The sequence below is a fragment of the Sparus aurata genome, chromosome 6, assembly GCF_900880675.1.
Source record: "Sparus aurata chromosome 6, fSpaAur1.1, whole genome shotgun sequence".
Taxonomy (NCBI): domain Eukaryota; kingdom Metazoa; phylum Chordata; class Actinopteri; order Spariformes; family Sparidae; genus Sparus; species Sparus aurata.
Window position 1 is genome coordinate 35440836 of NC_044192.1, and position 144179 is coordinate 35585014.

Genomic DNA, 144179 nt, shown 5'->3' on the forward strand with positions numbered 1-144179 from the left:
CCTGTTTTCCAGTTTGCATGGTTTGTGCTGAAAACATTTTATACCCTTAATCCTTCCCTGCATGTTTGGTGTAAAGGGTAACATTTTATGGCAGTGAATTACTGATTACTATACTCAGTAAATTATATTGTATGAAAGCTGATCATAAGACAATAATCCATAGTTGGACCTGAAGGTGTTAGGTGTGTGGGGCTGTAATGCTTTGAGACTGTAAGGTGCTATTGGGTTTTTTTTTATATACAGTGTGGCAACCTCAGAGATTTTTGGGTGCCAAAATGGCCAACTTGAGGACTACAGGTCCCTCGTGCTGTGCACCAACAGACTGTACATAAGCAGACATCATGGTAGAAAACAGGACTGCAACTAACGACTATTTTGATAGTCGATTAGTCACCGAGTATTGGAACGATTAGTCGACTAATCAGATTATGAATCACACTGGGGTGTCATGGTTCACTAAACCCACGATTCGGTTCGAACTTCAGTTTTTGACTCACGGTTTGGTTCAAACCTCGGTTTTTAAAAACATGGGCCTACTGAAAAACCTTTTGGAAAACTTCCAGAAAGAAAATGTCTGGATTGATTTAATGATTGTTGCATTGCAATATGAAGAACATGAACATTACTTAAGTTATATTAACTTAACCAAGTACAACACTTCTCTTTAGACCAGTCCACAATACAAAAAATAAATAAAAAACACTTATACAAAATAAACATTTGTCTTAGGACCAGTCTACACTGTCTAGGCTAAATAAATAAAATAAAAAACCTATTACACCAGTCTGAGGTAGGCTATACCAAAAATAAATAAGTAAATAAGTTCAAAAGAGTAATAGGCTACATTTGCATCACAAAACTGTTGTCCACAAAAAAGTCAGACCTTACAATCGCTAAGAAAATCACACATTGTACCTTTAAATGAACAGGCTATTCTATTATAAATTGAGGTAATTTAGGTGACTTTCATACTTACAGCGGATCATTGTTGTTGTTGCTTCCATCTGCTTCAATGAAAGCTTGCCTGTTGTTCCCTTCCAACAAATTTTGAAGGTCAAATGTTTAGAATAGATGTGTGAAAGAATGTTCCAGGTAAGCCACTTTGTGTCCTTTCCCCCAATGCAGGCCAAAGAAGCAATCTGAAAAAATAGAAAAAAAAATAATTATAAAAACTACTTTAACACAAAGTGCTTTAGAAGAGGTAAAATAAACATTGCAAATTGGAATTATACAACAAGTAGTTCTGACCAAGCAATCTGATTGGTCAACAAGACATTTTGACCGTGCTCAAATCAGCATGACAGCATGCCTGACTCATTACTCAAAATATTACTCCGCCAAGTCTGTGGCAATAGTGTATCCATATCCATGGCAACATAGTAACTGTCAGAGCTGGAGCAAAAAAAATAAAGTACAGCTTGAAATTCAAACTTTCTACCGTAAAATATGCAGAGGAAGAGTCGGGAGAAGCAGCCGCTAGACGTTTCTCTGTCGACCCCATGAAAGTGAGAGATTGGTGATAAAATAAAACGGAGCTGTCCGAGGAGGACAGCAACAGGTCCAAGCTGCCTGGTGGAGGGAAGAAGAAGGCTAGCGAGGAGCCTGAGATAAACATGTGGGGATGAGTTATCAGCAAACGGGCACGCCACGAGAGAGTGTCCCGCAAAATGATCAGGGCGATGGAGAAACTAATGTACGCCACCGTGAGTGACAGCAGAGATGAGGAGTTTGCAGCGAGTGCTGGTTGGCTGAATCGTTTCCTCCGCCGCAACAACTTCACTTGCAGAAGACAACTATTACCCAGCAGGATGCCAGAGAATTCACAGAGAAGCTGGCGAAGTTTGTAACATTTTCATCACGGATTTTTGAGAGGAAGGATTTAAACGCCTTTCCCAAATTGCCCCCTGGTCCCAAATAAACGGCTGGTCTGTTCAGTGATTGAAACAAACGCCCCGGCTATTATTTATTTTCCCTTCAGTTTGAGAGACACTATTGTGACCACGGTGAAAACGTTTTATAAAAAATATAAAAGAAAAAAAAAATGAACATCTTTGTTATAACTTGGGCGATAAAAATAAGCATTTTCTGTTTGTCTGTGCAGTATTGATTTAGTTTGGGAAATTCTGAGACCGCGATAAAACATTAACGTCAGCTTCACTCATCTGGGACTAGAAAATCCTTTCTGTTGCTAGGTCGTTACTAAGGGTTGGATTATTCGCTGGAGTGGTAAACTACATTCCATCACACATATGAGTCTACTGACGTGACTGATTTTGTTTCAGTTATTAGTCAGACCCCATGTGTGTCCATGGAAACGCGACGCACACTCGCAAAAACCTTTAAAATTTGAGAGCAAATTGTCTATCAACATGGATATATTTTGATTATACATTTTATTTGTGTTGGTATTAGTTGTATAATCGCAATATTACCCTTGAGGGTGTGCTTTAACGTCATTTGAGCACTTCAGTGCTTGCTTGCGATGACCGCATCACTGTCGTTGTCACAGTGTTGCTGTGACAGCCGGACTGTGTGTTGCTCTTTCCCATGTTTCCCCTGTCTGCCTCCTTGTCCCCTCCCTTTTCCCCCTCAGCTGCTCTCCCTCGGTGTGTGTAGCTGGAGGTGTGGTGACGGCAGAGTGGCGCACCCGCTCTTCATCCTCTCATCACCTGCCGACTACATAACCCCGGTCTCCCCTCGACTTTGATGCCAGATTATCCAGTATCATATGGTGATCGCTAGTGCCGTTTAGGAACACGTTCTTAAGCTTGCCGTTACTCGTTTTGTGATTTTTGCCTTCCCTACTAACACTCGTCTTGTCCGGCTTCTCCCGCAGAGAACCCCAGCGTCGCTCTGCTCCGCCGCCGGCCGGCCCGCCTGCCTACCTGCCTGTCTACCTATCCACCTGCCCGCCGGCTCGGCCGAACTCCGGGCGGCCCGTCTGCGGGCCCCGATTACCCCTGGACCTCGCATCGACCCATCGCCTGCGCTACATTGCCAAATAAACTCTTTTTCCTCGCCAGCTCTGTCTCCGGTCTCTGCTTCTGGGTCCTCGCCTACTCACACCTAACAGAATAATCTGGCCAAGGATGGACCCAGTGGAGATCAACCAGTTGCGGAACGCCGTCTCAGCTCAGGGGATCATGCTGGGCAACCACGATCAGACCCTCCGCGAGGTAATGGAGGCTCTCCGCAGGTTGACCACCGGCGTTACACAGCTGGGGAACCGCATGGACCAACTCCACGCCCAGCTCTCCGCCGGCGCCTCCGGAGCCACTCCTCCCCATCCTGCTCCACCACCTGCCCCGGCGGACCCTCCTCCAACGTCCTGTGAGCCGTTCATCCCCATCCCTGCTTGCTATTCTGGTCAGTTAGGGCAATGTGGGCAATTTTTGCACCAGTGCAACATCGTTTTCGATCAGCAGCCCAGCACCCATGCCACTGACGGAGCTAAGATAGCGTTCGTTATGAGCCTACTGGAAGGTAGGGCGTCCCATTGGGCGGTAGCCGCCTCTAAATCTCAGTCCCCCTTTTGTTCCTCATTTGCCTTATTTTCTGGCGAGTTAATTAAGATTTTTAATCAGCCAGTGCAGGGGCGGGAGGTCTCCAAACGTCTGTTTTCCCTCAAACAGGGGGCTAACTCCGTGGCTGATTTTGCCATAAATTTTAGAATTTTGGCTGCAGAGACCAGGTGGGATGTGGCTGCGCTCCAGGGGGTGTTTTTACAGGGCCTAGCGGAGAACATCCAAGACGAGCTGGCCGCCCGTGATGACATCTCCTCACTATAGTAACTTATTTCGCTGGCCATCAGGTTAGATAACAGATTGAGAGAGAGACGTAGAGAAAGGGCCCTAAAGTCTCCCCCAGCCATTCTTCCACCCCGACCACAGTCCGGGACCCCATCCAACCCAGCCGCTGCGCCCGCTTCCCCACCTTCTGAGGAGCCCATGCAGCCTGGATGCATGCATCTTTCCCAAGCTGAGCGCCTGCGCCATATGAGGGACGGACTGTGCCTGTACTGTGGAGAGACTGGCCATGTGATCTCCCTTTTCCCCACTTGCCCGGCCCGACCAAAAGACCGGGCCGCACGACCACCACTACTACTTCCCCCACCCGCATACAGCTCCAGGGCGTTTTCTCCTGGCCCCTCCGGTCTCTACCTCTTCAAGTTCTCGTCGACTCAGGTTCGGACGATAATTTCATTGATTTCGCCACGGTGAAACAGGCTCACATCCCCACACTCCCCCTCTCCACAACTAAGGAGGTTTTTGCCTTAGATGGCAGACTCCTCGCCCGCGTCACTCACAGCACTGTCCCGTTATCCCTCCTCCTGTCGGGGAATCATAGTGAGAAAATTCACCTGTTAATCATTCCTTCACCCCAGTCCCCCGTAGTTTTAGGCCTCCCTTGGCTGAGATTACACAACCCCCAAATAGATTGGTCACTCTCCAGGGTGGTGGGCTGGAGTGTCCACTGTCATGCCGCCTGTCTTCATTCGGCGGCCTCCTCCTGTAACCTACAGACACCTGTCCGCCCGACACCTGCCGACCTCTCCTTGGTCCCTCCTCCCTATCACGACCTAGGTGACGCATTCAGTAAGGACCGAGCACACTCTCTACCTCCCCACTGACCCTACGACTGTGCGATCGACCTGCTTCCTGGTGCCACACTCCCCTCCAGCCGCCTGTACAACCTCTCCCGCCCCGAACGAGAAGCCATGGAGCTGTACATTAAAGACTCGCTCACCGCTGGGCTCATCCGGCCGTCCTCCTCACCGGTCGGAGCGGGCTTCTTCTTCGTGGGAAAAAAGGATGGATCTCTCTGACCCTGTATAGATTACAGGGGGCTTAACGATATCACCGTCAAAAACAAATACCCGTTACCCCTCATTGACTCTGCTTTTGTTCCCCTGCACCAGGCCTCCATCTTCTCCAAGCTCAATCTGCGTAACGCTTATCATCTGGTGCGCATATGAGAGCATGACAAGTGGAAGACGGTTTTAATACACCACTAGGACACTTCAAATATCTGGTGATGCCCTTCGGACTCACCAATGCCCCGGCGGTGTTTCAGGCACTGGTGAATGATGTTCTCCATGACATGTTGAATTGCTTTGTGTTTGTTTATTTGGATGACATTCTTATTTTTTCCCGCAACCTGGAGAAACACGTTCAACATGTCTGGACCGTGTTGCAGAGACTATTGGAAAATAAGCTGTTCGTCTTCCACTCCGCCTCAGTGGAGTCCCTGGGATTTGTCATCGAGCGGGGGCAGCTCAAGGCGGATCCCTCCAAGGTACGAGCGGTAGCGGACTGGCCGGCTCCGGAGAGACGGAGACAACTCCAGCGCTTCCTTGGCTTTGCTAATTTCTATCGACGCTTTATCCGAAACTATAGTTGTGTGGCGGCCCCTTTAACCCGGCTCACCTCCACCAAGCTCCCTTACCTGTGGACACCTGCTGCTGAGAAGGCGTTTGTTTGCTTAAAGGAGCGATTCTCCACAGCGCCGGTCCTCGCACATCCTGATCCGGACCTGCAGTACGTGGTGGAGGTCGATGCCAAGGACACCGGAGTCGGAGCAGTGTTGTCACAGCAGTCACCTGTTGACCAGAAGCTGCACCCCTGCGCCTTCTTTTCTCGTCGCCTCACTCCCGCCGAGAGAAACTACAACGTGGGGAACCATGAGTTACGAGCTGTCATCCTCGCTCTCCAGGAGTGGAGACACTGGCTCGAGGGAGCGGCCCTTCCCTTCCTCGTCTGGATCGACCACCGCAACCTCGACTATCTCCGCTCTGCCAAGCGTCTGAATTCCCGCCAGGCTCGCTGGGCACTGTTCCTGGGACGCCTCCAGTTCACCCTCTCCTACCGCCCAGGCTCCCGGAACACTAAGCCAGACACGCTCTCCCGGCAGTTTTCCCACTCGGATGAGGAAGGGATGGCCGAGCCCATCCTACCCCCCCAGTGTATTGTCGCCGCTGCCAGGTGGGACATTGAGCGCTCCATCAGGGCGGTGCAACACACTCAGCCCCCCCCCCCCGAGCAACTGCCCACTAAATCAACTTTTTGTCCCGGACGCCACCCGGTCCCAGGTCCTCCAGTGGGGGCACTCATCGAAATTGGCGTGTCATCCGGGATTTTCGAGAACCCTCGCCCTCGTCCGACAGCGCTTTTGGTGGGCCTCGCTCTACGCGGACACAAGACAGTTCGTCTCCACCTGCTAAGTCTGTGCCCGCGGCAAAGCCTCCCACCGAGCTCCCGCCAGCTTACTACATCCACTGCCGGTGCCCCACCGACCCTGGTTCCACATCGCCGTGGACTTCGTCTCCGGACTTCCCCCCCCCAAAGGTAACACAGTGATCCTTACTATTGTAGACCGATTCTTGAAAGCGGTTCATTGTGTTCCCCTCCCCAAACTCCCCTCCGCAAACCTCCTGGTGTCACATGTATTCAAGCTCTATGGGATCCCAGTGGACATTGTGTCGGACCAGGGTCCTCAGTTCAGCTCACAGGTCTGGAGAGCCTTTTGCGCAGCCATTGGGGCATCAGCCAGCCTCACCTCCAGCTATCACCCCCAGGCCAACGGACAGACGGAGCGAGCTAATCAGAATCTGGAGGCCGCCCTGCGCTGCGTTTCCGCCAGACACCCCATCTCCTGGGCCACTAATCTACCCTGGGTGGAGTACGCGCATAACTCCCTGGTCAGCTCCGCCACTGGTATGTCACCTTTCATGGTCATTAATGGTTTTCAGCCCCCCTTGTTTCCCGAACAGGAGACGGAGGTTGCGGTCCCATCCATCCAGGAACACATGCGATGGTGCCGTCTGGTGTGGCGAGCTGCTCGCGCTGCCCTCCTCCGCTCCACGGCGCAGAACCAACGCCTGGCGGACAGACATCGCTCGCCGGCACCTGCCTACACCCCTGGTCAGAAGGTGTGGCTCTCCTCCAGAGACTTCCCACTCCAGACGGACTCAAGGAAACTGGCACTGTTAACATCTATCCCAACAAGATGTGCTCAGGACTGGGAGACACGAGAAAGAGCGTCGGCCATAACATTATCGATTCCCTTTTTGTGGCGGATTTCTAGGTTGAAATCCTGTACCAAGAGAGACCACCTCATCAAACGCTGGTTCGCGTTCCGCATCTGGTTCAGGAAAACGAGCGGGTTGTGGTCAGTGAACATGGAAACGGGTAAAGAACTGGAAGCAAGATACACCTCAAAATACTGTAATGCCAGCAGTAGGGAGAGAGCCTCCTTCTCTATGGTGCTGTAGTTAAGTTGTGGAACACTGAACTTTTTGGAGAAATAACAAATGGGATGAACGATACCTTTCTCATCCTCCTGCAGCAACACAGCCCCGGCCCCACTGGCACTGGCATCCACCTCCAACTTAAACTGGCGAGTGAAGTTTGGGGCTGCCAGGACAGGTGTGCTGCAGAGGAGAGCTTTACAGGAACGAAAAGCGACATCACAAGCATTGGTCCAAACAAACGTTTTTTTTACACGGGTCAGACTTGTGAGAGGGGCAGCTACATCAGCAAAGTTTCGGCAAAAACTCTGATAATACCCCGCCATACCCAGAAAGCGGCGGAGCTCACGCCTGGTTTTGGGGAAGGGATAATCCAGTATGGCCTGGACTTTGGCCTGGACAGGGCGCACTTGGCCTTGGCCCACCTGTTTGCCAAGGTAAGTGACTGTGGCCTTACCAAACTCACATTTTGCCAAGTTAAGAGTAAGGTTGGCGTCTCTCAACCTATCAAAAATCACTTCCAGAGTTTTTATGTGCTCTGACCACGACTGATAAGACAAGGTGCATCAAACGCTGGAAGGTGGCAGGTGCGTTTCGGAGACCAAACGGCATGACAGTGTACTGCAGAAAACTGTCAGGCGTGACAAAAGCTGAGATCTCGGAAGCACGTGATGTTAACGGGACTTGCCAGTATCCCTTCAGGAGGTCAAGTTTAGTAACAAACTTTGCTGAACCAACTCTATCAACACAGTCTTCCATGCGGGGAAGAGGATAGGAGTCAGGCTTTGTGACATTGTTCACTTTTCTAAAGTCTGTACAAAACCGTGCCGTCAGAACAGGTTTGGGAATAAGCAGACAGGGGGAACTCCATGCGCTGGAGCTGGTCACAGCTAAGCCATTCTCCAATAAATACTCAACCTCCTTTTTAAAGAGGGAGCGCTTGGTGGGGTTGACACGGTAGGCATGTTGTTTAATTGGCAGGTGTTGACCGACATCAATATCATGAGACAGAACAGTAGTGCAGGTGGGAGTGTCAGAAAACAGGGTGCAGTGACTGTCAATCAGAGTAATAATGTCAGCTTGGGCGGGACCATCTAGATGCTGCAAATGAACAGAGAGATTTTTCAACACTTCAGAATTTTGCAGTCTTGAACAAGGAGAGCCAGTTACACAGAGACCATCACTTTCTGGCGAGTATAGGGTAGGAGGGACAGAGGTGACGGTGGCTACGCTACATACATCACCGACAACACCGCGGGTGACATATGGTTTCAGCATATTCACATGACAAACTCAAGTTTTTCGCTTGCGGTCAGGAGTGGCGACAACAAAATCAGTTTCACATAACTGTTTTTCAATCACATAAGGGCCACAAAACTTGGCTTGGAAAGCAGAACTGGGGAGTGGGAGAAGAACGAGCACTTTGTCGCCAACCTGAAAAAATCGCTTCACAGACTTTTTATCAAATATTCCTTTCATTTTTTCCTGAGAAACCCCCAGTGAGCGGCGCGCAGCTTCACGTGCTGCGTGCAACCTCTCCCTGAATTGACTCACATAGTCAAGCACGTTGGAGCTGGGGCTAGCTGTGTCAGACAGGAACTTTTCACGGAGCAGACGGAGTGGACCACGCACTGTGTGTCCAAACACTAATTCGGCAGGGCTGAAACCAGTGGACTCCTGCACGGTTTCCCTTGCAGCTAAGAGGGGAAAAGGCAGACCCTCGTCCCAATCTTTCCCTGTTTCTAAGCAGTACTTTTTCATCATGGATTTTAGCGTCTGATGAAAACGCTCAAGCGCGCCCTGGGATTGGGGATGATAGGCGCTGGACGTTCTGTGGCGGATGGACAGTGAGGAAAGGACTTGAGCGAACAGTTTGGATGTGAAATTTGTGCCTTGGTCAGTTTGGACATACTTTGGCAGACCGAAAGTGGAGAAGAAATTCACAAGTCCTTTAACAACGGCTTTGGCTTTTAAAGTGCGCAGCGGAAAAGCCTCGGGATACCGAGTAGCAGCGCACATCAATGTGAGCAGATACTGATGCCCGGACTTAGTTTTAGGAAGTGGACCTACACAGTCAAGGATGATGTGCTCAAAGGGTTCACCTAGAGCTGGAATGGGCTGTAACGGAGCGGGAGGAATGGTTTGGTTTGGTTTACCTACAACCTGACACACATGACAGGAGCGGCAGAACCAGGACACATCGGACTTCAAACCTGGCCAGAAGAAATAACGCAGGATTCGCTGGTAAGTTTTCTTACTTCCTAAATGACCAGCGAATGTATCATGAGCAAGACTGAGAACTTGGGCTCGGAACCTTTGGGGAACCACCACCTGCTGCACTGAGTTCCACCCCAGATTTCCCACAGCAGGCGGATGCCAATTACGCATCAGAAGGTCATCCACAACACAGTACACAGGAGTCTCCGAGTCAGTGGCGGCTGCCGTCACACAGGCAGCCAGGGACGGGTCAATTTTCTGGGCTTGAATGAACACACTACGATCCACTTTAAGAGCAAGCTCTGCCTCAGCAGGCAACAAGTTATCAATTTTCTTATTTTTAACCGTGGGGTTTTCTGTCTTCACAGGTTCATCAACAGGACACAGAAAGGAGTCAGACAGATTTAACACTTCATCAAATTTTCGGGACTGTGTACGGGTCACGGCACAGGCAGGAAACACAGCAGACACAGACGGACTGGGATCGGGCACAGGATTATCAACAACTTCAGGTGTCGGAAAAACTTTCTCCCTGGCCAAATCATTGCCAAGGATGAGCGCCACGCCCCGTACTGGCAAGCGTGCGCGGACACCGATTTTCACCGGACCGGAGACAATGGAGGAGCGAAGGAAAACAGTGTGCAGTGGGGCCCTTAAAACACTCATTTCAACCCCCAACACGAGGATGTCAGAGCCATGAAAAGAGCGCTCTGAAAAAGGCAGAACATCCTGGAGTATGAGCGACTGAGTAGCTCCGGTGTCACGCAGGATTACAATGGGCACCTGATTGTTATCCTTGCCTGTAAGCGAGACTGAACCTTTGTGGATAAACGGCTTATAACACTCATCAACTTCGTCATCCCCATGTTCTGGCGGACTGATTGGCGGAGGGGGAGCAGACTGGACTAAACCCACACTTTTGGGTCGTTTTGAGTTCTGACCATCTTTTCGCCGGAGAATAGGACAGTTAGCAATGAGATGCCCTGACTCATGGCAGTAAAAACACTCACGATAGGAAGGACTTTGACTGGAGCGCAGGGGAGTGCTGGCCTGAACTCTTGGATTTTTGACCGCACCGGCAACTGGAAAGTATTCGCGGCGCACGGAGGGAAAAACAGCACGGTGAGTTAAAACAAACTCGTCAGCACCCACAGCAGCTTTAGCCAAAGTTTCAACTTTCTGCTCATTCAGATAAACCACAATTCTTTCGGGCAGACACTTTTTAAACTCTTCCAAAAGAATGAGCTCTCGGAACTGATCAAACTTAGTGACTTTACAAGCTGCGCACCACTTATCAAGCAGAACAGACTTCTCCCTTGCAAATTCAACATACGTTTGGTTGGCAGATTTTTCACATGTACGGAATTTTTGGCGATACGCCTCTGGGACCAATTCGTATGCACGCAACACTGTAGCTTTCACAACGGCATAATCCAAACTGTCATCAATGGATAGGCTCGCACGAACCTCCTGTGCCTTCCCTACTAATTTGCATTGCAGTAGCAGACTCCAAAGATCTTTGGACCATTTTAAGGTCGCTGCTATGCGTTCAAAAGCATTAAAGTAAGAATCAACTTCACTTTCACGAAAGGATGGGACTAAGGCAATTTGTCTGCTTACATCAAAGTGACCAGGAGAACCGTGAGGGAAAGGCATACTCACAGGAGTTGACGCGGGTGGGGGAGATGGGCGGTCCAGCTCCATTGCCCTGATGCGGAGATGCATCAGCTCAACCTCGCAGGTTTTCGTTTGGAGCTCCACCTCTCTGAGGCGGAGGGCAATCCTCAGATCCTCCGTCTCCACCCCTGCCTGAAGTAGAGCCATGGGATCCACACTGTGATCCAGGTGCAGACCCGGAGTGGAGACAGGAGCCGCCACCCCTTCCTCCACCGGGTCGCTGAGGGCTTGTGGGGCCTCAGGAGCCTCCGCTCCCACCTCCCCGTCTAAACCCTCAGAAGCACCATCTGACTGCGGCTGCGTCTCCACTGCGACTATACCACTCTCCACCAGCCTCTCTGACAACACTTTTTTTACCTCTGACTTAAGAGCATTCATAGGAACGGCAACATCAAAGAAAGCAGCAATCACCAACAAATCCTCTTTAGTACATCTGTCCAACTTCTCAAGAGTAGGAGCCCGTGTAAACCCATCCATGTCGAACATCATCCTATGCCTCCACACATATAGAAAAACTGCCAACCAACAGTATAAACAGACTTACCTCCCCCACACTATCCCGGACGAGCCCCCAATTTATGTTATGCCCCACGCTAGGGGAACAGGGGCACAATATAAATGAAGCAGAGAATGATGTTTTGCAACCAGAAAAGTTATAATTTATTGTTCACAGCTCATGTGACACAAAGGGCGCTGTACCAGAATGGTGGACACAGTAAAAACAAAATAACCAGAAAACAAAGTGAAGCGTTTCTTCGGGGTGAACCAAGGCCAAAATAATAAACAAAATAGACTGTCTTCTCAATCAGACTAACTTGCCCTGTGAGGGAAAAAACGAAAGAACAAATAAAAGTACAAGGGCTAAACCTAACTCTCTAACTAACAAAAAAACAGGAGAAAAAGGGATCAAAATAAATGGCAGTTGCACCCTTACTGCTTCCTAACAACAATATATATTATATACAAAAAGTGCTATATACAAAGTGAGTATTTAAGACTAGTGTTGAAACACAGCAAAAATAGTTAGCACCACCAGTACTAACACACTCACACACAGGATAACACAAAATCTAGACAATTCGAAAAACCACTCAGATAGACAGCTCACACAAGGAGGAAAGTCACACCACACAGTGACAGCCCTCGAATGCGGTCTGAAGAGCACTGCTATTTCAAAGGGACCGCTCCTTGACAGTTCGTCAGGCTCATTGGCTGCAGCTGCTGATGACCAATGGCTGGCTGCAGGAGGCGGGACCTGTAGATTAAGCAAAGATGGTATGGTGGAAAACAGGAGCGCTCACTCGGGCCTAAATAACAAAGAATATCGGCTGGGGGCCGTAACAGGCACCGAGGTATATTGGTCCTTTCTACATAGTTAAAATGATCAACCCTGTGGTGGCCTGCCTCAAGCTCCCAGCCTCTCTCAAAGTGCACCCTTCATTTCATGTTTCACTGCTTAAACCTGTGTCCTCCAGCCCACTGAGCCCCCCTGACCGGCTTATTATGGATAATACCCTCCTTACTGACTTTTATCAGGAGTTTCCAGATAAGCCCGGTAGGGTGCCCGGAAGCACCCGTTAGGGGGAGGTACTGTCACAGTGTTGCTGTGACAGCCGGACTGTGTGTTGCTCTTTCCCATGTTTCCCCTGTCTGCCTCCTTGTCCCCTCCCTTTTCCCCCTCACCTGCTCTCCCTCAGTGTGTGTGGCTGGAGGTGCGGCGACGGCAGAGTGGCGCACCTGCTCTTCATCCTCTCATCACCTGCCGACTACATAACCCCGGTCTCCCCTCGACTCTGATGCCAGATTATCCAGTATCATATGGTGATCGCTAGTGCCATTTAAGAACACGTTCTTAAGCTTGCCGTTACTCGTTTTGTGATTTTTGCCTTCCCTACTAACACTCGTCTTGTCCGGCTTCTCCCGCAGAGAACCCCAGCGTCGCTCTGCTCCGCCGCCGGCCGGCCCGCCTGCCTACCTGCCTGTCTACCTATCCACCTGCCCGCCGGCTCGGCCGAACTCCGGGCGGCCCGTCTGCGGGCCCTGATTACCCCTGGACCTCGCATCGACCCATCGCCTGCGCTACTTTGCCAAATAAACTCTTTTTCCTCGCCAGCTCTGTCTCCGGTCTCTGCTTCTGGGTCCTCGCCTACTCACACCTAACAGTCGTGCTCAAATGACGTTAAAGCACACCCTCTCGGGTAATATTGCTTAATTCAAAACTGACTCTGGAATATCTGGAGGATCTCAGGATATAGGTGTGGTCACAGTGGTAGAAGAGATCAGACATGTAGGTTTGAGCAAAACCAGGCCTTTTCTCAGAAGTAATGACTATAATTTTAAAATTGATTCGGAAAAAAAAAACTGAAAGCAAGTGTACTGATAATAGTGTAGCAGGAAGGCTGTGTCCCGAAAGTTCATACGAATTCATACCAGGTTCTTCCTCTGTGAGGAATTGTGAGGATCCTTCAGCCAATCTTCAAAGTTTTGCACCTCGTCCATTGAGGCAAAGGGAAACTGAATACCTTCGGGCAATTCAGATGGACATTCATTGTTTGTTCTCCCAGGCTTTGAGTTGACCATAGCCATCAGTTGGTTTAGCTGCTGTTTCTGATATTCAAGCAGGTGTAGCATGAACCGTTCAGCAACTGAGAAGAAGAAGAAAAGAAAATACACCAACACATGGTTATGCTTGCAGCGTGTACCTAGCCAGGAGTCTTTCCACAGTAATCAGTCCTCCATCACAACGAAATGCAAGTGCCTTTAGTTTAGTTGATAAGTTGGATAAGTTTTGACATTAAAACTTTGTAAAAGCTGGCCGCTTGTACATTATCACACACTAGAGCAACACTGAGGGAAGAAAAATAAATAAAGATGTGTTGTGTCAATATGCAACTAATAAGTACATGAGAACTCACCAGAGCAAGGTATGCGCTCATCTCAGATTGCCCCACTCTGAAAGATGGCTTGAATAGTTCTGTAGCGTTTTTAGAGCTTAGGTGTGACACTTGTGCAGAGAATGAGGACTGATTAGATGGCACTGGGCAGGATGATGGCGTTGACTGATGAGATGAGCGTGATGATAACCAATGAGATTTCATTGCGTGCGACGAAGACAGGCGGGGAGATGACTGTGGGCATGGAGATGGCTGACGTTGAGCTGCGTGCGACGAAGACCCACAGGGAGATGGCCGACGTTGAGGTGCATGTGACAAAGACCCACGGGGAGATGGCAGACGTTAAGCTGCGTGCGACGAAGACCCACCACCGTGAGATGGCCGACGTTGTGCTACGTGCGACAAAGACCCACGGGAGATGGTCGACGTAGAGCTGCGTGCGATGAAGACAGACTAGGAGATGGCTGTGGGTTTGGTGATGACCGATGTAGAGGCAGCTTTTGGTGTGGCATTGAATAGTGAGATACTGCTGAGCTTGATGCAGACCGATGAGGTGTCGCTGGGCTCCGGCCTCTATATACAGGGGTTAAAACAAAGATGTATGAAGAAAGAGGGGGTTAGAAGAGCATTTGACCCAAAAATATTAATACAAAAACTAGGGAAAAAAATGCAGCACAGTTGTATGCCTCTTTCAAACTATTTTAAAGGAATTTATGTAGGAATTTATGTGTGTTTTTGATGAAATTTCATTTGCCTTGGTGATAATGACTGATGGGTTGACACTGGAGATGCCACTGGTGGAGGTGATGATGACCGGTGAGGAGGTGGGACTGTTGGTGGTGACGACCGGTGAGGAGGTGGGACTGCTGGTGGTGATGACGACCAGTGAGGAGGTGGAACTGGTGGTGCAGTCTGTGGTGAAGATTTGTGTGGCTTAGATTTTAAAGATGGCTGAGCCTCTTCCTTATCACTGTCTGACTCGAAGTGCTTGCTGTTTTTAAAAGAAAAATCTGCATTAATTCCTAAATACAATAAAATAATAAAACCCACACACTGTTGTGAAATTCCCATTCTTTTAGTGCACGTTCAGGACAATATCTTAATGACAATCACTCAGACAAAATTTTTATCCTGAAATGACAATAATATGGTGGGAAACCATGTGTAGATTTTATTGATTTGCTTACCCTGCACCTTACACCATGAATAGGCATGCATTAATCCTCTTTATTGTAAAGTGCTCAATTTTATTTTAACTAAGTACATAATTTCATTCTAATTAATTCTAACAATGTATCCGATTGTTGATCAGACTTACACTGGCTTACGTTTCCTCTTGACAGGCATCAAGTCTTCTTCGCGATCCGAGTCCAGTTCTGATGTTTGACAGTTCAAAGACTTTCTCATTGCCAGCCTGGCTGTCAAATAATCACCTTAAAAAAATGTCAAACTGTCAGTTTTAACTGACTAACACCATACGTGTGCTGTGTGCTTAATGAAAATGCTAACCACATCTGGTCAACACCCTGGCATCATGTCTGGTCCAGTGTTTGCCTGGCTTTTCTGCTGATCTTGCAGCTTTGTTGATTTTGTCATCATTCTTGTAGTCTGGCCAGTAAGCTGCTCCATCCTTGTACCATGACTGTGGCAGCACAGCCACAGACTTTTTCTCACCAAGAAATTCCACTACAAGAAACATCCTTTGACAGAAGAGATTAAAAAAAAGGGGGTGAGGACAGAAGAGTGCATTCCGTTGGCACATATTCAGATCCTTTTAAGTCAGTGTATTGTGCATCATCAATATCAATTCTGCCATTTCAAATCCAAGAGGCATTGTATTGTCAAAATAAACAAAATAACAAATAAAACAATCAAAATAGTTGGCAATTAATTTTCTGTCGATCGATTAATCGTTGCAGCTCTATTTGGATGTAAAAAGTAAAGGCATGACCACAAAATCTCTCCTATGTGGAAGAGCGATGCATTTTCTTGTAACAGCTGACAGTTCTGCATATTTGATTGGACCTATTGCTTGACTCACACAATACATGTTTAGCAGGTCAGAGCTGAATGGGTATGTAAAGAAGACCTTCTTATCAGAGAAGACTCTGTATACAACATATATTCCATTGATGCACTCAACAATGTTGTCTATCACACAAATATCATCTCCAATCAAAAAGATGTTGTTCCCTCTTGAGACTTTCATTGTCCACTGATCAGTGTCTAACTGACCGTACTGTCCTTTAACATCAAGCCCATCAGGAATTGGTCCATCAAAGTGTTGTTTTTTTAAAGGACCCAATGGCAAACCAGAACCCTGACCAGATGTCATGCAAGTCCCAGCAAAACTTTGTTCCGACAGTCTACGTATGATCTGAGCGATAGGACGTTCTAGTTTGCGAACAAGCTTCTTCATCTTCTGGAGGAGGTTTTCAAAAGGAAAAAGGAAACTGCTGTACATCCAGGGGAGGTGAATTAAACCATGCACATTATAAACAATAGCATCGTTGCCATATATCTCACCAAAATGTTTCACAAACGTTTCAAGTAATGTCTGCGCATACTGACAGTAGGACAATGCAAGGTCTGGATTGATCAAAATTGAAATGGCAGAAAACAGCAACATAAAGTTGTTATACACTGCAGTACTCTCCAAATACAAAGACAATATGACAGGGCCAGTATACAATAGAAATTGCCTAAATTCAGTGGTCTTCCACCTTTCTATTTCTCTAAATGATCTTGGTTTTCGAGCAAATTCCATGGAAATGTCAGGCAGCAGTTCTTTCATATGTTCAGACATTCGATTAACAACATTAGCAGATAGATGAACACTAAGAAGACCTCTGAGCCACATAAGCAACAACTTCCAGACAACACCCAAACAAACCAAGTGCATCTAGTCGAGGGGAAATTGTGTCACCATGCCAACATTTGAACCAAGAAAAGGACTTGGCCCATGTTGATGGTCTTCATAAGCCTGACATGCAAATGACTCATCAGTCCTAAGCATGCCATCAGTAGATGGAAATGTCATGTGTCTGTTTACATAGAGTCCTCGCTGGACACATTTGTCACAGCCATAATATCATTGTGTGGCTTTGTTCGCTTAACAAATGCTCTGGCAGGCGCATCACATATTACCGAGTTGACCTTCAGAAAAAGCCGTTTCCCATTAAAATCAAAGCCTTTCTCCAGTTCCTTAAGTTCAACAATAAAATCTTTTAAGAATTCATTAGCTGAACTTGGTTTATTCATCCCACAAAATAAAGCAATTACAACAGGCTCTTTCATTGGAACACTGACCAACAGTCCCAATATAGGCCAAATTTGAACACCTGAGCTCTTGAACAAGGGTAACCCATCGATATTTATCTGTAACTTCAATGTAAAACAGTCAGTAACAGAGTCAATGATCTGAGACAGTGTCCTCTTGATGGAAGAAAATATACCAAAATAATGATACTGCCCCCCAACCTTGTTCTGAATAGCGTAGCAAGTGTCAGTCTTAAGGATAGTTCTAGCATCTTTTGGCAGATCAGGGTTGTAAAATCGCAATATACCTAGAAGTGCTGTGAGCGCAACAAGTGAAATACCAAAGGTCAGGGCCCAATTACAGATACTTTCTCTAAGGCTGCTTGGCTTGAAAACATCATCTGATTCAGACAAGTCTGAGTCTGGGTCTTGGTCTGGCCTACTACACTGAGGAAAGTCAGAAATGTTTTTGTCCATTTGTTCATGAATGCTTCCATCTATATCTTCATAAACAGATGTGTCCATGTCTATAGTGGATGCAGTGTCCTCCCCCCCTGCATCCTTATTACAAATGTCCCCCAGCACAGATTCTTCACTTTGATCATCAACAGTAAGAGACATGTTAGTGTTGTAGTCATCGCTAATTTGTTGTAGCGTCCTGCCAAGTTCTCTGCGTGCACGCCTTCTCAGAGTGGACCTAGAGACCACCCTTGTTTCCATCTTTCACTCACGTCTTTGTCACAGCAACAGTTGCTTGTCACAGGAACAGCCCTATTGGGAGAGAAAGCATTTAGATTATACAATGTTTTCTACAATACATGGCAATGTTGTCAGTCAATTGTGATTAAAAAAAGGTTGTTTCTATATTTTGCTATTTAAAGTAAGCCATTCATCACAAATTCCTAGTTGTCTGCATGCTTTGATACTATTAATAAGCAGACCCTTTTCTGAGCATCACAAGTCAAGTTTTTGGATTCCACATTGTGCGTGCATCTCGGCACCCATCAATAGGATGAAAAGTCATAGTTTTGGATTATGTCAGAAAATAAGCTCTGTGGCTAACACTTACACATTTTGTTCAGCGAGATAATCTTTACATATGAACACCTTTTATACCGTATTTGAAGCTTCAATGCGATCGCCAGAAAAAGCTAACGTTGGGCTTCAACAGACTACTAACGGTCGCATGACCGTCGTCACCGCCATTAATCTTTCAACTGATTTTGGCCGTTTTATTTGAAAAACATTGTATAAATGGTGAAATCGGACGGTTTTACTTTTTGAAGAGCCATAAATAACATAAAGTAACATCCATAGGAACACTCTGGCCTGTTTGGGGGTGATGACGTTTAACGTCCCCGACAGGGTTTGTAGATATATTGAGCAACTTGTTAGCAACAGCCTTCTTTCTTAAATCACAGGTTGAAGCTTCAAAATTCACAAGTAGATGTGATTTATGTCGTAGAACAAAACGTGAAACCCACATAAGCTTTTGTTAACCGGACCTTATTTGAGGTATTTTACTAAAATCCCATTCAAAAGACATTGACTTTTAGACAAGGGAACCGGGAGTGCCAAAAATGCTAACGGTCTTCCGGGCCCGGAAGTCCGTTAGCATTTTTGGCAGTCCTGGTTCCGGTTTACTGGCAGACTCCATAATTCATAGTTTAAAAAACAAACAAGATGGAGAGAGCATGTCCTTTCATGTTGAACACGGAGTAACACATAGAGTAGTTTCACACTCATTTATTTCCATGTAGAGAGGGTTTTCAGGGGCGGCCAAATCTGATGCTATGCTAACGTTATCCTGACGCTATGCTAACGAGAAGCTAACGTTATGCTGACGCTATGCTAACGAGAAGCTAATGTTACCTTGGACAATATTTGTTCTGATACAATAAATCTGGATGTCGGCGGCCATTACATGTAGTTTATGCTGTGCTGGATAGTTTCTGCCGAGTTTCTGCCGATTCCTCGCTAACATGGGGTTAACGTTATGCTAACCCCATGTTAGCGAGTCATGCTAATGCTAATATGCTAATAGCCGTGTTTGCACACTTTACCAAATAAACTCTATCGCCAACAGTACTGCTTTCGTGTTAGATAATGGAGATATAGACCAACAAAGCTAGCGATGCCACAATTGCAAACACGCCTGGAGGAGGGAAGTAGATAAACCCAGTAGAAAGAGTGCCCGCCCATATGCGACTCTCCTTGAAGTACAGTGAACGTACCCGCAAAGAAGTGGGGATAATCTGATTGGTCAACAGTAGCCGGCCTTCTATTGGTTGACAGTGTTGATACACAAGAAAAATCCATGAGCAGAGGAGAGATCCAAGAGCAGAGCTTGACCTGTGAGCAGGTGTGTGTTCTGAGTGCATGCACTTAGATCTGAGCGCGCAGACAATTAGATCTGAGCGTGCAGAGGGCACATTTGAATGCGAGCGAAATTTTTGTGTGCAAGAAGGAGAAATGTGAGCACAAGCATGTGATTTTTGAGTTCAAGCAGACATTATGAAAGAAAGCAGAAGACATTTAAATGCAAGCACAAAATGTGAGCATGAGGAGAAAAAATCTGAGCACGCGAAGGAGCTGTGTCACTGAGAAGGAATGAAATTATGCTCTCAAACTGAAAATCTATGCTCTTGATTAATGACATGATTCTACTTCCATAAAAGGAGAATGTATGTGTGCGAGAGTGAAAATATAAGTATGTGCAAGGAGAATGTATGTGTACGTGAGAGTAAAAATATGTATGTAAAAGGAGAATGTATGTGTACGTGAGAGTGAAAATATAAGTATGTGAAAGGAGAATGTAGGTGTGTGCGAGAGTGAAAATATAAGTATGTGCAAGGAGAATGTAGGTGTGTGCGAGAGTGAAAATATAAGTACGTGAAAGGAGAAGGTATGTGTGCGTGAGAGTCAAAATATAAGCATGTGAAAGGAAAATGTAGGTGTGTGCGAGAGTGAAAATATAAGTATGTGCAAGGAGAATGTATGTGTGCATGAGAGTGAAAATATCAGTATGTGAAAAGAGAATATATGTGCGTAAAAGGAGAATGTATGTGTGTGAAAGGAGGATGTATGTGTGTTAAAGGAGAATATATGTATGTGAGAGGAGAATGTGTGTGTGTGAGAGGGCCAGAATGAATTATGTCTTGTACGGCCCTTCATACATTCTTCTTCCTTACTGCTCAAATCATTCTCTAATGTGGACATCCACCACATCAATGACTTTGTAGTACTCTGTTCTGTAGTACTCAGAGGAGGTTGCATGCACATGTGCAGGAGTAGAGTCGGTAAAGTGCTGAGGTGGCTTATGGTGATGTGGAGATTCAATTGGTGGCCCTTTTTAGATAGAAAAGGTGGCACAGTTGCTCCAAGGTAAGGGTGGCAATGTGCCAAAATACAGATAACCCAGACAGCAAAAAGGTCCGTATAGGATTCGGCCACTTATGCCCTACCTCCGTTTACCAGTCAGATGTGCTGAGCGCACCTGCAACGTATCTGGCAGATTGACGATCCCCTGATTGGTCTGCAGCAGATTTTGGGCCAATCTGCAAGACAGACGCACGCTTCGCTACATTGCGGCACCGTGGCAGGTTCCAGCCAGTTTTTGTCAAGGTTTTGGTAAGTGCATATTGAAACATTACAGTTTTATGGTACTATTCATTTGAAATAATTAATTAGGATTCTGTTAAACGTGTGCTGAGTGGGTTTGGGCTAAGTTATCTTTTGTGTGTGAGGCAATTGTGGCATCGCTAGCTTTGTTGGTCTATATCTCCATTATCTAACACGAAAACAGTACTGTTGGCGATAGAGTTTATTTGATAAAGTGTGCAAACACGGCTGGAGGAGGGAAGTAGATTAACCCGGTGGAAAGAGTGCCCGCCTGTATGCGACGCTCCTTCAAGTACAGCGAACGCACCTGCAAAGAAGCGGGGATAATCTGATTGGTCAACAGTTGCCGGCCTTGTATTGGTTGACAGTGTTGATACACAAGAAAAATCTATGAGCAGAGGAGAGTTCCGAGAGCTGAGCTTGACCTGTGCGCAGGTGTGTGTTCTGACTGCGTGCACTTAGATCTGAGCGTGCAGACAATTAGATCTGAGCATGCAGAGGGCAAATTTGAATGTGAGCGAAATTTTTGTGTGCAAGAAGGAGAAATGTGAGCAAAGGAATGTGATTTTTGAATTCAAGCAGACATTTTGAAAGAAAGCAGAAGACATTTGAATGCAAGAACTAAATGTGAGCATGAGGAGAAAAAATCTGAGCATGCGAAGAAGCTTTGTCACTGAAAAGGAATGAAATCATGTTATAAAAAAAGTATAAATATAGTTACTTTTAATATAGTTAAAAGTATAAATCATGTTACTTATATTTTCACTCTCGCACACCTACATTCTCCTCTCACATACTTATATTTTCACTCTCGCACACATACATTCTCCTTTCACGTACTTATATCTTCACTCTCACACACACCTACATTCTCCTTTCACATACTTATATTATCACTCTCGCATACATACATTTTCCTTTCATGTACTTATATTTTTACTCTCGCACACACCTACATTCTCCTCTCACATACTTATATTTTCACTCTCTCACACACCTACATTCTCCTCTCACATACTAATATTTTCACTCTCGCACACACCTACATTCTCCTTTCACATACTTATATTTTCACTCTCACATACACATACATTTTCCTTTCACATACTTGTGTTTTCACTCTCGCACACCTACATTCTCCTTTCACATACTTAGATTTTTACTCTCGCACACACCTACATTCTCCTTTCACATACTTATATTTTCACTATCAAGCACACATACATTCTCCTTGCACATACTTATATTTTCACTTTCGCACACATACATTCTCCTTTCACATACTTATATTTTCACTCTTGCACACACCTACATTCTTCTTTCACATACTTATATTATTACTCTCGCACACATACATTCTCCTTTCACATAGTTATTTTCACTCTCACGTACACATACACTCTCCTTTCACATACTGATATTTTCACTCTCACGCACACATACATTCTCCTTGCACAAACTTATATTTTCACTCTCGCACACACCTACATTCTCCTTTCACATACTTATATTTTCACTCTGAAGCACACATTCATTCTCCTTTTAAACACATATATTCTCCTTTCACATACTGATATTTTCACTCTCGCACACCTATATTCTCCTCTCACATACTTATATTTTCACTCTCGCACACATACATTCTCCTTTCACGTACTTATATCTTCACTCTCGCACACACCTACATTCTCCTTTCACATACTTATATTATCACTCTCGCATACATACATTTTCCTTTCATGTACTTTTATTTTTACTCTCTCACACACCTACATTCTCCTCTCACATACTTATATTTTTACTCTTGCACACATACATTCTCCTTTCACATACTGATATTTTCACTGTCACGCACACATACATTCTCCTTGCACAAACTTATATTTTCACTCTCGCACACATACATTCTCCTTTCACGTACTTATATTTTCACTCTCGCACACACATACGTTCTCCTTTCACATACTTATATTTTCACTCTCGCACACACCTACATTCTCTTTTCACATACTTATATTTTCACTATCAAGCACACATTCATTCTCCTTTCACGCACATATATTCTCCTTTCACATACTGATTTTTTCACTCTCACGCACACATACATTCTCCTTGCACAAACTTATATTTTCACTCTCGCACACATACATTCTCCTTTCACATACTTATATTTTCACTCTCGCACACACCTACATTCTCCTTTCACATACTTATATTATCACTCTTGCACACATACATTCTCCTTTCACATAGTTAAATTTTCACTCTCCAGCACACATTCATTCTCCTTTTACGCACATGTATTCTCCTTTCACATACTGATATTTTCACTCTCGCACACCTACATTCTCCTCTCACATACTTATATTTTCACTCTCGCACACATACATTCTCCTTTCACGTACTTATATCTTCACTCTCGCACACACCTACATTCTCCTTTCACATACTTATATTATCACTCTCGCATACATACATTTTCCTTTCATGTACTTATATTTTTACTCTCTCACACACCTACATTCTCCTCTCACATACTTATATTTTAACTCTCGCACACATACATTCTCCTTTCACATACTGATATTTTCACTGTCACGCACACATACATTCTCCTTGCACAAACTTATATTTTCACTCTCGCACACATACATTCTCCTTTCACGTACTTATATCTTCACTCTCGCACACACCTACATTCTCCTTTCACATACTTATATTATCACTCTCGCATACATACATTTTCCTTTCACATACTTATATTTTCACTCTCGCACACCTACATTCTCCTCTCACATACTTATATTTTCACTCTCACACACCTACATTCTCCTCTCACATACTTATATTTTCACTCTCACGCACACATACATTCTCCTTGCACAAACTTATATTTTCACTCTCGCACACACATACATTCTCCTTTCACATACTTATATTATCACGCTCGCACACATACATTCTCCTTTCACATACTTATATTTTCACTTTCGCACACATACATTCTCCTTTCACGTACTTATATTTTCACTCTTGCACACACCTACATTCTCCTTTCACATACTTATATTTTCACTCTCACACACATACATTCTCCTTGCATATACATATATTTTCACTCTTGCACACATACATTCTCCTTTCACATTCTTACATTTTCACTCTCGCACACTCCTACACTCTCCTATCACGCACATATATTCTCCTCCTCACCAGAGCAGTATGTACCGGTGGCAGATGACACGATGACAGACAGAAACCCGCTGTTTTGTATGAGGGGCTGTACAATACATAAATCATTCTGGCCTGCTCACACACACACATTCTCCTCTCACATACATATATTTTCTCTCATACACACATACATTCTCCTTTCACACACATACATTCTCCTTTCACATACTTATATTTTCACTCTTGTGTACACATATATTCTCCTTTCACACACACTTACATTCTCCTCTCACACACATACATTTTCCTTTCACATACATATATTTTCACTCTCATGCACACACATTCTCCTTTCACGCACAAACATTCTCCTTTCACACACATACATTTTCCTTTCACATACATATATTTTCACTCTCATGGACATACATTCTACTTTCACACATACATTCTCCTTCCACACACATACATTCTCCTTTTACACACATATATTTTTTCATTTTTCATGTCAAGGAAAATATTTGTCTATTTATATCTGAAGAAAATATATGAATGTAAAAGGAGAATATGTATGTGTAAGAGAATAATATATGGGTGTGGGATAAGAATATATTTGTGTGAGAGAAGAATATTTGTGTGAGAGAAAGTGTAGTGGAAAAGGAAGTAGATTAGTGGAAAAGTGCTGTGATTGGCTGTTCGGGTGGGACTGGGTGGGACTCCCTGAAAACTACTTTTGTGAAGGGACGCCATTTTTTCTCTGGCCCCCCCGCCTCAGAGGACAGAGGAGCTAAGTGGATTCACTTCATTTTAAATGGGAATAACCCCACAACTGGAAAACTCTGACGTGTGTCAAAACTACTGCAGACTGCTTTCCTGTGGCAGTACAAAGAAGGTTTAATGAAGATCAAGGATTGATTGATGCTCACTTCAAACTTGGACGCTGCAAGTTTTGCCCTTTCTTATGATGCTTTACTGTTTATTTTTCATGTTAGCCTGTTGAGCCTGGCACCAGCACTGTCCGTGGCTAACCTGGCTAATTTAGCATCGCTGGACCTATTAAGTATTTAAAACCTTACTGAGGGACAGCTAAAGACGGATGAGGTGGTGTGTAAAACGTCTGTATGAGTTGTAAGTTACGTGAACATGACTTGAGCAGTAGAGGTGTATAAATTATATAATTTAGCAGCTAACATAAGTTACTTTGCATGGCATCAGAGACAGCTAAGCCGTTAGCCTTGTTGTGTCTCTCTCAGGCACAACACTATTAGTCAAAAGGTTTCACATTTGATCAGTCTGTTAGTCAAACAGTGATAACTCCTGAGGCACGTTTTATGATGAATGCAGGACATGAAACCATCACTACCCTCAGAATATCAGTATTGTATTAGACAATGGATTATTGATTAAGCTAAATATCCCACGCAAACGCTTTGATGATGTCATTCTGCATAATAATTAGCCATTGGACACTGGACAGATGAAGAAAGATAAATTTGCCTCAAATTAGATTCATTTCGGATCATTTTCTGTTTATCTCCAGCACATCAGAATGAATTGTGAATAAAGGGAAATAAATAAATAAATGTAAATTTGCCTCTGTCCTCCATCAGCCATCTGACCATGGCAATAGGGATTGAGTTGAGTACAAGTGAGCAGGTAAGTCATGGTCAGATGATGGACATAAGCAGAAACAATGATTAAGACATCTACTCTAATATAAATGAGGTGCTGGGGTGCATAAAAATAATCAAAATAGACCTTGTTTTAAAAAAATCCCCCTGCAGAGGCCAGTTTCAACTAAAATCTTTATTATGGGGGGGGTTTGTGTATTTTTCTGCTTGTCCCTACTGTCAACAGCTCCAAGTCTCCCCTGTTGCTGTCACGTTGTCCTGAATTGCATGATAAACAACCCAGAGCATCACTAGGAGAGTGTCAGTCACACCACAGATCATAGTCTAAAGCAAATGCTCTATTTAATCAATCTCTTCCTCCATACTGGCAAACAATAATTTGTAATCATTTTTTTGCAAACTGCTTGCTGCTGTTGCATATATTTGAGGTGATTTTGGAGTAAACTGTAACTGTTCTGCACACAGGCCAACATACCACTACAAGACCGACCCTGCAGACACCACCACATCTTTGACAGAGTTGACAAACATGTTGTGAGTTACTCAAATATCCCTTAATTTCTCTATATATATTTATTAGTTGTCTGTTTATTCGCTTAAAATACCACAGTCTAATTCAGTGTCTAATCTCTGTAATATTATTTTCAGGCTCAGTGGCAGTCAGTCCTATCTCTCAGACAGTCTTAAGTGATGTGGAGATGCTCAGCCATCACTACTGAGGCCTTCAACAGTGTAATCCTGTCATTCTGCATAAAAGCATGGTAGGTGCAACTACTGACAATATTCAAAGAAACAGAGAACACAACCATGTTCAAATAAAACAGGAATAATACTTTTAGTGCTCAAAATAATTCACATGCCTACACTAAAATAAACATACTAATAAATGTTTCCAAATGTCACAACACTTTTATCAGGCCTGCCACATCCTTACAGAAGGACAATTGAACAAATAAAGTATTTAAATGTGACTGTCAACAACATGTTGTTGTCATTTGGGTTTTAATACTGTAATCACCTTGACTTTAGTACTGAGATCACCATACCACATCATGCTTCTCCTTTATTCAAAACCAAATGTATGCAGTGGTTATGTGCATGGTTGCGACTGATTAATCATGACCGTATAATATAAGTAACAGTGGTTCTGCCATATTTTACAGATCATCAGAGTGACCTGATGATGCTGTGTTTGAGGTTTTCCTGGACCCCGCTTGACTTTCCTTGCAGTATGAGAAACCATCAGAGGAGGAAGGTATTGTTGGGTGGGTGTTGCTTCAGTCAAGCAAAAGCTGTCAAGACAATTGCCAGCCGCATCAGGAAGTATCAGTATCCACAGAAGAGGCATCAGGATGACCTGTGTGACCTGGGAGCTCCGTTATCAGCTGACACACTTCAGTATAAAAGAAACTTGATTTCCGGACATGATATGGACAGTTTACATATAATTAAAGTGTGTTCTACTTTTATCTATACCTAATTTATCCTCATGGGCATTGAATAAAGTGATTTGTTTTTAATGAAAGTTTGTGTCTTCTTTGAATTCAACACTAAGGGCACTGTGGCATTAGAGAAAAGAAAGTCTGGAAAGAGTTTTGCCATTAATCTTTTAGTAAATAGTGACTCTGTGAGCATCACACATGAAACATATTATTGTGTTGACAGATCACAATATATTGTATTGAATATTCGGTATGGTATTTTGAAAAGGGTATCAAACAATCTGCACGTTTGACACACATTTTAAAGCATAAATCAGGGCTGATATCCTTAAACGCTTGAATCTTAATGTGGTGTTTCATAAAAATAGTTTCATAGTGGCTCATTCTACAGGATGCCAGGTCGACTTATAGACTGGTTACACAGTTTTGAACAAAATGTTTGGGTTTTCCTTCAATTTACTCATCCATTTGTAGAATGCTGTCATATAATTTTGGTTTTCTGAGGGAAACTGAATCAAAGGCTGCTGGATTTATTTGTATGTATTTCAAGTACATATAAACAAATCCAGTTGCCTTCAATTCAGTTTCCTTGATATAGCTATGACCTGGATGAATGAGAGTATTCACAGGCAAAATTTTGGTTGATTATAGATAGGGATGTAACAGTATGAACATTTCGATGACGTCGAGGAATGACGTCATCAGTGCGAGACAGGGGGTGCTAAATGTACTCCGGCCGACTAGTAAACAAATGTATTTATTACAGTGATCCTCTACTGCTCGCGTACTAATTTTTGTGTTTTTGGTGGCCGGAACATCTGTCATCGCCATAACTGACCGTAAAGTGACGGAAACCGGATAGAAACGGGACTCTCACCGTGTCACTGTCGGCAGTAAACTACCAACATGCCGACAAAGGAAGGCGACACCACAACAAACGTCGTGGACGATCAGCTATCAAGAGTTGATATTAGAGATATAATAAGCAAGCAGATGGACATCCTACTTCTGGACACCAATTTTGTCAACAAAATCAGCAAAATATTGATGGATTCCCTCATCGAACCTGTTAAGAAGGCCATCGCAGAGTCTATCACGGAGACGGTAAAGGAAACCATACAGTATGAACTAAAAGACACGGCTGATAAACTATGTGATTTACAACACAAGTATGACGGTCTGATTGACAATCTTGATGAACAAGACCAGTACTCTCGAAGGAACTGCCTTATTGTCTTTGGTGTACCTGAAAAGAGAGATGAGGATATAACCAAAGTCGTTTGTGACATTTTTAAAAACAATCTCAAAATAGAGGTGCAGCCTACGGAGATTGACAGAAGTCACCGCCTTGGTCCAAAGCCTGATAACCTGAAGGCCAAACCCAGGGGTATTATTGTCAAGTTCACCAAATACTATGTTCGGGACAGTATTTTCAAGGCGAAAAAAGCATTGAAGGACACTAAAATGCATATTCTGGAGAACTTAACGACCAAGAGGGTGAAACTGTTGGCAGATCTCCGGGAAAAACACAGGAATAACTTGGCTGCCAGTTGGACTAGAGATGGGCACATTCACCTACTGACACAGGAAGAAACTACATGTCATCAGTAGACTTTCTGATGCTAGCAAGTTGTGCATCGTCTGAACTCTACACACAAATGACTTTGGACTACCTGATCACACATAGACTACAGTAATATGCTGCTGTTTGCTGGATTTAAGCAGTGTTTGGGAGATTTCTTTTGGCCCTTGCACTTGGATCGTACATTGAACAGGGTTCGTACACATTTTTCAAGGTCAAATTCAAGCACTTTTCAAGCACTTTTAAGGATCATTTTCAAATTTTTCCAGCACCTTATTGCTGGGGTAAAATACATATATACAGGAATATATACACTCATTTTTGTACATTGTATTATGCTGCGAACATCTAAAATCATGTTTCATAATAGCAAGAAGTTTAGAAATTAAAGGAGAACACAAAGTATTATCCAAAAAAAAAGGGAAGCCACTTGGTGTTCTTCAGGAACACTTGCACCGAGACAATGAGAGACTGAGAGCACCCTGTAATTTTCTTTTTTGACATAGATTTTTATGTTTCAGAATGCAGTGTTGGGAGTAACGCGTTACAAAAGTAATGCAATTACTGTAATGCATTACTTTTTGCTGTAACACAGTAATGTAAGGCATTACAAAAACAAAAAAAGGTAATATTTTACTCAGTACAAATCTCAGTAACGCGTGTTATAATGCATATAATGCTAGAGAACTTTTGATCGAGGAGAAGATGACTGGAAGGATATGAAGAACATTATAGTTAAGTGCATTTTGTGTGCAAAACCAAAAGATCTCTCTACCTCGCAAAATAGCACAAGTCATTTAACGAAACATCTAGAGCGGTGTCACACTAACATTAAGCTAGTGACCAAAAGAAAGCAAACTGAGGATGAAAGCGGAGAAAAAAACATTCTCCTGTACTGCGATGCTTAAACCTCAAGAAGCCAGGAGACCGGTGGCAGAGTATGTTGTCAAAGACATGCTGCCACTTTCAACAGTGGATTCTCCGTCTTTTATAAAAATTGTGAGCAAGATCCCCGTCCAGGCTAGCAATGACAGGGTAAGCTATTATTGCCTCAGCAGGTTAGTGCTGCTGGGCTACTGACTGTAATATAAATATAGCGACATAATGTCAGTCTGTGTTACATCAGTTTGTATCCAGATAAAACATACAAAAACTTCTGTTAAACACAATAAACATTAGCTAAAGGGCCTTACAATGTAGGCTCCCCCCTGTTTTTGAAAGGTCTGCCCAAACTGAATTTGAGTGTTAACATCGACCATTTTGAGATGTACGACCACTTTCTGCCCCATGAACAGATTTAGGCTACACTGGAAATCAATGTGTGTGTTTCAAAAAATTTCAATACAATGTAGATGCATTCTAAGAATATGTACTGTCCCTGATATATAGAGGAAGGTGGGACATGTCCATGCATCATGCATGTTTAATCACATCTAGAGGACATAAGCTTTTAGAAAATGCTTTCCCTTACGTTAATAACGATCAAGGTGTTGACATTCAAAAAGTTATGACACATACTGATTTTTTAATGTAAATATTCTCATGAAACAGGTACTGCACCCCAAATGTTTCAATTTTAACACTGCAATTCATGTTTATCATGTTCAGTATGGCCAGCCCTTTCAAAAACTGTTGTTTTCAGTGTTAGTGGTTGTATATGTTGTGAAAGTAACTTAAAAGTAATGCAATAGTAGTGTAATGCCTTACAATTAGAATACAGTAATATCACAATGTAATAAAGTTACTGAAATTACAGTAACAAGTAATAAATAATGCATTACATGTTTGGAGTAACTTGCCCAACACTGTCAAAATGTGTCACCTATCTGTAAGAAGTCTTGGCTTGCCATCTAATTTACTTTATTAGAAGTAAGGAATGAGAAGTGGAGAAAACTGAACATTTCCTTGTCACACTTCAAGCTCTGACTGAAGTCAGTGCCTGGTGTGACGTCACAGAGACAAACTGAACAGTCAGTTACTGACTCTGGCACTTCAGCTCTGGTGTTAACCCAACACAGTCTCATCCCTACTCGTCACATACTGACGTTTGGTCATATCCCCCTATCGTCGACCTCTGACGCAGGGGGTACCCCCTCTGCGTCGACTGTCAACGTAGAGGGTCATCTGATAGATTTGAATGCAAACCCGTCAACGGCGGATTTTGACGCAAAGGGGTTAGCTAACGTGCGGCTTGCCTGCGCTGATAGTTTCGGTTTCAGGTGATGCATTTTGTGTTACAGATGTTTATCTTGACTTGTATATATATTTTTTATTAAACTCCTGAGTATGTGGAATCGGATGACAAATAAATAAATATTTAATTAGAAGACGCATTTTCATTCAGGCAATCATTTATCGTGCATGGTGCATCCCGTTGGCCAATCAACTACTTTAACAGTGATACATCATTGTATGCGACGCTCCTTAGGACCAGTGCATTTTCCGACATCCCACGTAAGTATTGCCTGCTATCTTGAATTATAAATTAAACAGCATGCCCTGATCAAAAGCAATCAAATTATGCTGTAAAGTTGTTGCCAGTTGTAGTTGTGTTTATTGGTAATGTTTGAGCGCACTGTATGCGATTTCATAGGATAGAGACACCATAAAACAACCTCTTTTTGCACCAAATGCAATTTGCTATATAAGGTGCTGCACATGGTTAGCCAAGCGTTAGCCAGGAGAACGCGCTTTTTTTCTAGAACGATGAACTGAAAGCAATTTAGTTGTTTGTCACTGAACTAGCTCAGATTATGTGACGTTCAAATCTGAATAAAAAATGTTGCATTCAAGTTAACCATGGCAAGTTCATGTCACAACGCCATAAATTGTCAGACTTCAATTAAATTATTTGCAAGTTCATAAACATCCACGGAAACCAAAGATACCATATAATAGGGCTAGGTTAAGGATAATGTTATAGCTTTAATAAAATGAACTGAGCGTAAACTAGTTCAAAATTGATATGGTGTATTAAAAACGTGAACTTTTAATTTTTAATCTCTGTGAACTGAATTTTTAACCATTTCATGTGAAGTATGGACTTACACAACAGAAAATATTCATTTTGTAATTTGGTGATGTGTTCTATATTATATTGATTTGTTTTTCTCTCAACAGATTCCTTAATCCCTCTCACTTCCAACAACCGATTAGCAGCATTTTATAACAAAAAAAAGGCACTTTTAAGAGCCACATTTGTCTAGTATCTTGTCAGTCTGTCTCTACTTTTGTATTGTTCTTTCTCTTCCTATCATACTCTCTCTCTCCCTTTCCATCCCTCTCTCTCTCTCTCTCTCTCTCTCCCTCTCTCTCTCTCCCTCCCTCCCTCCCTTTGCAATGTCTGATCCTGATCCTGAGTTGAACCGGCTCCAGGAGGAGATGAGGGACCTTGTTGATCAGGCTGACTATCAGGCTCACCTCCAAAACCTCCAGCAGCTCATTAGCATGCACCAGGAGGCCGAACCATCCACCAGTCAGCCTTCCACCAGCCATTCCGCAAACAGCAAGCAAGGTGTTAGGTGGATTAAGAGGGACAGTGAGGGAAACATTATTTATGGCAGGCCCAGATCTTCCCGAAAGGAAACAGGTCAGGGTTGTTTTACATTAATTTTAATTAAAATATAGACTTTATCTCCAAATCTAGTTAATCTTGGAATGGTATACAACATGATCACAAGTCTTGGGTCTAAATTAGGACATATGTGAGGTTATCATTACATACCTGTGCCTAGCATCAAGGAAATTGAGACGCTAAAAAACTGTGTCATTGACTGTAAAAACCAACGGCTTTTTTGCTACAGCAGGTCCCAGTCACAGCCAGAGTTGGAAGACTGATGAATCTCATCAGTTCATAGCTCCTGAAACCAGTGGGGAAGTGACCAACGACTTTCTCTCAGTTACTGCTGGTATGTTCTTTATTTTGACTGCACTGGTGCAAAACAATATGTTCATTGATGACGATAGGAATGTACATTTCATATTTTGTGTTTGAGCAATAGATGGCAGCTATTACACATTTCAAAATGACCATTATTCAATGCCATTATCTTCTGTTGTTATAAGCCATTGTTTTTCAATATTGTGCATTGTCTTAACAGAGTCCTTCCTTCAAGAGCTTGAGCGCTCACTGGGTAAGGAACTGTATCTGGCTGAAACACCACCTCAAGCCTCCACCGATTGGTCGACTCGAAAGAGTCTGATCTCAGGGTGGTGGGCGAAAGAGAGACCCAGACTTGTCAACACCATGGTGGGCAAACAGCACGTGGCAACTCGAGTCTGCCAACAGTGTCAAGACCATCCAGCGGTTATCCGCTGTTGTGACTGCCGACCACACCCTTTCCTCTGTGGCCAGTGTGACGTCAGGGTCCATCAGGATCGAGTGTTTCACAACAGGGATGCAATGATACATGGTTTCTTCCAACCATTGCCTCCAACAACCTGTGTTGTGGAAAGGGTTCTTACCCAGTGTGGTAAGTTGTAGTTTTTGAGAGTCCCCTCCTCAGACTATGTTGTTTCCAGTTATCACCTGGAAAACTAAATACTGATTTCAGATCATTCGATGAAGCCATGAAGTTAATTTCTCATACATGTTTTTTCTAAGAGCGTGTTATACCTTTGGAGATGCCAGCAAAAATATGCAGTTGTCGTGAAGGATCATCCAGTGTCTTCGCAGGAAAGGCTATAGTTGTAGTTACAATGAATGGTAAGAAGAACTTCAGGGGTGGGGATGGGGTCACTTCATTCTGTATAAGTGGCTGCAGAATGTCACCCATAGTTATTTCCAGATCACACTCCATATCAACTATCCCTCTCACTTTCTGTCACTCCTCACTGCCCTAACTGAACGAAAAGGGTAAGCCAAGCTTTAATAGGTTAGATGGTATTTTGCCACACCCAGAAGAGCCTAATTCTTTGTGGCATTAATTCAGCACGGTCCTTGAAGCATTCCTTAGACAAGCTTTGGGTCATATTAACATGATGGCATCATGCAGATGCAGATAGTTTGTATGAGTAATGTTTGTTGCAAAATTGATTTTTAACGCCTGCAACATCAATTAGGGTTATTTGTGTTGGCACCTGTTCCTATTCCCTGGGATTTTATAGCTTAGTATTCTCTTCTTAGCTTATTTTATAATTTACATAATAATTAAAATTACAATGTGATCATTTTGATTTTTGTATTTTTCTATGTCGCTTTGGAGAAAAGCATCTGCTAAATTCCATAAACATAAGCACATACCAGCTCGGCCATGAATTAACTTTTGATATTCGCCCTGTCATCCATTATCCCTTACAAACATATTTATTTCTTATTCCAGGTCGATATGATCTCAAATTGCCTGAGATTCGATGCGAAGCATGTGAAGCCTCATGGAGTCCTGGACTGGATGACATAATATCCAATGACTACTGGCCTGCCACCTCTCACTTTTCTACAGTATATGCACTGGACATCCTTTTTTCTTTTGAAGAGGTGAAGATGGCAGCACCAGGGATGTCAAGCCAAGCATTTTTAAGAATGCTGGACAGACGGACTGTCCGCTTTGGCCGTGTAAGTATTTGTGGAAATAATCACAGAATAAGTAACTCAAGAGATAACACTGTGAGGGCATGCTAATGATATGAACATGATACATGAACATTAACACTATATTACACTACAATAACATTTATACACCTGTGACCCTTTGTCACAGTTCTTTAATTTCTTGTTCTCTTTTACTGTTCTCTATTGAAACAGACTGGAAACATCACAGCAGACAGCTTCCGGACAAGTTTTTTGGAGTGGGAGGCTGTCCAATTTGAAGTGGAGAAATTGTGCAGGGAGGACCACTTCGACTGCCCAGCGTGCAGCCCAGACATGCTTGCTGTCTCAGTTGATGGGAACCGCAAGCACTATAGGTTCAAGAGTGCAGCAAGGTAATTACTAAATCTTGTGTTTGCATAGACAGCTCGTCATTTTGAAAGTATCTGCTGTGAATTTGAAAATCATATGAATATTGAAAGTGTATGTATGTCTTTTTATTTAGATCTGAGGAACCAGCCATTTTTGATGACGTCTTCATCGCTAAAGATGATGACGTTGCCAGATTCATGGACTATGTCCATTCCTCAACCAATCATGTAAGCTTGCAGGAACTTCACTATCTTTACCTATAAAACAAAGAGGACAGTGTTTGAACAAGTTTGGACTGTGTTACCCATCTTCCATGTTTTAGGTCTCTGGAAGAGGTGTCTGTGGAGGGCAGTGGTCAGCGGCGCGTGAAATGTTGAACAAATCATCAGGGAAAACAGACGAGGAGGGCCTGGAACTCGCTGTGTGTCGCCATGGGGTTCTCCTTCGTGCCCTCAATATGTTCAGGGGGGAGATTTTTGCCTACCCCCTGTACCTCCAAAGGCAAATTGCCTGTAAGCCAGTGACATTTTTTGCCATGGATGTGGCATGCAAGTACTGGCCTTACCTCCGGAGAGTGACTGAGAAATGCCCTGAGCTTCAGGATCTCCTTACCATGAGGCCATTTCTTTCGGTTTTTCATGCCAAAGCTCACGATTTCAAATGTGAAGTTAGAAAAAAATGATTGTCAATGAGATTTTCTTTCCCTGAAAACCTGCATAAGATTGTTGCCACTTAGGTTTTCTTTTTATGTTTTCTTTTTGAAGGTAAAATGGAGTGGAGCGTATCAGGAGGGGGCTGGTTCGACTCTTGGGGAGGAGGTGGAGCAGTGCAACGCCTTCCTCTCGAGGATTGCTGTGACAACGAAGCACATGTCAAAAGCAGGTATGGTAACCAGTTCATTTTGATCCTGATGAAATGGAAAGCCACTTTGAAATCATGCATACATGCTGAGTCTGAAAATATAAAGCTCAGAATATTCAACAGGGATGGATGGATTGATTACAATATCATCATCCTATTTTATTTGAAGTGAGGATAATGAGCACATCAGAGTACCATTCACCTACATGCTACGTCTTCACTATCCTGTACTATTTACCTACTAGCCAGTAGTCAAATGGCACAAGACAGCTGGTTAGTACTATAGTACTATACTGTAAGTTATCATCATAGAAAAGTTTGTGGTACCCAACAAGTCTGCACAGTTTCTTCTACTACTGCTTTTTGAAAGAAGGGTGATAATCTCACATTCTTTATGTTTGCAGGACGCATAGACATGCTGACAGTCATGGCCATGCGCTGGAACAAACAAAAGTTTGACAACTTGGCTTCCACGCTTTCCCGCCGATATCGGAAGGTAAAGACACCAGTTTTCCCTTCTGTAACATGCACAGCAATATTGTAAAATGAAGTGGCATACATCACAAAAATATAGGGAAGACTTGCCCGAATAATTTTCAATAAAGTGGAATATACAGATGGTTCCATGTGTTGTATCAATTGTATTTTGTGCTTGATAGAAAATATTAAATGTTATTTACACATATTTCATACCACATATCTTGATAGTCCACACATATATGAATATACTGTGTATTTAATTAGTGTATGTGTTTTTTTAATAGTGAAGACGCTTTACAGTCCTTATCAAGAACATTCATCCTGTAGGCATTTCTCTCATTGTCATTTGTTATTTGTGTTTAAAGGCCACAGTAACCCTGCAAAGCCAGTTGCAGAACTTGGAGGCAATGAAAACGGAAATGGACATCACAGACAATCAACTGGAGAGCTGGATCATTGATATCAATGAGTGGGCAGAAGGTAGAATATACTGTTTTATACTATTTGATATACTGCTTGATGTATCACTTCTGTTTCTTCTTTTAGAATTATGAAAGTAAAGAAAAATATTTGTTTCTGGTCTACTTTTCTATTGTCATCAGCACAAGTTTCTTTTAGTATCTCTATCACTTTGAATTTCTTGTCATGCTTTGAATTTAGCTTGTAGTACTTGCAGGCCTTGAACCTGTGTTTCAGGTGTTCTAAACTGACTAAGCTTGGCTGCAATTCAAAAGAGGCTCATTGTAATTGTAGTCAAAGAGCACATACTCTGATTGCTGATGACTTGTGGAAAAGTTTATCCCCATGGCGACAACAAAGAACCTAACTAACCTAACTATACTCAACCTTAGCTAAGTGTAGTCTCTCAGTTACAGAGAAATATGAAAAGATTGTTGAGGCTCACTTGCCCATACACCAGAAATAATATTTTTCAAGGAACCAAGAAGCATATGTCTTATCTCTTCATTTCTTCTTTTCAGCAACAGCATCCCCAAATGATGCTGATGTTGCCGCTGTGGCCAGCCGAATCGAGGAGTTGGTGGCAAGTGTTAAGAGGAGGTCCCAGCGTCTTTATAAAGACAATGATGGATGCAAAGGACGTGCTCGGATCCGCCGGAAGATCAGGGAGGAAAAGAAAATCCTAAATTCTACAGTGGAAAAATACAACACCATGGTCCCTACTGCAGAAAACCTGACCCTCGACACCATTCTGTCTGATGACATTGTTTGGCCATGGCAGCTTCCACAGGGTGGTATGTATACAATTCTGTTGACTATGTGAAATAGTCACATAGTGGCACAAAATCTGTCATGCCTCGATTGTAACCCCAGAAAATCTTTAAATACTAATCTTAAATACAACTGACTTTTGTTTCATCTTTGCATTCCAGACTCTGTAGATCTAAGGACAAAGAGAAAGGCGTTTGACCTGGTGATGGCAGTAAGGAGACTTAAGGAGGAGAAGAGGATTCTTGTTGGAGAGATGAACAAGCACTGGAAGTGTCTTTGCACCCGTGCAGACACCCTGAAACTGATGTCATCTCGGCTCTCTAATGTGACATCAGGCATGTATTTAAGTTATACATGGCATACATTACAATATCTCTGAAAGAATCTAATTAATAAAGGCTCAATGTCTTTTTACATGCAAGGTGAGACCTGGGGCCTGCTTCAAGATGGGATCCAAGGTCTACAGAGCTTGACGTTGAAGAACTTGCAAGCAAGCAACAGCATGGCAAAGCATGCAAAGAACTGTTATGTTCAAGTACTGACAGAAAAAGAGATCACCTTTGACAGTGATTCTCAGGACGATACCTGTAGTGACTCTGAGTAAGACTAGACAGCATTGTCATGGCCAGAGTACTTGCTGGGGAGGCAGCATTATTCTGGCGTAAATTTAATCCATCTCTAACACACTGTGAAACCATGACAGACTCCCTCTCGAGAGATCAAGTTAGCAGACCGCTTATTTAACTAAGTTTTAGCAACCTCATAAAAAGACAGCGCATTAAAGATATATTGCAGTATACGCCTGAACACAGCTCTCCACTCTCCTGCAGAAGCTTCCTGTTGTGGGGAGGCCCCGACGCGACGATTACCGAGTGCGGTTAGAAATGCTCAATTCCTTTCTTTTCCCTGTCCCCTCTCGATAATAACTGTTATAAACTGGCAGGTAAGACACATATGAACTTTGATTGCTTTTCCATGGAGTCATAATCACACATTTTCATCCATGAGCTGCGGAACTCTACTGCATTCGGTAATCGACTCGTCGGGACTTCCCCACAACAGGAAGATGCTGCAGGAGAGTGGTGAGCTGTGTTCACTTCACAATAGAAATCCAGCTAAGCTAGTGGAGGTTAGATGCCCCAGACTATGTGCTGAGACCCTATTTGTACTGTTGCTGAAGTTTGGTGCTGTTCTGAGCATTATTTGTGGCTTTTTGATGGCGTTTTCTTGTTGGCGGCGTATACTGCAGTATATCGTTAATGCGGGGTCTTTTTCTGAGGTTGCTAAAAATGCTAAATAAGCGGTCTGCTAACTTGATCTTTCGAGGGGGAGTCTTTCATGGCCCCAACCATCACATCACTGTTGTCATCTATTGTCTAGTATCCACTATCCATGTCACTGTCGTAGATGTTACATTAGCCCCTCTACACAATCTGGACTGTGGTCCTAACATTTACCCCTGTTGGCTTTTGTTATCTTTTTCTTTTTTATTTAAATGTCTGTTGTTCTATTTATTTTATATTTTTTGTATTGTTTGTGTTAATTAATTCTATTATGTTCACACTCACATAGTCATTTTTAACAACATATACAGCTTTGCACTGATTAAATCCCTGCATTGTTTTCTTTTGCACTACTCCACTGCAAAACACTCCACAGCTGCCCCTGGAGGTCAGTGTATCACAGGGTCAATCCCTACCAGGCCTTTGCAATCACTTGACGTGCGCTTCACTTTTTACATTTGTCGGAGTTATTTTTGTAATGTGGTCCTGTAGTTGGTATGTCAGACTGTTCATAGGTTGTTTTGTATCCTGACTCTGAGCTCATGTGACTTTCATAATATAATTAGGCCTTACTTTAATGCTGTGCCCTGAAGATCTTGCCAGTTAAACCTATGTAATTAATAAATACCTCCACATATTTACTGCTGATACACTCTGTTATCCTGTGATGGTCACAAACTCATGTTGCAAGTAAATCTACTAAGCTTTTAATTGTTCCTTGTCTTGACTTTCAATGCACATCCATAACAGCATACAAAAGAGTACACCTTGCTCGCACTGCTAAGTGTTAAATGTATTCTCACTCATGCTCACCTACTGTCACATAATTGAGCAATCATGCTTGGTCTGTGGAATAACATCTATAAGAACAAGGTAAGATAATGCCAAAGAGAGGGATCAACCAGATACTACTGCAATCTCCATGAGCATACATTCAATATTTGTCTTTTAGCTTACATCTATAATTATAATGTATTTGGGATAATAGACAAGTATATATTTTGTCTTTTGTCAAAAATCTAAGGCTAGTAGATCCTTTCAATATGCAATATATTACTTAACATTTATTTAAACAGAGCAACAATTATATTATCATTGTTATTATTATGTAGACTATTATTAACCCGTTCCTATTGGAGAACGGAGGACACGCTGTCCGGAAGTAATTTCCTCACGTCTTTTAATGATTTCCTCCACATACCTCAGCACAAAAACACTAAAGTGTCCTTGATTATTAAGCAATGCTATTGGTTAATGTTCTTGCCATCAGTTTTAATTATTTCTCGTTCGATTCTGAGAAATCAGTTATTTTAATTCGTATTGGACAGGGAAGGCTAAATTACCCATGAGCCTCAGCCACCGTTGCTACGGAGACGAACCCGTTCCGCGACTCCGCTATGTGTTAAAGTTACCATAGACTGTATAAAATAGCGCTTTAACTGTTACAAAATCACTGCCTGATATAGGTCTGGACCCAGGCAAACAAAACCGTAATTTATTTCAAACTAATCAAGATTGTGTGTGTGCTCATGAAGTCGCCCCCTTCACACACACACACACACACATACACACGTAGAAGGCTCCCCGCCCTGGGGTGTCTGCACACGAGACGATAGCCGACAGCGGTCACTCGGCCGTGTGCCCGGATCTCCCGCCCCCGCCCGTGTTCGACTACTGTTTTGGCTTAAATATCTATAATAAAAGAACATATTCACTTTTTGTTAACATGTATCAAATAGATGCAGTGTAATTACTAGTTCGGCTGTACTAACTGTTTCATATATTCAGTAGATTTATAATTTTACGACCCTATCTACAACCCTACTTCAGAAACCGGAAGTACTACAAATATGACGCTGATTTGTATCAAACTAGATGGCGTGCCTCTATGGAATTGTAGTTTTTTTCAATATTAGCGTTTTTTCAGTAATTGGAAGTTGTAAATACTGACTTGATAGTATACTAAGCAGTTTAAGGGGGTGGTAAACACATATGTGAAATCATATTTTAAATATTTAATTGTTAAATGGGTGAAAATTAATTTCAACCATATTTGACAGCGCCCCCAATTGGTGACTATACTCACATGAAAGCTGAGATCAAGAGCTCTCTATAACAGTTTCTCTTATGTCTGTAGCCCTTTTTTTTGATGAATTATAAACATTCAAACTTGCACCAAGGACAAGGTTCAAAGGTCAGCATTTCAAAGCAGGAGCCATGTAGAATGTTCATACTGACATATGTTACTCTCCAGGTCGAGACCTTTCCAATGATGTATTTGGTTTAGCGCCATGTGAAAGTTTTAATTTTTTCATTTCATGGACACACACCATCCCAGGGCTAGTTTCAGAGAGCACTTTGAAGGCACAGTATATTAAATGAAGCTGTTTGTTTGTTTGTTTGTTTGTTTGTTTTTTATTTTTGAGTGGAACTAGGGAACAACAGGAGTCACTTTAAGAGCTTATAATACTACTGAGAATCTATGGCATTACTACTGGCTTGGAGGAAGGAGGGTTTCCATGGCTGAGTAGCTGCATCCAAGCCATACTTCAGCAAGTGCAATCCATAGTGTTGGATGCAGTGGTGTAAAGCACGTCGCCACTGAACTCTAGAGCAGTGGAGATGCATTCTATGGAGTGACAAATCACATTTCTCCATCTGGCAATCTAATGGATGAGTCTGGGTTTGGCGTTTTTCAAGAGAATATTACTTGTCTGACTGCATTTTGCCAAGTGTAAAGTTTGGTGGAGGGGGGATTATGTGTGTTTTTCAGGAGCTGGGGGAACTCTGAATGCTTCAGCACACCAAGAGATGTTGGACAATTCCATGCTCCCAACTCTGTGGGAACAGTTTGGGAATGGTCCTTCCTGTTCCAACATGACTGTGCACCAGTACACAAAGCAGGTCCATAAAGACGTGGATGAGAGAGTTTGGTGTAGATGAACTTGACAAGCCTGCACAGAGTCCTGACCTCAACCTGATAGAACACCTTTAGGATGAATTAGAGCAGAGACTGAGAGCCAGGCCTTCCCATCTAACATCAGTGTGTGGCCTCAAAAATGTGCTTCTGGAAGAATGGTCATAAATTCCCATAAACACTCCTAAACCTTGTGGAAGAGTTGAAGCTGTTATAGCTGCAAATGGTGGACCAACGTCATATTAAACCCTATGGATTAAGAATGGGATGTCACTTAAATTCAAATGCAAGTCAAGGCAGGTGAGCGAATACTTCTGGCAATATAGTGTAGCTCACTCGGTTTTTGTATGGAAGGGTATTACTGCCATGTCAGAAAAGATATACAGACTAACCACACAGCCTGGGTCAGGGGGCATAATATTCCAGTGCTGCCACAAGCTTCATGCCTGGCACCCTTGCAATCAGTCCGTGAGAGGTCATAGGCTGGGAGTAGGAAACCTTTTTATATGAAGAACTATACTGAGTTAAAAAATCACTGATGGGCCAGCCTGAGTTATGCTAACTCATAGTTAGTATGCTTGGAGAATAAGTGGGGGCTGTGTATTTCATGGATAATGCAACAATTTGATGACAATCCAACCTGAGGCCTTTGATCATTAAGACATTGGCTTGATTAAACAGGCCACATGTGACCTACCTTGAAGGGTCAGGTCTTAGATTTCCTACCACTGTCATAGGCCATAGTAAACCACCCACCTGTTAAGTCATTCCAGGGTGACCAGATAGATGTCCTTAGTGTCCAAACACATTCCCTATTGTAAGCGAAAACGTAGGAAACCTACCTCTGTCCCTGGTTTTATGATAAGAAATGATTAGATTTTTAAATTAATTTGATAGCCAAGCTGGAAATGTTCCTGGCTGTCTCAGGCTCATGTCTCCGGTTTTGATCTGTGAAGTCTGATCACCTTATGTCATACACATACTGTATATTGACACAGAGGATGAGAAAATAATTTGTGGAACTTGTCACCGATCTGTCTGTGTATGAGGCAAAGAAGATGAAAAAATGGCCTTTCTGCGAATTCACATATTTTTCAATTAATATCTCCTATTATCCAATTACTGTCAAATTTGGTTCTTGTTCTGTCACTGCATGCAATGTTCTGCTAGCTCACTTTTGCCATCAAATACAGCACAAAAGATTTAAAGGATACAGCCAAACAGGTTACAGAACAAAGGGGGCAAACAAAGATTTTTCAAGGAATATTCAACAAAATGCTTCATTATTCATCCAAAATTTAATCAAATTGTGCACAAATATACATACATACAAAACAAACAGTAGAAAAAAAAGGAGTAGTAGGTGGCATTAGCAGTTAAACTTCATGGCCGGCTCCCAGGTGTCCTCCCAGATTCTGTCACCGTAAATAGTGCACAAGTCATCTTACACACAGCATATACAAAAAATATGGTACTGTGTTGTGCAGTAGTTTTCTAGTTCATTCCTTTTATAATTGGTTTCTTCACTTGGTCCCTTACAGCTCTCAAACTGAACTCAAGACTTGTGACTCAGCATTTTGTGCACATATGTGCCTTCCAACCAAAATCAGACCCCTTCACTGAGAACAGGTAGCTTCATAGTCCATGGTACGGTTTGCGTTTTGTGTACTGTTAACAACAAGACCCTTACCATAGACTGCTTGAACATGCAGACCAGTCATCAACCACTCTTCAGGCTCAAGTCTGGATATTCATCATCTGAAGCTGATAACTAAAAGTTTGCCCTTTTTCTGTTAGCTAATTTTATTTTGGTTTATTTGATGTGTTTTTTGTTAAACAGCAATCATTTTGTTCCTAGTGGAAAACTGCTGTACCCACAATGCGGCAGAGATCTCCAGAGGGGAGAAGTGTGAACAGAAAGAGGACTGAAGCCTAATTCATGGTTACATAATGTAGCAAAACACTGGACACTCGGTCGCTTGGGCAGTCATGACACCTTTGAAGTTCTGTGTGGGTTAACCATGTCGCTATGTAATTCATCGTCATGGCAGTAGGGGGCACAGAAATGTGGTAGGTGGACCCTTACAATAGTATCTGTCTGGCACCACAGAGCACTCTGCGTCAACGTGTAACGCTGAACTGGGCTAAAGACCCCAATCAGAGCTTAAGTAGACTAGCAAGTGATCTGAGTCCTCTTTACGTGAACTCATTATGTGACCACAAGGGGACCTGAGTTATTTTGCTTCAGTCAAGTTAACGGCCCATTTTAAGAGGACTGAGTTTGGTTAATTATGGGTACAGCAGTTTTCAATTTGAACAAAATGACTGCACCAAAATCCAAAATCCACCAAATACAATTAGCAAATGTATAGGGCAAAGCTGGTTGGAATGTTAGCTTTAGATGTCATACGACCAAACCTGAGCCAGAAGACTACTTGTAGGCTGGCGCGTACTGCATGTTCTCATGTGGTCACAGTTTGGTGGTCACTTCAAGAGGGGTCTGAGTATGCTTGGAGTTTTCATTATGCCCAAAATGGCTGAGTCTCTGGTCTTTGTTCACTTTGAGGGCTAAAACGGACCAAGTGTGAAAACAGTAAGCTTTGGTATGTAATAACAAGTAAAATAATATGAATATTATATTACCTATTCAAATGTGTAAGCAATACTCCATCATCATCGTTAAGTAAAACCTCAGTTACATTAATTCATAGGGCTAGGGGTATGGATGAATGAATGAATGAATAGCACTTACCATGAAGGGCAAGGCAACCAGCGCACCTTGACCTCTGCCTTCCTCTGCAGGAACACACACACAAAGACACACACACACACACACACACACACACACACTTAATCAGTTTAGGGAAGTTACTGTAAAGATTTTACCATTAAATTAATGGTTTTCACACTTGGCTCTACACTGGCTTGAAAGCTCAATAATAATAATCATAAAAATAACATCTGTTGTGGCATTCCATATGCATTGTTCTTGGCTAGTATTTACTGTATGTAACACTTGTGAGAGGGTTGAGATTTGAAATCGGTTATAACCTCCTGCTTCAGTGTCATTGTACTGTCACATGTGGATTGACAGATGAGCCACACAAGAGTCAAGAGATTATCAGACAGCCTAATGAAAAATATGGTTCTACATCTTACCCCATTCATCCGTCTTGCGATTATCTGGTCATACGGAAAGACCGTCTGTCGCACACATTTTTTGCAACCTTAAATGACAAAAACAAGAACAACAGATCAACAAGTAGAAGATGTTAGGTGATCCTGTGGGTATTCCAAAGAGTGGTGGAGCTGAGTCATGCTAGGAAGCAGAGGAATACAACAAGAGAGCTAAGGAGGAGCTGGCTACTGGCTAACAAGGGGGAAAGAGGTAAGAAGAAGCTGGCAGAGATGTTTGATGGGACAACGTACACTGTTGTTTCTGTGAATAACAATACTCACACAAACAAGATCAAAACTCACTCAGACAACATCAAGACAGTCACTTAAACAGTTTCTTAGAGTAGCCTCGTGCACTTTTGTGTACTTTTGTAATGCCTTTAATGTAACAATGCCTATGCCATAAAGTGCCCACAGGTACACAGTGAAGTTTGAGTCCAGCCTAAGGTCATTTCACAATCTCAAGTCCCAAGGGGCAAGCACATGCACATTGTCTGTATTGTCTTTAAAATGCTGAGCTGACACAAAAAGCTTAACCTCAAACTATAAGCTAGTATTGCTTACTAATATTCATTTGCAGCCTTAGTGCATTATCATAAACATTCACCTTCATGTGAACTGAACTAATACCTTTTATAGTGGACCAATGCAAAAAAGCACTCCATTCTATTTGTGCACACATAATGAGTTCATCTGAAAGAGGAGGACTCAGATCTCTTCGGGGTACACCTAAGCTCTGATGGGGCCTCAGTTCTCTAGTGCTTTGTGGGCTGTGTAGTTGCTCTGTGTTGATTGTATCATCAACATCCTTATATGCATGTTATGAACTTTCTGGTATTAGGCCATCATCCATTATCAGCTTACCGTATTTTCTGGACTATAAGTTGAACTTTTTTTCATAGTTTGGCTGGTCCTGCGACTTATAGTCAGGTGAGACTTATATATCAAAATACATATAAGGAGTAAACATTACAAAGAATAAATGGAGCGCCTGTCAGTCTGCATGGAGGGAATAGCACAGTCTGTATCAAAGTTGCGTCTGGAGGCCCTGTGCACACAGCGGGGCGACGCAGGAGACCAGGAGATACAATCTCACCGATGGAGCCTGAGGTGAAGTGACAGCAGAGGTCCAGGAGCGCCTGTGCTGAACACCTGAAGAACCCGCCAGTGCAGAAGCGACCATCCAACCTCGCTGAGAGCCGGGGAAGACCACAGCAGCAGAGGAGAGCAACAAAGGAGCCAGACTAGGAGGAGCCAGCCGGAATAATCCCGAGGTTGTGGTGGAGGGAGGACCAGCGGTGCAACGATGGACAGCCCACAGAGTATTGAGTGCGTTGGTTTGAAAGTCAGCGTTGCAAGGCTATGCTAACAGCTGATAGACGGGGCTAACAGCTGATAGACGGGGCTAACAGCTGTTACGTTAACTGGACACCTATTAAGTCTGTTTTTCTGTGTGCTATTGTGTAGTTGAACAACTTGCCTTTTCAGATTAAATGTCTGTTCTTGGTCTTGGATTTTGTGAAAATTAACTTCTAAATAGATGCGACTTATATGTTTTTTTCCTCTTTATGACACATTTTTTGATTGATGCGACTTATAGTCCGAAGCAACTTATAGTCTGGAAAATACAGTAATTAGGATGATGACAATATATCATGTTTAGTATTTTCAAGAAGTGGACCAAATCAAAAAGAACTCAACAATCTTTATGTTCACATTATGAGTTCTCTAAAAGAGGAGTCAGGTCTCTTTCTGGTCTACTTCAGCTCAAATGGGATCTCATCCTATGTCTATTCACACTCACCTGCAGCTGGGGCTGAGGGTGTGTCTCCTGAGCGTGTGGCTGAGGGTGCAAGGGGAAAAATTAAAGAATGACATTTTCAGATTCTTGGGGGAGGTGCTGATCTTGGAAATCAAAACTGAGCTGTAGTGGTACTGCTATTGATAGCTAAAATAACAGTTTTCCCAAAAGTTTAAGAGGATAGAGAGATAACAAGAAATGGTGAGCCATGTCACAGTATATAATGTAGTTCACTGACTTATTTGTTCAAAGTTATTCATTAAAATTAAGCATTTTCTGAAGAACAAACTTGTTGGTTATACAATTACGAAAGTAAACAACATAAAGGAAAGGCAGAGGATTAACTGTGTACATCAGACTGGCATGGGTGTATTTGACCCTTTTTTAACCAATTGGAACAGGTAAATTTCACCTGGGATAATTTCTTTCTGGCTAATACAACAATTTATAAAAAGGGGCAAATTCACAGGTTGGGAGCAACATGTGTGTACTTACACTGTCTTTTCTTTTTTCTTGGCTGCTTAGGGTCTGCAGATGCGGGAAAAATTAAAGAATTATATGTTCACAGTCTCAGTGGAGCGGCTTAATTGAAAGAGATGGAATTCAACTTGTTTAAGATTGATACAATGCTTACAAAAAACATGGGACAAATGTACAGATTGGGTGCAACAAATGTGTACTTACTCTGTCTTTTCTTTTTACGCTTCAGGGTGAGGCTGGTGTTCGGGGAGGTGAGTCTCTTCAGGGTGGTGGTGTTCTTCGGTGTGGGGCTGGTCTTCAGGGAGGTGGTATTCTTCCAGGTTGGGCTGGCCTTCAGGGAGGTGGTGGTCTTCGGGGTTGGGCAGGTCTTGTTGGGGCTGGGGCTGGGGCTGATCTGTTATGGAGACCCAAGTAAGCAAAAATTTCAATTCTGTACACATCGTCAGAAGAATCTACAGAAAACAGTAATGAACTCTGCAGAAAACTAATCTTACCTTTTATTTTGAGTATAAACTCATAAGCTGTCTTCATGTTGTTTAGGAAGTTGGCTATGCTTTTATTGTTTGGCAGATTTGTCACTAAATCTGCCACCCACTTGCCTTTGCTTTCCTTGTGGCTGGTAAATAGGACTGGCGTATAGCCCAAGGCACAAAGTTTTTGAACCTGAAATGAAACAAGCACATTATCACTACATCATATACCCACATTACTACATAAATTGTAGTCCATCTACTATTTAAAAGACCCAATCTGGCAAAAAATTGTTTTCATCACTTCCGATAAGTGTTTTCCGTTTCATTAGAGACATACTGTAAAATTGATAAACAGAACTATTCATTCATGAGGATTTTTTTTTGCAACTGCCGATGCTCCATTTCGTTGAAAAAGAAAACTGATCAGATGTTGTGACAGTACTAAAGATGGGTCCCACTAAACACTGGAGTGGGTGATTATATTACTAGGTACACAATTGACATAATCAGCTTCCTTCACAGGGTTCTCTCCTCCACTACACTGCTATCTCAGTGCCACTATACTCATTTTCAATATTAGCTGCTTCAAGCCGGTGTTTGTGGGCTGCCTTTGTACAACCAACATTCACATAGTTTAATGCGCGTGGTCTAGTGAATAGAGGTCTGGGTTTCTCAACACTATGAGGCAAGTTTCACATTTTTTTTTCACCCAAAAAAAAAGTCCACAGCTTATAAGGCCAACTTAAACCATCAAAGTGTTACATTTAAAAATTCTGTTAACTCTCAGAAAGAGTGAAACATGATGGTATTGACACAATTGATAGAACTGACAATCACATTACATACATTGTGAGGGAGTTGTAGCAGCAGTTAGCATCCCCAACTGACATCTGGGAGACTAGGATTGGATCTCGTCGCTTTTAAGAAAACATCTGCTAAATACCTGTCACCTTTATCTTTACAAGATGCTAGGTACTACATGATTCCTTTTTCTTTTTTTTTTATTCCCACCTCATATTCCAAAAAGCATGTATATTCCAGATGTTTATCTCAGGTTTGTATTTAACAGAAAAAACTATTTTTTCTTCTGGTCTATGCATCTACAGTGACAGAAATCATGTTGGGGGGACTTTCTATAGGGAGACAGATTTTTTATTCTGGACTGATGGAAATGATCCCCTTAGTAGAGACGGATGGATGTGCATGTTAATGTAAATACTGTATGTACTTTGAATTTCACATTTCACAATGTCACCGCTCTATTCATGAAGCATGTGCATTTTTACTTACAGCAATTTGGGCGGAGGCCACCACCCGTGCTGCAATCCTCTGGTTGAGGACCCCCTGCCTCCACTCACTCGTGTGGTGGTCTTTAGATTGTTGAACCTTCATGTTTCTGCAAAGGCTTTTAAAACAGCCAGTGCAGGATTTCCTATTGGCCTGATTAGGCACCTGGCAGTATGGGCAGGGTCTGAACTTTGGCTTTGTCATTCTGAAATGTACAACAGACACACACAAAATATAAATATCATACTGTATATCAAACATTGATGCAAACACATGTATGCTCAAAAAAGACATAGCATTCATGCACATTCTGGTGGGCGAGTTGAACCAGTGCTTAGCATCCCAGGAGACCATGTCGCTTTTGAAAAAGCGTTTACTACATACCTATCACCTTTACCTTTACCTAACAAAACCCTTCACAATGTGGACTCAATTTGTGGTGACTGGTGTATTGTAAGTCCTGATTGCTATTGCTATGTTATATTGAAGAAATCTACTTTTGACACCTGGCTCAAATTGCTGTTTGTTGCCCATCTCTGTGTAAAAATGAATAGGTCTACAGCTTTTGGAAGGACCTACTGAAATAGCATGTTGAATTTTCAAACTAACAGCCATATCCTGGCAATCAGTCCCCTCAAGTGTTAGATAAAAGCTTATTTTAACATCTACACCCAGCAAAGAAGAGTAAAGAAATGTAAAAGTTATAGTTACTTATTTTGCATGCTACTTTATCCTGAATATTGGCCTGACAAGCAGTAGGCTTAACTAAGCACTAATCAAACATTATCAAATGTTTGCTAGCTTAGAAGCAGACTTAGCTAGCTAAGAGGCTAGCATATACTGTGCAGCCTCATGCATATTTCAATTGGTGGAACAAGTTATTATAAGTCTCTATCCCATGAAATTGATAGAATACACTCAGGACGACAACAATAGTGGTTCAAGATGTAGGTTAAATACAGTGCATTTTCAACTTTTTGTTTGCATGCATGCTGACAGTAAAGTTGTACTTACCTAGCAGAGTCAAAAAACGCAATGGTGCGTTGGGATCGTTGTACACGCCGTGAACAGTGACTTGTCACGTGTCGCCATCAACGTAGTTGGCCAACATAATGTAAGGAATTGCGGAAAAATAAATCATAAAAAATATGCATCCTTCTCAATTTCCTCAGTACGACGGGTATTAGGGCCAGACTAAGAGAGAATTTTTTTTTTTTTAATGAGAATAAAGTCATAATATTACGAGATGAAAGTAGTCATTTTACGAGAACTATTCTCGTACTATTATGATTGTAGTCTCGTAACAATACGACTTTATTCTGGTAATATTATGACTTTATTTTTGTGATATTACGACTTTATGCTCATAATTTCTTTTATTTTTTTCTTCTTAATATGGTCCTAATACTATAATGTCGTACCTCAGCTCACTCCACCTATACTCGAGCCGAATAACTATAGGAAATTAAAATAATCGATTTAAGGATATTCGCTCGCAGGTTGCCTTTCCTTCTTCGTCCGTACTCGACGGTGAGGGATTTACATGCGGGTCTATGAGACAACCCTCCGCGTTGAAGATCAACCTGCGTCAGCTGTCGACGTGAGGGTCAGTTGACCAAGCGTCAAGAGTCTGACGAGTAGGGATGAGACCGTGTTGGTTAACCAGTGTGAGTGACTCGTCTGCTGACTGGCTGTCAGCAGCAGGAGAGATGCTCTGTGCTGCATAGAGCGCTGTTCGCTTATTCATCAAAGTTTATTAATATTGAACGTGTCATCAGTCCAAATTGCATCAAATTTCACCTTCTCCTCAGCCATCCTTCTATTGCTACCAGGCTGCATGTGTGACGATACACACACACAGGCCATAGACTGCATACACAGACAGTCAGGCGCTAACTTAACGAGGTCACGTAACGTGATTAATGGTCCGCTAATTATTCCTTAGCTTGTTATGGTTTAGCTAACGTTAGCGGTTAGCATAAACAAAGTGTTAACATGCAGCGTTGGCCTAAGTTACTCAAAAAGTCTTCACTTCCCAGCGGGCACCTTGAGGTCAATTTGACGTTGAAAATTAGTCAAGATTTTGACTACCAGCATAAATAGCCTACAGGAGCTTTGACATCCTTATGGTTGTAAAGAGGTTCAACAAAGGGATCGATCCCACATCGGGTTACTGCGTTATATATTGTAAGTCAAAATATTTGACATCAAACCAACGTTGCTGCTCAATACCTGACATCAAATTGGCGTTGATTTGATATCTAGAAACATGGCGTTGAATAGATGTCAAATTGATGTCCCAATAAAAATGCTGTGAATTTGGGTGTGGGTTTTTTTTTATGCTTTAGGGATAACAGACAAAAGACTGTCAATCTACAACTATTAAACTTTCAATCTAAATATTCAATGGACAAAATACATCTAAACTGACATCAGCTGAAGTCACGCACATTCGCCCCATGGGACGGGAAAAAAAATGAATGGGTGTCAATTTTCTGGTCCGAGTCGTTGGAGTCCAGATATGTTGTTTGTGGATTTATTTATTTTTTTCTTTGCACGAAAAAACTGCATTTAAATTCACAAACAATCATTGATATAGGCTATTGAGATTTATTGAATTTCTTTGATTTGATCTTTGGTTTGATTCAGAGTATTTGACTCATTCTCACTGTAACATCTCTTCATACTCCATCAGCTGAAACAAAACACTGGAACGCTGGCTTAAATTTGTGTAGAAAAACACTTTAAGGGTATTAATCTTATTAATAATATTAATTAAGTCATAATAACATTTTGATTAATGTATTATATTATAATCCATTAATTAAATAAATAATTATAAATATTAAATACAAATAATATATTGATATAAGAAAAAATAAACAAAACATTTATTGTTTTATGTTATTTATCTAATAATATATAATATAATAGTTCAATATTAATCAATTGATATTGTTAATTAATTAACAATAATTAACCTGTTCTAATTAACATCATTTTTTTTTTATGTGTTATATTTTAATACATTCATAAAAAATATATATAAATCATGAAATGCAGGGATCGTCCGGAGTCGAATATGCGAACAGCGCATATGTGTCTGTGTCAAGTGCACAGTGCACAGATATCAGCCATCTCATTTGACCAATCACCTCGGATACAGATGACAGGCACACAGGAGGACTCTGATTGGACAGTTGTGACTGCATCTATTTTTGGCCTTAATATAAACCACTGGTCCGGCCCGGCGCTGCTGCTCGATACCCTTTGACCTCATCGTAGGTAAGTACGTGTCATATCTGACATTAGCATACTGAACTAGTTAATAAAAGTTGATTTTATTGAAGCTAGGTATTACTATCTCTCTCATAATCACAATTACTTTGAAAAATAAATGTAATTGTTTATGGTCGGTCTGTTTAAGCAATATTAATCCGGAGGTACTTGGCTGCGGATTACCGAGTAGTGGAGCTGTTAGCTCAGCTCCGAGTAGCCATGCTAACTGCCGTTTGCTCCCGATGTGAGCTAACGGCGCTACCCGGCTCTGCTATATAAAACATTAGGCCGCACTCTAAGCTAACAGCGGTGACTTTGCTTTTTGGCCTTTGTTCTGTCGCGGCGCGAACGGTAGCCATTTTCTCTCCCGGCGCGATGTAACGGCGCTACTCGGTTCTGGTAACTGTTGTCTAAAACATTAGGCCGCGCTCTAAGCTAACAGTGGTGACTTTGGTTTTTGGCCTTTGTTCTGTCGCGGCGCGAACGGTAGCCATTTTCTCTCCTGGCTTTATCTATCTACTTATTCAGTTTGTGGCTAGTATTTAATACTCCCTTCTGTCCGCCAACACATTTCTCCTTGTGTTTGTTTGTCTGTGATCAAATCTGATTACCTGTGGGTTTTTTTTTTTTTTTATGTAGTTAAAAAAAATCATACTTTTATGATACACGTTTACAACCTGCCTTGATTAAATAGAAAAGGAAGCATTTTCATACATGACTATTTTTGCTTTTGGTAATAAATGTGCATTCAGATGTTGATAAAATCCTGTACATTTGATGCAGTTAATGTCATTTTTACTTGTGTGGTATATTTATTGTCATAGTATGCTATTATTTAGTTTGTCAGAATATTAATTTTTCGCGTCATAAGATGCGAAAAACTTAAATTTCCTACACATACCTGCAAACTTCTCGCTTTTCTGTGACAATCGGCGTTTTCTTGGTCAATTGGGTCATTCATGTGAATCACTAGAACCAGTTTTTTTTGGGGGGGGGGGCGCTAGGCTTTTTTTTTTGTTTTAGCTTTCCATTGTTTTTCGTCACGGGGCAAAGCACACAGCCCACTCTTGCGATTTCCTGGTGGGGAATTGTCTAGTTATTCATCCTCCCGCTCTTTTTTCGGCACTTTTCTTGTGCTGCGCCGTTGAGCAAAAAATACATCAAATATGCGGCTTGATCGGACTCGGTATGCTATTATCTTTCTCTCAAATATTAATTCTTCGTCGTAAGACTATAAATAGATAGATCTTTCTTGTCATTCAAAATACACACCACACAGGTGCACATATGAATGAAATTTCATTGCAAATGGCTCAAAATAGCAACACTTTTTGCACACATGCATAAAATGGTAATGGGTCAAAGGTGGAAACAGTGTTTGCTGCACAAGACATTATGAGCTTGTAGATCTGCTATTTTCAAAACAATTTTGAAACTGTTCAGTTTTCATTTTTATATCTCCTGCAGCTCCTGGTCTGGCCACCAGCCCATCACGGTCGAGTTCCACAACTTTGTGAGACCCCGCCTACATTATTCCTGGTGAGCCTACTTGTATGATCATCTATCTATCAGCTATCTATCATCTGTCAACTATCTATCACCTATCAGCTATCTATCATCTGTCATCTATCTATTATTTATCTATCATCAGCTATCTATCATCATATATCTATCCATCCTTGTGGATGTTAAAAATCCAAATTCCAAAGTTGTCCCTTTCAAAATAACGCGTGTGTGTGCATATTTAAATATAATGTATGGAAAATTATTTCTTCAGACAACTCAAATGATGAAGATGGTGGAGCCGGCGTTCGTGAAAATGTTGTCAACGTCATGAAGAGGTTAGTCCTGTTCTTTATCTGTTAATCCTGGAAGACCGGTCAACAGCCAATAGTGTGCCACCCCCCAAGTCCCAAAAGAACAATCACAGCCTTTGATTTTAAATGATTTAGGCATTCCCAACTTTTACCTTGTTTCTGTTTGTCTGTGGAGTTTATATTTCATCATTGGATGTAGTTTAATGTGTGAAAATGTCTTTCTGGTGTGGTGTTGGTTCATTTGTGAAAGTTACAAGTATCACAGTGAAGAGTTTTGCTTCCTTGTTTTTGACACTCCACTCACAGCAACAGAAACATATTGTATGAATAAGTAAAAAGTTGCTATACTTCCACGTAACCTGGCCTGACCTTTATGGTTTTTTGTTTTGTTTTTTGTTTTCTATGTTTTTGTAAAACTTTTATATAATCAGACCCCAGGAATAATGGCAGCAGTGGAACTGGGGTTAATGGGGATCACAATAAAGTAATAACCTTGATTTAATAGCATTTATGTGTATGTGTTTGACAGAGTCCTTACAAATAAGATCATGGCAGGACTGGACGGTGGTGGTGGCAAGGGTGCCTTTTAGAAGAATGATCCTTTGGAAGGTCATGATTGGTAAGTAGAATTTCTTTTTTTGCACGACCTAGGATTTTGACATACCGTATTGACCCGAATATAGGACGACCCTGATTATAAGACGACTCCTCTTTTCAAGACTAACCTTCAGAAAAAGACTGATAACCAAAATTTGTTTCTCAATAACAAACTCACATACCCTCCTGTCAATCTCTCGGAAGCGGCCGCTTAGAGGACCACGATAAGCTTTTCTCTTACTGTTAGCGTTTTCAGACCCGCCATCTTCGGACGTTACACTCCATAACTCCATATTTCTTTGCTGGCTGACAGTTGTTTGGCACCTCCGCTGCACTGATCTCCATTATCTTAAAATTAGCATCATAGCTCCGCCTCAGATGTCTGTTAACTTGCCACACTTTTGATCCACTTTGCTCCGTAAAATCACCGCGTCTCTCCATTTTTCATCTCCTGTCACTACTTCTCCGCTGTGATTGACAGATAACCCCAGCCACAGTGTCAGTGACGTCTCTACAATAAGCTGGCGCCCTCTGCCGTTGCGGTCGCATAGCGACCCAGACAACTATCAGCATGTGTCAACGGTTAGACCCCGATTATAAGACGACCCCACTTTTTTACATAATTTTCATTGAAAAAAACCTCGTCCTATATTTGGGTCAATACGGTACTTGCCATATGTTGCTGAAATAAGTTATTTTGATAAATGTTTGATCCTCAAACAAAAAACTGACTTTACTCAACACTTGTAAAATGTCCTTTTTTCAGATGCCATTCAGAAGTCGCAGCCTGGAGCCAGTGAGGCTGCCATTGAGTTACGGATGGGGACCTATCTGCGGTCAGCGCCTGATCGAAAAGGTGGTGGTGGCCGCAAGACCACTGAACCTGATGCATAGGCGCACTGATTTGTTGGTATTGTTTTGATAGTTATTTGTTTGTTGATATTAAGTTGTTTAGCAAAAGTATACAATAAAATGTTTTGTTTATACATGTACGCTTGATCATTGAGAGAGAATCCCATGTGGGAAACTATTGTAGTTCAGTTTTTAATCCTGATGAAGATCCTGTGAGACCAAGTCTAGATTAAGCCAATTCTGTTTGCAATACAAGATGGTGTGTGTGGGATCTTTCCATCTGTGCATTTTAATTTTCTTTTTTTTTCCGCAAAAGCTTGACATTGAAACGATGTCAAAATAACATCAATATCATTATTTGGCTGAAAGTTTAAAGAACCTTAACATTGAAACAATGTCAAAATAACATCAATATCATGATTTGGCTGAAAGTTTAAAGAACCTTAACATTGAAACAATGTCAAAATAACATCAATATCATGATTTGGCTGAAAGTTTAAAGAACCTTAACATTGAAACAATGTCAAAATAACATCAATATCATTATTTGGCTGAAAGTTTAAAGAACCTTAACATTGAAACGATGTCAAAATAACATCAATATCATTATTTGGCTGAAAGTTTAAAGAACCTTAACATTGAAACGATGTCAAAATAACATCAATTTCATCATTATTTGACATCAATCAAATTGATGTCAAAGTTTGACATCATGTTGATTTACGTTTTTGACCAAATCAGGATGCAATTTTGATATCAATGTTTGATGTCATCTTGATGTTATATTTACATCAGATGCCCGCTGGGTTACATGTCATGTGACTTTAGAGCGCAGACTCTCCCACTGCACACATCTGCACATCTTTTTTGCAGATTTTGCATGACGCCACTCTTTGATTCGGTCATCGTCATAACCATAGTTTGTACTTATAATTTTCAAGCCAATGCTCGTTAACACAGCAGCCTCCCAGCATTTTTTCATCTCCTACTGTCGCTCTTCTAAGAGGGGCGGGGCTACACACAGACTGGCAGGTCGCAGAGAGGAGCAGAGAGGCTCAGCGGAGCCCAGGAGGAAACATCTCCACATACGGTTTTCTTACCGATTTTATTTCTCCTTGTAATAAGCAAACTATCCAGTCCATCTCAATTTTGTGAAAGACATAGAGTTATAATGTCAAGCACTTTCAAGCACTTAAACTAAAATCCAAGCACTTTTTAGGCCTTGAAAATACAACATTGAAATTCAAGCACTTTCACGGATTTCAAGCACCCGTACGAACCCTGATTGAATTGATTTTCTAACGTTTGTTTTTGTTTTCATTATTTACTTTTTGGTAAGAAGTAGTTGGGAAATGCAACTTAAATTAGATTTTAGTAGCATTAGTAGTATTTTGGTCCTAGTTCTTTTCATCTGTCAGCCAACATTGAATTATTGTCTCAAGTTTGCATTGTATGGGATCCAATGACTTTGATTGTACTGAAGATTATGATGAGCTTGAACAGTTTTGTCTCGGTAATGATGGGAGGCTAAATAGTAGGCAGTTTTTGCCAGATCAGTTGAAACATATGAGTTATAATAATAACTTTTCTTTGTTGCACCTTAACATTAGGAGTCTCAACAAGCATCATGATGATCTTGTTTCCCTCTTAACAAGCATAGGCCAGAGCTTTAATGTCATTGGCTGCAGTGAAACCTGGCTAAATGAAGGATCTTATATGGACACCCTTAATCTGGATGGAAATAAATTATACAACAAAAATAAATCTGGTAAATCAGGAGGAGGAGTCTGTTTGTATGCAGCCTCTAACTATCAGTTAGCATTTGTGATGAATTTTGTATTGCCAATGGTCAATCTGATTCTCTATTCATAGAGATAGAAGTACAAAGTAGTAAAAACATTATAGTTGGAATAATTTATAGGCCACCAGACTCTGATATTGACATCTTCAAAATTAACTTAGAAAAACTCTTATACTGTGTAAACAAAACAAATAAAACATGTTTCATTCTTGGGGACTTTAACATAGACCTCGCTAAGGATGATACTGTGACAAATGACTTTATTAATATTTTACATTCCTTTTCATTTTTTCCTACAATAAATACTTTCACTAGAGTTACAGAGTCTAGCAGGACGATAATCAACAATATCCTTACAAATTCTCACAAAGCTTGTATAGACTCTAGGATCATATTCTCAGATCTGACAGATCATTATCCTATTGTTTTATTCACTGATCTTATTAAGAAAGTTGATGATTCCCCTACTAAAACTAAAGTGAAGGTCTTAAATGAAAATTTTCTTCAAAAACTATGTGCAAACCTGCGAACTAAAACCTGGGATTCTGTCTATAATTGCAAGGATCCGAATATTGCATATAATGGACTAATTAATGAAATCACAGACTCTATGAATCGCTTTATACCGGAGAGACTTGTCAAGCGAAGTGCAATCAGACAGAAATCCTGGCTCACAAAGGGTATTTTAAAATCTATCAATAAAAAGAAGAAATTATACAAACAATTTGTTAAAAACCCTTGTGGTGCAAATAAAGAAACATACATTAAGTATAGAAATAAGCTCACTCAAGTAATTCGCATGAGTAAGCGAAGGTACTACACTGATTGCATCACAGTTTATCGGGGTGATCAAAATAAATCCTGGCAGGTTCTAAATGAAATCCTCTGTCGTAAACATAAAAATACTACTCTCCCTAACATCAAAATTAAGGGAAACTTCAAAAATGCTGAAAATAACAATGGAAATTAAAACTGCGAGCAGTGATGAACGGGCCCTCGCAGTCCACGCGCGCCGGGGCGTGCTGCCTTCCAAACGCGCTGCGGCTTAAGCCCCGTTGCTTGGTCTTTGTTCATGGAGGCGGCAACTGCCTGCGTTTGGGACAGTGCACGCCGGGGGTGAAGATCAGCCTCTTCTCCCAACGTGTGTTTGTAACGTGGTGGGTTGCCCCTGCCAGTATTAAGCGCTTTCAGGTGAAGTCAGAACAACTTCCTGCAATCCACAGAAATCCAAACGGACTACAGGTGAATGATTTCTAAAACATTTAGTTATCAGGTACGTTTTGACAAGCGATTCTGCACTGTTATGTTGTGTGAAATGTTACGGCCTTCTCTTTGCCTTTGTCTGGAATTCAGGCATGGACACCTGTGTTTTTGCAGGGAATAGATTGGAAGTGGGACAGAGAAGGGGGGGTTGTGGCTTGCAGTAAACTTCCTCCACCCTAAATTCGAACCCGGGCCCACTGCGTATGTGGCATGCACTCTAACCACTCGACTACCGGCGCAGCTAAGACACTGCCTTCTGTTGTCACCGTGAAGGCAGGAAGGCAGCGCATCAAAGGGGAGGATGGAAGTGGAATGCCACAGATTTAGATAGGTAGTGGAGTGCAAAGAACTCACTCAGTTGTTTCATATCGCAGGGGAAGCTACTTCGGTCATCGCGGAAAAGTTGGGCAGAATCACAACTACACACATCTTGTTGTGTGCCACACTGACAGGGCAGACACAACACGCAAATGGCATTCTTAGCAAATTGGCTTATTTGAATATTGTGTGCTGTGGCTTACTACCAATGACTTATCCATTATGTGGCTCAACCCATTACCCTTCAAATATGCCCTGTTGTAATGTGCAATTTAGACAAAACTACCTGCAAATGCCATGTACATCTGACTATGTTTGTCATCACTGCACATAAATGAGTGTAGAATAATGCTTCACTTGCCGTCTTTCAACAATGTATTTATTGCTGTCTATCAGTGTCAAGCTTTTGATTGAAGTTCTGCTTTGTTTGCTAGTTTTTATTCCAAGAAGTGCGTGCTGCCACATTTTGAAGTTTCACTAAAATCTGATAATTATGAGGCTGACTTACTGGAATTGAATGGAATTATTCAGAGGTTATTCAGATAGGATACATGTGACTTGAAAGACAACAATGCCATCTAGTGGCGACTTGTATTACTTACGCCATAAATTCATGTGCTTCTAATAAAAATTTACCACTTCCTGTTGGACTGAGAGTGTGGGTCTAAATGAGTCATTTGTGCGTCTTGTCATAACACACATGCGTGCCAAATTTCATTCATGTACATGCATGTAGGACATGCAAATTGACTGAGATAAAACTTACTTCATGTTTCCAGTGGGTGGCGCTATGGATATGTCACAACATTGATGCACAGATCTATTCATGGCGACTCCCTCTAGATTCCTGAGAGATTTGGCCGAGTTAGGAAATAGTATGAAGGAGTTATCAGGACTTCATGTTTCATGATGAAGGATTGTTATGGTGGGCTCCGCAACTGCCAGCAGGTATGACGTAGGATAAAGATTTTCCTAGCGTGTTTTTGGCATGGTCCGAAGAGTATACTGACTGACTGTGAAGTCTGTGGTGTCCAATCTGTAGGAGAAAGACGTGAAAGTATGATGTATTGCAATATTTCATAAGGCCGCCAAATTCAAAATGGCCGACTTTGAATGAATGTCTAGATGTATTCCGGGCGAGACTGTCTACATTTATGAGGGATTTTGTGGAGATGGGGCATTGCATGCGGGAGTTATAAGGATTTGATGCTTGACCGCAAAGGGGAAAAATGGCGTCCGCGGTCACGCCCACCAGGTTTGACACAGCTGAATGATTTCCATAACTTTTGTTCTTCAAGGCAGGAAGAAGATAATTATGTTAATGTGAAGACTGTGGTGTTTAAGCAAGATAATTTTCAAAGTAGGCATGAATTTGTCAAAAATGCCGCCACACATCAAAATAACTGACTTCCTGTTGGAGTAAGCATCCAAATGGGTTTTTTGTGCGTCTGGTCATGATGAATATGCGTACCAATTTTCGTCCTTCTATGTACATGTAGGATGCGGGGCATCACAATAGGGGGCGCTACAGAGCCTGCAGGTCACGGCCACGCCCCATGACAACACAGATCTCATCAGGGCGACTCCCTCTGCATTCCTGAGAGATTTGGCCGAGAAAGGACATTGTATGAAGAAGTTATGAGGACATGATGCTTTATGGCGAAGGATTTGAATTGACCGCTCCACTGTGGCCAGCAGGTAGGACGCAGGATAAAGATTTCCATAACTTTTCGTCTTCAGTTTTTTTCACGGTCAGAGGATGCTACTGAGTGACTTTGAAGTCGATGGTGTTACATCTGTAGGAGGAGATAATTTAAGTACAAAGATTGGCAATATTTCAAAATGGCGGCCAAAAGCAAAATGGCCGACTTAATATTGATGCTGAGTTCGTTCGGGGAGACAGCCTCTACAGTTACAAGCAGTTTCGTGTGGATAGGACATTGTATGTTGAAGTTATAAAGCCTCGATGCTTGACAGCGTGAGGAAACAATGGTTTGCACCGCCCCGCCCACTAAAGTTTGGCGCAGCTGAATGATTTCCATAACTTTTGTTCTTCAAGACATGAAGAAAATTATTGAGTTAATGTGAAGACTGTGGTGTTTAAGCTCTAGGACAAGATAATTTTCAAAGTAGGCATGAATTTGTCAAAAATGCCGCCAAATTTCAAAATAGCTGACTTCCTGTTGGACTGAGAGTATGCATCCAAATCGGTTTTTCGTGCGTATGGTCATGATGAATATGCGTACCAATTTTCGTCCTTCTATGTTACAAGTAGGAGGCGGGGCATGACAATAGGGGGCGCTACAGAGCCCACGCGTCACGGCCACGCCCCATGACTACACAGATCTCATCAGGGCGACTCCCTCTGCATTCCTGAGAGATTTGGCCGAGATAAGACATTGTATGAGGAAGTTATGAGGATACGATGCTTTACGGCGAAGGATTTGAATTGACCGCTCCACTGTGGCCAGCAGGTATGATGTAGGATAAAGATTTCCATAACTTTTCATCTTCAAGGTCAGAGGATGCTACTGAGTGACTTTGAAGTCAGTGGTGTTACATCTGTAGGAGGAGATAATTTAAGTACGAAGATTGGCAATATTTCAAAATGGCAACCAAAAGCAAAATGGCCGACTCAGTATTGATGCTGAGATTTGTTCAGGGAGACAACCTCTACAGCTACGAGCCGTTTGGTGTGGATAGGAAATTGTATGTTGAAGTTATAAAGCCTCGATGCTTGACGGCGTGAGGAAAAAATGGTTTCCACCGCCCCGCCCACAAGTTTGGCACAGCTGAATGAATTCCATAACTTTTGTTCTTCAAGGCATGAAGAAAATTACTGAGTTAATTTGAAGACTGTGGTGTTTAAGCTCTAGGACAAGATAATTTTCAAAGTAGGCATGAATTGGACAAAAATGCCGCCACACATCTAAATGGCTGACTTCCTGTTGGACTGACACTAGGGGTCCCACTGGGTTTTTTGTGCGTCTGGTCATGAGGAATCTGTGTATTGAATTTCGTTCTTCTACGCACTTGTGGGAGGCGGGGATAAACATTAGGGGGCGCTACAGAGCCCGCAGGTCACGACCACGCCCATTGACAATGCAGGATCGCTATTTTTGCTTAACCTGATGCAAATTCCAAATTTGGAGAGTTTTCGATTATGTTCAGGCATTCAAAACTGCAGTCGATGTCGGATCGGAATAATAATAATAACGAAGAATAATTCTTCCAATTACAATAGGGACCTCACAGGTCGATGACCTGCTCGGGCCCTAATAATTCTTCCAATTACAATAGGGACCTCACAGGTCGATGACCTGCTCGGGCCCTAATAAGAATATTTTTTACAATTTCAACAGGGACCTCACAGGTCGATGACCTGCTCGGGCCCTAATGACACCTACAATGATGAACTCGCCAATAAATTTAACAATCACTTTGTTGCTATTGGAAAAAACCTCTCTCAAAAGATCAATCAACCACACAATGCCACATTTAGACAATATCTTAAAGGCAATTATCTGAACTCTTTTTTCCTTAGGCCTACTGATAGAGAAGTGTTGACAATTGTCATGAAAATGAAGAGCTCATATACAGCAGGTGCAGATATCATTTGCAGTAAAATTCTTAAAGCCATTATAAGTGAAATTCTGGAGCCGCTGGTCTACACTATCAATCTTTCCTTATTCCGCGGAGTTGTACCTGACATGTCAAAAATTGCAAGAATTGTACCAGTGTTTAAGTCAGGGGATAAAAATGACTTACATAATTATAGACCCATATCTATTCTATCTGTCTACTCCAAGGTTCTGGAGAGAGTAGTCTATAATAGACAGTGATTTTTTAGAAAAATTTAAAATCCTATCTCCGCAACAGTATGGCTTTAGGAAAGAGAGCTCCACCTCTATGGCGATGTTGGATCTTTTGGAAAAAATTCATGATTGTATTGAAAAAGGCTAATTAGGCATTGGAGTCTTCCTTGATTGTCAAAGGCTTTTGACACAATTGATTTTGAAATTCTTTTGAATAAGCTCCAACATTATGGTGTCAGATGTACTGCTCTCAGTTGGTTCCGTAGCTACATGTTTGGGAGGAAACAATATGTCTCTATATCCAATCACAAATCTGAATGTAGAACAGTAGATTATGGTGTCCCCCAGGGATCTATCCTTGGACTGCTCCTCTTTATTCTATATATAAATGACTTTATACATTGTTTTAACATTCTACACAAAGTTTTGTTCGCAGATGATAATAATTTATTCTTATCACACAAGAACATACACGAACTGCAAAAGAATCTAAATGATGAATTGATCAAGGTTGATACATGGTTAAAATGCAATAAATTGTCACTAAATTTAAATAAGACAAACTTTATAATTTTTCGTTCTAACAGAAATCAAAGCAACCTTGAACTTATTGATATTAAAATAAATGACAGCCCTATTGAGAGAGTGAAGACCACTAGATTCCTGGGGGTTCAAATGGACAAGTTTGTAAATTTCAGGGGGCATATTGATGTATTAACCAAAAAATTATTAAAATATGTTGGACTATTTTTTAAGTTAAGGCATTTTTTACCTGGTGAAGCACTTGTAACATTATATCGGTCATTATTTGAACCACATCTTACTTACTGCAATATTATTTGGAGCAATACATTCCCCACCCACTTAGGTAATTTGATAATTCTGCAAAAGAAAATCATTCGAGCTATGTCCTGGGCTAAATTTGACGCTCCTTCCGACCCGCTCTTTCATCGCTATGGCCTCCTGAAAATTACTGAACTTAATACTTTTCAAAATGTTTGTACTATGTTTTGTGTTGTTAATAAGTTCAATGAAAGATTTTGTGATTTGATTCCAATTTCCTTCCCTCCGCATTCATATCAGACTAGGAAGAAGCATCTTATTAAGGGTAAAAATCGGAAACTCAAATGTACCAGTCTCAGTATTGTCTGCAAAGGTCCGCAGGTATGGAACAATCTTGATAGAGACATGCAAATGTCTCCATCTATACCTATTTTTAAAGATAGACTAAGGAGGCACCTGTTGCTGAAATATTCTCTGTCATGATCTTGATATGGCAATTTCTTTTTCCTATACTGTAGAATAATTAGTCTTAGATTGTAGGTGACGTGACCACTTGGACCATGTTAGGAGTAGGGCTTAGGTTAGGTTTAGCCTTAGGTTAGGGTATCTCTTGTTTGGGTGTGTATGGTTGAGAGTGTCATATGTACATGTAAGCGTACACATGTGAATAATAAATTCTATGTTATTTGTTATTTTTTATTTTTAGTTGTATCTACATTGTGCTTGGGCCCCTCTTAATAAGCTTTTTAAGCTTCCTAGGGTGTCCCATTTCACATAAGATTATTACAGATTTACAGAGAGTATATTGTATATGATTTTAACTGATGTGAATGAAGAAAAATGATGATGATAATGATTTCATACCATGGTAATAGTGACCAAAATGATCACGATTATTGGTATACACTGGGATTTTTAAAATGTCTTCAAAATATTGAAAAAACACTGATATATTGATAAACTGAAGTAATTTCACCAACAACTCTCTTCAGGTTGTCATTTGATAGTGTTCCATATGTCAGTGGCTGAATGCCGAGGCGCTGTCTGTGCCTGTAGAGAGTCCGACTGCTTACCCCTTTGCATGTTGCAGTGCTCTGCCAGTTCATCCCAAGGGATACTAAATGAGAGATTTGTTCTTGTGAAATGCTGTATTGAGGTCTGCCTTGATGTCCAGTCCGGAGAGATGGAGGCAACAGGACTAATCTTGGGATTGAGAGAAATCCAGATAAGGTTTGAATGTGATCACGAAGTTCTCCATCCTCCCATGAACAAAAGAATTTGTAGCTTCTCCATGCAATCGTTCCACACATTGTAAGACATTATTAAAAAACAATCTTATGTCATTTTCATTGCTACTTACTCCCAAAATGAAAAACTGGGAAAATAGGATGAGTTTGAATAGCATCATTGCATAGTTTTGCTGTGTCTGGCTAAGATAAGCTAAGCAAGCACATGTATTTCCTGCTTTGAAAGTGACTTCCTGTTTAAGGATGGACTTCCTGTGTCCCTGAGTTAGGAGAATGTGTGTGTGTGCCAGAGTGAAAATATGTGTATGTGTAGGAAAATGTATGTGTGTGAGAGAGTGAAAATATAAGTATGTGAAAGGAGAATGTATGTGTGCGAGAGTGAAAATATATGTATGTGCAAGGAGAATGTATGTGTGCGTGAGAGTGACAATATAAGTATGTGAAAAGAGAATATATGTGCGTAAAAGGAGAATGTATATGTGTGAAAGGAGAATGTATGTGTGTTAAAGGAGAATATATGTATGTGAGAGGAGAATGTGTGTGTGTGAGAGGGCCAGAATGAATTATGTCTAGTACGGCCCCTAATACACCCTTACATGCCTGTATTTCAGATGGAATGTACAGTAAACAATTAAGGGCATATTTGTGTATAATGGTAGGCCTCCTTAGCTGAAGCTTTTTCTCTATTCCCCCAACCCATTAATAATCATTTGACGAAGTCTTAGATAAAGGTCAGTAATTTCATACACATCATCAGACATTGCAAGGTTGTGCTTAGCCATAAAGTGATTACATAAGTGAAACACATCCTCATCACAAGGATAGTCCTTAAAAATACAGTCCTCTCGACATATCTCTAACTTCATTTGATCAGCTGGCTGCAAGAAATTCTGAGACCCATAAAGATTGGGAACCGCATAGCTTATTGAAGGGCGGACATTTGGAGCCCGAGGATTGTTGGTTCTTCTTATGCGATGATCATTCCAGACAGTTACAACTTCATCAAGAAGAAGAGTGAAATGTTTGTGTGAAAATAATCTGTTTATGCCATTATATCTCATAGATACATCTGTGTTGATAAACAATATTTTGAGGATACTATACCTGTATGGTATTTTGGAAGTAAAACTGGATCAGTGATTTGTCAATGAAGCTGTCAACAAAATAGCCATCTGCTTTCAGCTGGTCAAAGTGATCCATTCAAAACTGGACACATTCACTTCTCAAGGTGCACCACCAACGTTCAATCCTTTGATTGCCAGTACTTGTACCTAAAGTGACACACTCCGTACCATTCTCATCCTCACTGTTGTGCAGAAACTTTTGCATCACTGCAACATGTGTATTCTCAGTGCCGAGATCTAACCTGATTTTCTGTGGACATCCATTGTTTTCGGTCACAGCATCAATAAAATAACCTGCAATAATACGAGGGTCACTGTTGGTTTTGTATGCTTCTAGCCACATAATTTTTCTTGAATAGCCATCTATGCACCCACTGATACATATGCCATATGGCTTTAATTTATCGTACCCATCTATATGCCATACATAGTTTGGCCCTCGACTGACATACATCCGCCATCTCAAACGGTTGTGTACACGCAGATCCATCCTATTTCTGTCCATCAGTCGCATCAATTGACGCACAGTTTCTCTGTCAGTAACTAGCCCGGCTACCCAACATTTTTGGTGCATCCATCTGTATCCGTGCTGTTTGCCAGATGTTTGTAGCTGTTTCTCTCTAGAGTTCGAAGGCTTAGTTTGATATTGTGTGATTCCTCCAAGAGTGCTAAAATTTCACGATTTGTGAATCCACGTCTGAAGTAGTCTTCAATGATGGTATCCATTTAGGTCTTGTCTCGCCAGCTTGCTTCTGTTGCTTTGGCACATATGAGGAAACAAGAAATAGGCCTAAGTTAACACATTGAGATACTAAGTCATTATTTTGAGATACTAAGTCATTATTTTGAGATACTAAGTCATTATTATAAGATACCATCTCATTATTATGAGATACTAAGTCATTATTGTGAGATACTATCTCATTATTTTGAGATACTAAGTCATTATTTTGAGATACTAAGTCATTATTATGAGATACTAAGTCATTATTTTGAGATAGTATCTCATTATAATGACTGACAGGGTCTTCTTTTTTTCCATCACAGTGGCAGAAATGGGCTTCCATATATACACAACAGCCAGATTGGGTGTTTCTCCGCTACATATTAACGCCTGTTCACGGTGTGTTTTCGCCTGGAAGGCTCAATGGAAATCTGGCACTGTCTTGAACGAAGTTAAATTGTGAGAATGCGCCATACACAAACGCCAGAATGAATGCGTTCACAATAACGTTCATCAGGCAGAATACAGTACGTTCAGTTCATGTTCGCCCAAAATATGAACAAATTCATGAACGATTGTTCATTGAACGTGTTCAGGCACAACACTGTCTATTTCTGGCGGATGCCGGAGCACGACGCAGCAATTCCGCCAAATTCAGAACCAAGCAGACAAGGAAGTCAAGCATGGAAACAACAATATAACATCCGGTTACTTTTCAAAATAAAACACTCCGTGTTGATACCAGCGAACAAATCTTAAAAAGAGACAAGCACAAGTTCTTCTGCTAATCCTTAAATCAGGTACACTTCGTGTTTTGTTTTTATAACACAGACCTATAACTGCGGTCGCGAGTGATCATGTGATTATCACGGGAACTCCTCGGCCCTGCAATGCCAGCTGTCTTAAGGTAGGGAACAGTGTTGCCAGATATCGTGAGAGAAACAAGCAAGCGAGCCTATGAAAATAATTCCAAAACAAGTGACTTCTCCATTCGTGTCAAAAAAAAAAGAGAGAGATTATTATACTTTGCACACACACAGATATCACCCTGAATCCAGAAATGTATTGCATTGTATCATTGTATTTATTTTTGTTTTTATATGTTATGATCCTTTTTTGTTTTAGATTTCCATGGTTGGTGGCAGATAGTGTGGGTTTTACCCATCTGTGGATGTCTAAAGCTGCTCAATGTCCTCCTAGATCCACACTATTGAATTATGTTTTACAGTGTACATATATCTATATTTTGTCATTCTCAATATTTTTAAATACTCCCCTTAATGCTATTGTTCTTTATGTGTCCTGTCCTCTTCCATGTCTCTGTGTGGCTCAGGTCCCAAATTTACAGTAAAACTATATTTGGTGTAATCAATACATATGTGGACTGTCATGTCAGACCATCCAGAGATGGATCATAAAAAATACCCCAATAAGTTTTCCAACAGTTGCTTGATACAATAATTCAGACTGTGTTTAGTGTCCTTTAATGTCATGAATAAAAACAAGTTATCAAATATCTATAGTGCCCCCTCCTGGCAGATATAGGAACCTGCGTCTGTACATTGACAGCAGGGAACAGTTTCTGGTGTAGCCAATAAATTTACACATTCTCATTTCAGACTATCTGAGACTCTAGCTCTCAAGCAGCTACATACTGGTTTGTTGACATCGGCGTCTTCCGGTAGCTAGACCAAACTAGTCAATCCATCAAGCGTGCGCTTACTCCCTCACTGGCGGAGACAGAAACGTATTCCAGCATTTTCGTGTTTCTGTTCATAATGTACATATCCATGTTACAGCCTGTCATGAGCCATGAGCCTTACAATAGCCTGTTAAGCCTGTTAAGTGCACACTCGATGGATATACTAGTTTGGTCTAGCTACCGGAACACACGGATGTCAACAGACAGGTATGTAGTTCCTTGCACAAACACACTGTTTTAACTACTTTTTTATTCATTTTGAGTCATAGACGCTACTGTGCTGTGTTGTAAGATGTCTGCTGATGTTGCATAACTTTTGGTGTGAGATGTGGAGCATGTTAAGATGCTTAAAACACAGTGTAAAGTTCTGACCCCATGCTGTTAGCGGTCAATGCTAAATCTCCGTTTCACGGAGCTCTGTAATGGTTGGACCAAATGTGTTCACGTCTTCAGTACTGGCAAGTCAAGGGTAGCTTGAGCAATGAAGCTGCATGTTTAAATTGACCGAATATCTCCTTTAAGCTTGGACAGCATCCTCCTCTCTACCACGGTTATTAGAGTGTCCAGCTCCTCCCCCACGACATCACCGGCCCGCCTGATCAGTTTGTTTAGTCTGTTGTTATCTGCGACCTTCAGCCTACTGCCCCAGCATCTGACAGTGAAGAAGATTGCACTGGCCACAACAGACTCGTAGAACATCCTCAGCATCGTCGAGGAGATGTTAAAGGACCTCAGCCTCCTTAGAAAAAAGAGTCGGCTTTGGCTCTTTTTGTAGACTGCCTTGGTGTTTCTTGTCCAGACCAGCTTATTATTAAAGTACACCCCCAGGTATTTGAGTTTGTATTCCCCCTGGATGAAAACAGGGGTCACTGGTGTTTTCGCCCTCCTCAGATCCACTATGAGCTCTTTTGTCTTTGTAACGATGAGCTGCAGATAAATCCGTTCACTCCAAGTGACAAAGTTGTCCACAACAGTCCAGTATTCATTCTCATCACCCTTCTCGATGCAGCCAACTATTGCTGAGTCATCAGAAAACTTCTAAAGGTGGCAGGACACTGGTGGCAGTACAATAGTTGGTCAGAGGTGAATAGGATGAAGAGGAAGGGAGAGAGGACAGTCCCCTGTGGGGCCCCAGTGTTGCTGACCACCCTGTCAGACACACAGTTCTGTAGGCGTACGTACTGTGGACTGCCCATCAGGTAATCAACAATTCAGGACATGATGGGGGCCTCAACCTGCATGGCAGTCATCTTCTCACCCAGTAGAGCTGGACAGATGGTGTTGAAAGCACTGGAGAAGTCAAAGAACATGACTCTCACAGTGCTCGCCGGCTTGTCCAGATGAGTGTAGACTCTGTTCAGAAGGTAGATGATGCCGTCCTCCTCTCCCAGGCGGGGCTGGTAGGCAAACTGTAGTGGATCAGTGAAGGGCCTGACCATAGGCCTTAGCTGCTCCAGGATGAGCCTCTCCAGGGTCTGCATGATGTGAGACGTCAGGGCCACCGGTTTGTGGTCCTGAGGGCCGCTAGGATGCGGCGTCTTTGGCACAGGAACGAGGCAGGACATCTTCCACAGCACAGAGTGTGGCAGGTGCAGGCTCAGGTTGAATAATTGACTGTCCACACATCTGGAGGGCACAGGCTTTAAGCACCCTGGGAAGAACACCGTCAGGGCCTGCAGCTTTGCTGGAGTGGAGTCTCGTCAGCTGTCTTCTTACCAGGTCAGGCATGCAGAACACTGTAGAGGTGACAGTTGGGAGAGAGGTGAGGTCCTCAGGTTGTGGAGGACATGCAGACCTGCCAACCTTGTCAAAATATTTTGATTTGATTACCACTTGTGTTGTGCTGCTTTTTTTCGCAGACTTTTGCAACTCCATTGCTTTGCACGCAGTAATTTCCCCATTCACTGGCTGTAAATCGGTTATAAAAAAAACAATAAAACCTATATTTTTGATTACAATACTTTAAATAAAGAAAATATAGATGCAGGTCGCAAGCATGGCCACTGTTCTTGATATTTATTAAAAAACTTCTGGGGGACATGGACCCTCTTCTTTTTGGCAGGTCTGCTGCCCCGTCACTCCCTGTCTTCATCTCCCTCATCTGCCATGGCAGTGGTTGCAAAACTTGCTGCAAAAGATTTGTTGGCTACATGTTTAAACTGTATAAATAAACACATTCCTCCTTATATACAGGCCTACTCTATCTGCAATGGATATATATAAAGGCTAAAATACACACACACGCGCACACACACACACACACACACACACACACAGATGCACCGCTGCCTCTTCTTTCTCTTTTTTCTTTGACGATCTATTGGGGTCATTAGGGGAATATGATCAATATATTTGCTAAGAAAAAACACCTCGCAAATCTTTTTTTTTTCTTTTTTTCACTTAGACTTCGGCTCGAATGTTTCCACAGTGAAAGTAACGTAAAGCGTAAGGGTTCACATTTACCAAAAGCTGGCAGGTCTGCTGACACACGCACACACACACACACAGTTTACCTTTTTAAGCGCCAACTGCAGCGACTGGGGAACGGAGGACGGAGAGGGAGGCAGAGGGCAGGAGGAGGCAGGGAGGAGGGGGGCGGGGATGTTACGCTATAGGTTCGGTAGACTCGTTATTCTCCGCTTTTCTACAATGATTGGCTGAAACTGCTTCACCACGCTGCTTCATCGTGTTGTCAGACATGAGTACCGCACGTGCACATTTGCCACAGAACTCACATGTCCGCAGCTTTTTGCGTAGTTTAGAGGGGCGAGTTGTACCAGCGCATTTAGATGTCAAATTGCGTACTTGCTACGCAAAATGTCTACAGGTTGGCAGGTCTGGACATGATGTAGAGCAGGGGGGAGGGGTGAGTAGGTGGGTGTGAATTGAGGTGGAAGGGGGGCAGACAAGTTGTCTGTAAGGAGGAGGAGTCGGGGGAGGTAAAGTGGCAGTTGTTGTTGGGCAGCCAGCAGCAGAGTCTTTTGGGAGAGAGGCCGCAGTATCAAACCTATTGAAAAATAAGTTCAGTTCATTGGCACGGTCCACACGGCCATCCAACCCCATATTACCAGTCTTCTGGAACACGGTGATGGTTTTCATGCCACTCCACACATCCCTCATATTGTTTCGCTTGAGTTTATTCTCCAGCTTTCTCCTGTAATTGTCTTTAGCCTCCTTGATGTTAAGTTTGAGTACCCCCTGAACTCTCCTCACCTCATCACTATTGCCATCTCTGAACGCCCTCTTCTTCTCATTCAGGAAGACCTTAATATCCGTACTGATCCAAGGTTTATTATTAGCATAACAGGTTACAGTCCTAGCAGGGACACTGCAGTCCACACAGAAGTTTATGTAATCCGAGATGCACTCTGTGAGCCCATCAATGTCCTCCCCGTGGGGCTCACAGAGTGCAGGCCAGTCAGTTATTTCAAAGCAGCCCTGCAGTGCCTCATGAGCCTCCTCCGACCACCTCCTCACAGTCCTTATGGTAGTAGGCTTCCTCTTTACCAGAGGCACATAGCAGGGTTTGAGGTGAACCAGGTTGTGATCTGACCTGCCCAGAGGGGGGAAAGAAGAGGAGATGTATGCATCCTTAATGTTAGCATACATAAGATCCAGGGTCCTCTCCTCTCTGGTAGGACAGCTCCAGGGGCGGTTCTAGGGGGGGGGCAACAGGGGCCAGTGCCCCCGTAACTCTGAGTCTGGACCCCCCTGTGGGCCCCCTGACAGGGAGTCTGCATCAATAATACAATGACAGATTTCTTGCAATGATTTTGTACTGAAGGAAAAGGCAGAAATAAAGTGTCTCAGCAGTTTACTACCCAATCAAAATTGCTGAAATTGTAAACACTGCTTTGTCTGAATGAGGGATTTATCCTTTTTTCCGGGTTGTATGTGCCCCCTAACAAAAAAGCTGGCCCCAACCTGGCCTCCCTATTAAAACTGGTCTAGAACCGCCACTGGACAGCTCACGTATTGTTTGAATGTCGGTAGAACTGTATCCATGGTGACGTGGTTGAAGTTGAAGGTGTTTAGTTTGAAGCATGGAGATGGTAGTGTGTATGGTGCTGCAGGCAGATGTTGGGTTTGCAGAGGGAGGGATGTACATGACAACAGTGATGACATGCAGGATCTCTCTAAGCAGTTGGTATGGACGTCCAACGGCCAGCAGTTCAACATCCGGGCTACAGAGCTGTTTCTTTAATTGTGATGTGACCAGGATTACACCATCTGCTATTCACTAGAACGGCAAGCCCCCCCGCCTTTCCACTTACCACTCTCGGTACAATCCCGGTGTGACAGTTTAACTGGCGTTCATTTTAACTGGCGAGGGTCCCAGAAGTGCTGGAGGTGTGGTTTGAGAATCCCGTCTGGAGAGAGAGGGGTCCTCGGACATGTCCGCTAACCAGGAAAAACATACTGATTGCCCTGCTCATCGATCCAAGTCATGTATATGTGTATTCGTTTTGACGTGGCATGAACTCTACTATTCCACACGGAGATGCCGACGTCTGCGACCTGCAGACCTGTTAAACGAGCGCTGCAGAGCACGTAGTGACAGTGTAGGTGACTGTGACGATGCCTGTCCGAAAAAACGCAACTGTCTATAAATCGTCCAAAAGTGCGTGTTGTCGGTTTCATATCTTTGTCGTGAATGTCTGTACTCAAACAACTCATGGGTGGAACAGTATGAGGCATTTGTTCACGCCGAGCGGCTCGAGAGCAGCGTGGAGACGCTGTTAGCTGTTGGCTGTGGGGTTGAGTGTGCAGCGTCCAGGTTAACTTGTGACACCTGTTACCATCGGGTATTTCTTTCATTCCGCGCTGCGCTCAAATGGTTACTGAATGAAAGCCACCATTCCCAGCCGCATACATAGTTATTAAGCCAAAGTCAAGTCGATGTGAAACCTGTATAATGTCATATAGCCTGCTCGTCAAAGAGTCTACAGAGTATGTTGACATCCAGCCCGAACTCAGCGTGACGTCAGTCAGCTGTGGCAAAGCGAGAGACACCCAGATCAACCTGTGATATAAACACCTGTACCGACCGTCGACCGTGGTTCATAGGAAAGCCCAGACATGTATCTCACTCTTCTCAAGGTATAACGACGGATATAAGAAGGGAGAAGTTGACTCCCCCTTCACTTAAAATAATTTCCCAGTCTGGGATCATTAAAGTAATTCTATCTATCTACAGTGTGTGCGTGCGTGCGTCTTTTGTGCTACTGTGTTGAACAGTTTGTGAAGCATCCAAGTTTTAGAATTTTGGCTGTGTTCCCCATTTGTCATCATTTACAACCACTAAATCAATCCATGTGCAACACAACAGCCCTGTGTTACAGCAGAAAACAAATCCAACATCGTGGTGGACAATATTACATTCAAGATGCAATGCAAGCCCTATGTCCTCTCACACAGTACCAAGAGTGAGCCACAGTTGTTACAAAAGGAAAGAAAACAGTAATGTCAGCAGGACTTTATTTTAGCTGTCACATCCTTCACAAAAGTAGTCCCACACAGTAGACCAACACATGTGGTGTAACACTACATGCAGCATTTCACTCAATCTGAACGGGAAACACATGATTTTGGCAAACAGGTAAGCTATTTTGCGCCTCTGCAGCGGCTCCCTGCGTGCCTCTTTACATTAAAATTAATCTTTTTTATCATCATCAGTGTTTTAGGCCTACAGTGATTCTGATATTCTCCGACATAAAATGTTCAGCCTACACACAGAACTGTAGGCTATCTGTTTTTATCAAGTTGTGATTAATTGAATGATCCTGAGTTAACAGCACTGTATTTTAAGTTCAAGCCTGGGGATGATTGCTGTATGTGGTTGAGGATAAAAAAAGGATTAACTTACTGGAGTGGACTAGAATAAAATGTAAACTGTCTTGTGTTCTTTTTTTTTTGGTTGGTTGTTTTTTAAAATTAGAATAAATAAAACACTATGCGTCTTATTTATTTTCAAATGAGGCTACTTTTTATTTGGTATATTTTCACATTTCTACTGTATGCTACTTCTTTTATTTAATAAATACACCAAAACATGGCATCATTGAAATGGAAAAGCGAAGTTCAAGTATATTTTACTGTAATAGTAGCCCACTACAGAGTTGCCACGTGACATGTCATGTAAAAATATACATTAATGTTTATTTTGGCTTCTTATAAAACTTAATAGGCTACGTTAGACTGTCTAGGCTGCATTACCTTCATCATAATTCACAAATATGTTTTGCAGCCCCAGATTTTTGTGGTGAGGGACTGAATGATTACTTCACTATCTTTTGATAGTGAAGTTTGCTGACACCTGCCCTAACTTCTAGTGAGGAGTCAACTTCTCCCTTCTTATATCCGTCGTTATACCTTGAGAAGAGTGAGATACATGTCTGGGCTTTCCTATGAACCACGGTCGACGGTCGGTACAGGTGTTTGTGTCACAGGTTGATCTGGGCGTCTCTCGCTTTGCCACAGCTGACTGACGTCACGCTGAGTTTTGGCTGGATGTCAACGTGCTCTGTAGACTCTTTGACGAGCAGGCTGTATGACATTATACAGGTTTCACATCGACTTGACTTTGGCTTAATAACTATGTATGCGGCTGGGAAAGGTGGCTTTCATTCAGTAACTATTTGAGCGCAGCGCGGAATGACAGAAATACCCGATGATAACAGGTGTCACAAGTTAACCTGGACGCTGCGCACTCAACCCCACAGCCAACAGCTAACAGCCAACAGATAACAGCGTCTCCACACTGCTCTCGAGCCGCTCGGCGTGAACAAATGCCTCATACTGTTCCACCCATGAGTTGTGAGTACAGACATTCACGACAAAGATATGAAACCGACAACACGCACTTTTGGACGATTTATAGACAGTTGCGTTTTTTCGGACAGGCATTGTCACAGTCACCTACACTGTCACTGTGTGCTTTGTAGCGCGCGTTTAACAGGTCTGCAGGTCGCAGACGTCGGCATCTCCGTGTGGAATAGTAGAGTTCATGCCACGTCAAAACGAATACACATATACATGACTTGGATCAATGAGTAGGGCGATCGGTATGTTTTTCCTGGTTAGCGGACATGGCCGAGGACCCCTCTCCAGACGGGATTCTCAAACCACACCTCCAGCACATCTGGGACCCTCGCCAGTTAAAATGAACGCCAGTTAAAGTGTCACACCGGTCAGGCTGGATGATGTGGAAACCATCCACGGAGGTGTTCTGGTCCGAAATGTCCCTGTGCAGCCATGTCTCAGTGGAACACATCAGACTGTACTCCCGGTACTCCGTGTGGCTCCGCGTTAGTGCCGTTAGCTCATCCATTTTGTTGCTAACAGACCGCACATTTCCCATAACAACAGAGGGGAGACACGGCTTTCTCCTTTCCATAAGCCCGTCTCGTCTCGACCCTCCGTTGCTTCTCTCCTCTGCATCCCCGGTGTGTTTTTCTCCAGAATTAAGGTGGTATGTCTACTGGTCTGGCCACAATGCCGGCCGGCATTAACGCGATCAGCTGTTCTCCAGAGTAAACAAAAACAGCTTGTCCCGATGGAAGCGGATTTAAAAAAAAAAAAAAAACAATACGAAAAAAGCACAAAAACTCCATAAAAACGAACTCGTTAGAGAGGGCAGGACTTCACAGAGTAACAGTGAAGAAACAAGAACAAACAAAAAGGAAAAAAAAAAAAAAGTTAAAGTTCAAAAAAGCAAACTCAAAGGCTGGAGCAACGTAACAGGCAGCCTGCAGCTTTCGCGCATGCGCACTAATTACAGTGGGAATCCTCTGAGAACTCCACCTTTTTGTGTAAACTCTACTTTTTGGACATGAAATAAAATATTTTATAACTCACTCGATCTCTCCTGCTGGTAAGAGTCTTCCTCTTTACATCCTCCTTGGTCCCCACCACGCCCTGCTTCTTACTGGCCTTGTAGGAACTTAAAAGCCCTGTTGCAGGCCCCTAGTGAATGAAAATTACAACACAAATACCATGTCATGAACTCTAAATGTATTATTTTAAGGCATCTCAAAAGCATAGTGATCACTCAAAGTCATTAGCAGACAATTACCAATTAGGTCCCCAGATTAACGTAATCAGACTTACTTCTAACTTGGCTTGTGCCCCAGTGTAGCTCAGCATCTTTAATGGCCCCATCACAGCCCGGGTCACTTTTTCATTGTGATCAGAACGGGAATCTGTGTGTGTGTGTGTGTGTGTGTGTGTGCTCATTCAGCAAAACATGTTACAAAAAAAATAAATAATAATAACTAACTGTGTTTTGTAATTTTCACAAACAGTGGCAATTCAGAGGGAAAGTGACAAAAAAAAACATTCTTGTCCTCTGGCTTGAACTGCCATTGCAGCTTTGTGAGGCTTCTATATGTATGACGGACCAAGGCCTGTAGGGATATAAATACAGTGGCGTCCAAATGTCTGCAATGGAGAGGAGAGGCAATAAATACATGCTTGGATATACAAGCTAGCCATAGTACATGGATTCTTGGACATACTGTACACCAGTGGTTCTCAACCTGTGGGTTGGGACCCCTCCACATGATTTTGGGGGGTCCCCAGATGACAGTGAAGTGACAATTTACTATAAAGACATTCCATAATCTAGAAAAATACCATTACTGCATCAAAAGTAATCAACAAACTATACTATAATAAAAACTGGTCAAACATTGTCAAACTGGCCAAGTTGTCAAAGAATATGAAAGAGGCAAAAGTTGTGAAAATAGCTGATCTAGAAGCTCAAGCGTTTGAGCTTCTAGATCGGCTATTTTCACGATATTTATCTGTAGAAACAAGTCAAGTGAAATGTAATGCCTCAACCCCTACAATTTCAAGTGCTTTTCAGGAGGTGGGTTCCCCCAGTTCAATTATGATTATTTTGGGGGTCACAGACTGAAAAGGTTGAGAACCACAGCTGTATACTAACCATAATACATGGATGCTTAGAATTTAGGGGGTCTCCAGATTATTTTAATATGAATTGTTTTCTGTAATTGTTTTCTTACTCAACAGTAAACATACCAACGCACAGTATAAGTGTACAGGGTATCTGGTATTAAAAGGTCTTGAGAGTAACTTTATAAATGAGCAAATTATTGGCCGGTCTCCATCTGTGAAATCTATGGAAGTATAATCTGCAACACAGTTTCATACACTATGTAGTGGGGGGTCCCTACTTCATTTCTCTCAGATAAAGGGTTGTTGGCCTAAAAAATGCTGGATGATAGAAAAGTATATACCGTCAACTCTGGTGGGATCCTTGTGGTGGTGGTAGAGGAGGTAGGATTAGCCTCGATTTTTTTCCAGCCTCTCCATCACGTCATCAAACTTTTTTGAAAATTATTTATGGTGTCAGAGAGGGTGTCGACACTCTTCTGCAGTTGTACGATTGCGCTAGAAATATGAGGGGGAAAAACTAGTTAACATTCCACTCTGATGAAGGCTGTGGCAAACACAGATGGAGATGGTCAAACAAGACAAAATGATACATTGCACTATAATGAATGTACACAAGAAATTGACAACTGTTCATGTCAACTGTTGGTTTTCCATAATAAAAATACACCCCATTGGTATGTTGGCATTGGTGGATAAAGATTTTTTTTTATTTTTTATTTTTTTGTCACATTCCTAAACCAATAATGTGATGATAGTCAAATTTTTCCCCCAGTGTTTCCCTATGGAGACACAAAGGACTTTCAGTCTCCATACAACACACCTATGGCTCTGGCAATTCCAGAAACACTGAAGACATTGAAAAAAACATTTTAAGATGTGATTTGTTATATGTCACCTCACGCCGCGCTGACCACCCAGCCACTGCAATGCCACCTGGCACCGCAAAGCTGCCGCCAGCGGTTATCATGGATGTTTATCTGCGGTGCGCGACCTCACGATGAGCCGCTGGTGACCGGCCAGGTACACAATATGGCAGAATGATACAGCGTCCACACACTCATCATGACGAAAACACATTTCAGATAATAAAGAAAAGAAGCCCACTAAAGATATTTACCTCCATATGTCATTCCAGGTTATCAACCCCAAGTTTGGGCGAGCGGCGTCCGGAAAGACGATCTTTCTCCCCCGCCAGACAGTGGAGTCCTCTCCAGGCGCAAGCAGCTAGGAGGTGAACGCGACCCAGACCTTGAGCAAGGCCTTGATCTGGAACGAGTCCTAGGCCTAGAAAACTTATTCATTCTCATACGGCCCAGCCTTTCCTGCACGGTATCGATGCTTTCAGCTTGAAATTGCGATGCGAATGCGATCCTGACGATACTACAAAATGCGGGCTGCACTTTAAAATATGTGGCGCTTGTTGACTCAAGAGCCAATCACTGCCACCGATGTAGACCACACAGCCAATCACATTAAACTTTGGATCGGTAAAGACCTGGAATGCATTGTGGGTCTTCCAGGTTGCCAACATTTTTTGCCATTTCAAATTATTTAGACCTATGGGGAGCCGAAGTCCGATCCATCTACTCCCGGCTCATAGGACATTGGAGACGCTGTCTTTAGCACCCCACTCATTTCCCTGATTGATTGCTTTTGTGTCTGTTATTATTTGTTATTATTATTTGTTGTCTGCCGCTTGAGCTCAAATTCCCATGAGCTGGAATGGGCCAGAAACTTTAAACTTGGCCCAATGATTGGAAATGATGTGCATCAACCTTTATCAAAATATGAGCCCATTCAGCCAGATGGTGGCGCTGTAATTAAGGCTTGAAAGTGCGATTTTGGGAAGGCCACGCCCCTCACATCGTAAGTCTGATTGACTTGAAATTTGACACACAAGTCCAGCTCCATGTGCTCTACAAAAAAGCCTCTTGGACCATGAAGCTCCACCTACTTAGATTTTTTGCTAATTAGCATAATAGTTTTATTAATTCATGGCGAGCTGGAAGGACCCAGAGACACGAAACCTGGTATGTTGAGTATAAATGACATCCAAATGCAGCTCCAAAAATGTCCTCCCAATCCGTCAGATGGGGGAGCTATAACAACTTTGAAACTTTGAACTTTGAAAGGCTCTCCCGCCAAGCCATAAGTGCTACCGACTTGAAATTTTTCATACACGTTCTCCTGATAGTACTCTACAAAAAAGCCTCTTGCACCACGAAAGCCGCTATTACAGATGTTTTGCTAATTTGCATAACGTTAAAAACATGGCAGCCAGGGACCCATGTATTTTTGCAATGGGCGGGGCTTAGAAATGATTGGCCATAACTCCCACACCCTTTGTCCTATCATCACAAAACTTGGTGGGTAGGTTCACAACAGGACTGGTAATCTGCCTACCAAAGCATGTTGAGCTCAACCTATAGGGGGCGCTATAAATGCCATTAGCATGAAGCTGAAAACCCAATTTGGGGAAATCTGGGGCTTAACATGGGTATGTGTTGCACAGAGCTTTGAGGAACACGGCGGCCGATGTCATCAACTGCAGGGGATGAGGGTCAGGGTGGCCGGTTTAGGGTGAAAGGGGTGAGAACCCGCAGATTGCTGCTTGCGGTTATATTTTTTTTGTTGTTTTTGTAATGCATCTCAATTTTACTTTGTTTTAAAAGTTTAAATAAAGCATTCAGAAAACATTGAGCTGAGATGACAAATCTGTAAGTATATTTATTGAGGAATAGTGATGATATAAGCTACAACTATATTGCCATTTTACTCAAAATAGGGTGTCATTATGTTCTATAGTGCATTATGTCATATTTATATTTGGTATATGACAAGGAGATGAATACTTCATCCATTTGATTAGATATTGTTTATGCCAAGAAAACACTGAATTTGCATCAGAGATTTTTTGCAATTCTATAGTGGGTCCAGAGTCAATAATGACATTAAGTGATTGGCCCACATTTGGCATGAAGCTGGCACAGTAGCATGCAGTAGGCAGCTTGCATAAGGCATGTGAACCAAACATGGCCCAGGTGTGGCACATGTGGCACTGGCTTGATATGGGCCAGTTGATGAGTGAAGTATTTGGGCCCGTTACAACCCAGGCTTGGATGGAAGCAACACAATGAGACTCCAGAACTCAAAAGTGAATGCTGAAACAAATAACTGCTTTATTGGGCTGAAACCCCACAGACAACAAAACAAAGGTGGATGGAAAAGGTCAAAGGTCGCTGGTGGATGGAAGCGTCAGCAAGGCCTGCAGCATAGACCTCAGCTGCTGGGCATAGAGAGAGAGAGTGAGGAAGGGGCTGGCCGGTCTTTATAGCCTCTGCTGGGCAACCGCAGGTGTTCCTGATGACCTGCAGGAAGTGACAAGGAGAGCAGACCCCACAGTAACACCCGGAGGAGACGGACAGGAGAGGCTCACTCCCACAGGACCTGTAACAGGGCCAGACATCAAATTGGAACTCTGGGCCATATTTGTTTAGCAAGTCTTGTCCCACCCTTAAGGCTCGCAGACACTACACAGACTTTTCTTTTGTTCACATCTCAAGGTCAAAGTTCACAAGGTCGCCATGTTTCTTAAATGACATTTTGGGCAGCCCTGAGGCCTTGCAACGACACAGAGACAAATGGTTGACAGATTCTGAAACTTTATGTTCTCAGGTAAAGCTGACACAAACTTAGTGTCCATCCATCAAATGGCGTTCTGGGCATCTCAGATCAGTTTCAGACCCGCACTAATTGTACATTCTTTCAGTGGAGGCTGGTGAAAAATATTCTAGGTGGGGCTGTGTGTGCCAGAAGCTTACGATAACTATCCCAATAAAAGAACCCAAACCAAAAGATACCATTGCTTTAGGCATAAACAATAATTATTTAATTGCCCTTTAGAAATCAACAGTTTGACAGATAATGACAATGATATGAGATGTATATTAGTGAATAGTCTTAATTAGAGGTCGACCGATAGTGGATTTTTAAAGGCCGATTTAATAACGATAGTTTGGAGCAGGAAAAAGCTGATGGCCAATTAATCGGCCGGTATCACTCACTCGCTATTAGCTATATGTTATTACATGTGATTAATATATAATTAATATTATATAATAATTAGGGCTGTCAGGCGATTAAAAAAAATTATCTAATTAATTACAGGATTTGTAATTAATTAATCTAATTAATCGCATTTTAATCTCATATCTGCTAAAGGTATCCAAATTAAAGAATTCGAATTCTAGGACATTACAAAATTGTATTGCATGACTAATCAATTTAATACACTAAGAAGAGAAGATCTGAAATCCCCATTTTTATTGGTGAAGTGCGTTTCATAAATGAAATTTAAAAGAAAATGGCCAAGCACATCCCAGCAAACCAATTAGGCCAGGTGCATTATTCAAAAATGCAATACAAATACACTTAAATAAATAAAATTTAGCGTTTAAATGATAAGTCAAGCTGGAGCAGCTTCGGTGATAGGAGAATTATTTTTTACAAAAGCTACAAATCACTGCGTTCTTGTTGATAGTCCCAACTTGCCGTTCAAAGGCCCTAGCAACGATGTGCTCGCCTCGCTCCCCTGAGTCGCGTCCATGTCTGTTATCACCCTGCTTTGACTAGCGACACAGGTGGGAAGTGACAAACACGTCCAGACAAGTTCCTCGGTGCTAGTGCTACCATGACGTGCCACTGCCAAGAAAAGAGTGAGGAAAGAGGATGTGCGCTTAGTGTTGAAGGAGCTGGAGGAGTGTCATTAAGGTAAGCAGGACGTCTCAGACGACGGAGCTACTTCTCAAAAGGGGCGAACTTCATCTGGCACTTGGACTCGTATGATAAACTGAAGCCATATTGCATTTGTCTCAATGGAAGTATTGATGGCTTCTCAAGAAAAATAATCTGGCTTAATGCGTACACAAAATGTAGTGGCCCAAAGTTGATCGGAGGTTATTACATAGAAGCAGTGCAGTGTTTAGGGGGCTGCCCTAGAATTGTGAGAGGCGATCTTGGAAAATGGCTGTGTTAGAGGCTTTCAGTGTTTCCTCGTCCCCGTTCACCCAGACGGCACCCTTGATAGTTACTTTGAGGGAGCCAGCACCACCAATCAAAGAATTGAGTATTGGTGGGGTTTTCTTCGCAGCCAGTGTATGGAGTTCTGCTTATCCTTGTTTGCAGTCTTCAGAGACGACAGGTTCTTTGATGGTGGGTTTCTGAACAAAGGCCTCCTTCAGTTTTGTTGCATGGGACTCATTCTGGTGAGTTAATCCATTATAGTGTTTTCATATGTGTGTGTGTGTATGTGTGTAAGAGAGGAGGGGTAGGAACAGAAGGAACGGAGAAAAAGATACAGAGAGGGAGGGATAGGAGAGAAAGAGGCAGAGAGGAGGGGAGAGAAAGAGGCAGAGAGGAGGGGAGAGAAAGATGCAGAGAGGAGAGGAGAGAAAGAGGCAGAGAGGATGGGAGGGAGAGAAGAGAGAGGCAGAGAGGGTGGGAGGGAGAGAAGAGAAAGGCAGAGAGGATGGGAGGGAGAGAAGAGAAAGGCAGAGAGGATGGCATTTATGGCATGGCGTCAAAACGAATGTATTCATTTAGTTCAGAAAAAAGAAAGAAAAAGAAAAACTAGATGAATAAAAACACTTAATGGATAAGGGTGAGGTTTATTTCCATGATGTGGGTGGAGGGGGAGCTAATGCTGAATCTTTAGCTAGCGTCAGTGTTTGCTCTGGGAAAGGGCTAAAATAAAATGCATATATCACATGTGAATGCCATCAGACTGATTGACTGAAGTGACCCCTACTGAATTATAGCAGGTCCAGTTCGTTGGCATCACATTTGGGAGGGAGGGTGTGTTGTTAGGCAGAAGTCTGTCATGTCTGCCGTATCCTCGTCCAGTTGAGCTGCTGGTCCGTCATAGACCTCCTCTGATGTTCAATATTTGCCACGTAACATTACTTAAGGATTATTTTTATGATTAATTTATCAATTTTTGTGTTCACAGTTTATAGGTCTCTAATGTGAAGTGTGCTAAACAACACTAATACACATTAGGCCTATTGTGGATTATTATGGACGATTGTGGCAGTGGATTATTGCTCTGAATAGATTATTGTTAGTTGCGTCTTAATTTACCACATTTATTAGAGTATTTATTGTGACAATATAATTTGAACACATTTGCCTACATTCCTACAGTTTAGATATGTTTTTGATGTATAACTTTGTTTTATTTAAAATAATCATAATAACACAAATTAAAGTCCATTTAAATTAAACTATACTATATATGGCCATTAATTCTGCCCACAGAATATAGGTTAAGACCATATCATCAGTTAGGCACAAGTAGTCCACTTTGTAATACTCTGTGAAAGATACACCAAAATATTCCTTCAGTATCACAAAGTGCTCATCACTCATTTATCTTGGTTTTTTACTCCAACAAGTACAATGTGTTGAAAACTACTTAAAAGTGATAACTTTGAAATTGGGTGCATGCTTTAAAGGGACACTGTGCTGTATATTGCGAAGTTTAAAATAAAAACACATTATAAATTTCTGCATTAGTGTAACATAACTCAATTATATAGTATGAATATTTGCTTAGGATCTATTTTGCTTGGCAACCTGAGGAGTTTTGTCTTTGCAGGAGCAATTCTTAAAGATTTTGGAGCTGCAGACCAGGAAGCAGCACGGCCGCCTTCAGCACCACCGGACCAGGATGTTTAAGTTTAAAAATGTTTTATAATTAAAATAAATATTTTTAGGGAACACTGCATCAGTTTCATTTATTGACCTATAGAGGATCTCCATTGTTTACCTTGTATGATAATTTTCTATCAGTTCAGCTTGCTTGGTTGGGTCAATTTAAGATGTTTGATTTTAATTTGAGAGAGATTTTCACGACTCTAGCCTGATTACCTCTTAAAATATAATAGACTGTTGCATCTTTGTGGATCACCTAAAAGGGTTAGGAATCTATCATAGTAGTTTGACAAAATAGGGGCCCCCAAACAGCATCTTGCATGGGGCCCCCAAACAGAAACGGCCCTGGTAAGTTGATATGCATGAACAGTTCTTCCTAAAAGTATTTGTATATTCTTTTTAACAGGATGAGTTGGATGACACTGCACACGTTTGGAATGCACACACCATCAGGCCATCGAAATACATAAACATCCCTAGCAGTCGGCCCGATGTGATGTATGCATTGCCTGAACTCTACGGAACAAGAGACTTCCTGTCCCCAGTTGATGATGAACATATCCAATTGTGCAAAGATCAATGTGTCTTCCGCCGGACAGTCCATATGATTCAGATGTATATGAACTATAGGGATGTGAATCTTTGGGTGTCTCTCGATTCGATTCCGATTCTTAGGGTCACGATTCGATTCAAAATCGATTCTCGATTCAACCGATTCTCAATTTAACCGGTTCTCGATTCAAAAATTGATACAATGCATAGTGTGTTAAGCAGGGGCGGGCTGGGGTTGAAATTCAGCCCGGGAGCTTGGTTTGGAGAGGCCTTTTATCCGATTGCATGACGGACGCAAGTGGAACCGTAATTTTAACATGAATACTTTATTTGCACTTTAATAACTGCAGGAGAGGATGGGCTTATTGTTTCTGTGTGACTGGAATTGGAACATCAACATATGATATCTTAATATAATTCTATGCAAAGACCTATTGCCAACCCAGTCCTACACACTGCATCTGTACCTGGCACTGTTTTTTTGGTGGTTCCTGCTCCACTTTCCTCCTCCTCCTCTTCCATCTCCTCCTCCTCCTTCTCCTGTCTTTCCTCATCTGTCTCTTCCTCCTCCTCACTCCTATGACTGGCATTAACCTGTCCCTCTGCATCAACTCAATGACTGACACTGGCCTTGTCAGCTAATAACAATAACAGCAACAAAGATAAACGTTATGGCACTTTTGCAAATAATTCACAGTGTTAGTGTTACGGATGTGTTGGATCAGGACCCAAATGCATGACTCGACTCTGGTTCAAAGTGCAACAAACAGTTTTTAATGTTCAAAAGGTGCAAGAATAGGTGCGAGGAGGAGGGGTGGTGCGAGGTCTCAGGATCCTGATGTGGGTGGTGATGTCACCGGGGAGTGCGTGGATGAAGGTGGCGTGACGTGAGGTCCGCTGTAGGGCAATGGCGATGCAGTGTGAGAGCTCCGGGGAGCTGGTAGCAGGCAGGCAGGTCCACAGGCAGGCAGGGAGGAAGCAACGCTCGAGACTGCACAGCAAGCACAGTAATCTAAAGAGGTAGCAAAAACACAAGGGAATTAGCTTCACAAGCTAAGCACAGGGCAAAAATACAAAGAAGCCAGGATCCAAACAACCACGTAGACTGACGAAACGATCTGGCGATGAGCAGGAGAGAAACCAGTGGCTTTATGGGAGACTTGATTGTAGAGTGAGTTCACCTGGCGCTGCCTGTGGAGAAGGAGCCCCGCGCACATGCACACACACAGCACAGACAGGGGGAGAGACACAGGAGGAATACAGACCGAGACACAAAAACACACAAGGAAAACGCAGGGCTGCCATGATGGAATCATGACAGTTAGAACACAAATACAATATAAAAATCAACATAACAAAAGTGCCACACACACAAACTGTAATTAAATTACCCACGTTAATGTCTTGAGCTGTAGAAACTGCTATATATTAATGTAGAAACAGAACAGAAAAACAGGATGTATAGCCTATATATTAAAATATTATCTTTTTAACTTTGTGTAACCTGAGCACCCTCACCCCTCCTCACAGCGGGCGCTGTGTCTCGTGCACTGATTGATGGGCGGTCACTCCTCTATATAGCAGGTGGTTTCACCTGGCGTGCCCTCTCCTTTTGCCGTTCTGCTCGTCCTCAGTGGTGGCGGAGTGGATGTCAGCGTGGCGAAGCTCAGGTGGTGTGGCTCTGCTGGCGTTGGAGCGTCCTTGGCATCTTCACCACAGATGCACGTTATCTCTGCAGCGCATAGGTAAGGCGCAGTAAAGCGCACCGCTGCCTCTTCTCCCCACTCACTTGTCGATTGTGTAAATGTGACACAGTTGTCTCCGCTGCAGTGTGGCAGACTGCTGGTGCCGTGGGGCTGGGTCGTCCCACTGGAAGCCCATCTGGGTGTCGTTGTGTTCTCCACGTGGTAAGTCGGCGTTGTCCGCTCCTCGCTTTCCATTCTGTTGTTCCGCCTCCAGCTGATTGCTATTTTGTGTGTTGCCTTAGAATATTTATTCTGACTCTCCACGACGCTGTGCCGGTGAGGACAAAAACACCGAAGCCATCACCTCCTGGACCTACTGCTGTTTTGGTTGTACTGCAACTGTGTTTTGTGTCTCCTCGGCTCTTCGGAGCTGCGTCGGAGGTCAATTGACCTCAGAGGCTTGTAGCGGAGCTGGCACCGGGGCTTAGATTGCTGCCCCTGGGAACTTCATTAATTAATATAATTAAGATTTGTATTGTGTTTTGGGAATGAGACTCCTCTCTATTAATTCAGTTAACATGGTTTAATAACCTTTTTCTAGATTTGGTCTTTGTCTTTGTTTATTTCCCTGTTATTCAATTAATGTATTGTTATTCAATTAGTGTGTGTGTGTGTGTGTGAGAAAGTGGCTGTGCTAGGACTGTGAGGCTTGGTTATATTTTTTTGTTTGTGGACAGGTGCTTTGGGCCCCTGACGGTGACCTAATCCCTGGTGGTGGACCCTTTTCTTCACGAGTGTGTGTGTGCAGTGTCACGGGTGCTTTTGTTAATTCTCCCTCCCTTGATTTGATTTCGGGCACCAAGGTAACCTCAGCCCTGTTCACCTCTTCATTTGGCCACAGCCTAGCAGCAAGTGAGTCAGCCAATGATGTCTGTTTTATTAATAAACTGTTAAATAAAACTGTTTAGATTTTTCTAAAAACGTCTCTTGCCTGTGGTAATTTCGGACTGTGCGACCTGTAATAAAGGTAATCAATTATTCCTTTTCCACAATTAACTATTTCCTGGGGCGAAACTCCCCAGGTGGCGTTGTCGGTGACACCTTATTACCCTCCACTTGCCACATTTGAACACAGACTCCCTCCTGAAATATGTTTTCTTTTGCAATAAGGACATTAGTACGGAGCCCCTTAAGGGACATGGAGGAAAAAAAAAAATGATGGGTGAAAAAAAAAAAAGATGTCATTTTTGCGGGATCTCGCAAAACCTTTGCAAGATCTCGCAAAACCTTTGCGAGATCTTGCAAAACCTTTGCGAGATCTCGCAAAGACAATTCTCATCTTTAGCTGACAGGAACTCAAAATAATGACTATATTTCCAGCTAGAAAATGCGCATCTCTCTCCTCCCTTCATTGTTGTTTGTGTTTGTATCGCTGCGTGGTGTTACACGTGAGTTGTGCTCATGCTGAAAACGTGAATTGTGGCACACGTGACATCACTCCCCGAGTCAGGAAGAAAGCAGAACTATATATTTTTACTAAGGAAAATGACAGAAATAATGATAAGTAACTTTAATCTGATTACTAGTTTGTAAATGTTGACGTGTTAATTACTCGTTAATGAAAAAAGTGGTCAGATACCGGCATCACTGCGCAGATAGTCTTTTTTTAAGGGGTCCGGGGAAATTTCGAAAATTTTGAAAACTGGGCTGTTTAATGATGCAATTTCAACATAGTTTGAGAAGGAAAGGAAGGCCAATCGTTGGGTCCTCATCGTCATATTTTAATCACAAATAAAGCTAATTTTCCCTCACTATAGGCCTACTGAGTATTTTTTATATATTACAGCCTATAATAAGACCTGTGCTGTGTGCATAGGCTATAAGAGCAGGTAGAACATTCCTTATTATAATTTCTTGGCTTCATTGACTATCTGCATCAGGCCTGCAGGAGGCTTTGTAGGTAATAAGAGACAAATATCGTCATTTAACATCGTCAATAAACCCACAAACGTAATAAAAATCTGCAGCATTTAATGTTATAAACCCACAAATGTAATACATTTTCCACAAACGTAAGAGCCGCCGCCTACTATATATAGGCTATAGCGGATCCCCTGTGACCAAAGTGTCAGCTGGACTTCAGAAGGGCCAGAATTCAAAACTACTAGAGCGGCCGTAAGCTGTCATTTGGACCGCTAGATTTAAACTCTATAATCTGTCATGTAAATACCCAACTGAGTGATGAATGCATTCATGTGTCATGATATTTAAAAAAACAAAAAAACAAAAACGAAATAACTCCAAAATTAACACGTTAAGAAGTTTAATTATACATTTATCAATATTCACATCATCGCACATAGTAAACTGTAATCATTGCATATTTACACAAGATTTTAATAGAGAAACACATAGAAAATTAACAACTAAAAGTAACTTACTTGACTATGAAACATTTTATTTTAACACTTAATATATAATAAAACAATAATAGTAAATAATTATCGAAAAAGCTGGAAACGAGCTGATCTAAAACAAACAAAGAGCCGTAGTGATCACTGGTCACATCTCCGCACATTACCTCCCCTCTCGTACAGTTACACACGGGCTTGTGGCATTTCAAGTGTCCGGTGTTTGGTTCCGTTTGCAGCGGACCGGCACTGCCTCCGTGTCCGTGTCAGCGAAGATGGCCAGTTGCGATCTTCTATAACATCCTCCTCGACCTGGCTGGGATCAATGCCCGCATCTTGTTCAAGGAGTGCTCAAAGTGATCGAAACGGCTCTTTTTTTATGTTTTTGTTTTAGATCAGCTCGTTTCCAGCTTTTTCGATCATCATTATTTATTTTATTATATATTAAGTGTTAAAATAAAATGCTTCATAATCAAATAATTACTTTTAATTGTTTTTTCTTGTTCTGGGTTTTCTCTATTAAAGCCTTGTGCAATAATTACGGTTTGCTATGATATCGATTAATGTATAATTAAACTAGTTAAAATGTACACTTTGGTGTTATTTCGTTTTTTAAAAAAATATGACACAATGCATGCATTCATCACTCAGTTGGGTATTTATATGAGACATTATAGGGTGTAAATCCAGCGGTCCAAATGACCGCTTACGGCCGTTCCCTGCGCACTCGCCCGGCTGCCGGCTGCGCATAGAGATCGGTGTTGTCCGTCGAGCTCGGAGGACGGCTTATTTTAGTAAAAAATCGGGGTTTTGGTCCTTGTAGCTCATAGTCTATGCTATTATGGTGGGACAGAGGCATCATTTGTGTTTGAAAAACGTTTCACTTCAGATTTATTGATCATCCATTGAAGTTCGAATCTGTGAATATCTTTCCAACTTTACCGAACGACCAGCAGTGTTGCAGCTTTTGCGGGATCTCGCAAAGGTTTTGCGAGATCTCGCAAAACCTTTGCGAGATCCCGCAAAAATGACATCTTTTTTTTTTTTTTCACCCATCATTTTTTTTTTTTCCCCATGTCCCTTAAGGGGCTCCGTACATTTGTGCGTTTTTCTGGTCAGCCAGTATGGATTTTATTTTTAATTGATAAAGCAGATTAATGATTTATGCAGGTGTAACAGGTGTTCAACAGAAACAACATTTAAACCAATGAGACGTTTAAATGTGTTATGTTTTTGTGGCATTTATGTTTTGAGCCCTGTCACTATGTGATGGACAATAAAGTTTTTTTGAATCTTGAATCATTAGCTAGCAACATCATCACTAGCAAACAAACATGTCGGTGCTGTGGAACTTCTTCGCAGTAAATGACACAGATAAAACACAAGCCATCTGCAATCTATGCAACGGGAGCGTCTGCAAAAAGATTCAACTCGACAATGACGTCATTGATCGGATCGGTGAATTAAGACATTACGCTGATCTCACAAAATGCTCAAAATGCAAAATATCGTCCGATTCGATCGGCGGAGAGCCTAGTTCTGTGTGCCCTGAACACATCCAAAAACACAAACTAGAGTTCTCAACGGGCCTGAAATTACAACCCGACCAATCGCAGCCCGACATACCGGCATCAGGTCTGCTGCTGGGTCCCGTTTCTTCACTGGCCCGGCGGACTGTAGCCGCACTGACCTTCACCCCTCCACCACTTAAAGCTCTGTTAATATGGAGCATTAGGCTGCATCCTGTACTAACCTTTTTTTTCTTTCTTGCTGTTAATTTTTCTGCTCCACCCATCTCTTTCTACGGCTTCTTTTTAACATGTTTGCTAATTTGAATTTATCCCGCTCATCTTTCTTATTGTTCTTATATTAAACAGGAACATAACAGTTTAATGACTGACTGAAAGAATCAGCTCAAGTTGGGAGGGGCCGCTCACATCCCCCCTTAAATATGCAACATATTAGATTGACCCAGTCTGGCGTTCCAATCTGTGCCACCTGCGGCCGTTTTGTGGGGTAAAAAAAACGTTCCGACCACCGGCTGGTTCAGCCTTGAGCAGACCGGCCGTTCTCCCGAACCTCCCAATGGCCAGCCCGCCCCTGGTGTTAAGGAAAATTATGGCGTCAAAACAATAGTTTGTATAAGATAATGTGATTTTTAAATAAACTGATTCCAATGATGTAATCACACAAAGGCAAACTTAAGACAAAAGGATCTATCTATGGTCACATTATGCTATATAAGAAATGAGAACTTCTCATGAAATGCGCAAAAGCACAACTTTAATAGCGCAAAATGCTGCAGAATGGGGAAAAAAGCAAGCCCTTAAAGAGTGTGTTTTCACTAGATGAATATGGGTTTTGAAAAAGTTGCTGTCTCTCTGCTTGGAAGGAATGTGCTGGCTACACTGTGTGGATGTTATGACCTGAACCTTCTTTTTGTGCACTTGTGTTTGTCATTGTGCCTGCAGTGCATGGCTGCCCTTGTTTGCATAATAGCCTCTTTTTTACTGGGAAGCAAGCCGCCAGTTTGACCATCCTTTTTGTGGCTCAGTCCGCGGATAAAGACAGAAGCCAGTAAATTGGGGGTCTTTCCTTGTCTGCCAATTTGCCACCTCGGAGGGTACACTTTTATCCAACTCCATTCCGATCTAAATCCGAGACGTCGTTATGCCAGAAATTGCGTGAGATGGGCGGAGATGTGGATGACCGGCACTGTTGTACGACCCACAGCCGGGGAGTTTTAAAACCAGGAAACAGCTGATCACAGCAGTCAGTCCATCACTTCATCCGCGGACATCAAGATGAGCAACTGGACAGCCGCTGAGATCCAATAGATCATAGCGTCTCCTCGGTCTCTGTAGCTGTCTTCGCTGTTAGTTTGTTGCTGTAGCGGCAAGCTAGGAACGGTCGCTACTTTCAAATTATAAGCCCCCCGCTAAGAACCCAGTTCTAAACTCCAATGGGGTGCAATGTAAAGCTCTTATTTTGAAGACAAACTTGTCTTTCTTTCCCCAAGCTCGCTGCAATGCTGTGTACAGAAGCCCGTGGGGGCACACAGAGACGGGGGGAACGTTAATAAAAAATCGATTTTTGAAGTTTATGAATTGATTCAGAATTGTGGATGACTAGAATCACGATTCTTATGTGAATCGATTTTTTTCCCTCCCCCCTAATGAACTATGCAATATCTTAACGGCCGAGTCCCATCTGACTCTACCGACAGATCCATATCAGGCTGTGATCTTGTATATGCACCTAAGAGAAACCATCAGTGCATCTCTGTAAGTCAGAAGTATTTAGTGGTGTCCTGTAGGGGCCAGTGAGTTGACGTGTGAAGTGAAAGGAGCTGTTGGTTCCACAAGTATTTTTCCTTGCTGTCATATCCCTATTTAAAGTTTGCTTTTAATATTATTCTCAGTGTTGGTCAACACAGAAACATGGCATCTCCTGGAAAATGTAACCATGCCATCCCATGCTTTATGTTTATGTTCTATTAGTTTAAATTATTTGATGTATGGATCAAAGTACAACACCAATGAGCTTGTGTTGCTTTAGAGATAAAGCCTATCAAAAGTGGAATCAAACCTGTGTAAAATTAAGAACTAATTCTAAAACATACTGTCCATAACTCCATCAATTGATGGAAAATTCTTGTTAAAATTCTGATAATTATTAAATTGTAACTGCTTAAGCAAAAGGGCAATAAAGTTAGTGCTGAATGTGAATATTTTCTGTTTTTTGAAGTCTTTAATGACGATTTATGAATATCTTTGGGTTCCGGGAAATTCTGATGATTTCCTCACTGTTGTAAGTGATATGTGTTTTTAGAACTTTGACACAAACACCACCTCTGTGAAAATGAATAGGACTTTTATTACTTTTAAAACCAAGTAGTACAAACATCAAGTGACAGCAGAAAAGCACAGGAAAATATTGTGAATGAACAATCTGGGTAGCCAATAGCCAAAGCACTGTAATGTAGCTTCTCTAACACCTTAAAATCAACAATTCCTTAACAGTTCTACTGGTGATAGATAATATTCTATAATCTTTTTTACAACAGGTTTTCCCTTTAGCTGAGTTAGTCTAAAATTGATGGAAATGAAAACGGCAGTCATTTTCAAAGGATAATTAAAAAAAATTAACCAATGTAAACACTATGGTGGTGTACTATTACACCAACAGAAAATAGAATTTCAGACTGCTCACCACATGATTCAGTACATCAATGACAAAACAAACAACAAAAACAGACAAAAAATTAAATATAGATAAAATATAATCAGCCATGCCACGATGAGGCTTGTTACAATTTTTTTTTCAACAATATTTTTTATTAAAGATTGTCAAATGTACAAACATTTCCATTTATATCCCCTTGAACAGCCACTCATTCACACAACAAAAATAAATGAATAAATAAAAAAATAAAAATAATAATTTAAAAAAATAAATAAAAACAAAAATGTACAGTGACAGCAGACATCGCACTAAAAGAGTAAAAGAATAAATGAAAAAGTAAGTGAATGAATAAATAAATGAAAATAAAATGGAGCTAAATAAATAAAATAAAATAAAATAATTTTTTTTTTTAAAAGGCAGGATCATTTCATAACCTGTTATTCAGTCGGTGTTATCCATTTCATTGGTCAGGAATGTTATAAATGATTCCCAAATACAAGCAAACTCCTCCTGTTGACCTTTAACAATGTATGTCAATCTGTCCAGTCCAAGTCATCAGCTCCTTCTTCCATATTGCCAATGATGGTGGTTCTACATTTTTCCAATATAGTGCAATCACTCTCCTTGCATGGAGAAGTCCAAAGTCAATCATTTTCGATTGCTTCTTTGTTCTTATGTAGTCCTTGGGGTATATTCCAAGTATACAGATTGTTCACATCAAAGGAATGTTGCACTTAACCATCTGTGATAAACATTTAATTACACTCTAAAAAGTCATTCAGGGCCTTAGTATATATCACAATAATAAAAAAGTATATTATCTTAATAAAATCTCTGAAAATCACAAAACTGATTATTTCACTTGGATCTATCAAAATAAATGCTTAAAAATCCAACAGTTAATTTTGCCTTATATTTACATCTATTATTTAAATTTATTTCACAAAAAAAATTAGTATTTGACAAACAAATTATAATTTAAAGATATCCTTAATATTTTCAGTAAATACCAGTCAGAATATTTGAGTATGGAGCAATTATACCAAGCGGTTTCAAGAACTTTAATTATTACTTACTCTAACTCAATAGTCTTCATCTCTAACAACAACTTAAGAAATTGAGTAGTTTTTACACGGAAGGTCATGACTTGCCGCCATTCCAGCGCAAAGAGAGTGGAACCATGGGATATCTACCCTGCTTTTTGCAACAACAAGAGGAGAGCAAGGTCTCAGAGACACCGCGGTGAAAATCACTTGGAGGACTCCATATGCCGGTAAGTAGAGACTAGCAAAATGTAATTAAATAGCGACCCTGTCTTCCTGCACATAAACTTTGTTTTGTTTATTTAAAACTTTGACCACCATGCTGTTGTACATTAGCTAACTTCGTTAACCGTTTTCTAGCCACCAAATTGCTCAGCTAACACACGGTTTATTCAGCTAACACACAGTTGTTTTTGTTTTGTTTTTTTAACCAAAAAATGGGTGTAAAATGACTAATTTATTCGTATTTTAGGGCTACTCAACATGCTCAGACATGACCAAATTTTTCATCAGGGCATGCTGAGCTAGCGCAAGTGGTGAGGTGGGGGAGGGGGAAGGGTAAATGTGCTCCATGTTTCCGTGGCTGCTGGTTTAACCCTCTGGGGACCGATTGGGCGGCTTCGCCTATAAGGCGCAAGTTTTACATATCTGTGAATATCTCTGAAACGGTTTATAATAGAGAGATGTGTTTTTTGCACTGTTTTCCTGAGACCCGCTGACGACGGAGATATACGGTTTGTGTCTGTCCGACACTTCCTTGTTGTTTTATGCCACCGCGTAAACAGGCAGGCAAATCCCTCACCTTTCGGCGAAATTCGCCGTTTTGAATCCTAAATAGGTCATCCACGTGAATCGTGTAGAACCGAGGAGAAAATATTTTTATGGGGGGCATGGAGGTGTACGAGAGATTATCAGTGAACTGCGAACCATGTGCGCGCTTTGAATTCGATAAAAACAACGTTTCTAAAATCCCTACAAATCATTTTCAAGACGTGTCGATGATGCTGAGGTGAAGCGACTGACTGGAGGTTGAAGGTAAAGTACGTTGCATTCTCTGTCAGAGAGACGACGAATTTGTCAAAATAAGAGCATTACATTGCACCCAATTGGAGTTTAGAACGGGGTTCTTAGCGGGGGGCTTTTAATTTGAAAGTAGCGACAGTACTTAGCTTGTTTGACACAATCAAACCCAGAGACCGAGGAGACGCTGCAACCCCAATAATACCCAACTGCAGCCACTGCGACCCCCGAAGCCACTACAAACCACGCCCCATACAAACCACGCCTCTACAAACTACGCCTACGTGTTGCTACGGTGGCCGGGAAGGACGATTAAACTAGTTTCAAGCAAATTGTTTGCATTGAAAAGCATTTAATGTTGTGAATCAACCGTTAAAGTTGTTAAAAATGATCTGGTTATTGCTTTGTTTCCTTTGTGTTTGCTTTCTAAGTGCTCAGGGCCTCCACAGCCACCGTAGTGTTGTATGGGCGTGTTTTGTGTGGGCGTGGTTTGTAATGGGCGTGGTTTGGAGCGGCTCTGGCTTGGCTGCGGCTGCAGCTAGACCCTTCTCGAAAATTGTCGGAAACGAACCATGACGTATGTGGAGCTCCCGGAGGTGCGAACGGCTCCAATTTGCATATGAATAGCAGCGAAACCACACCTGGCCAGAGGATGTGTGGGCTGGCTTGAATATCCTCACTCAGTATTGGATGAAACCACTACTCATAAACAAGCAAAATCGCTCGCGATTGGTCACCCTGGGTCATTTTAAATGTAAACCCCAGTGAGAATATATATATTTATATTTATTTATATTAATTATTAATTCATTTATATTTATGATATCATCAAGGACATGAATGAATTTATTGAGGAACATTTGCCAGGAAGGTGTTGTTTATTCAAAGAAAGATCTTTATTAGCACAATCATACCACAACTATGTACAAAGCATAATCTGCCCACACAACAAACGGGAAGCTCACAAGTGGCCCAAAATCCTACAGCACCGCGAAGTGTCTGTTTTTGCAGACATCTGTGGTGCGCTGCCCTGTACTTTGGAATCGCCTCTCATGTGACTGCAGTGTGGCACAGAGCTCGGTGAGCTCCCGGCTAAGAAAGGACGGAGGTCGCACAATTCATCCAGACACCCCGTCATCTTGTGCCGCCTTCCTCCTCAGACATCAGGTCCATGGCGGCGCACTTCCAAAGGTCCACCTCATCCTCAGCTTGCACTCTGGCTCGCTTCCAGCAGCTGTAAAAACAATAAAGACGATCAGTACTGCGCGATGCACTGCGTATGGATACAACACATCTATTATTTAATAGAATAATAGTCACATTGACCAAAAAACGGATCTAATCTAATAAATCTTACCCTCTTTGTCCTCGATCGACTCCGAGCTTAACTCCTCACAGCGTCTGCCTGCGATGCAAGATCCGGTTGTTTGTTGACCTGCGTACTGTCTCGTAATGTCTTACAGGCAGCTGGAAAACAATTAAAAAAGACTGGTATGAATAAAGAAACGTAAGTCACAGTAAAATTAAACGAGGGAGAAAACAGTAACAGTTACTTACACACAATGGCGTCATTATCGGCATCGTGTAAATCTGGACTTGCAGACGTGGCTCCGAGCTAACAGGAGATCGCGGCCTTGTTATGAGGCGAGGTTAGTCTGTGAAAACAAAATGCTCGTAGCGATAAACCTCCGTGTCCCTCTGCGGCAGCGAAGCTCCGTCCGTCGGCGACATTCTTCGTGGCGACCCGGCAAAGCTTCTCCCGTCCGCGCAGACGTCCTCTCGACAATGGCCGGGCCGCTAGCCTAGCTCCTGCTAGCTAGCCTAGCCGAACTTGCTTCGTGTCCATTAACACACAAACACTTCGACTGCGATGGAGAGTCCAACTCACACACTCACAGCACGTCGTCCGACAACAGTTCACAGTCTCTGTTAAACACGACACTGACGACACACACAGTCCACTGTTAGCTGCCTGACGCCATTACTCTCTGCTCCTTCTTCCTCGTAACTCACGCTCCGGTCTACCCGGAAGTGTAAAAACTCTTACAGGTCATGAACTCTCACCATAGTAGAACGTCTCTGCTCTCACACACAATAAGAATGACTTTTTAACTGCTTTTAAAACATTCAGAACCCATGAAATTATAGAAATACTCTTGGTTATCTCAAAATATTTCATGCAAATTTTAACTTCTTAACAACTGGCGTTTTATCTTTAACTTGTTCCCAGGAGAGAGAGAGAGAGAGATAAAAATAATAAATAATCTTTTTTACATAACATTGGCCATTGCTATTGGCATACACAGTAATTAATCTAGCATACTTTCATTAAATAAATCAATTCAAGCTAAAATATAAGGGTCTATAATTAGGCTATACTGAGCCTCATCTATTTATACCAGAGATTTTCTTAAAATGAAGTTAATACCTTTTAGAAAAAGGTCACCTGGGGTAAAACTCCCCCTGCTACCCTGATTTGCATTTGTATAGCTCACAGCATTTTCATTTACATGTTAAAGCCTCCCCTAGAATCAGGGGGAGGGGGGTCATCGGGGGAGAACTGCCAAGCAAGGCCCACGTCAATTTCCGACAATTTACGTCAGTTTTCAGTGTTGCCTGCAAATTGCCACGTGCAGTCGCAAACCTGAAATTCCACGTCAATCTACAGTGCCACATACTGACGAAAATCCCACTTTTCATGCAGTGTGAATGATCCATCCGTGCAATTGGACTATCCTCCAGATCATGACTATTGCGACAGTGCTGAACCTGCTGCGCTGGATATGTCCCTCGACCACAACGCAGAACTGAATGCAGAGATAGCGAGGCTCCGAAAGCAAATTGAGGAGATCAGTATCAGCAGCAGTTTGCTGGGTCTGATGAAGACATACGGTTTTTCACAAGGTAAATTAAAATGTCCACCGGGTTTAATATAGACATCAACAGTGACTAGTTTTATTATCTGTTTATGTTGCATGTGTGATGTGTGTTGTTGTAAGTTTCTTGAAGCCTTGTATCTATCTAAAAATATCTACTAGCACAGTGTATTTTAAAATACTGAGAAGAGCAGTAAGCAAAAGGACTGATGTGTGTGTGGTCCAGTTTCTGACCTTAGTGCCTAAATGTCCCAGGATTTTGTATAATATAACTGTCAATAAGGATGCTAACATGCTTACAGTTTAATGCTGTGTATGGACACTTAACATAGAAATGTAACACTTATGTCTCACAGGTTTGCGAGTCACGCCCACCTGATGGCCTTTTGGAAGCAGATCGAGCCAGCCACATTCAAGATCATACTGGTGACAAGAGCACGGACTGTAGCGAAGACTGATGAGGTCCCTCACACTGGCAATGCAACGGTGAATATATTTTACAGTTGTTCTTACAAAGCAAGATATATTGCATCATCATATCAAATCCTTACATCTAAATAAGTTAAGCCAGTCACACTGTATTTGTGTAATGAGGTAATAATGGAATTCTTCCTCTTTTCAGGTTCTTCAACCCATTGACACATTTTTTCTGTTCATGAACTACTTGTCATTGGGTCTGATGCAGAAGGATCTGGCCCACAGATTCAAAATCCACCAGTCAACTGTAAGCCGCATCATAAATACATGGGCTAACTGTGGGTATTTGGCTGGATGAGGAGACTGTCAAAGCTAACATGCCAGAGGTTTTTCAGGGTTACTCTGACACACAAATTATTTTGGACTGTACTGAAATACGTTGCCAAACACCAAGTTCTCTTCTCCTCCAGAGTGAGGTGTTCTCGACCTATGAATCACACGTTTAAGGGGTTAATTGGGATGGCCCCTCATGGTGCAGTAACCTTTGTGTCATCTCTCTGTGAAGGTGCCATCAGCGATAAAGAGATTCTGAAGCAGTCTGGCATTGTGGCTCTCTTGAACCCAGCTATGGCCATAATGGTTGACAAGGGTTTCCTTGTAGAAGACTGTGTGCCCTGCAAAGTCCACATACCTACCTTTCTGTGTAAGAGAGCACAACTGTCTGGGCCCGAGGTCAGGAAGACGCACTCTATTGCCAGACTGAGAGTCCACGTTGAGCGGCTCATTCGCAGGGTTAAGGAACACAAGTTATTCAGTACAGTAATCCCTCTTTCACTGACAGGCAGCATCAATCAACTTTACACAGTCGCCTGTCTTTTGGTCAATTATCAAAATGGGCCCTTGGTTAAAGCCTGGGCAATGGCCAATAGCTAATTTTGGCAGCACAGAAATAGAGAGACAGCGAGAATCTCCCAGTGGCATTGGCAGGTAGTGGCACCAACCTGTGGCATGTCCGTGGCATAGATATAGATAGATTTATTTATATCTATGCCATCTATGCCATCTATCTATCTATCTATATATATATATTTAGATAATATTAAGAAGTGCAGAACAAAGGGAAATTGTGCCAAACTTTGTACATTAAAATGTGTAAACAAATAGAGATTCCACGGACATGCAATAGGTTGGTGCCACTACCTGCCAATGCCACTGGGAGAATCTTGGTGCTGCTGCAGAAATGGACAGATGTCATTTGTGTAAAAGTTTTCCTCCCAACCCTAAAATGAACACTCATGAAAACTTAAAGTGATATTCCAGTGTAAATTTAATTCATGGTCTAACACACCGTAACATCGAGTAAGACCCCCCCTCAAGCCAGATTGCTATTGTAAAGTGAACACTCTTACTCGGTGTCACAGTGTGTTAGACCATGGATTAAATTTACACCGGAACATCCCTTTAATACAAACACTCACACAAAATGAACACATGTGATGAAGTATGTTATGAAGTTCATGTTTTTTTTTTAATGTTATAAGTTGATATGTTTCCATTTTTATATGTGACAATTAATATTACAATATTGTTAATAGGGGTGTCAACGTTTACAATTTTTTCTACACGTGTAAACGGGGCTTCTAACCGACGTGTAACCGGTTACACGTCGGAGATTTATGATTTCTTTCTGTCGCAGTTGTGGTAGCACCGATGCCAGCAGCAGTCTCTCCCTCCAACTTGTCCGGGTGTTTCCATCGCAGGTGGTTAAGCATGGATCCCGTGCTGTTGTTGTAAGCCAACTTTGCCTGACATAGCCTACACTCAACTTGATTTCCACTGGCAGTTTGTTCAAAAAACACACAGTGCTCCGCTTGTTGACCGCCGCCATCGTGTCCCCCAGTCAACTTGAAGTGACGTGACACGACACTGGCTGTGGCTGCGTTTTTTTTTTTATATCAACGTAACATTGTGCCCCATTCATCTATTATGTATGCGGATAACTGCGCTAGTGGGAACATTTAATTGTATAGTTAGTTAATGTTATTATCTGAAGCTTTCAGGCAACATTATCTTACTTTCACTTTTAAAAAATTGCGTCCGTCCAATTTTCCTTCGGCCGTCGGTATCAATTTATAGCGGGTCGGCTCTGGTACAGAATGTAATCTGTGCTACTGTCGGAAAACGGGTCGGATGCGGTGACCCGTGCAGGACTCTGGTCTAAGTGACCATTTTAATCCTCTAGCCAATTATCAAGCTAAATATCCAACATGCTAGTTAACGTCAAAGACTGTGGTGGAAGACGACGATAAAATATTTCCACTAGATTTATTTATGCCTGAATTTTTAAGGTGTGGCGGCTTTTATTTTGCCGTGGCGGTGCGCCACAGTAAATTACATGTAGAGGAAACCCTGAATAGTATATATATTGATGAGAAATGAACGAGGAGGAGGAGGAGGGGAAAAAAAGACGTGTAAACGGTTATTGATTTTTCTAAACGGTTATGATTTGTTATCCGTGTACCCGTTTACACGTGTAGACGTTGACACCCCTAATTGTAAATAAGACAGTTGACAAAATAAATGAATGTACAATAATGCAAGAATTCATGTGTCTGTTCAGTTACTTTGCATAAAAAAGGTATTTTGACATGTATGTGTTAAAGAAAAACAAATCACATCTCTCTTTCAGGGAGCTTAACACAGTGCTGTCTTGCGAAATGCGCTGCACAAAAATGTCATCGTGGGCACAGACAACAAAATCACACCATGCCATGCCTGTGATGAGTAACTGTCCCTGGATTTGCAAATAATAACAATGGCTTTCCTTCAATTTGTGTAGGCCATGGTCAGCTCTCAGAAACTTGCAGTCTACATAGCTTACTACATTTGGGCATTTAATTTCAACCAGACCAAATGATGGTCGCTCAAGTGGGCCATATACAAGCCCATCAGGCAATGCACCCAGCCAAGGTGCATCTGGATGAATGACAAGCCCACACTTAGTCAAATTTAGATTTTTTAGAACTGCATAGTCCTTCAATGCACCTGCTTCCATTTCCAGCCCCCTTTTCATTAGTGTGGTTTGTTTTGTCCCTCTGATGATTCTTTCTGCCAGTTTTTCTGCTGAGCTTGTACCACTAACATGGCTTGCTTCCCGGAAATGTGAAGCAGTCACTCTCTCCTTCCTCAGTGAATGCCACTCGGGTGTTGCACTTTGGCCTCTGGTTGCTTCCTCAATAAGGTGTGACTGTGACAAAGTCACAGACAGTGAACTGAGGTGCAGCTTTTCTTGATCCGTTGGCTCGTATGTACAGTCTGTTGGCTGTAAATGGTAATCGTCCAGTGGCACTTTTGGGAATGGTGGTGCATCCTCATGGATGACAACACTGTCAGGTGGAGGTGGTGGGTGTTGATATGACAGGATACTGCCAGTTTGTACCTTGCCAAAAATGGAGTCCACGAGTGGTTTGTCGGATGTGATGTTCATTGAGCAGATAAGGGGAAGAGAGTCTGGTTCCATGTCAGCATAGGCAGGTAGTGGGTTGAGGGTTGATGGGTCTGGTAGCTCACTGCTGTAGCCCTTGTAAAGTGTAGATCTGGAATAACAATATCAGGCAATCAATAATATTTATTTCACAACACATTGTAGTCTGCTTATTTAATTGGACTCTGCATACCTAATTCCGCTTGCTGAAGTAGCATCTGGTTTGGGCTTCACTACAACCATGGCATCCACAGGTCCTGGCTTCACTCCCTATTTATTTATGAGATAGTATTAGGAGAGATGCTAGTAAAATGTGATACAACTGTTTGGTAATGAAATGATACAAACCATGTTTTCTTCATTGAGCGGTAGCAATGGGCTCTCACAGAGATCTCATTTGTCTCCCTGTTTTTACCTGATACTTTAATAAAAGTACAAACACATTAAGTGAGAGGTATATAAACATGATTAAAGCATGATTTACCTGAAGCAGGACGGAGTCATGAATTTAAACACCAAAGCAAGGCTTCTAGCTCAGGCTAGCTAACGTTAGCGTTAGCAAATTACCTTCAAAGTTGCAAAGATATGACGACACGTAGAACTTGAAGCCTTTATCAAGTTTGCTACGTGGTGTCGTACTGGATGCCCGGACGATCCTCCGTACATCATTGACAGATACTTTTGGCAACTCCAGCAAACACCTTGTGTACTGCAACTCTGCCATCATAACGGGCTACTGTCACTGTCTAATGTTGTCTTCCGGTAACCGGAAATGTCCAAACATCCTTACGCCAATGCGGAAGTGATGCGTGCATAGAGCCTATACCCAAACACAGCAAAGAATATAAAAGAATATTGGACAACTTAAGACCTATCACTCTTCTTAATACTGATTATAAACTGCTTTCTGGATGTATAGCAGCTAGAATGAAAATAGGATTGTCACAACTTATTGATGAGTTTATAAGTTTTCTGGGTGGACGATCTGTCCACAACAATATACGACTGGTTTTGGATCTGATTGATTATAGTCATATATTGTCAAAAGAGGGGTTCATTCTCTTCCTAGACTTTTATAAGGCTTTCAATTCTGTGGATTATATCATATTAAATACTCTAAACTACTTTGGTTTTGGTAAAAAATTCATAAATCTGATAGGTATGTTATACAGGGACATTAATAGTTGTGTGGCTTTGGAACACGGTACATCCACAAGATTTCAAGTCAACAGGGGTATTAGACAAGGTTGCAACAGCTCCCCCTTACTATTTATTCTAGTGGCCGAGCTATTATCAATTACGATAAAAAAATAATGGTATCAATGGGATAGACATTTTAGAAAGGCATATTATTAGTTAATTAGTCAATTTGCAGACGATACGAAATTATTTTTATAAAATGAAAGACAAATTCCCAAAGCATTAGATTCCATCAATCAATTCTCCAAAGCATCAGCCTTGAAACTTAATATTGATAAATGTGAAATATTTGCCCTTCATGATCAGCCAGCACTCTCAATATGTAACATTGCGATTAACCCTTTAAGCCCCAAGCCTATTTTCTAGGCTTCTGCTCGAAAATTGCATATCCAAAATAAAATGAGTATATCTCTGCAACCACAAGGTTTATTTGAATACTTTTGGTGTCATGGGAAAGGGAACACTTTGAGGATTTGTTGAAATGTGTAATTATCAGTCTATGTGTTACTGGTGAATAGTAAATGAAGATGGCACACAGCAAAAATTCTATAATTTTTAGTCTCGCCTAAAAAAAAAGCACTTTCAGGGTGTGTATCCCTTAGATATTGCTGCCAAAGCTCCTACCCTCTTTCAAATCATAGTACAATATGTTAACATTGTCTCTGCAAAGGTTGATTCATAACAAGTGCAGCAGAACAAAATTAGAGAGGTTTTAGCACAGACATCTTAGGCGAAGTCTCCAAAATGGACATTTTGGCACCATTTGTATTTTCTGATGTACAAATATATTATATTGAAGAAGTTGTAGAAAATAGGAAGCGAACAACTTCTTTCTTTGACTGCCTAACAGTCGTTTATTCAACCACCAAACTCAAAACTCACTAACGGCTGGCTAAACGGCTGGAAAAACGGCTAAAAACCCCTCATCTCCTCCGTTGCCAAGGTAACCCACTGACGCTTAAGCTGAGTTACCGGGCGCCTCTGTTGCCATGGTTACTCACTGACGCTTACTAGGTGCTTAGCCTAAGAGTCTGTTGTCAGTGAGAAAGAAACTAACCAAATGGTGAATTATGTCCGCTCAGTCCACTACAATATATTATATTTTTCATTTGTACATCACTAATGGTGTTCAAAACATCCAAATACAACAGTTTTTGGCTTTACATATACATATATACATATATTATATTATATTATATTGTATTTCCCATTCGAAAATGATCACAAAAGCAATTGCATCTTGAATCCAAATGGACCAGATTTAATTTTATAATACTGCAAACATTTCTGTGAACTATAAAAACACACAGCAAACAAAAACAACTACTTACACTTTTATTTACAGGAGTGTCATGTGCCTACTGTACTATTGTCCATCATGCCACAGCTGAAAGCAGTTTTTTGTGGATGTTAGGCAGAGAGGAATATTACACTTCCTACAATGCACTGATGACCGTGGAGGTTGTGATGATGAGCCAACTCTTGTGGTCCGTGATGTGGAGGGCAAGTCACTGTAAATCCTAAAGCAGAAGAAAAAAAAAATTATATATACTGTATATATATTTTCATTCATGAAATTGCAATTACATATAAACACATGAAACTCAGAAACAGGGTAAAAAGAAACACACTGTACTGGGGAAATAAACACGCACACACAAAACTAAATGCATTGAGCGCAACCTCCTGTGTCATATTTTCACATCATGAGCCAAAATGTTGCCCCGACAAAGCTTATAGCTTCACCTAGATAGAATAAATCTATAAATACAACATTTACAAAACATTCCATACCTTTCCGATGATGGCAGACAATAGTCATGGTCACTGTCTCCGTGCGTATCTTCAGGGTGAAGAAGCTCCTCGTCTTCCGACGATGCGTCACTGACGCATATTGTGTTTTCAGCGTCCAACTCCAGAAATTCCAACACTTCTGTGGCTGTCCTAAGTTTCTCTGGGCCTTGTTTTGCCATATTTTGCCATATTTCTCACAAAACTTACAGAAAACACAGAAAAAGCCACGTTTCTGTCTCCGTTTCTCTCACTGTAAAGCCTGGTTTATGCTTCTGCGTCGCGGCGACGGCGTAGCTACGTCGTCGACCCTACGCCGTCATTGAGCATTCGAAGTTCTGCGTCGAGGGAACGCGTTGTTCTGCAATTCACCGCCAAGCCGCTAGGGGGGTGTGGTTGTGTCTTTGTTTGGTTTCGGGGGGTTCATATCGGATTCCTTGGTTTTCTTCCGGTCAGACAGTAAACAATGGCAACTGAGATGGAGCGGGTGTTTTTGGAGATGGAGCTCGTGGATATTGAACAACAAATGCAAAACTTTAAAAATGGCGGTGTTGTTATACTGTTGACCGGAAAAGCAACTGCCGGAAATGACGTTCTGAGCGGACCAATCACAGTCCTTGCTGTTCGCGTCTCGACGCATCGACGTGACACGTAGTCAGGATTTTTTGGAGGCGCAAGCCGCGATGCAGAAGCATAAATCAGGCTTAACGCGCTGCGCGCTAGGTTGCAGTGCGTAATGGCGACAATGCTTCTCGCCTTTAGGCGAGTACACAGGGGTTTATCTCCGCAACGGATTGGTCAATATGGGTGATCAACACCTCGTTTTACTCCTTAGAGCCAGTAGAATAAAGCTATACTCACGACAATGTGATTGACAGCACTGCCAGCCAATCGGAATCCTTACAGTCCAAGTCGGTATAATGAGCAAGCTGTTGACTGCAGCGCTTGTAACGCTTCCCCCTGCGTCCTAAAGTCCGTCAGAAACTACCGGATTGTTTTGAATCCAAGAAAACACATTGGACTACCAGGAACAGGGCCGTTCCTGTCTTTTTGGGGGCCCTATGCAAGATGCTGTTTGGGGGCCCCTATTTTGTCAAACTACGATGGATAGATTCCTAACCTTTTTGGGTGATCCATAAAGATGCAACAATCTATTAAATTTTAAGAGAAAAACAGGCTAGAGTCGTGAAAACCTCTCTCAAATTAAAATCAAACATCTTAAGTTGACCCACACTAGTAAGTTGAACTGATAGAAAATGATAATACAATGTAAACAATAGGGATCCTTGATAGGTCAATAAATGAAACTGATGGAGTGTTCCTCAATTTTATTTTATTTTAAGTTGACATTAAACATATAACATACATACATACACCCAAAACTAAAGTTAAAGTTGTAGAGAAAATAAAATAGGCTATTACTTAGAAAAGAAAATCACAATGAGCCAGCATCCATATCAATATGCAAACAATAAAAACAAAAAAACTAACAAGAATAATACTGTTGAGGTAGTAAGGAACCTTTCAAATGTAACACAAGCCCTTCAACACCAACACAAACCAGCATACAATAAAAATGCAACAATGAAAACAAACCAACAATAAAAACAATACTTTAAAGGAACCATACAGAACTATATAACACAATCACACCACTTTGTGATGATTATTAGTATCATCTGAGTCTTGTGTTTTAAGCAGATCTACCCTAAGCCCCTCCTCAAAATTTCTACTTCTTGGCCAGCATATGAGAGCTGCTTGTCAATCTCTGGTGCTGAAGGCGGCAGTGCTGCTTCCTGTTCTGCGGCTCCAAAATACTTCAGAATTGCTCCTGCAAATACGAAACTCCTCAGGTTACCAAGCAAAACAGATCCTTAGCAAATATTCATACTATATAATTGAGTTATGTTACACTCATGGAGAAATTCATAATCTGTTTTTATTTTAAACCTTGCAATATACAGCACAGTGTCCCTTTAAAGCATGCACCCAATTTTAAAGTTGTCACTTTTAAGCAGTTTCAAAGAGTTATAAAACAAAGATAAATGACTGATGAGCTTTATGTGATATTGAAGGAATATCTTAGTTTATATTTCACAGAGTATTACAAAGTGAACTACTTGCTTAACTGATGATTTGGTCTTAACTTATTTTCTGTGGGCAGAACCAACGGTCCTGTATAGTATAGTTCACTTTAAATTGACTTTAATTTGTGTTATTATGATTCTTTTGAATAAAACAAAGTTATACATCAAAAACATAACTAAACTGTAGGAATGTAGGCAAATGTGTTCAAATTATATTGTCACAATAAATATTCTAATAAATGTGGAAAAGAAAGTCGCAACTAGCTCAGTAGAGTTAACAATAATCCACCCAGAGCAATAATTTACTGCCACAATAGTCCATAAAAAATCTGCAGTAGGCATCATATGCATTAGGGTTGTTTAGCACACTTCACATTAGAGACCTACAAACTGAGGAAACACTAAAATTGATAAATTAATCATACAAACAATCCTAAAGTAATGTTATGTGACAAATATTGAAGAGCAGAGGAGGTCTATGACGGACCAGCGGCTCCACTGGATGAGGATACAGAAGACACACACACCCTCCCTCACAAATATGATGCCAACGAACTGGACCTGCCGTGATTCACCAAAACGGGTTTCACTTCAGTCAATCAGTGTTATGGTATTCATATGTGAGATACATTTTATTTTAGCCCTCTCTTAAAGCAAACACTTAAGCTAGCTAAAAAAAATCGCCATTTTAGCTTGCCCCTCCAACCCACATAATGAAAAAAAAAACGTACCTTTATCCAGCGAGCGTTTTTCTTCATCTTGTTTCTTCCTTTTTCTGCGCCAGATGAATACGCTAGTTTGGACGCCATGCCATGAATGACCTGAACTTACGGCTCGGCGCAATTCCCCGCCCCCTACTAGTTTTGCAGTACTGGTTGTCATAGCAACGAGGCGTGGTAGACACCAGATCTGACCAATCAGCGGGCCAGGTGTCAGGTCCTTTTCACATCTTTTCCTTCGGGTCATTCCTCAGGTATTTCAGCAGACCTTGCAACTTGAGGGGGCCCCCTATAGTGGCGCGGAGGCCCTATGCACCCGCATAGTCAGCTTATAGCAAGAAACGGCTCTGACCAGGAAACAATGTGGATTTACCGATAAAACTAACTTTTTACGGCAAAACAGCAAAGGTAAGAGGAATTTTACAGCCATGTTTTGGAGAAGCGGTATTTTTGTTTTCCTATACTTTGGCCTCTGTCTCTGTGGCGAATCGGAGTAGCTGCAAGTGCTATGTGTCATCTAAATCTGTGAAGTCTGCCCTTTCAGATGAGGGGTAGCTCGGGTGTTTTGCATCATGTACAGTAGCATAAGAGCCAGAAATGTGGCGACTGGGTCCACAAATCGGTGATTCACGAAGTTTGATGTTTAGTTGTTTATTTGAGTAGTGTTTGGGCTGTGTTTGGGTCATATAAACATGCTTTTTACACGTTGTAGCCCAGTTTCTGCTGTTTAATTTGATATAAGATATGACTATATTCTTTCATAATTAGTGCAGTAGTAGCTCTTTGATTGTTCTGCATGTCTGAAAGTCCCCCAATTGGGGGACCTTGGGGTTCAATTAAAATGCAAGTCAAATACTTGGGCATAGTTATTACCAGGAATAAAGAATTTAGGGAGAGAGAAAATATTTGGAAAAATGTGGATAAATGCAAAACCATTCTGAACTCTTGGTTACAGAGAGACATCACTGTATTTGGGAGGGTTTTGCGAGAGTGACATTGAAACGGTGGAACATATTTTCTTTGAATGTGAACATATTATACAATTTTGGGTATTATTTCAAAGCTGGTTGTTAACCAAACAGATTACTCTGCAGCCGTTAAACTGGATGTCGATTAAAGTTGGAGTGCAATTAGAGGAGAAGAACTTGGACTTCTTGGTGAACAATTTGATCACGCTTGGAAAACATTTCATTCATAGATGCAAATACCTTAAGGTGAAGCCCAGCTTCAACGGATGGAAGAATGAACTCAAAATATACAAAAAATCCTTGTATTACATGACAAGCAAAAATGCCCAGAGACTCTTTTCTTTATTGGATTTATTTACCCTCCTAGAATAAGACCCTCACATTGTTATTTTCTTTTCCTTTTCGTTTCTTTTCATTTGTCAGACTAGCTGGTTCAACATTTTCAATCTTTGTAACACCAATGTGCCTTAAGTGTTTTTTTTTGTAATTTGATGATACTTCAAATAAAATAAATAAAAACAAACAAACAAACAAACAAACAAAAAAACTCTCCGCTCCTTCTTCCTTGTCACTCACGCTCCGGTCAACCCGGAAGTGTAAAACTCTTACAGGTCATGAACTCACACACGTAATAAGAATTACTTTAACTTCTTTTAAACCTTCAGAACCCATGAAATTTAAATTCAGAAATTATTTATACATTTTAATTTCTTATTTATCTCAAAATATATCATGCGAATTTGAACTTTTTAACAACTGGCGTTTTATCTTTAACTTGTTCCCAGGAGATAAAGAAAAAACAAAATGTGTGTATCCTTTTTACACAACATTGGTCGTTGCTAATGACATACACAGTAATTAATCTAGTATAATTTCATTAAATAAATCAATTCAAGCAAAAATGTAGTCTATAATTAGGCTATACTGAGCCTCATCTATTTATACCAGAGATTTTCTTAAAATGAAGTTAATACCTTTTGGAAAAAGGTCACCTGGGGTAAAACTCCCCCTGCTACCCTGATTTGCATTTGTATAGCTCACAGCATTTTCATTTACATGTTAAAGCCTCCCCTAGAATCAGGGGGAGGGGGCTCATGGGGGGACAACTGCCAAGCAAGGCCCACGTCAATTTCCAACAATTCAAGGCAGTTTTCGGTGTTGCCTGAAAATTGCAGGGCAGTCGTAAACCTGAACTTCCACGACAATCTACAGTGCCGCACAGTGACGAAAATCCCACTTTTCATGCAGTGTGTTGTGTCACTTCACCCCCCTTGCCTCGTGTGAATGTGTATGACTGCTGTACGTCTGAGGTGGTAGTCGGAGGCGCTGAATGGCAGCCATGCTTCTATCAGTCTGCCCCAGGGCCCAAGTACTAGCTGTGGCTACTATCGTAGTTTACCACCACTAGTATGACTGTGGGTAAATGAATGGAACCTGGAACCCTGTCAGGCGCTTTGGGTGTCTTGAAAAGCACCATACAAATCCAATCCATTATTAGTAAGTCCCAAAATATGAACACTTTAAATGCAATTGTTCCATTAACAATTCCAACAGGGTGCACACATCCCAAAAAAACCCTGTTGGATCAAAAAATAAATAAAAAAGGTAAGATAAGCCAAAGATCCACACACTCTTAATAGCTCCCAGCAAATTTAACTGAGTAACGTTTTGATCAAACAGATCTTCGTCAGGCATTGTCAAACCCAAAGTCAGATTTGACAATGCCTGACGAAGATCTGTTAGATCGAAACATTGCTCAATGTATATTGCTGGAAGCTATTAAGAGTGTGTGGATCTTTTGCTGATTCTTTCCTTCAATGGTAAAATTAAAACAAAATCCAGGCTGCAAAGTGTACAACGTTTTCCATTGCACAGTAAAACTAACAGTACTTAGGTAGATTAAAAGCAGTTAGGCTTTCCGCAATACAGTAACTTAAAATGGATTTGTATTTTTATCTGAGAAATATTTTAACAATGAAAAATGCAAATCCATAAAATAAAAACACCCTACAAATTTTAGGAACATTAATAACAATTGGGAAATATTCAAAAGGCTTTCTAGTACAATATATCTGACAATACCTTAAAAGGCAAAAGGCTCAGTTATGTACTCTGGCAAAAACATCATAAAGACAAGGCTTCCCAGGGTATTAATACCACAGATGAGAATGAAAACCTGCATAATTACATGAAGGATTCAACCCAAAAATATATCCCATCATCAGTATTAGGGGTTGCTCTATCCTCCACAAAACTTATTGGAAAAAGGTCAGACCTAATAAGAAAACTAGCCCTTTTGCCAGTAGTAAACATTTTCATAGAAATGACTGTCCCGTCACTACTTTCTGTCACTGCGGAACAAAATACAGTGATTTATCTGTTACCACTCAGTTCATGAAAGCTGTTATATGAGTGGTTTTGCTCATTCCTCTCCATTGACATATGCAACAAAGATAATGGTATGCAATTTTAATGCAAAAAAAAATGGCAAGAGCCAAGAGCAGTTTCCTCCACCAAATGCTCCATCCCTCCAACAGCAGCTCTCACGAAGAATCCGCAAGTTCACACATAATGAAAGTGGCAATAGACAATGCCAAATCCATTTCCAGTGTTTGTTTGTTGGGTTTTCTTCTCAAACCACATGAATAGTGAATAGTAAAGGACACCAAGCCAAAATGTGCTCAACTGCCCAGCACTGTACTGGTGAGGTCACTGAAGCATCTTAATTTGAAGTCTTTGGACCTTTGGGGACAGGTTCTTGCCATCCATGTTCATCAACACTTTCTGGAAGAACTCAAATGTGAATTTGAGTTTTTGCAGATAGCTTAGGTTGAGTTTGTAAATCAGGCTGAAAAGCATGGCACATCCAAAAGAGACACTTTGCAGATTGCGTAGCAGTTCCACACCCTCGATGACCATTCCAACATCCTCTGGCTTGTCCACTGCATCAGCACCATCCTTGTTAATCACATAAAGCCCCATGGTGGTCTGTGCAATCCCTCTCTCAGCTTCTTGATGATTGGCATTCTAATGGTGAAAAACAATGATTTTCGATTATTCGAATAGTCGTTAAATCATAAATATTCGATTAGTAAATCATGTCTGAAAAAAGATATTCCTTTGTTTTACTGCAGCCGTCCACACGGGGGCAGTATAGCATTTGATACGCTGTGTGATGGGCTGATGTTAGATGCCACTGTAGAAGAAGAAACAAGCCAGGTTGTGTCCGAAATCACCCACTCATTCCCTACTCCCTAGTCACTACATAGTGAGTTGAACATAGTGCACTATATAGTGAGCTCAACGGCAGAAAGAAAAACGGACTTTCAGACACTACTCCGGCGCCGTTAATGACGTCACTACTGTCGCGCAGTTGAAACGTGAATTGAAACCTCCGTGCGTTCGTCCGCAGCGCAATGCATGATGGTAAATTTTGCTTGGTTAGTGACCATCGGCTGTACACTACTTTTCACGATTAGTGCAGCAGATTAGTAAGAAAATCGTTCACTTTGGTATACAAGCATGAAATTTGGCACAGATACTCTCTAAGGGCCACTATTTTGGAAAAAGGTGTTGGCCACTTAAAAATTCAATATGGTGGCCATTTTTCAAGATGGCCGGCATTGCTATTCAATGCTTATTATATCAATTATTCAAACAGTGATCCAAGCATAACATTTGATACAAATACTCTCTAAAGGACATATTAATGAAAAAAGATGCTTGTCCCTCAAAAATTCAAGATGGGCACCATTTTTAAAGATGGCCACCGTTCCTGTCAGTATTAATTATTTCAATTGTTCAAATGGTGATGCAAGCATAGGCAGAAATACTCTTCAGGGTACATGTTGCTTGCTTATGCTTATTATATCAATTATTCAAACAGTGATCCAAGCATAAAATTTGATACAAATACTCTCTAAAGGACATGTTAATGGAAAAAGATGCCTGTCCCGCAAAAATTCAAGATGGGCGCCATTTTTAAAGATGGCCACCGTTCCTGTTGAATATTAATTATTTCAATTGTTCAAATGGTGATGCAAGCATAGGCAGAAATACTCTTCAGGGAACATGTTGCTTGCTTATGCTTATTATATCAATTATTCAAACAGTGATCCAAGCATAAAATTTGATACAAATACTCTCTAAAGGACATGTTAATGGAAAAAGATGCTTGTCCCTCAAAAATTCAGAATGGTGACTCAAATAGTCATAATGTCTGCTTTGTCTGCCTCCTCTCCTTTGACCTGTCCGGCTTAGTTAAACTTGCCAGGGATATAAAATCCCCGCCGGCATAGCTCTCAGGTTCATTGGAGTACACAAGCCTCTCCACCACGGCAAGGTGCAGTCCACAGAGAGGAAGGGCCACTGTTAGAAAAAGGAAGTGGCCAGTAAAAATTCAAGATGGAAACCATTTCTCAAGATGGCTGCCATTCCTGTCCTATGTTCATCGCCACTGTTTCCAAATAGTGATACAGAAAATATGCCACAAATACTCTGTTAAGGCCACTTTTTGGAAAAATTGGATGGCCAATGAAAAATTCAAGATGGAGACCTTTTCCAAGATGGCCGTCATTTCGGTAGTATGTACACTGATGCACACATGCATGTTAGCAAAAATACTCTAACGGCCACAATCTGAGAAAAAGGCAATCGCAAAAATTCAAGATTCATTTTTTTTAAGGTGGGTGTTGCTTTAATAGTGTACTCTGTTGGGACTGAGTTAAAAGGAAGGATTGAAAAAAAAAAAACATAAGTTCTATTCACATTTTTACCAGCTCAAAGGCCTTGTGGTTAGATGTCCAACCTGAGATTGAGAGGTTGTGCCCTGCCGAGTCATAATAAAGACTGTTAAAAATGGTAGCCAATGCCTCCCTGCTTGGCAGTCAGCAAGTGTTGTATTGGGGGCAACATATCCAGGAAGGTGTACATATAGGCAGTGACGGACTGGGAACAAAAAACGGCCCTGGCATTTTCACCCACCAGCGGCCCACGGAAGGAGGGTGCGCGCGCCCACGCGCACTTTTTAACGCACGTAAAGAACAGGCACTTTTGATAGCACCGGTCATAGTAAACGTAAATTCCCAAGCTATAAACAACTACACCCCAATACATAAAACACATTAATAAATCATCAGAGCCAGCCGCTCCATAATAAAAACGTGTCTTACCGTCACGCAGTCATCCATGTCTGACTCTTCATCCTCCTCTTGCTCATATTCCTCACCGTCTTTCTCCCTGGTGTGCTGTTACTAGCAGTATTAGCACTAGTGCTAGCTGAAGCTGCACTTGATTTTAAAAACAAATCAGTCGGTTTGCAGCATTTTTCACCGTCAACCAACAGTGCTCTCTGAGATTTCTCTCTTTTTCTCCGCTCCCACCTTGTGTCGCTTGATACCTCGATTCATTTTTTTGCTAGCTTAAACTCAGTCAACTTCCAGCTTCCAACCTCCAACTTCCAACAGCCACACTCAGACGGTCCACTCGATTCAGTCTTGAAATTCCCAGAAGGCATTGTTCAATTTAACTTTTGCAAACAACTATTCAAATAAAAAAATGCAGGTACATTTGTTTTATTTCAAACCATGCACGTTTTTGAACATCTGAATAAGACATTTCGCTACAAAACAATGCAGAGTGATATAAAAGTTTGTGACTGTAGAAGGTAACCATGACTGTGATATAGAGACTCGTATGTGGCATATAAATACTGATTAGATCATCCACTAGTTAGTATATTGGGATACAAACATTTAGTTTCCCTTTGGCTAAAAAACGTTATTGACGCTCGAAACAGCCGGGAGAAACGAGTTTGAGACCGTTCTGTGATTTGTCGGCTGGCCCGAATGGCCCATGAGAGTCACTGGCCATTTATTCATTCATTTAGTCATTTGCGGCCGCCTTTTGACGCAGCCGCCCCGCTATATTTATTTATTTATTTAGCCTATTTATTCATGTCCGGCCGCATATTGATGCAGCCGCTCCGCTTTATATTTATTTATTTATTTATTTGGGCGGCCGCAGTGGCATTTGCCCACATTGCCCAATGGCCAGTCCGTCCCTGCATATAGGCTACATCAGGGATTCCCAAAGTGTGGGGGGTGCGCAAGCTGCCACCAGGGGGTGCGCGAGATGAAAAATGTAATGGTGGTCTGGTGTAAAAATATTACACAGTGTCTGTGCGTTCAGACCAAAAGCGCACAAAGAGGAAAATCCGCCTTGTCCGCCTTGTCCACTCCACCTAAGTCGCTTAGTCACCCTGTTCGTTCTTGCTTCTAAATTTAAAGGGCCCGCATGCCACTTGCGTTACACACCTCCACGCAACTACTGCTGTAGCACAGCCCATCCATTTACCAACATCGTTGATCACGGAAAGTTACTTGTTGAACAGTAACTTGATAACGCACACACACACACACACACACACAGCCACTGGAGAGAACTGCTATTGCAGGGGTGCTATTACTGGCCATCGGGAGTACCGGGATTTTTCCCGGTGGGCCAATGGGCCGATGTACGGCCGTTTTTTATTTTACTTTTATTAATTCATGCATTTATTTATTTATTTCTGCTGCGCCTAGACGTTTCTCTGTCGACCCCAAGAGAGTGAGAGATTGGGGAAAAAAATCAAAGTGAGCTTCAGCGTCTGTCCGAGGAGGACAGCAACAGGGCCAGGCTGCCTGCTGGAGGCAGGAAGAAGTCTAGCGAGGAGCCTGAGATAAACATGCAGGGATGGGTGATCAGCAAACGGGTACGCCACGAGAGAGTGTCCCGCATGATGATCAGGGCGAAACAAATGTAGCCTACGCCACCGTGAGTGACAGCAGAGATGAGGAGTTTGCCGCGAGTGCTGGTCGGCTGAATCGTTTCCTCCGCCACAACAACTTCACTGGCAGAAAGATGCCAGAAAATTCACAGAGAAGCTGGCGAAGTTTGTGACATTTTCATCCCGGGTTTTGAGGCGCGTCGTTAGACCTGGGTTTTGGGAATAGCCCCGGATCTATGTGCTTTGAAAAAAAATAAATAAATAAATAAAAAAATCCAAATATAATTGTCTGATAGTGTCACCTGAGTCGAATAATTGTTGCAAATTCAACATCAGTGTTATTCTTTCCCCCTCTATGCGTCACTGATATTACCAGAGCCGTCTATTAGCCTACTGTTCAGTAAAACTGCAGCGTTTATAACAGGGATGGAAATTAAACCTGCCAACTGCCAAATGCGGGTGAGTTTGTGTGCTGGCGGGTAAACTGAATCAGTTTACCACTGTGGCGGGTTAATTCCAGTCAGATCTGATCCAATTAATCTTAATGATCGATATCTTGGTTAGGGCATAACAATGCGCTTTCCACAACCCTAGAGTTGGATCCGGACAATTTATATGTTTTCTGACTGGACTTCAGAGGAGCCGGAATTCAACATGCGGCCGTAAGCGGTCATTTGGACCGCTGGATTTAAACCCTATAATCTCTCAAGTAAATACACAACTGAGTGATGAATGCATTCAATGTGTCATGATATTTAAAAAAAAAAAACCGAAATAACGAATAAACACCAAAGTGTACATTTTAACAAGTTTAATTATAATTAAACTTATTAAAATGTAGACTTTGGTGTTATTTCGTTTTTTAAATGTATATATTTATCAATATTCATATCATCGCACAAAGTAAACCGTAATTATTGTATATTTACACACGATTTTAATAGAGAAAACTCAAAACAAAAAAATTTACTATTAAAAGTAACTTATTTGATTATGAAACATTTTATTGTAACACTTAATAATATATACAGGAATTAGCATTTTTTTTTTTTAATTAAAAATGTGGCTCTTTTTAGTTTTGGATCAGCTTGTTTCCAGCTTTTTCGATTATTATTATTATTTTATTCCTATATATATTATTAAGTGTTACAATAAAATGTTTCATAATCAAATAAGTTACTTTTAATAGTTAATTTTCTTGTTCTGAGTTTTCTCTATTAAAATCGTGTGTAAATATACAATAATTACGGTTTAATATGTGCATGATATGAATATTGATAAAATAGGCTATACATTTAAAAAATGAAATAACACCAAAGTCTACATTTTAATAAGTTTAATTATAATTAAACTTGTTAAAATGTACACTTTGGTGTTAATTCGTTATTTCGTTTTTGTTTTTTGTTTTTTTTTTAAATATCATGACACAATGAATGCATTCATCACTCAGTTGGGTATTTACCTGACAGATTATAGAGTTTAAATCTAGCGGTCCAAATGACCGCTTACGGCCGTTCTAGTAGTGTTGAATTCCGGCTCTTCTGAAATTCAACTGACACTTTGGTCACGGGGGATCCGTTGTGTGACAGCGGAGAGTCAGCAGCTGGATTTTGCACCCATGGTCAGTAGTATTCTCATCTCTGAACCAATGTTTGGTAGGAACCAAAGTTACGCGGGTGTTTCTCTTGGACCGACCTGACCGAGGGACGACAGCAGAACAAGACATCCCCATTGGTTATCGCATGGCTTTCCCCCCTTTTCCACCTAGACGCGTCATAGCTCATTACATAAAGTTGGAGGATTTAATTTTTTATTTTTTTTTCCTCCCACCTCCGCCTTTTCCACCTTTCCCTCCTTGTCCGCCTGGCTCCCAATACACAATGAATGACTTCCGGGATCTTTTTCCTCTTTGTGCACTTTCGGTTTGAACGCACAGTGTTGTTTATAAGTGGAATTTTTCCATAGGTTTACAATAAAAAAACATGAACAATAAACATTTCCTTTGTAATCCCTTTTATTTTAGATCAAAAAAATTATAATTCATTAGTTTTTGATATAAACATAGAAGAAGACAGCCGCTGTCTTCTTCTACTCACTGTAGGCTTGGATATATGCGCGCCAACTCGTTTCATTCATTCTTTCAAATATGCTTAACTGGCTGAAATCAGGGAAACTGTCAAGTGGGACGTCTCATGACAAAGTTGTTGGTCATGAAGGAGGAGAGGGACTAAGAGAGAGTGAGGATTTGGAGGCAAAAGAGACGGAGAGAATAGGAACGGCTCAGGGAGAAGAAAATGAGCGGCAGTCAGGAATTGATGCGCCGGAGGAAACGGAAGAGGAGGGAAGGAGATGGCAAAAAAGAGGTGATGAGAGTGAACACCAGATGGGGGAAAAAAAACGGAAATATGATGAAAATTATCTGGGTCTGGGCTTCACTTGGATCGGCGATACAGATTGCCCAAAGCCTCAGTACGTGGTGTGCAGTGAGGTTCTAGCAAACAGCTGTCTGAAGCCTTCTTATCTCCGTCGTCACCTGCACACGAAACATGGCAATATAAGTCAAAAGCCCCTTACATTTTTCAAAACAAAGTTGGAGGAGTTGCAGAAAAGCCAAAAACAAATGCACTTTCATTCATGCGTTGGGTCTACGAAAGACGCATTACGGGCTTCATATCTGCTCCGTTACAGAGGGAGAAAGGGACTGCCGCACACAATTGCCGAAGACGTGTGTTTGCCAGCGGCCAAAGAGATGGTGGAGTGTATGATTGGAGAGAAAGAGGCAAAAAAGTTGGACATGATTCCTGTGTCCAATAACACTGTGTCGCGCCGCATTGATGCCATGTCTGAAGACATCCTGGCTACACTGGTCAGCCGTGTGAAGAAAAGTGAGTTTTACTCTGTGCAAGTAGATGAGTCTACAGATGTTGCAAATCTGGCCAATCTTCTTGTGTATGTCCGTTACCTTTTTGAAAGAACGGTACAAGAAGATTTTTTGTTCTGTCGGCCTCTTGCTACCAGAACAACAGGAGAGGAAGTCTTCAATTTAACTGACGTTTTTATGAGGACCAATGGGATCGACTGGGAGCGCTGTGTGGGAATTTGCACCGACAGGGCAAAATCAATGACGGGGAAACACACGGGGCTTATAGCTCATATTAGGAGAGTCTGTCCATCCATCAGCTGGTTACACTGCAGTGCTCACAGAGAGGCCCTCGCAGCCAAAAACATGCCAGCTGATCTACTTGCAGTGCTGAACGACGCAGTCAAACTGGTGAACTTCATCAAAGCTCGCCCGCTAAATTCAAGAATATTCACACTGTTATGTAATGAGATGGGCAGCGAACACAAATCACTGCTGCTGCACACAGAGGTGCGTTGGCTGTCCCGCGGCAAAGTGCTGACAAGGCTCTTTGAACTCCGGCACGAACTGCAGCAGTTTTTTGAGGAGAATCCGTTTCATTTGGCCTCCAGTCTGCATGACGAAGATTTTCTGAAGATGCTCGCCTATCTAGCGGACATCTTCTCAGCTCTGAATGAACTCAATCTAAGTCTGCAGGGAGTCAGTGTAACTGTGGTCAACACACAAGACAGGATTGAGGCAATGATCAAGAAGCTACGGTTCTGGGCGAGTTGTGCGAGTGGGAACACACACCTGTGTTTCTCTACGCTTCACGAGTTCTTGGGGGAAAATTACGTGAACCTGGGTGAGCATGTGAAAAGTCTCATAATTGAGCACCTCAACCAACTTGCCAAGCAGCTACGGAAACACTTCCCACCGATGGACACATCTCACGCTTGGATTCGCAGTCCATTTTAAGTTTCCCTGCCCGTCCCACAGTTGTCATTTCACGAGCAGGAGCAGCTGATCGAGCTGTCATCTGATGGAGCCCTGCAGTTGCAGTTCAAACGAAAGCCACTTGTGGATTTTTGGACTGAGTCACTGACATCGTACACAGTCCTGGCAAAGCAAGCCTTGAGAGTTTTGATGCCCTTCGCCACAACTTATCTCTGTGAGGCTGGTTTCTCTGCTATGGCAGCAGTTAAAACTAAACATCGGCAAAGACTGGATGCTGTTGAGAAGGATTTGAGGCTTAAACTGTCGTCCATTGCGCCAAACTTCGGAGAGCTTTGTGCCAAGATGCAAGCCTATCCATCGCATTAATATGGGTAAGTATTTGTCGGTATTGATATTATTGCTACAAATATAGGCCTACTGGGAATTCTCTCTCTCTCTCTCTCTCGATCTCTCGAGCCTATCCTCTTTGCTACTTATTTTGTGGATCGTATGTGATTTTATTGTTGCACTTGAAACGTTTCATATTGGTCCTCGTTTTTATTTGTTTATATCTGTTTCTGAGCCCATGCTCTTTAATGTTGTGGATTGTTTGTAAAGCTTGTGCATAACTTTGTTGTATTAAATTGAAACTGTGTTGATGTTGTTATCGTCATGCGTGTTCTGTTTATTTGCGCATGATTAAACATGAGTGTTTATATGGCCCGGTTATGATGTAGAAGGGGGTGCTCCGCAAAAAAAGTTTGGGAACCGCTGGGCTACATCAAGGTCCAGAATCGGGAAATTGGCTCTCGGCCCACTGCAAGGCTACTTACTTTTTTATTCACATTTGCAATTGCAAGTGAAACCAATCTCAAACATTTGCATCTTCCACGGCACTCTGATTTGCAGCCACACGTGGCTAGTTGTTCACAACTTTGTGCAATTGGTGCATTTGCTGTCCAGAAGACCCCCCATTGTTCACCAAGCTTTTTCCATCCCCAGTCAGCAGGACTCTCTGCTTCTGGCTGACACTGGGTTGCTTGACCCCATATGCAGCCTGCCTGATATGCAGCATGTTTAGTGTGTTGAAGCAGAGCTGCTCTTGTTGGAGGAATGGCTTCATATGGCCTCTGCTTTCGGGCAAGCATGTCAAGTCTAGCCTCATCTACACTAATAGCTGTGCTTGATCGATCATACAGCAGGAGCACAAACTTCTCAAGGATCTCCAGGTCACTATCAGTCAGAACAGGAGGGTATTGACTTAGTTTGCTGAAGATGAGAGAGGCCTCAGGAAAAATGTCCCAGGTTTGCAAGGCACCTCAATCATAGACATAGTACACATTCAGGTATGGGATACAACTAGGTTCGGGTCACCTACACCTAGCCCAATCATTCATCCAGTATCATTTAAGTGCCGTGTTCTGTACACCTTCCAGGTAAGCATACATGAACAAGTCATGTATTGCCACGCTTACCCTTGGATCGGCTCTCACGCGCTGGCACAACCTGTCAATTTAGGTGTGGCTATCTAACTACATCTATTACTAGCTAATTGATGAGGGGCTGGTAGACAGCATTTGGGACACTAAACTTAGCTATACTATTACTGCTAGTCAAGAACTACAGTGTAAGTAAAAGCAGTGAAGTCACCAGTGTGCCCTGGTTGTGACGTTCACTCTATTAAACAAAACCTTCCTTAACACACTAAATTGAGCTCTGACAGAAATGGTGGCCACCTTGAAAATGGTCTCCATCTTGAATTTTTGAGTGGCACACACCTTTTTCCATGAGAATGTTCCTTGAAGAATATTTGTACCAAATTTGATGATAGCATCACCATTTGAAAAGTTAATGTAAGGATTCAATAGAAATGGCCGCCATGTTGAATTTTTGGGTGGCCAATGCCTTTTTCCCAAAATGTGACCCTTAGAGAGTTTCATGCTTGTATACCAATTTGAACGATTCTCTTGAAATATGTCATAATCTGCTCCACTAGATGCATTGTGTGATACTTTGAGTGCACTATATAGAGTATAATATTCCCCACTAGACATTCGGACAGCACTACAAAATGGCGTAGTCACTATATAGAGTAGGGCTGCAGCTATCGATTCTTTTTGTAATCGATTAATCTAGCACTTTATCGATCGATTAATCGAGTAATCGGAGAATTTTTTTTTTTGCATTTTTAAACAACCAAAACAAATAATGCATAACGAAAATGATGTGGCTGTAAAATGATCAAGCATTTCTCAAAAAAACAGAGGTATTCATTCCAACTCCAACATTTGGCTCCAAAACTAAGCCCATTTATTAAGTGCCAGTGCCAATAATGAAACAACAGTACAGTTAAATCAACTTACTGTAAAACATGTATAACATGTAAAACTGTGAATACAAACTTAAATAGTAAAGGCCATTTGGCCTTGGTTTTGTTTTCTTCATACAACATTACAGAAAAAGGATTGCACCTTCTGCAAATTACCCACCTGAGAACAAAGAATGAATATAAAATATCAAGCCAAACAGGTACACAATGTGTACAATTTATGAAAAAATAAATGTAAATAAAACAATTATAAATAAATAAAATAAATAAATTATAAATAAGACTTTTTCAGTCTTCAGTCCCCAAATCCATGATAATCACACTAATCCGCCAATCACAAGGAGGCAAATACACTGTGTGGGAAGACTAGGGTCCTACCTACTCCTAATTATACGTGTCCTCCTGGAACCAAAACTTATCCTGAACTGTCAGGAATCATTTCAGAGTGACACAGACACATTGGATTAGCCGGTGGAGGAGGTGTAATGCACTCAAACAGAGTTTATAATCACAAAACAGCCAATGTAGCACGTAATTCATGATCATGTCTGTATAAAGTGATGTTTATTTTTGCTCTTCTTCGGCGGCTGTTTCAGTGAGTTTTGGGCGCAGAGTGATGAGACGTATACCGTTGAAATTTGTAGAGTCCCAGCTTTCATATGACATGCTGTATGTAGCGTTAGCATGAAGTAGCGTAATCAGTAACGGCGATTCTTCGGACATGCGCCATTAGCGTGTTTTTTCTACGTGCTCCTTTAGTTGCTTGGTGTCGGAATTGAGTTTCGATTAGGTGAAAATGATTATTATGAGCGTTTAGCCGAGCTTCTTTCCGTTAAGTTGGTGTGCTGCATTAATATGTTGCTACATGGTTAGCATGCTCGCATGTATAATGCAACATGCGCAGCTCGGGTTGAAGAGGTTAAAAACATCAAAGCTAAATATCATATCTAGTCAAACCGCATCACGACATCACTACAACTACAGAGCTAAATTGTGCCAGCCAGCTAAATTCAAAATGTATGACGCGCTGGTGTGCTTCCTGAACAATGGTCCGTGTGGAACAATCAGATCCCTGCGCGTATAGTGCGCGTCATAGGAATTTAACGAGGCTTCGAGGCAGAGTTTTTGCCTCGAGGAATTTTTATAATCGAGTTAATCGAGTAACTCGATGAATCGTTTCAGCCCTAATATAGAGCACCATATAGTGAGTAGTGAGTGATTTCGGACACAGCCATGGAGAGAGTGCTGCAGCCATCAAAAAGTTCTGTGTGGAACTATTTAAAAAAAACAAATGAAACATAACATAGGTGCAGTGTAATCTCCGTGAGGCAAAGCTTGCATATCAAAAGTCCACGTCAACCATGCACAGTCATGAGAGCGAAGCACCCGATAGAAAGTGGAGGCCCGTCGTCGTCACAGCAACAGTCAATAGCCAGCTATCTCACTACTAGACGAAGAACATGTGATGCCAGATGCGCGGAGCAAACAGCGTCCCTCATTTCAAAGATGATTGCAAAAGACATGCTCCCCATCAGTTTCGTTGAAGGTGAGGGTTTTCGGAGTTTGATGGCATTTGTTGAGCAAGAGTTCACAACGTGGGTCTCTTTCTGTCTATGCTGCGGCGGCGGCGGGGGGGGGGAACTAATCGATTAGTTCCCTGTGATTATCCAATAGTAGTTTTGCTTGAAATGCCCATCCCTAATATTTACCAGTTTGAAATTGAAAACATTACAAGTTAATTGCTGAAAGCTCACAGTAAAATGCCATTACTAACCAAGTACTCTTTAATGACAGTGTCGCTGTCTTCATTGGGGTAGACACACAGACCTCTAAGGATGCAGTCAATGTCCTCACTCTGCAAAAGAAGGCATAATATAACAAGTCTCCACTTTTCAAAACATTTTCCAGGACATTGTTCATAGCCCTCTTATTTTCACCCCTGTAGTTACTTTATTGACACTTCACTAAAGATTGCCCCATACAAGATGTGAGCTACTTTGTTGATCTGGCCCTATGATGTTGTACCTGGAAGTAATGGAAATATATTACAAGGTTAGTTTCCAACCAGGATGAGAAACAGGGATGTGTGTGTGATTGCGTAACTGTCTTAATATGATCTTAAGTTAACATTAAGCTCTTACATTTACTATATTAAAGAAATTCTAACATTGTCATAGTCTGGATGTAGTTTGGCTTGCCTGCTGTAGAACAAGCCAGCGAGTGAAGTACATTTACTCTAGTATTGTACTTAAATACAAATTTGAGGTACTTGTACATATTTATGTACTTATTGTCTGCTACTTTATACTTCTACTCTACTATATCTTAGTAGGAAGTATTGCTTTAGTTCAAGTTACTTTGCAGATTCAGATTAACAATACAAAATATGATTAATAAATATATTCTGATATATTATATCAATAAGACTTTATTGGTCCCCAGGAGTAAATTCACAAGCTACCCAGCAGTGTCTTAAGTAAAGTATAAAATATATATATAAATAAATACATTTCTAATTAGCTCCACATTTACCAGCTGCAACATTTAAGCGATGATCACATTAATACATAGTACATGCACTGCTATAAGTCCCCGCGGGTAACGTTACCCTGCTAACGTTAGTACCAACTGCCGAGCCCGAGCAGCAGGTGCCAACAAACGACTAAGATGTATATAAGGTGCATCGGCCTGTATTGGTATGATGCAGCCTGAGAGGCAGCAGCCATTGGCCCAACGTTAACAGTACCGCAGAGTACCACAACCAATGTTGTTTTTTTGCTGTGTCGCTATCTAATGCTAATGTAGCTATTGGCGCATTTCACAACTAGCATGACTAACGTTATGTTCACCAGTGTTGAAGCTTCGTCTTCATCACATTTAAACTTAGCATACTTCATAAATAACATTACTTACCTTCTAGCTTTCACTCCACATTTGTCCTGCTCAGACCCGCTGAATGTGTTCTGGTCCTGCTCAGTATGCCAAGTCCGGGGTCAGGGTTCAGACTCAGAGTAGCCTTCACATCAGTTGACTACTGTGACGAAATGACGTTTCCTTTTACTCTCGCGCATGCGCATAGCTGCCTTTTGGGATCGAGTCCATACATCCATGATCAAATAAGTCAAATAAAGTTTACTCAATTTGTTAACATTCAGTTTAAACTAACCATTTTTACTTTATGTTTATTTGTTTGAATAAATAAACTTTACATTTTCATATTTCAGTTACATTTTAATTAAACGTATTGCTTTATGTTTATTGGGGGCAAGAATCATTTTTTTGAGTGTATGGGGAGCAAATCCTCATCGGCTCTGTCTATGGCCCTAACACATTTGAGCCCTCTTTCTCTTCTGGACTGCTTGCAGCTGCATAACCCCCTTCACAGTATTCGGAGGAGACTTTAACTGTATTCAGGGTGCTAGTGTTGACCAATCTTCATCAAAACCTGCTTTTATATCAAAAAAGACATCAAGGCTGAAGGAGCTGTGTGCGGATCTGGGTCTCTTTGACGTTTAGAGAATTATAAACCCAACGGCAAAAGACTACACTTTAAGTAGCCCCCCTTTTTTGGATTTTCTGGAGAAGCAATGGGAACATTTTATGGCAACAGATAACACACCAGGTATAAATCCTTCCCTGTTATGGGAAACGGCTAAGGCATTTATGAGGGGTCCATTTATATCTTACACAGCAGCTCATATAAGGGATACAATCAGGAAGCAATTGGAATTGGAAAATTCGATGCAGGATTTAGAGAACAAGTTTAAAGGGTCTCCATGTAAACATAATCTTTAAAACTTAGAAGCAGCAAGATCGGCACTTAATCAACTCTTAACAAGCAAAGCAGAGGCTTCTATCCTTTTTGCCAGACAGATATAGACAGCTATATGAACACGGCAAAAAGCCTAGCCAACTTCTTGCCCGCCTGACAAAGGGCAGAAATTAATTATCATCACTTAAACATCATGAATCCAAAAAAATTATAAGATATTATGGGACAGTTCTACTACAAGTTATATTCCACCGAATGCAATACATTGGATGAACTAAGAAAATCCTTACTGGATCAAATCAATCTCCCCCCTCTTACAAAAGAACAACGGGAGCTCCTGAATAGCCCGGTTACCAGGGAAGAGGTCCCGGATACTATTCGCCCACTTGCAAGTGGGAAAGCACCAGGTCGGATGGCTATGTGCTGGAGGATTATAAAAAAATGAGCAGAGTCATGGTGGGCCCTCTGACCAATAAGTTATTGGACTCCTTCAGGAATAGATGTCTCCCTCCCTCTCTTAATTTAGCCAATATCTCTTTAATCCTGAGAAAAATAAACCATCAGATGAGTGTGGTTCTTATAAACCTGTCAGCCTTATAAATGTGGACAGCAAGATACTGAAGTGCTGGCCAGAGGACTGGAGAATTATTTTCCTTCACTTATAAATGTCAATCAGACAGGCTTTACCTGGGGGAGGTTCTCGTACTCTAATGTGAGAAGACTTCTTAATGTGGCACAGTACTCCTCGGAGATGTGACACCAGGGACTAGCTATTTCATTGGACACGGAAAAGGCTTCGATAGGGTCGAGTGGAGGTTCATGTGGGATGTTGTGAGCAGGTTTGGATTAGGAGAGGAGTTTATAAATTGGATAAAACTTATTTATCATTCACCAGAGGCCTGTGTCTTGACCAATGGCATGCGTTCTTCTCCCTTCCTGCTCGGTAGAGGGACAAGACAGGTTCTGCCTGCTCTCCCCCCTCCTTTGTGCGCTCACTTTAGAGCCACTTGCGGAATTCATCAGGAATAGTAAGGACAAGCACAAGCTCAGAAATGAATTTTCAGTTCAGATGGGCCACTTCAGGCTTTGTTTATCTTGGCATTAAGTGTCACCTAACGTTGAGGACCTGAGGAGACTTAATTTTTATGCCTACAATCAGAACAGTCAAGAATGAACTTGATAGATGGCATGACCTTCCCCTCCCCTGGATGGGCAGAATCAGTCTCATAAAGATGAACACACTCCCCAGGTTGCTTTACCCTTTGCAGATGTTACCCTTATGGTTACCAAAGACAGTCATCTTAGATCTAAAAAGGGCCTGTTCACGATTTATTTGGCACATTAAAAGACCCACAAATCAGAATTAAGACTTTACAACTGCCAGTGGAACAAGCCCTACCCAATCTGAGATATTATAACTGGGCCTGCCACACCTGACTGGGACTGGCTCCAGTCTCATTTAAAATCTGAAGCAGGTATTGATGAATGGTTCTCCTCTCCCTACTCCCTGCTGAGTGAACACACTAATTATGGAAAAAAGAGGTCGCCAAACATTAAGTGTAACTTTATTATTTACAACACTATCAGAGTCTGCCGAGACATTAAAAAGAATTTTGGGGAAAATACTTAAGACATCCTTTGCATTAACGCCTGTGACTAGTGTTGTGACCAGAAGTGTCACCCCGAATCCTCAGGACCTCGACCCTGTGAATACTGGAGGGAGAGAAGACTGAATGATCACACAAAGTCAGAATTAATTTCCACCTTTTTGCAAAAAGGGAGAACTCCACAGCTCAATACAGATCACGTGACCTGCTCCTGCAGCTGTTCCCCGAGAGTTCTCAATTCTCCGCTTTTTGCAGGCTCATTTTATTGAAATCATAGGGGCGTTTACATTTCATAAAGCATAGCCATAAATGGATATAATTACACTTTGCTTCACATCTTGTTACTTGGTTGGGGGTGTTTTCCTCCCCACTGTCGTAACATCCCTTGTGCTCAAGGACACCTATTTGTGTCTACTCCTCTGTTTCACTTCTGCTTTTATATCTCTCCACTTTCTACTAGACAGGGTTCATTCTCTGGTGACAGGGATCACTCTCGGGTGACAGGGTTTGAGCCTTCTGTCTGTACCGTAAACTGTCTGTCATCTGAATATCATAAAGCATAGCGAATATATAATAAAAAATCCACACTAGGAATGATGAGTTCGCCAGGAATTAATAATAGTGTGATAGTTGATGTAAGAAAGGCATCAGGCTTATTCGGGATGTGTACCAGTTCTCTACTTCTGGGAGTGTTGTTTGATTGCAAGGTTTTGGAGCAATGTAGCCCACAAATTGAGTAAAATGTTCTCACTTAAAGTTACAAAGGATTGTGGCCTCTTCATATTAAAGTGATAGTTTGTGTTTTTTGAAGTGGGGTGATATAAAGTACATATCTACTATCTACCATAATCACTGATCAGCACAGCCTCAGTTTGAGGAAGCAGAGAGACATTCCAGCCCAGACGCTCAGCTTTGTACTGCAGTGAACGGTGCCCAGATGCAAAGCAAATTTTAACCACCTAAAACAAGGCTCACCTAAAATAATCTACATCAGTTCAAGTCTACGTTGTATAGAGAAAATTCACACCACTTTACATCACAGTCAGACCGCCCTTTCTTTGGCACTACATTTTCTCAACTGTAGAGCCTCCGTATCCCTACGCAGTTGCACTAATGCATAGGGATACGGAGGTTCTACGGTCTGTGTCTGAAATTGTTAAGTTTTGTTTTGATCGAAAGTAAACAGAGTTGCGTGCATAAACCTCTCGTCCAGCAACTGGGCCTCGCACTGTATTTCGCCACTCGTAGATCACCTGTTGCGCTAATACGTAGGGATACTGGAGTTTTATGGTTGAGAAAATTTAGTGCCAAAAGAAAGAGCAGTCTGACAGCGATGTAAAGCGCGGTGAATTTTCTCTATACAACATACACTTGAACTTATATATTTTTTTTGAAGTGAGCCTTGTTTTAGGTGGTTAAAATGGACTCCGTTCACTGCACTACAAATCTGAGCGTCTGGGCTGGAGTGGCTCTGTACTTCTCCAAACTGAGGCAGCGCTGATCGGCAACAAACCGACTATAGGTATGTAGCTTATATGACCCCACTTAAAAAAAAACACGAACTATCCTTTTAAGCGTGTCTTCAAAAACATTATCTCTGAGTAGAACAGATTTTAAACTTTGTGACAAACTTCTGTTTCTGGCTAGGAGATGTATTTTAAAGCAGTGGATAAGTTACAAACCTCCAACTGTCACACAGTGGTACCGAGAAATTTATAGTTTTACCCAGTGGCCTAACTATCGGCGGTGCAAGCGGTGCAGCTGCACCTGGGGCCCAGACGCCGTCAGGGGCCCACGAAGGAAGAAAAAAAAACAAAAAAAAAACAGCTGTCCAGAATTGCCACAAGCCCTGTTTTTGTGAATGAAATAGCTGGGGGCGGGTCGGTAAGGTAACGCTGAGTGGCCTTTATGCCTGTCAGTCATGATGAGTCACGTCTCGTCACCTCTCCGCTGTGTCTGCAGCTGAGCACTATGCGTGTCTCTCTCCCCGGCGGGAGAGTTATCATACCGTAAAATACCAAATAATAGCCGGGGCGTTTATTTGTTTCAATCACTGAACAGACCAGGCGACAATTCAGGACAGGCGTTTCCTTCCTCTCAAAAATCCGGAATGAAAATGCCACAAACTTCTCCAGCTTCTCGGTGAATTCTCTGGCATCCTTCTGCAAGTGAAGTTGTTGCGGTGGAGGAAATGATTCAGCCGACCAGCACTCGCTGCAAACTCATCATCTCTGCTGTCACTCACGGTGGCGTACATTTGTTTCGCCATCGCCCTGATCATTTTGCGGGACACTCTCTTATGGCGTGCCCGTTTGCTGATAACTCATCCCTGCATTTTTATCTCAAGCTCCTCGCTGGCCTTCTTCCTACCTCCAGCAGGCAGCCTGGCCCTGTTGCTGTCCTCCTCGGACAGACGCTGAAGCTCAGTTTGATTTTTTCGCCCATCTCTCTCTCTCTTAGGGTCGACAGAGAAACATCTAGCGGCTGCTTCTCCCGAGTTTTCCTCTGCATATTTTAAGACAGAAAGTTTTAATTTCAAGTCGTACTTTTTATTTTTTTGCTGCACCGGAGCCATGGCGATCATCAATGTGATACTGACTGACAGAAAGCAAGCACGATACGTGAAAAAGGCGAAGAAGAAAAACGTGCAGTATCAGTGGTCACGTCTTCTTCCTTGATTTAAAAAATATATATATATATACCCAGTATTTATTTGGAACCAGCGGTTATTTACCAAATATACACCTGCACCCGGCGTTTAAATAGTCCGGTGGCATAGCGGAAATACCGTTACGGAGGTGATAAAAGCACCAAATTTTGCATGGTGTTTCCTTAGGGTCTATAATGTAATTTTGGCCTAGGAGCCCTCCGAAAAAAACTTCATATCAGAAGTATATCATTATCAATGAAATATGCTTAAAAACACAGCAATTTTCAAGTTCCTGCGCAAGATAAAGTGTTTAAATGAATCCCAAATTTAACATTTTATATGTTTATTTATGTAGATGAACTTTTATATAACTAAAGCTTCAATAAATGCCAAAGTATTGAAAAAGTATCATCTTTATTGGCCCTGTAATTGATAATTAGGAGTCGTTACAGTTGCATTTGCAAAGAGGTGAGCAGTCTAGACTTGCTTTGCCACATTTGCAGGTAGAACAATCCCCCTTACAGCAACATTTGATAAGTTCTCTGCAGGCTGTGGGGACTTCTGGAAGTGTCATCCAAACTGGTTCCCATGACCCTGATTCCTTGGTCCATCCATAGTCCCTTGGAGAAGGAATACCTTTCTGTGAGAGTGTGCTGGACGCCCAGATTCCAGTCTGATAAACTGCCCGTCTGATGTGCTGCAGCAGAGTATCTTGGGTGGGTGGCAGTTTCTCCATTGTCTGACTCCCATGGCAGAAGAGTTCTTTCCTCATCTGGACAATGGAGCTTGAAGGACTGGACTTGTCATACAAGATGACAGTCAGTCTCTCAAGCTTTTGGAACTGCCATGAATCAGCATCTAATTTTTTGAATGGATTTCTGGCAAGGGAAGCAAATACTTCAGTGGCTTCATCATAGGCTTGCCAGGCCCGCCAAACTGACTTCTTACCCTTCCCATTGAAAGCAGATGTTGTATCACATCCTGAATAGGCATGGAACATCAACAGTGCTTGAGACTTGTCCTTACCCAGACTTTCACATATGCTATTTATATGGTAAAATCTGTACTTTTTGCCCATGCCAAAAGCCACCCAGATGTCAGTCAAAGGTTGAATCACAAGTAAATCGTGGAATAAACCTGCAAGAATCACAATGACATCAGTGTCCACAGTACGCACATGGACAGTTTTTGCTCCTTGCTCCAGGGCATGCTGTATATGAACCACAATCCGGGTGTCTGCCTCTTCATGATTACTACTGCTCATGGTGCTGCTGGAACCAAAGGAAGATACAGCTTGCCCTGATGTGATATACAGGGATTTGTCTGGGGGCCAGTTGAACTCTTCAGTCTTAGATGTCAGAAAGACAAATAGCTCTTTCATATTCATTGGATCATGTAGGAAATCCATCCAGTTGCCTGGCAGCTTTGTTTGGCCAGACACTATCCTGCGTACACCTTGACCTCTCTTTTGACGCGTAGACTCCTTCAAACTGTCAAAGATGTATGTATCCCATACAATATCCAACCTCTGCGTATCCTGTAGATGCCTCTGCAGGTAAGGGATGAAAATATTACTTGCATATTCATTAAATGTGTTCACTGTATTAGTAGACAGACTGTGGACAACGACCGCTCCATCCAAGATTTTGCAGTCAAAACATGAGGGTGGCTGTGATTGCCCAGGGTGCACAAGGCATTGAAGTAAGTCAGACTTTGTGCCTGGCAGGTGAAGCTTTCCAAAGTCAGAGAGGGAAGGAGGGAAGGACTGTACTTCATGTGCAAAGAATTCATCCAAATCACTCTCACGGCTTTGCATTGCAATATACAGCTGACCAAAGAGTGCCACGTTGTTCTGGAGCATTTTAATCTTCTTCCCGTGTGTAGGTAATGTCTTGCGTCGAGTTTGCTTGAAGAGTTGCAACGAATTCCTCTTGATTGGATCATGGATGGATTGGCTGCGCTCAGTAAGCACCTTTGTGACAAACTGTTGGTATTGTTTCTTGCCTGTGTCTTCTAGGATGAACACCGTTTTAGCCACAAATTCATCTGCACAGTTACGGCTGTCAAGAGTGACTAGATCTTTAAAATCATCCAAGAAAGGGTTGCCCATTCTTTTAATAGTTTCAGACAGGTTGGCTACATGTCTTTGAAATGTCTTCTGTGTGGAAAGACACTGTTCGTGATGCTGGAGGTTTGCAGGATTCTCTATGTCATTTTCAGGACGAAAGCCCTCTTCAAATTCTTTCAGCAATCTTCCCAACTCTGGTCCAGAGATCATCCATCGTCTGAAAGCATTTGGGTTTTCTGTGAGACCAACAGCACCACCGCAACCTTTCACAATCTTATTCTCTTGTTCATGAGCTTGGTCGAATGGTATTGCAGAGAACTTGTTGTATGTCTTTGAGAGAACCCAGTGAGAATGCTTTTCAAACTCATCCTTGATTGTGCTGGGCAAAGACTTCATGTCCCTAATGTGGACAGACACCCATCTTGCATAGTTTGTATGGTCCAAGGCAAAAAATAGAGGGATGAGTTCTTCTAAAACTTCTACATATAGAAGGAAGTTCTTCTCTCTATGAGCTCTGACAAAAATGAGAATGAGGGTTTCATATCTTGGAATCAGATCCCAATACATGAACGTTGGACTGTTCTTCAGCATGTCATTTCTCCAAGCGATAAAGGTATCTTCATCTTTGGAGCCAGCTATAAGCCTAAAAGCTTCCTGCTGTAGATTGTGAAGTGACAGTAAAGTGACTTGGTGGGCATGCCTGGTGCGAGTTAGGTGTGCTGCTTTCAGAAATTAGTCAGCCTTTCCAGAAGATGCTACTTCTGCTTCAGTGAGTGCTGTCGTCCAACCAGAGCACTCTAAGAGGTCGCCAAGTGTATTCCAGAGGGCCATTTCTGTGTGTAATCCACCTAGCATAACCACATGAACTCTTTCACCATGTGTGTCTGGCCATTTCCATTGCACTAACTTTGCCAGAGCGAAAAGAGGCTGGTCAAATGTAGTAACTGGGATTTGTCCAGGATTAAGAAATTCAATAGCTTGTTTAAGAACATTCATGCCATGTTTAATCAAGGCTGGAGTGGCAGATTTCTCATAAAAGAGAGGAAGGAGTGCACATTTTGCTGGGGGGTCTTCCACCGATGGTTGCATAGAAGCATGATATGCAGACCATGCAATTGCTTCATCACTGGCCAGTTCTGTCTTCTCCAGAAGTGGCAGTGCATGATTGACCCAGTTGTTTTCCTCTTCTCTTGCATAATCCAATAAGCCCATAGCTGTAACTACATTACACTCTGGCACTGAAACAGAAGTGTTTTTCAGAGCTACAGCAGGGACAGTGGCAAAAGTGTCAGGAAGAGCTTTATTTTCATTTTCAAAAGGTGGTATCACAATGGGTGGTCTCTGTACACCACAGTCATCCTTAGTTGGCAACTGAAACATGCTGATTCCAGTACCATGAAAGGAGCCTACAGAAGTGGTTGAACTTGGGTCATAGTCAAGGTTATCCGGAGACAAGCTGGAACCACAACACCATCAACTTCAAAGCGCTCACATGTGGCTTTAGCAAGCCAGTCTTCAATTTGAATAACTTGGTCATATGAAATGCTAATACCCATGTGGTTTAATTGCTGGACCAGTTGCTTGCTTCTGGTTTGTACATGTACATTAAGACCTATGTAAATAGGGAGCGGTGGTTCACGTTCAGGGCTGTGTCTGGTCATCCTAGCAGTGGGTGTTGCCTTTTTCTTTGTGTTATAAAGAATGCCTTGTCCCATTGTGAGGCAAGCCTGAGACTCACATTTCTCTTGACCTTTCAAGTTGGAGCCATTCATTATCATCGAGATAAGAGACTTTAGGCTTGAAGGAAGAGAGGTTTCTTGACATCTTTCTGAGAAGGAGCCAGTGAATTTGAAGCCTGTATGGTTTAATATGTCCTTTCTAATAATCTTCGCTGCTTTTGCCAGGATGAGAGCGTCTTCCTCAAAATCTCTCTTGCTCAGAGCTTCCCATAGCATATTTCTCATGCCCTCCTCGAAAACAAGAACTGTATTCCTCCCATCAAATTGTTCTTGTGCATCTGGCAAGCGCTGAAGTAAATGATTTTTCAATCTGGTTTTGTTGACTTGCTTCCTGACACCTAGTTCCTGAAGTCGATTTACATACAAAGAGTGGAGCTCAGATAGCTTAAAGAGAAGGACTCCAGAATCAACACATTTTTCAATGTAGTCCTGAAGTTCAATGAATGCTCGAGACTCATTCATTTTTTCATCTACGTTTTCTGGACATTGGTCTCTCTTACTAACAAGTCCACGGTAGCGATTTCTCAGCTTTACAAGGCATGATAGATGGTATTTTGCCTCGACTGCAATTAAATCTCCTCCAGTTATCCTTGTCATGAGCCTTGTGTCTTTAAGTTCAGTGATCATGGTTCGGATATTCCTGTCAGCATCAAATGTTGACACTTAATGGAGAGCACCTTGATCTGTGCCACCCTCACAGAAGAAGCACTTTTGAACATCCAGTCGCTGGCGTTTCATTGGCTTTCCCCCTCCAGATTCAACAGCATTCTGCACGTTCTTCTTTGTCGCTTTCATAAGCTTTGAATTATTAAACTTAAGGTGGCAAGATTTGTGCCAGGAAGCAGAATGTGAAGCAAAATTGCTAGCAGTTTCATCACTCCCAAAATAGAGTTTAGTTGGAAGATTGTCAACCGCCCTGAATTGCTCGACATTAGCAAGAAATGATCCATAGGCATCAGATTTATCACCACTTGTCCCAGGTGTCTGCAAGGGACATCTCAGGGGTTCAGAGGTGTCTTTCTGGCAAATAATGCATAGAGCCCAGTTCAGCTGCATGTTGAAGTCCCAGAGACTAATGTTATGCAAGCATAACAAACGAATAAATCAAGACATTCTGACCTGCAACACATCTACAATAGGAAAGTATGTATAGCTGTCACACACAAATAGTGTAGCAGGATGCGCATTTTGTCTTGTTTCCTCCCTGGCTTTTTTTTGTTTGTTTGTTTACATTTGGTTACTATGGTTTCCGTTCCTCATTTCCGCTATACATTGAGGGGGGCTGGTACAAAACTGTTACTCCGCCCACCAGTTCTTCCTCTGCGCTACCATCGTCGCCTGCGTCACTTCCGGGTTAGATGTTGTGTATCAGACAGGTATGGCCGCTGCTTCACCTCGCTGGCCGCTTTATTTGATTAGTATGCTGAGGGCATTTATGTTGTGTTGTGGGGCGATTGTGTTCCGTGCCCGCTATTTGCGCTGCTGTGATTGTTTGGCGGGGGCAAGTGTCATCTCTCTCCCTTCGTTGTGGTTGATCCTACAGGTGGCTAATGCTAGTGTGGTCACAGGTAAATGCTGGTGGCTGCCTGGACTCCTTCCTCCTCTCGTGAGTGTCTGTTGCTACTAAAAAGGTATGTGTAGTGTAACATTCAACCTCATCATTTTTAACATACGTGGCCAATGCTAATGGTGTTTTCCTCAATTAGGTGTGCCTGTAACCACCTCACTGGGCCGCTGCTGCTTTGTTTACTGCGTTTACCATTGGTATCTGCTGCTGCGTGCCAGTACAGCGTTGTCCTGCGGTCTGAGGTTTCGCCGCTACGTCGTTTTGCACAGGACAATTGTTCGGTTGCGGGCCGGGCACGACTACTTTTTACCGTGGACTGTCCCACTTATGACGAGTGAATGAGTGTATGAACGTGTGGGTCACATTTTATTTGGTTTATGTAATTCTATTATGTTAAACCCGTTAATTGACTTATTAGGTAATTGAGTTTTGTTTTATTTTACTTTTCTTTTCCTTGGTGATATTGGGCAGTTATTATTTGATGCATTGTTTAAGTCTGATCTGTCCATTGCTTATGGACTTGGTAGGTTTATTTATTTATTTGTGTGTGTGTGTATGTGTGTGTGTGTGTGCAACCCCACTTGTTTTATCTCCTCCCTTTTCAGTTGCTGTAGGCCGGTGGTGGGGTGCTGGTGATCTGGTGGTGGCATCCTCCTGTCCTGTCTTGCTGTGTCCCTGGGAGTGGGTTTTTGTCACTGAGTGTGTCTGCCACATATGCCCATTGATTTAAGTTTGTTTCTTTATTTTGGTGGATCCCTCACCTGCACTAGCCTTCGTCCATCCACTTCGGCCTCAGCCCTAATTAGGTTTGCCCATTTCTTTGTGTAAATGAGTTTTATTAGTGACTTTTTTGAATATTTGAATAAAGTGTATTTTAACCTTTAAACATGTCTCATGCCTTCTGAGTAACCACAAACCTGTGTGTCTTGTGTCTGAGAGAAATTCCCAGGGTGGCGTTGTTGAGCTCTTTAGTAATATTAGTTGTATCCTCCTTTTCCTTTCTTTTACATCTTCCTTGCCACAATAGGATTTAATGTGATGTGATGCAGCCTAACATAAAACTAATGACCAAACTCAGTAAATAGCTATATGAATGACCTAAAGTTGAATTGAAAAATAAAAGAGAACACTAAATAAATAAAATAAAAGATCTCTAAACATTTAAGCAATTTTTATTTCCTTTTTTAATAATTCCGCCTGTATTATACAGGGCTTTTTGAGTTTTTTTGGGGTCTAAGGTGTCTTGGTACTCTATTTTACACTTATTATTTGGAAGATCTACTGGCCTGAGCACAGATTAACAAAATTAAGCTTATTCATTGGTCTTAAAAGGCCATTACCATGAAAGTTTTACTCAAGAGGCAAAAACAAAAAACGTTTTTCTTGTATATTGTTTTATAAGTCATTTGACATCAAATTTCAATATTTCAGCTGGGCTCCTAGGCTGAAATCATTCAGGAGGTCCTAAAGAAGCTTCATGTAAAATTTGGTGCTTTTATCACCTCGGTAACGGTAATGTGTAATTTGTGCGCTACCCAACTGGACTAAAAGGGGATTTGCTTTCAATTGAAACCCGGCTATTATTTGGTAATTTACGGTAGTTACCAAGGCAAGGCGCAGCAGAAAAATAAATAAATAAATAAAATAAGAATAAAATAAAAAACGGCCGTCCATCGGCCCATTATTGAAAAATCCCGGTACTCAGATGGCCAGTCCGCCCCTGCAATAGCAGTTCTCTGGAGTGGCTGTGCGTGTGTGTCCTAGCGTGCAGTGAGCGTGGGCGTGCGCTTGTGTTTAGGCCGGGGGTGGGGGGCACAAAAAAAATATTTGCACCGGGGCCTATCACCATGTTAGCTAGTGGTTTTACCTTGATCTTATTTGACTATCTGCTACATATTTTGTTGTACTGATGGTTTTATTTAATTTATTTGGGTATTTTAAATAAAATTTTATTGTTTATCAGTTTTTATTTCATTTACTTATTTATTTTTATTAACGTCATCCACCCTGTTATTGTCTCATGTACTTGTGTAATTTCTGTTTTTACTTCCACTATACATGGATGAGAGAAGGCACAATATGTGTATAGGGTGACTGATGCAATAGTTAGGGGTGGCGGTGGGACTCCTTCCTTTTTTTTCCTTTCTTTTTCTGTTGCCTTTTTTTTTTTTTACTTTTTGGGTTAAGAACAGTCATGAGCTACCTGAAGTTATTTTGGTTTGGATGGTGGTTTGTTTTCCTTCCTGCTTTTATCTTTGTGAATACAGAGAGCACTTGTTTGTTGTTTATGTTTTGTTTCAATAAAAATCAATAAAATCAATTTAAATATAAAAAGAGAAAACTAAATACAGAACTCGAGAGTGAGTTTCTGTTGTCTTTCTCCCCTTCAGTATGAAATTTCATGAATGTTGTGATGTATCAGATAAGTCTGATCCTCTGCAGCGGCTGATCAGTTGGGATGTTACATCAACATTTACATATTTGATGAGTTCTTCTAAAGCACACCACAGATAGAAGCAATTCACTGAACTTTCCCCCTGAAATTAAGGAAACATGATCAGTGGTAATACCCCAGCCATAAAAGTCTTTAATGCAGCCAGTGGTCAATTACTGTGTAAAATGTGTATAATAAATTAACTCCAAAAAGTATTTCAATGATTTGTTCAAAGCTACCTAAATTGATATACTGACTGTTAAGATTCAGCAGAGAAAGGGGAACCAGCACACCTTTGCACTGGAGAAGTTCTGACTCATAAACAAACCTGAAGGCTAGTCTAGCAGTTACAGTGTTGAGCCAGTAGAGTGCATAAAAACACTACCCATGTTGCAAGCACCATTCCTATGGAAAGCGTCAATATACATACATAGAGTTTCAAACATTATTCAATTTCAAAACTGGTTTATATTAAAAATGAATAGTCATTCTACTAGGAAGCACATAAAGATCCAATATATGTGAAGGGTATATATTGCACAAAAAATTGTGTTGTATGTATAAACAATTAGTCGTTAAGATGATAACATATATAATGTTTCTTTTTACAATACTTATTCTCTGCTTTCTATTTCTGTTGCCATTTGTTGCTATCAGGGTTTTAAGTTGTTTCCCCTGTTTTCTGTTTGCTGCATAATGCTTCACAATGAATTTAATAACCACAGATGTGGTTTGTAATTGACATTTGAATTGAATGTCTGTTACTCTCAGCAAAGAAACACATAATGTTTACACACTTCTTCTGTGATGACACTGCACTAGCTTCATCTCTTTTCTGGAATGCACACAGTGTGTGGAATTCCCCACATGTAGCAACAGCCCAGGGTTAAGGAAGTGATGAAGGGTGGAGAAAAAGACAGCATGACTGAGAAATGATGAAATGATTAGTCTGTTAGTCCCCAAGCCAGGAAAGTTGGTGCCTTTTCAGAGAGCAGAAACCTGCAGGGCTGCATTCCATGCTAAGCTTTCCTCCAGCAAGCTGTGGAAACAGGGTGTGAGCTATGTTGTGAAAATGGGGGAATAACATGGGCAGGTTCACCACTCATTATTAGCTGAAACACAATCAGAAGCCTGAACTGTGAGATGTATTATGGGAAAAATGTTCATCGATGTCACCTTCAGCGTATGCCCATTCACCCTGCTCTTGATGACAGCAGTGAAAGAGCAATCAACCTTAACTCAGGTTAGGGTAACACTACTGCATTAGCTGCTGTTTTGTGATAAATATGTCATCGCTATATCATCTGTGGATTACCATAAGATACAAACACAACTAATTATAATTAAAAATGCTTTCCATACTCTGCTTCTGAAAATTATAGAAATTTGAAACCCATTTAAAAAAATGACATTTTTAGAATTATGAAGACATTATTATATGTATTGAGTTGCAATAATACATTTAATTTGGCCAAAACACTGTTAGGTGTCTTACTGGAGATCTTAACAGTTACAGTAACTGTACCTCAATGCCTTTTCCTCTGTCACATCTGAACACATTCAGATTTTTTTTTTTGCATTGAGATACCCCGTCATATCCAGCTGGAGGTTCACTTAAGTCATGTCTGTTTTTTGCATAGACAAAACAGGATTTCCATGTCAAAGTAAAGTTTTATAAATAAATACTTAAGGTGGAATTTGTATGTGAGAAAATACCAGATAAAAAGAGATTGTAAATCTGTTTCATTAATGAGGCCCCTAAGCTGACAATCAAGTCACAGATGTATGAGTTTCCCATGAATGCATCAATAAAGGAATAAGCAAATGGATAATCAAATTGGTTAATTCATACTATAATGATTTTAAAACTAAAGTAAAACAGACTAACAGAAACTGTAGTGGATTGTTTATTTTTTTTATATTCTGCACACAGAATAATCAGTGGAAACCTAAAGATGTCAAAATCATAAATGGAAAAAGAACCTAAAATGGTGCAGTGAGTTTTATTAGTAAAGTGTGTCCAGTTGGCGTAACAATCATGTACTCACTGGGCTTAACAATGTTGGAAAAGAAACCACTGTTGATGGTGCTTTTTGACTTAATCCTCAAGTATGGTGACAATGATTTCCTGTGCATTTTTAACCTATGTCAGGAGCTTTTGTTCATCATCAGCAGATGGCGTTTACCCAGTGGTCATAGAACGACCAGCGAAGAGTAGCATTTGTGGCAAAAGTTTGTTCATCTCTCTTCTGTCTCAACATGATGCCGCAAAGAGTGCAAACGAGTATTTGACTGGCCTGCACAGAACCCTGATCTATACTCCACCCAACACCTTTGGGATGAGGCGGAGTGCAGTGAGTGTCCACATACCTTTGTTCACGTAAGTACCACCAGCGACCTGAATCAAGCCTCAATGGTGCTCTACAACATAGAAACCTGCTCTGCGGGCGGCCCGGGGGGGGGGGAGACACAGACAAAGAGCAGGCTGGTTATGTATCAGGAAGTCACCAAGTGAAATAAAGTGCAGCTTGATAAAGTTTTATCAGTCATGGCCAGGGGTGGGCTCTACACTGATTAAACTGTCTGTCCCCACAGTTTGCTGTCCTCACACACGCTATGTGCAGCTATTTTTAGACATTGTGTCCATCTGCAAACTTCTGTTATCTCCTCACCCCTCCTCAATCCTTGATGGACTGAAAGGTGGCTGTATCATGGAAATACAACAAAGTCAAGTCAGTTAAAAAACCCTTGCATTATACAGTGTAATTAGTCAGCTTTGATTGCTGGTAGAAAATCAATACTTTTCAAGGTAATAAAAAAAGAAAGAAGACATTTCCAAAAATTTGTAAATTTACATTACATGTGCAATTTTGGGGAGCGAGGTGCAAATATCGGTTTGTGGATTCCTGTCCAGAAAAAGATGATAATAAATTCACATTACAGCACTGTCATCTAAATTTCTGTTAAAGAACATTAAAAACATGATGAGACAAAGCAAACCCTTAAATGCTAATGAAACTCATACTGCTGGGGTGAAAGAGATTAGAGGGAATAGCAGGGCAGGTTGGTTTTGTTGATCAAGTTCTCAGGAAAGTGGAGGAGGAGGAGGGGGTGTGGCCAGCTTCAAGTGGAATTCCCCTGAACTCACCTGAGTCCTTCCCCCACTGCTTGCAGACTATAAATCTCCACAGGTTAAACGCAGCGGCAGGTGCATGTTATCCTTAGTGACAGTGGTTACACAGAGAACAGGCAGAGGAGCGCAGTGACAACACACGCTTACACTGTGGATTGTCTCGGAGCATAAATCTTTTGCATCATATTGTGGCTTGTTCATTAATCAGGTAAAAGAAAATTGGTGATTTTTTAATTAAATGTTAGATGTCATGTTTTAAAAGTGATACAGATTTGATTATGTTACAAAGCTCCATAAGAACAAAAATGTCAGACATTCTTTAGCAGCTCTTCAGTTTTTTTTTGGTTGTTTTTTTTAACTAGTGTGTTAATTACATCTTCTGTCTTTCCCAGTTCCTCCATGTCATCACTGTGCCTCAGCAGTGTTCTCACTCGTGCCAACCTCACCATGTATCAGACTGGAATCCCTGATGTCCTGCCACAGCAGCCCAGTGTACTGCCAAGCATCAACACCCTACAGATCACCAACCCAGAGTTCAGCTCCAACATAAGTGGTAAGAGACACCAAATGCTATTGTGATGCTCATTTCTGTTTCATGTTTGCTGAAAGATTCAACTATATACATGATCCGTGCCAAAACAAAGAAATGCGTTAGTCCAAGGGCTGTTAACCATTATAGTCCAGTCTGGACAGTTTCGGCTGAAGACTAATCTCAGTGTAAACATGATCCGTCATTTTCAAACTTCTGCCAATAGGACCATTAGCTCTCTGAACTTTGCTTTGACCTCATTTAGTCTCTGTTGGCTCAATCATTTACCAGGCAGCCAATGTGTAACTCGTCATAACCGTCAAACAGGAATGCTGCCACCTTAGTTCAAACAGACCTGCCTTTGTTTGTGTTACCTTCTAGATATGGACTGGGTAATGATGCAGACTGTATTATTGATAGATTAGCAGGCAGACATGTATCAGGAAATTGAAGAATCGATTGAATTTAAAGATGTTTAGTGATTCCTGAGGGGCAATGTAAGACAATATGTAACAGACCAACAGGTTAGAGGTCAGTTCTAGGTAGACAGAACTGGGAAGTGTTAAACAATTGTTTGTGCGCTTCAAAAGAGTTGACATTAAACCCACCAATTAGATTCCTTAAGCAAGATTTTACTTGAGAGAAATATACAGTTTCTTAATCTGCTTGCTTAGTGTTCAGTGGTGATTGGTGCATTGCACAGTGGCATCATTCACACAATCCATACCCTGCATATTTCCCTGCAGGTCAGACGTACCGTCAGACTAGCCCTCAGTGCTGGACAGCAGACAATGTTCTGGATTGGATCAGTGACCATGTAGAAAGCACCAACTTTGATGCAAGCACCTTAAGTCTGGCTTACTGTACCATGGATGGTCCAACCCTCTGCCAGATGAATCGGGATCAGATGATTGGAGTTTTTGGCCTGCAGCTCGGCCCACACCTCCACCAGAATCTGCAGGAACACAAAACCAAATATGGTAAAACTGCATCTGTCAGTTGGGATTTATCCTTACACCATTTGATTGCTGGTTATAACTGATTGATTGACATAGCACAGACAAAGTTGTCCTACATTATGATCAAATTAAGATACATTTTCATCTATAAATTAAAATTGCCAATTAAATATGAACAAACTTATAAATTAGCCAAAACCCTGAGTTTTGGTCTCTACTCCCAGAGGCAAGAAATAAACTGCAGTTGCACACACATTTGCCTTTTTCTTATCCTGGATAAATAAAGTTTGCAGCTAAAATATCACATTTCTCATCTCATCATTTTTTTTGCCTCACAGACTTTCAGAGCATATCAGGACAAGAACTGAACGAGACCTGCCTGCTACTAGACAACTTCCTGGACAACCTAAACTTCCCTTTGCTCAGCACCATTGTTATTGGCCAAGGTACATATTATATGACTATTTTACATCCTAGCACTACATGGATATATACTATGTGGGCTAATGTTGCCACTTACTACCAACAGCTGAAGAAGCTGTCACTAAGAGAGAGTTTGACTACAGGGATGATTATGACCTGACCAGTTTGACCATGGAGCCCATGACACCTCTGGGAGACACTGAGTACCTGTCTGACAATCAGTCCGACAGCGAGTACAGCTCCTCAAACAGTAAGACGTTCATCCTCTAGTTGCTATCATCATGCTCAGATTTACAGATATTTCAAACACATCTCCCATGTGTTCAGGTGGCATATTTGGCTTCTCAAGCCTTGGCTCACCAGAGTCTGGCAGTGGTGAATCAGACCCAGAGTTCTCCTACCCTCTGATTTCAAGTGAGTAAGCAGTCATTGTTTGTAAGTGTTGATGCATTCCACAGTCTCAGCAGTGACAGTGAGCTTCCAACCTAAATCAACTTTTGACTGTAAACTGTTGACAGAGGAGCACATCAAAACAGAGAAAGGAGAGTCTCGACTGAAGCGACCACGGGGGCGACCTCCTAAGCTCAGCAGAGAGCACAGCAGCAGCTTTTATGCCAATTCAAAGAAAAACAAACATGGTGAGACAAACAGGACAAACAGCATACTGTATCATTCACCATGTAAACACTGTTTAAAAAGCATCTGTACATGGACACTACATAGCTGTTTCACACATTCGATTTAGCATTTCCATCAGATTGCAGATACTTATCTGTTTGAGCTGCACCTTCTGCGTCTACATCCATGCACATACATTTCTCTTCCTGTTTGCAGCGCCTCGTGGCACTCACCTATGGGAGTTCATCAGGGACATTCTCATCCACCCAGAAAAAAACCAGGGCCTGATGAAGTGGGAAGACCGTCGCGAGGGTGTCTTTAAGTTCCTCAAGTCTGAGGCTGTGGCTCAGATGTGGGGTCAGAAGAAGAAGAACAGCAGCATGACATATGAGAAACTCAGTCGTGCCATGAGGTGAGTTCATAAAGCAAGCATTAAGGAAGAGTTTGTGAAAAACTTCACTCGTATCTGTTTGAATCTTAAATCATTTGGCATACAGACATGTTGTTCAGAAGTTCAGAACTCACTGACTGACACACTAGCTTAGGCCTAAAACACAAAGCAGTCTGATGTGCTCTTTTTCTGTATAAAGACAATTAATGTTGGAGCATCCGTGTTGAACATATTCTCTATGGCTTCTCTAGTGATAGTGAAGTACTTTACACTTTACTCTTCCAGATATCCTGACTTGTTTTTCCTAGAATGTGTCATGCTCCAAAAACATTGGTTCAGACAATTTCCATAGTGCAACCTCACAGCTGACTTTCATTGACCTCAGTGACCTACTGTCTTGTGAGCACCTTTAATTTTCAAATACCAGATTTCCAGTATGTACCCAGGGTTTTTATCTAAATTTGTAGGAATAAGATTCTCATTGTCAAAGCCACACAAGATATTATAGAATTGTTTTGACAGGCCTTAGTAATATTCCCAATGACTACAAGGTGTATATTAAAGTGTGGAAATGGTTGAAATATTCCCTTAATCCTGGTCTGCTCACAGAGGAAGACTATCATAAAAGTGACTGGAAACTGCTGTTGACATTTTCATTTACTAACTGTAAACTAACTTAGTAAAGTACAGCAGATGATTTGTCATACTCTGTATCTTAAAGTTGAACTAACTGACCCTCCTCCCCCAGGTATTACTATAAGAGGGAGATCCTGGAGCGAGTGGATGGCCGGAGGCTCGTTTATAAATTTGGAAAGAACTCCAGCGGCTGGAAGATTGAGGAGATTGGTATGAACATGTGAGGCATCAGTTACCTTGAAGTGGGTAGAAAGCAAAAAAGCAGTTTTTAAGAACTAGAAATACCAACAAAACCTTGCCTCCCCAATGTTTAAGACACAAACTTCCTCTTGGAAGGTGTTGCAGAAAATGTAAGCCATTGTTTTTGGCTCGAGTAGGTTTTATGAACCAATATTAATATTGTCTCTGTGTTTTTGATTGTCATTACTTCAGAAACTGTACAATGTTCATAGCAACTAAAATGGACATTAATTGTCAGTGAGGTCTGTGAGTACCAAGAGAAAAACTTTTTACAGTTATTCTGCCGTTTTTGTTTGAGTCCCCGTCATGGATCTGGACTAATCATAGATATCTATCACTATGGATTTTGTTTTGGTATATGGGCATTAATTACTATTGTGGCACTGGAAATATATATTTTTTCATACTTTCATTTCACTGTCTTGTTATTTTTCCACATGTGTTCCAATGTTAAATCAGTGTAGGACCATGTGAAGGTCTACTTGTAAAATTAAATGTAGGTGTTGCGACTTACTACAGTAAC

At 41.7% G+C, this 144179-nt stretch overlaps 4 protein-coding genes and 4 long non-coding RNA genes across 17 annotated transcripts in view; 4 read left to right on the top strand and 4 right to left on the bottom strand.

Annotated features, from left to right (window-relative positions):
- Positions 1–14794: 14794 nt before the first annotated feature.
- On the bottom strand, positions 14795–72293 carry LOC115584018 (uncharacterized). 2 transcript variants are annotated; one of them, XR_003984469.1, is made up of 4 exons: positions 72227–72293; positions 15544–18063; positions 15353–15467; positions 14795–15025 (listed from the first exon to the last, which is right to left on the bottom strand). XR_003984469.1 is itself a non-coding variant. In XM_030421345.1 (2 exons), exon 2 carries the CDS (start codon positions 69515–69517, stop codon positions 69164–69166), a length of 354 nt encoding a protein of 117 aa, XP_030277205.1. In that variant the 5' UTR covers positions 69518–69688; positions 72227–72273; the 3' UTR covers positions 68332–69163. The 2 variants fall into 2 exon arrangements, 1 of the variants encoding a protein (XP_030277205.1); XM_030421345.1 differs by lacking the exons at positions 14795–15025; positions 15353–15467; positions 15544–18063 and adding an exon at positions 68332–69688 and having other exon boundaries at positions 72227–72273.
- Positions 32120–37935, top strand: LOC115584017 (uncharacterized). 2 transcript variants are annotated; one of them, XM_030421343.1, is made up of 11 exons: positions 32120–32331; positions 32546–32650; positions 32843–33214; positions 33346–33447; positions 34064–34296; positions 34486–34664; positions 34775–34868; positions 34964–35153; positions 35406–35523; positions 35907–35998; positions 36348–36462. In XM_030421343.1, the coding sequence occupies exons 1-10, from the start codon at positions 32124–32126 to the stop codon at positions 35959–35961; spliced, it is 1656 nt and encodes a 551-aa protein (XP_030277203.1). In that variant the 5' UTR covers positions 32120–32123; the 3' UTR covers positions 35962–35998; positions 36348–36462. The 2 variants fall into 2 exon arrangements, with proteins under 2 accessions (XP_030277203.1, XP_030277204.1); XM_030421344.1 differs by lacking the exons at positions 32120–32331; positions 32546–32650; positions 32843–33214; ... (1 more) ...; positions 34064–34296; positions 34486–34664 and adding exons at positions 36963–37235; positions 37374–37547; positions 37635–37935 and having other exon boundaries at positions 34788–34868.
- Positions 42692–47112, bottom strand: LOC115584020 (uncharacterized). Its single transcript, XR_003984472.1, has 6 exons — positions 47075–47112; positions 46886–46918; positions 46394–46432; positions 44572–44639; positions 44165–44208; positions 42692–42827 (listed from the first exon to the last, which is right to left on the bottom strand). It is a non-coding gene; the product is annotated as an uncharacterized LOC115584020 (long non-coding RNA).
- On the top strand, positions 51703–55309 carry LOC115584019 (uncharacterized). The gene is made up of 5 exons (XR_003984471.1): positions 51703–51915; positions 53377–53448; positions 53687–53750; positions 54256–54345; positions 55090–55309. It is a non-coding gene; the product is annotated as an uncharacterized LOC115584019 (long non-coding RNA).
- Positions 72294–84885: 12592 nt separating the features above from the next.
- LOC115582803 (uncharacterized) lies at positions 84886–85402 on the bottom strand. Its single transcript, XR_003984257.1, has 2 exons — positions 85232–85402; positions 84886–85146 (listed from the first exon to the last, which is right to left on the bottom strand). It is a non-coding gene; the product is annotated as an uncharacterized LOC115582803 (long non-coding RNA).
- A 217-nt stretch (positions 85403–85619) lies between these two features.
- On the top strand, positions 85620–86794 carry LOC115582802 (uncharacterized). Its single transcript, XR_003984256.1, has 3 exons — positions 85620–85879; positions 85965–86041; positions 86122–86794. It is a non-coding gene; the product is annotated as an uncharacterized LOC115582802 (long non-coding RNA).
- Positions 86795–100245: 13451 nt separating this feature from the next.
- LOC115582749 (uncharacterized) lies at positions 100246–105184 on the bottom strand. 7 transcript variants are annotated; one of them, XM_030418925.1, is made up of 5 exons: positions 104250–104552; positions 103787–103975; positions 101604–101676; positions 101449–101525; positions 100246–101367 (listed from the first exon to the last, which is right to left on the bottom strand). In XM_030418925.1, the coding sequence occupies exons 3-5, from the start codon at positions 101604–101606 to the stop codon at positions 100392–100394; spliced, it is 1056 nt and encodes a 351-aa protein (XP_030274785.1). In that variant the 5' UTR covers positions 101607–101676; positions 103787–103975; positions 104250–104552; the 3' UTR covers positions 100246–100391. The 7 variants fall into 7 exon arrangements, with proteins under 7 accessions (XP_030274785.1, XP_030274782.1, XP_030274784.1 ...); XM_030418922.1 differs by lacking the exon at positions 101604–101676 and adding an exon at positions 101823–102075; XM_030418924.1 differs by having other exon boundaries at positions 101823–103975.
- Positions 105185–138881: 33697 nt separating this feature from the next.
- elf3 (E74-like factor 3 (ets domain transcription factor, epithelial-specific)) overlaps positions 138882–144179 on the top strand; it is a 6483-nt gene continuing 1185 nt past the window's right edge. Inside the window, exons 1-9 of one of the 2 annotated variants that reach the window (XM_030421388.1) lie at positions 138882–139107; positions 140253–140413; positions 141136–141369; positions 141687–141794; positions 141878–142021; positions 142099–142185; positions 142290–142409; positions 142606–142801; positions 143529–144179. The exon at positions 143529–144179 is cut by the window's right edge and continues 1185 nt beyond it. In XM_030421388.1, coding sequence (XP_030277248.1) covers positions 139067–139107; positions 140253–140413; positions 141136–141369; positions 141687–141794; positions 141878–142021; positions 142099–142185; positions 142290–142409; positions 142606–142801; positions 143529–143640 — 1203 coding nt within the window. In that variant the 5' untranslated portion in view covers positions 138882–139066 and the 3' untranslated portion in view covers positions 143641–144179. Of the gene's footprint in view, positions 139108–139746; positions 140069–140252; positions 140414–141135; positions 141370–141686; positions 141795–141877; positions 142022–142098; positions 142186–142289; positions 142410–142605; positions 142802–143528 lie in introns of those variants that run through there. The other variant, XM_030421389.1, reaches the window with a different exon arrangement.

Excerpts from the sequence above, each read along its gene's own strand:
- LOC115582749 (XM_030418922.1), bottom strand. The coding sequence starts at position 101,924 with ATGATGTACGGAGGATCGTCCGGGCATCCAGTACGACACCACGTAGCA. Across the intron at positions 101,526-101,822 it reads ATATCTTTGCAACTTTGAAG|GGAGTGAAGCCAGGACCTGT; the intron begins GTAATTTGCTAA and ends ATAAATAAATAG. Across the intron at positions 101,368-101,448 it reads ACTTCAGCAAGCGGAATTAG|ATCTACACTTTACAAGGGCT; the intron begins GTATGCAGAGTC and ends TTGTTATTCCAG.
- LOC115584017 (XM_030421343.1), top strand. The coding sequence starts at position 32,124 with ATGAGGGACCTTGTTGATCAGGCTGACTATCAGGCTCACCTCCAAAAC. Across the intron at positions 33,448-34,063 it reads AGTTGTAGTTACAATGAATG|GTCGATATGATCTCAAATTG; the intron begins GTAAGAAGAACT and ends TTCTTATTCCAG. Across the intron at positions 34,297-34,485 it reads GGACTGTCCGCTTTGGCCGT|ACTGGAAACATCACAGCAGA; the intron begins GTAAGTATTTGT and ends CTATTGAAACAG.
- LOC115584018 (XM_030421345.1), bottom strand. The coding sequence starts at position 69,517 with ATGTCCTGCCTCGTTCCTGTGCCAAAGACGCCGCATCCTAGCGGCCCT.